Here is a 144,179-nt window from a genome sequence, read left to right as displayed (position 1 = left end):
CTTACAGAATATCAGTATCCTGAATTATCCTCTTTTTTACACGAAATAACGTAAAGAAATTAAAGATAACGTAAAAATGAAAGGTAAAACTCGTGGACGTCACAAAAAGTGGAATAAGTCCAGTTTTGACGTAAACTTATTCTGAAGATTTGTTGTGACAAACTATGCCATGAACACTTGAGAATGATAAGTCGAGCACTTACCTGTAGAAAAGGCTGAAACAACGAGTAAGCTAGTACCGATGTCTTCGTGTATCTGACGCCACTAACACTGAGACAGTAAAGTGGTTTTGAGGAGTTGTAAACAATTGAAGTGAGATTTTCTTGAGAAGAGGTGATTGAATTCCCAAGATTGTGCAAGGTTATCCAAAGTATGGATTGCAAGCTCTATAGTTTCCGTGGTAAGATCCTTCAGAAAACTTGTTTCTAAAATCTCTATGAACCTTGAGAGATCTTGATTGAAAATAAAGTTACAGCAAAATTCCAGGGTTTTTTCTTAATAATCACTGCTCCCTCCATAGCGTTGTATGCAGGTATTTATAGGAGATGAGTACTCAAAACAGAGGGCTAGGATTCTAGCAGAAGGAGACGAAAGGCCTAGATTCAAAAGGACATAATTTGACATTCTGGAATTAAAGAAAATAAAAATTGAGGGTTGGGATTCTGTTCAGAATTTCTGTCCTTTCTCCCTTTAATCACAGGGTCAAAGGTCTTACCTTACAAAATGGATCCAAGGGCTGGGAACAAAAAACGCCGAATTTGTCATTTATTTTTGATCCGAAAGCTTTAAATCCATCCTTACAATTATAATCAACGGTGTGAATCAAGATATACTGGGCTGCTTGAACCGTTTGGAATCCGACAGCTAGGAGTGCATCCTTATAAATGAGATGTGTGGTGAAGATTAGATCATGCCTGTAATGCTTTAATTGACTCTAATCTATGGTGGAGGGAGCTAGTTTTTATGAATTAAAGGTTATGATTAGAAGCTGTTCAACTCCCTGAGTTCTCCGATCTCTATAGGTCGTCCTTCCCTTTTTCGATCTTCTCATTGTGACTGACCAATCTTACTATTATTATTCCGATCTTTATTTTCTTTTGCATCTGGTCCTTTCTACTTTCCCGATCTCTTTCTGTTCTCCGACCTCCTTCTCATCCCTTCTCTATGTCGGTCAAAGTAATGAATTTTTTGATTGTTGATGAGCCGCTTCGAGTTCTGCATGCAATAAATGCCAAGGCCCTATATATATGCTGACGAATTTTGTCCTTCGCATACTCACCACTTTCCTTCTCTGGTGAATCTTCAATGTTTTATTTTCCCGTCCTTGGCTTTTCCGGCAAGAATTCTTCTCATGACATCCACTTTAATCTTTTTTCAAATGTTTTCTTTGTTCATCTGCTGAAAATGAGCAATTCTAGTGATTAGAAGTTTATGAGGGCATTGTCTGATGACAGTGAGGGAATTGTACTAATTGACCGATCAAGGTTGAAACTGACTACCGCGCCGATCTCGGATTGGCTCATCGGTATGGCTTGCAGATCGATCTCTGACAAGAGGACCACTAATTTTAATCTTAATATTGGTAACCGCTTCTTGAAGTTTATTTGGCTCCTCACCATCTCGAGGGTCCCGATCGCAGCTCAGTTCTTGTGATGACATCGACAATGACACTGCTCAATATCATGAGAGTCATAGTCACCCCATCTGAGCTGTACACCTGTCCAGTATTTATTGCTTACTTTCTGATCAAACACATCTTTTGATTCAGCCATAAGACTAGGCTTTGACACAGGCCTATTGTGCGACACTTAGGGTTCATAAGTAGTCCAAGTTAGGTAGAATGTGGTGTAAGGACATTTATAATTGTTGATCTTGAGAGATCGCCCAAATGATGTAATCTGACCTTTTGAAAATGAAATGAAATCTATTATTGAAATTTGGATCTGCTTATTCTGTTTTTATTATTGCATTGGTTATTATTCTAATCTCTGATAAATGTGCTCGATCTGATCCCTAGACGAATCACCATTCTGCAGATCTATTGGTTCGGAACCTTGTTCTATCTGATGATCTTCGTTAACTAATCTTATTTGTCCGACCTTTTACTATGTTTCTAGAATCTTCTCTTGATGTGTCATTGAAATGGCCCGGTCCTGCTAACCGATGTGTCCCTTGGGGCTTCGTGAGCATTTAATGCTCAGGCGGATATAAATAAGGAGGGTGTTAGCCATTTGCTCCCTTAGGTCATTTTCAGACTTTCTACTTCGACACTCTCCCTTGTTTCCTAGAGTTTTCTGGCGCTGATTTATACTCCAGTAAGAGCTTTAATCTTTTTATGATCAATTTCATTTTTATTCTCTGAAAATCAGTGGTACCGACTGTTAGAGAGCTGCCAGTCCTCCTTCTGTTCACATCTCGTGGACATCAGACAAAGGTGAAGTGACCAGACCGAGTGAGCGATCGAACCTTCTACAGCCACTGTCCCAGCCCATGGTCGATCGACCAAGTCAAAACAAGCAACGTCTTCAAGGAAAGAGAACTTACCCGTGGACGAGTTGCCATCGGTTCTCAAGGAGATTGATCTCTAGTCTATTAGCCAAGAGTACAACCTTCCGACTAACTCCTTCGAACTTATCATATGTCATGGCGACCTCCGAGTCGATCATTTCTTTGAAGAAACTGACCTGATCATAGTATATGAGGAACAATTGAAAGCTGAGCTTTGGTTTCCCTTGAACGAATTCTATAGAGCCGTTCTGAAGTTCCATCATGTCTGTGTAGCCCAGGTGCATCCGAACTCCTGGCAGACTCTGGTGGCTTTCAGAGGTTTATACCGAGCTAAAAAGCTCAAGCCTACGGTGAAGGTTTTTACTGAGTTGCATAGGCTCACTGGGCGGAAGGATTATGAATATTGGTTTTTCCAAGCCAAGCCAAACTGCGGGCTCTTAACCGATCTCCCTTCTTCGTTGAAGAACTGAAAAGATTGGTTTTGCATATTGAGGAGCAAGGACCCTAATGGCTTTGAGGGCATCCTGCATAGTTGGCAATATTTGGTTCATTCAGTTCTAAAGAAGATCGCCTTAAATAAAGATGAGGATGCCATGGTGAAGGAGTTGAAGGATCAGGCGTCACTCACAAGTACTCATGTCTGGACACGATTATGGTCGAACTGAAATGGTGGTTGATGCAAGTCATCGCGCATGAGGACTATGAGCTGCAACTCTCTGACCTTGGCCTCGGGATCGGTATAATCTAAATCTTCAGTCTCCTAACTTTGGTGATCTCACTAACTTATTCTCTGTGCAGGTATGGCAGGAGGCAAGAGTGCAAAGGAGAGCTATAAACGAAAGAGGGAGCTCGCCCAAAAAGTGCGGGAAATTAAGGTTGTTGCTGCTGCTGCCGCTCAGACACTAAGGCGAGACCCGATAGAAGTACCGAGCTCTCCGTTTTGACCTCTAGAGCAACCAGTCTCAAAGGTAGAGGTGGTTCTTTCTCCACCTCAACAGGCTGAACCTCCACCTCTGCCGATCTCTTCAAGTGCATAAGGGGGGCCTTCTCGACCGACAGTAAGGACTCTTTCTCGAGGTGCTCATGTCCTTATCCATTCTCTGGAAAGGAATCATTCAGTTTGGGGTAATCCTGACCTAGCCAAGGTCCTGGGCGCCACCATCTGTTTTTAAGAAGATCGGAATAGATTGGCCTAGGATAGCATCGATAAACTCCTGGCTTAGACGATGAGTCTAGGTTTGAAGGCTATTTTGAACCAACATTTGATTAGAGAAAAGGCTCATCTCTTGAGACAGGAGATTCTGGAGGCGATCCAGGATGCATCTTCTGCCTAGGCCCAACTCTCCACTGCCCAAGACTACATCGCCGAGATAGAAGGTCAGGAGAAATCTTATGAGGAAAGGATAGCTGAACTGGAGTGGGAACTTGAAGATGCTTGGCCTGTCGATCTGTCGATGTTGCTTGACTTACCGAAGAGATCAAGGCAAAAGAAGAAGAGGCTCTGGCAAGAGAGGCTGGTGCTTATGTGAATGCACATGGCGATCTTTTGGCCGAGCTCACGAAATGCCATCCTGAGGAATACTTTTCCTGGATGGTGGATCTCGTCCCAAGAGCTAAATAAGACAGCGAGGAGGAGCTTGAGAGAGAAAGAGAAAGAATGACGGAACTAAAAATGTACCTGGAAAGCAGGTTAGGGGAGACCCTCTTGCCGAATGACTTGTATATTTTTTATATTTTGAAATAAATCTAAGTCTTTTTCATGCTCAATTTTCTTGATAAGATCGGAAAACATCCAAACCAAATTGCCTGAGTACTTAATCAATTGAATACAGTTGAACATTAAACTTGAGATCGGTTATTAATCATAAAACGTTAAGCCACTTCAAGAGATCGAAAAACCATTACACATAAACATGAGATCAGACGGTGTTGTGACCAAATATTGACTGAAACCTTGAAACATTTGAAGAGTGATTTGGTAGAATTGTAAACATTTGAAAATGACTTGAGCTTATTAGGGTGGGAATCATTATTTAGAGATCGGATAAAACCTTAGCTTTGTTTGAGGAATGTTTGAACAATTCGAGCGAGATGCCTGATCACAACACTATATGCAGATTTGGAATTTTGAGGTATTTGAACATAGAGAGATCAGAAAATAATAGCATGTAAGATTGAATGGTCTGGTGATCCAATATTGATCCAAACACATCGGATATAGGCAAAGAGATCGAAAAGTAATCTAACTTGAATGTGAGATCGAGTTATTCCGAAGACAAGCCATTGCTGATTTCGAAAAAGTGACCTGTGATCAGGTCATCAGTTGAGAACGGATAACATTATGAAATTTCAATTTTAAAAGAACATTGCATTTGAGGATCAATCAAAATATGGTGTGTACAGCTGCCCCTCTTTACATAATTTCTATTAAAGAGAATGAAATTCTCTTGTATAGGAATCATGTAAAGATTTAGAACCATATTTTGGCAAATGAAATTTTGAAATAAAATACTGCGAATTATAGTGTTGGGAATTCAAATCAATTTGAGTCTTGGATTCTGAGGTTGATAACAGAGAAATACGAGAAATTAAAAACAACTTGGATCTTGAATCCAGAGATTGAAGACAAGAATCGAAGTACTAAAAATTAAAATCAACTTGGATCTTGAACCCAGAGGTTGATAACAGGAAATTGAAGTGCTGAAAATCAAAATCAACTTGGATCTTGGACCCAGAGGTTGATAATAGGAAATTAAAATGCTAAAAATTAAAATCAATTTGGATCTTAAATCCAGAGGTCAATAACAGGAAATTAAAATCAACTTGGATCTTGAACCCAGAGGTTGACAACAGGAAATTAAATGCTGAAAATTAAAATCAACTTGGATCTTGAACCCAGAGATTGATAACAAGAAATTAAAGTACTGAAAATTAAAGTCAACTTGGATATTGAATCCAGAGGTTGATAACAGAAAATTAAAATCAACTTGGATCTTGAATTCAGAGGTTGATAACAGAGAATTAAAATCAACCTGGATCTTGAATCTAGAGGTTGAAAATAGAAAATTAAATGTTGAAAATTAAAATCAACTTAGATCTTGAACCCAGAAGTTGATAACAAGAAATTAAAGTGCTGAAAATTAAAATCAACTTGGATCTTGGACCCAAAGTTGAAGACAAGAATCAAAGTACTAAAAATTAAAATCAACTTGGATCTTAAACCCAGAGGTTGATAACATGAAATTAAAATCAATTTGGATCTTGAACCCAGAGGTTGACAACAGGAAATTAATCTTGAAAATTAAAATCAAATTGGATCTTAAAACCAGAGGTTGATAACAAGAAATTAAAGCACTGAGAATTAAAGTCAACTTAGATCTTGAATCCAAAGGTTGATAATAGGGAATTAAAGTGCTAAAAATTAAAATCAACTTGGATCTTGAATCCAGAGGTTGATAACATGAAATTAAAATCAACTTGGATCTGACTTAGCTAAATATCATAGATAAGTTTTGTGTATATACCTCAAATGCTCACAAAGCAAATCTGATGCAGGGTGTTATTCCAAACGAAGTTTACTTAACAAGATTCTGAAGATAAACGATTGATGAAAAAAGCTAGAACGAGTTTTGAGGCTTGGCCCATTATTTTCTTTAGCACCCTTTTGGCTCTTTTCTCACTTTTTACCATTTCTTACTAGAAATGCCCTTTTAGGTTTTCACTCCTAGTTTTTTTTTCTTTTTTTTACTCTCTTTTCTGAGGCATCCTTTCAGATTTTCACCCTCTGCTCATTTTGTAGAAAGCGTCATTTCGGGTTTTCACCTTCTTTCCCTCATTTTGATAGGAGCGCCCTTTCGGGTTTTCATTCCTACTCTTTTTTTTTTTTTAACTCTCTGCTGGCTTTGCAGGAAGCGCTCTTGCAAGTTTTTGCCTCTTAGATGCACCAGTTGCCTGATGATTCTTTGCCCTCCTATAAATCTCAAAGTAAATTATATGAATTTACCTGTGTTTAGATTCTCATCTTATAAGAAAGCTTTCAACAAATTAATAGCACATAAACCAAAGTAGACGAGATATGCACAAATTTATTCATGGTGTAAGAAGATAATCATTAAAAGAATAAAGGTACAATTTTGTAGCTAAGAGTACAGAAATAAATCTCATAAATGTCCTCAGTTAATTTTAAAGTCCCTCAATTGCCATCGTTTTGAGTGACCTTCTGAAAAGCGTGCTGTGTATTTTACTGTCCCTTGATATTGGAATCCTCGATCTTGGAATCCTCCTTGTTTCTTCGTTGTCTTCAACTAGAAGCGCCCTTTCGGGTTTTCACTCCCAGTTTTTTTTTTTTTTTAAACTCTCTTTTCCGGGGCGTCCTTTCAGATTTTCACCCTCTGCTCATTTTGCAGAAAGCGCCCTTTCAAGTTTTCACCTTCTTTCCCTCATTTTGCTAGGAGTGCCCTTTTGGGTTTTCACCCCTACTCTTTTTTTTTATGCATAATATCTTTTTACAGCATCTGCATTCACCGGTCTCGGCAATTCTTCCCCATCCATTTGAGTTAAGATGAGTGCACTACCAGAAAATGCTTTTTTAACCACATAAGGCCCTTCATAAGTTGGTGACCACTTGCCCCGGGAATTAATTTGATTTGGGAGGATCTTCTTTAGAACTAGATCTCCTGATTGAAATTCGCATGGGCATACGTTCTTATCAAATGCTCTGGCCATCCTTCTTTGGTATAACTGACTGTGGTATACTGCCGTTCGTCTTTTCTCATCTATCAAATTCTGCTGATCTAACCTTGATTGAACCCATTCAGTCTCATCTAGTTCTGCCTCTTTTAGAATCCTTAAAGAAGGAATTTCTACCTCAATTGGCAGAATAGCTTCCATCTCATAGATTAGCGAATATGGAGTTGCCTCGGTTGACGTTCGTTCTATAGTTCTATAGGCATGAAGCGCAAAGGGAAGCATATCATGCTAATCTTTATAAGTGACTGTCTTTTTTCCAATTATCCGCTTGAGATTTTTATTGGCAGCTTCTACAGCTTCATTCATCTGGGGCCGATATGGTGATGAATTGAGACGCCGAATCTTATATTGGTCACACAACTTCTGAATCTTTGGACCATTCAGATTTTTGGCATTATCAGTGACAAACTCCCCAGGAAGACCATACCGACAAATAATATTATTCTTGAAGAATTTCAGAAAGGTGTTCTGAGTAATGTGAGCATATGAAGTTGCTTTAACCCATTTAGTGAAGTAGTTGATGGCTACTAAAATTAATCTATGCCCATTGGATGCTTTTGGGTTAATCGGATCAATTACATTGATACCCCACATTGCAAAAGGCCATGGTGAGACGAGATTATAGAGCTGATGAGGCAGGACATTTATTTGATTAGCATAAATTTGGCAATTGTGACACCTTCGGAAGTACTCAATGCAATCCTTTTCTAAAGTGGTCCAGAAGTAACCCCGCCTTAAGATCTGCTTTGCCATCATATACCCATTGCTATAAGTAGTGCAGTTCCCCTCATGGGTTTCAAATAGAATTCTTCTTGCTTCTTTTATACAAGATTTCTCCACTAGGGAAGTATCCCTTTGCTAATCTTCTGATCATTTTTCTTTTGTTTCTGCTTGCCCTAGGAGGATATTCCCTATTTTTAGTGTAAACCTAGACATCATGATACCAAGGTTTGCCATCTGTTTCTTCTTCGATCATAAAGTAGTATGTCGGCTCACTTCTTGCTTTAATTTGCAATAACTGCATTATTTGCCCTTCCTCCATCTGAGTCATCACCGCCAGAGTAGCTAAAGCGTCAGCAAATTGGTTCTTGTCCCGGCTCAGGTGAGTGAAATAAATCTATTCAAATTTCTTGATTAGTTCAAGGAGATATTTTTGAAACGGGATCAGTTTCGAGTCTTTAGTTTGCCATTCCCCTTTTGACTTGGTAAATGATCAAAGTTGAATCCCTCTACACCTCTAATTTCTTTATCTTCATTTTAATGGCCGCTTGTACGCCACTCACGCAGGCTTCATACTCTGCTACATTGTTTGTGCAGCTGAACCTCAGCTTAACAGCTATTGGGAAATGTCTCCCATCTGGGGCAATAAGCACTGCTCCAATCCCATTACTGGCTAAATTGACTGCTCCATCAAAATACATTTCCCATACATCATTTGGACCCTCAGCATCTTTGCTCACTGCGTTAATATATTCATTTAGGAATTCAAAATCCAGGGCTTCATAATCATTGATTGGGTTCTCAGCCAGGAGGTCAGCTATCACACTCCCTTTTACTGTTTTTCTTGTCATATAGATTATGTCATACTGAGAAAGTATGACCTGCCATTTTGCTAATCTCCTCGGTATGAAAGGGCTTTCAAACACATACTTGATTGGATCCATCCTGGAGATGAGCCATGTTTTATGATTTAACATGTAATGTTTGAATCGATTCGCTGTCCAAGCCAAAGCATAACAGGTTTTTTCCAAGAAAGAGTATCTTGACTTGCAATCATTGAATTTCTTGCTCAAATAGTAAATAGCCCTTTCTTTCCTCCCAGTGTCATCATGCTGTCTCAGAACGCAACCCATCAAGCTCTGCTGAACTGCCATATATAGAATTAATGGCCTACCCATCACCGGAGGAACCAATACTGGCAGATTTGACAAGTACTGCTTAATCCTTTCGAAAGCCTCTTGACAAGCTTGATCCCACTTGGCGGTATTATTCTTCTTAAGTAGCTTGAAAATGGGTTCAGCCTTGATGGTGAGATTAGAGATGAATCTTGAAATATACTTCAATTTTCCCAAGAAACTATACACATCCCTTTCCGTTTTTAGGGAAGGCATCTCTTGGATGGCTCGAATTTTGTCTGAATCCACCTCTATTCCCTTCTTACTTACTATAAATCCCAACAGCTTTCCTAATCTTACCCTAAACACACATTTAGCCGGGTTCAACTTCAGCTGATACTTTCTGAGCCTTTCGAACACTTTTCTTAATACTTGTACATGGCTTTTAGTCCCCCTGGATTTTATGATCATTTCATCCACATAAACTTATACTTCTTTATGCATCATGTAATGAAATAATATAACCATGGCACGTTGGTACGTAGCCCCCTGCATTCCTTAGCCCAAAGGGCATCACCCGGTAGTAAAAGACTCCCCACTGGGTGATAAAGGCAGTCTTTTCTTTATCGTCATTGTCCATCAAAATCTGGTTATATCCTGGGGCTCCATCAATGCATGAGCATCTCCCCAATCCTGCAGCATTATCTACCAGTACATCTATATACGGAAGAGGGAATTCATCTTTCAGACTTGCCTTATTGAGATCCCTTTAGTCAACGCATACCCTCACTCTGCCATCTTTCTTCATTACGGGGACAACGTTAGCTACCCATTCTGGGTACTTTACCACTTCTAGGAATCCAACGTCATATTGCTTTTTAACTTCATCCCTGACCTTGAGCAGTGTGTCAGGGTTCATCCTCCTCAGTTTTTATTTAACTAGGACTGTTCCAGGGATCAAAGGAATCTTATGCATAACTATTTGAGGATCCAGTCCCGGTATGTCATCATAGCCCCAAGCGAATACATCGATGAATTTCTTTAGCAATTGGATCATATCTTCTAATTCTTCATTATTCACGATTCTGAGTTCTCTTTTATTTCCCTCTGTCCCCAAATTCAAGGTACTCATTTCATCTCCACAGGGTACTAGAGTGAGTTCATCTGCTTCTCCCGACTCTTTCAAAGGCTCTTCTACAGAATCACTTGTATCGATGGCAATTATGGGACTCTTAAAGTTAACATAAGGGATTTCAGAGTTGATTGGATTATTATGGCTGGGTTGGTCAATGGTCCTGAGGAAGTGAAAATGGATTGTATTAAAGATTGGATTTTTACAATGAACTTTTAAAAGAAAATATTGATAGAGAGTGTGGAAAAGTACGCTATTAATTTGTTAATTACTTAATCATAAAAAGAGGTCCATTTACAGAATTACACTTGACACCATGGACAAAGTAGTCAAGTGCTGGTAACAAAAAATACTTTACTCGAAATAAAGCATAGGGATATCCTCGGCTTCCCAATTGTCAAGCTCTTGTTCCTTAGTGGTTGGTGAGATCAGTATTCCAGATATGGAATCCAGGTGCAGGACATTGATAGATGACTCTGAGGGAGATTCTCCATCCTCTTCTTCTAAGTTCTCAATGATTGGTCTGGTAAAAACGTCTGAGATTTTCACGAAGCTTTTCTTCATTTCGAGAGGTCTATCGAATCTCTGATCCCTGAGTAGGTTTCTCATCCGGAATCTTCTATCAGTCAAAGCATCTTCATCATATCCCAACCCTGAGTGACCATTTCTTTGAGCGGCTGACACGGGTTCAATAATTCCTTGCAGGGTGGCACCTAGTCCCTTGCCCTTTTCATAACCATTTTTCAGCATTACTTTTGCAACCATGGCTGTAACTCCCCCATCTCCCAGAGCAGTTCCTTGCAACTCTAAGGCTTGAAATGAGCTTTCTAGGGATCGTTCAGGTGTTTCCACATTAGGGACTAACTGTGGCTTAGTAACTAGCATAGCTTCTTCTCCTCTCACTGTGATGATTTTGCCATTCATGACATATTTGATCCTCTGGTGCAAAGTTGAAGGCACAACATTTGCTAAATGAATCCAGGGCCTTCCCAATAGCATAGTGTATGCTAATTCAATATCCATTACCTGGAATGTTACATTGAAAGTAAATGCCCCAATTTGGAGTGGCAAGTCAATGTCTCCTAACGCATCTCTCTTCGTGCCATGAAATGCCCTCACAATCATGGAACTTTGGCGTACGCCAGATGGGTCTACCGGGAGCCTTGCCAGGGTTGCATTGGGCAAGACATTAAGTGCTGAGCCATTGTCAATTAGAACTTTAGCAACCAAATATCCTTTACACTTAACTGTCACATGCAGAGCCTTGGTGTGCTTCAAGTCAGCCGGGTCTATTTCTTCTTTTGAGAAAGTGACGAAATTGGATGCCTGAATTTGTCCAACTATCTTTTTAAATTGCCTAGGTGTGATGTCGGGGGTTACAAAGGCTTAGTCCAGAACCCTCTGTAAGGCTTGGCGATGCACTTCTAAGCTCAGTATTAATGACAGCAAGGAGATTCAAGCAGGTTTCTTCATTAATTGTTCAATCACATTGTACTCACTCTTCATGATTTGCAACAACAGTTCATCTTCTTCCTTCCTTTCACTGGATTCTCCCCGCTCTACTACCTTTCCTGCCTTCTCCTCAGTCTCAGGTGACTCTCCTGCTTCTGCTTTCCCTTTACTTTTCTTTTCCTTAGTGCCGTAACATCTCCCACTTCTAGTAATAAATTCTACTTCTGGATTTGGAGAGTTATTTGTTAGGTCAGGGTTTGATGTGAATTGGGGAGCAGAGTCATTGGAGAGGCTTGTATAGGTCATTTTGAAGTGAGCATGAGGGGTGAAACATGGTTTAGGGGTGGTAATGGGTTGAGTGTAGGTATGGTTGAGGGTAGGGATGGAAGTGCTGCTGGATGCACTCTATGTATAAACTTAGAAATTATAATTCCAAGGCACAATATGGGTATTGGTAACTAGCAGCTGTAGTGGGGTACATATGATTGTCAGAGGTGGTGCTGGAGGTGTTGATGTGGTGGGAACAGAAAAAACCATTTTTGGAGCAGATCTTGAGATATCTTTGCCATAAATGGCGGTGTTCACTTCCTTTTCTTCTTTTGACTTTAATTGACACCTCAAGATTTTCAATGATATCATTCTTCGGATTTCCTCCTTGAATTTATCACAATTCTGCAAGTCGTGATTGGTTGCTCCATGATAAGGGCATCCTGAGCCCGATAGATAATTTCTAGAGTTAAGCCCATATGGATGTATATACCCTTCCAGTATCGCCATTGCGAGAATCTCATTGAAGAACAGGGTTAACTGATCCACTTTTGTAATCAAGTTTTCATCCAGGGACTCTATCACACTCACACAATTCCCTTTTCTGGTATCGTGATGGGGTAATGGGTTTGAAGTGACATTAGGAGTGGGGCTATTCCCTTCAATCTTCAACCACCCATTCCTAATCAGGAATTGTACCCTTCCTTGAAGGGCTCCATAGTTATCCGTTGAATGTCCTATAGCCTTGCCATGATATTCACATCTAGCGCTAGGATCATACCACCTGGGATATGGTGGCTGGACGGGATCTAGTGGGATGGGCACTATCTGATTGATACCCAACAGATAATGGTAAATTTCACTGAGTGGGAATGGAAATGACGGATCAGAATTCCTTGATGGTCTTGGACCAGGTTGAGGAGCAGGTGGTCTGAAAGGAGTATTTTGGTCAGATGGTCTGGGATTGTAGGTAGCTTGGGGAGGATGTTGTGAGCGAGGATAGTTCAGGAATGGAGGAAAAATATTTGTTACCATTGGGTTTTGGGCTGGAGGGTATGGACTTTGGGCTGGTTTGTATGGGCGAAAATTATTTTGTAACGATAAGTGAGTTTGTTTTGAAATGGAGTGTACATCCCCTTCCTTTTTTTTCCCAAAATTGATAGGCTTTTTCATAGAACTCTCCTCTACTACTTCTTGTAATCTCCCCAATCGGAGATTTGCTTCAACCCTTTCCCTCGTCTGAATGATATCCGAAAAACTATTGGAAGTATTCCTAATCATTAAATTGAAATTTGGGGCCTTCAGAGTCTCAATGAATAGGGAGCAGAGTTCACTGTCTGTCACCGGAGGATAAACTTTAGCTGCCTTTTCTCTCCATCTCTGGGCATATTCCTTAAAGCTCTCCCTTTCCTTCTGCACCAAGTTTTGGAGGTCTCTCCGTGTGGGGGCAACATCACAATTGAACTTATACTGTTTGAGGAAAGCGTCTGCCAAATCCTTCCAGGAGCATAATCTACTCCAATCCAATTGTATGCACCAACGTAGGGCTGCCCCTGTGAGGCTTTCATGGAATAAGTGTATCAAGAGTCTATCACCTTTTATAAGAGCGGACATCTTAGCTATGTAAGTGGCCAAATGGATGCGCGGATCAGAGCTTCCGCTGCATTTATCAAATTCTAGAACTTTAAATTTTGGCGGTACTACTACATCTAGCACTAATCTCAGCGAAGACACATCGACTGAGCCATACATATTTAACCCTTCAATAGCTCTTAGTCTTTCCTCCAGAGCAGATAACTTCTCATTTTCTTTCTCTCTACTTTCTCCTCCTATTGCATGAGCTATTCCCCAGTTGGAAAATTGATTGTAGGGTAAACTGAAGGGATTGATGCTGAAGGATGAAATTCTGCATTCGAGACAGTCTGGTGACAAGAGACAGGAAATTCACTACTTAGGAATGTTGGATTGAAGGTAATTGTTGGGTCAGGAATGGGAGTCTGGAAGGTGAAAGAAGTTGAGGCTTGATCATGAAGCTTTTGGGGATGAGCATCAACTGTTGTTGTAAGTGGGGGAATTACTGTTAAATTTGGTTCCGGTGCTGGCCAGGTGGTTTCTTTGCTTTGGGACATTTCTTTCATCATCTTCATTAACTCTGAGATCTGTTCCCTTAATTTTGAAACTTGCCCCTGTGGGTTCTGCACTTGTTCTTGCTCTTCCATTATCTTCTTCATTTGGGATCTTGTTAAGTAAACTTTTCTTGATACAATTGGTTGCTGGATCGGATTTGCTTTGGGAGCAATATTGGTTTCCTGTAGAGATAAGTGCGTTATCAGTTTTATTTCTACAAATAAACTTACTATGGCTAAAGTTTTGGCTAGTCAAAGGATACTGTGGCAAACAATTACCGAAAATGGTGTCTGCTGAGGGTAGATTACATTATTTTTACAATGGCATCATTTGATAGTCCAACCGTGAATGACAGGGCGTATGCGTGGTTATGATACATATTCATATGACGCATATATCTTTTCACATAACTCTAACGAGGATAAATCCCACGGGAGTTACACTATTCATTCATAAGTTTCAAGGTCCCAGAACATAGTTTTATTATTTATGAAGCATATATAGTATTGTAATATTACCTAGGCTCAGGAAGGCTCCTTAAAATACAATGACATCTTTTGAGATACTCATACAATCTCGCTTCTTGTCTCGTAAGATTGAATGTCTTCAAAGCATATTCGGATTCAGGCAGTAGTTCTTGTTTCCCTTGCGGTATCATCTTTTCTAATCGATCGACATTCTCTCGCAATTCTTGGTAAAGGGTGGCTTGTCTATCCTTTTCTTTTCTTTCTTTGGCACACTCTTTCAAGGTATCATTGATTAATTGTGCCTGATCTTTAAGTTCATGCTTCCTCCTTTTATTTTCTTGCTTGTATTCTTCCACCAATATCTCATGATATTCCAATCTTTCTCGTAATTTAACATTTTGTATCTCTTTGTCCTTTACTGTGCTTCAGAGTGAAGTTTTCTCTTTCTCCCATTGGGCTTTTCGCTTCCCATATTCCGCTTCTCCTGTCGTCACCTCCTCTCTAAGTCTCTTTACTTCCTTTTCCAACATCTGCTCTTAATCTTCTAACCTTTTTATGTGCTCTTTCAGTTGCTGGTTCTCAGTAGTCAAATCTTGAGGAGGACTACTCGATCCGGTATCAACTCCTTCCAAACAGACTTCTTGCTGAGATATACTTTCCTCGAACCCTGTTAGTTTGGAGATTCGATACTTCTTGTCTCTCCTGTTTCTCCATAGGGAATATTTCTCTGTCGTGGTTGGCCCTTTAGGTGACCGTTCCATCAAGATCACCTTTTCCCAAGATTTGCGCAAAGCTTTAGTTCATCTTCTCTATCGGGTTCATGATAAAAATGAATTTGATGGAATCCTTAAATATTGGGAATGAATTGAGTCGAGCCGAATTGCCTCATTATCATAACTAGGATATAACTTGTGCATCTGGTTAACCCTACCAATGGTACAAAATGATGACCTCCTGTACTGATTAAGATGGGTTGGCCCGTAGTTCACAACTTCCTCCAACAGTAATTTTGACTACTAAAATTCAGAATCTGCTCTTGTCATTGTCGTTCATCCCTTTGACTTATTACTAGCTTCACCATCTTTTCAATAATGGGTTAATCAGAATACCAGGTCAAAACCTTAGTTTTTAGTAGACAGATATAACTGAGGATCTAAAGATACAGTAGCTGGATGCAACACTTAATGGTTCCCTTACCCTGTTGCCTGCAATATGTCAAGGTCAAGAAGGTCTCAGCGAGAGTAGCAAGTATTGGATTGACATTCTATTTTTCCACTACCCAAAGTAATTCTGTGACATTATTGGTTACAATTCCCAGAGGTCCGGGGAATAAGACCAATCCATAAATCCCCAGAGCTAGAACTGACAAAGCCTTATCCCATCTCTCACCCTTAATATACTGGTCCAAATGCTTCTTAATGTAAATCCAAGGCCATCCATGGGAGTTTCCCTTAACGGTTTCTTTTACTTTAGCTTCTTTTGCTGGGACTACTATTATGTGAGAGAACCATTTCCATGTCTGTTTGTGATCAAGGTGGAGAAAAATACGATTCTGGGCTACATAAGGGATCTCCAGGAGCGTCTGATATTCCTCTACCGTAGGTGTCGTGTCGATATCATTGAAAGAAAATACCCTATAATTGGGATTCCAAGTAGATAACATGGCCTTTAGTGCCGGAGCTTATGCTTTGACCCGTATCAAAGAGGCAATCTTCTCATATTTTTCCTCGAACTATGTCTAGGCATGATTGGGTAATAATTTCCAACTATTTAATAAGTCATCGAAACTAGCTATTCTGATCTCAATTTTACTAGGATCTAATAGAGGCAACGGATGAGCTTCTGCTTCTATCTCATCAGTTTGTAAGGATTTCGAGTCATGGATTGATTTGAATCTTTGTTGAGCATCTTGTTGCTGTTTTGAAACCTTTTCGGCTGACTGACTCGAAGATGCCATTTTAAATTTCCCTACCCTTAGCAGACATCAATTTATAATACCTGTAGAGGAAATAAGTTAGCAAAATAAATTTAGGTAATTTTGAATTATACTACTTGCATGATAATATCTATACACCTATCAAAGTAGGAAGGTGTTTAGATCATCCTGGCAGTATGATTCAAAATTAGCCTCATGTTATTTAAGAAAAGTTTAAAAATATAAATAGAGTAAGGTGAAAGCAAGTATGTCCCTTTTGTCCTAAAATAGGATAATCGTGACATCGGGTAGGTACTATCTAATTGGATGGTACTACCTTCAAGGATGGCTTATCATAGGCTCTGATTAATGTGACGGTTTAGCTCAAGGTCTAATTTTCTAAAGCCATAAGTCCCCAAATCGTCCCTACTGTAAACAGTAGAGCCTCATTTCACCATTATGATAATGACGGGAAAAATCCATGGTTATCACAATAAGTGAAACAAGTTCCAATCTGAGTAGAAGTCTTTGCGGATACTAACGGGGTAAAAAGCCATAAGTACCGCTACATGACCCCCTCCTACTTCCTACAGGGTAAGAGAGCCCAAGTATAGGGCTAAAGTGTGTGGGGACATTGTATAGGTGATCAGCGTGTGAATGGACATATTTACCTCTTTTTTATTCAAGGGAATTTAGGCGAAGATTACTGCAATAAATGAAACAATCAAAACAAACAAAACAGTTAGAGAGAACAATAATAATTAAAATATTATAACTTCTAATTCTATGAGTCAACCCCCATAATTATCGACAAGAGCATAGGATTAAATTTGCTTTTTGGACTTCTAAACTAGGGTTATTTTAGTTTTCGTCTCCAGTGGAGTTGCTAAGCTGTCGCAAGGACTTTATGGTAGCCGGACGATTCTCACCGAAGTGAAAAAAGTGAGGAGTCGCCACTTTAATTTTAAGGGAAATTAAAGGAAACCATTACTGAAAAAAAACAAAAACCACTTCCAAAACAGAGATTCTAGGTTCGGAGTTCTTTCACGAGTGGGAAAGGTGTTAGGCACCCCACCTCATCTCTTAGTAAGGGTCAGCAAATTTAATGATGTGCTCTTAATTACTTACGATTAATAATTTGGGGGTTTTGGAGTCATGATGTTGGTCCCTTTATTGACAGAAGGAGCGTTCAGTATCTCACGATTTTGGGTTTCCCAAGAACACAGGTACATGGGATGTCCCCACAGTGAATTGGTGTTTTGTTTATTTAATTTGTTACATATCTTATCTAATTTTTCAGCTTTGAATTTGGGATTCTAATTTTAAAGAGATGTTATTTGAGTCCCTAAAGATCCGCAATAAATGAGAAAGATTCTCGGCTCACATATCTCGGTATTTAAATATTAGAATTTTGATTGAAAAGATTTCGGGAAAGGACTCTCTCCCGATCTCTTAAAATATGTATATTAGAATTTTGTTAAGAGGACTCGGGTAAGGACTCTCTCCTGATCTCTTAAAATGTATATATTAGAATCTTGTTAAGAGGATTCGGGTAAGGACTCTCTCTCGATCTCTTAAAATGTAGATATTAGAATTTTTGTTAAGAGGACTCGGGAAAGAACTCTCTCCTGATCTCCTAAAATGTGTATATTAGAATTTTTGTTAAGAGGACTCGGGTAAGGACCTTCTCCCGATCTCTTCAAATTTGTCAAAAATGAATTTTAAAAGGTCATAGTCATGAGACTGAACTCATTTGACCCTATTAAATATGAGAACGTTGCTCATATCACCTCCCGCTTTTCATATTATTCGAGACTTTTATTTCCGATCTCATGATTTATTTACCAAACTTTCCTTAACTTATTACGACTTCTCATTTTGAATCTTCTAGACATCTCATTTCGGAAGTTCCCCGTTCAAACTTGATCCGAAATCCTGATCTCATTTCTGTTTTTTTAGAGCTAGACTGAGTAACTAACCTCCCAATTCATCTGTACTATTCCTAATCATTTTTACCCTGATCGGGAATCTCCACATTGTTTTCTCCCATCCGTACTCCTTATGGTATTACAGAATGTCAATATCCTGAATTATCCTCTTTTTTACACGAAATAACATAAAGAAATTAAAGACAACGTAAAAATAAAAGGTAAAACTCATAGACATCACAAAAAGTAGAATAAGTCCAGTTTCGATGTAAACTTATTCTGAAGATTTGTTGTGACAAACTATGCCATGAACACTTGAGAATGATAAGTTGAGCACTTGACCAGTAGAAAAGGCTGAAACAACGAGTAAGCTGGTACCGATGTCTTCGTGTATCCGACGCCACTAACACTGAGATAGTAAGGTGGTTTTGAGGAGTTGTAAACAATTGAAGTGAGATTTTCTTAACAAGTGGTGATTGAATTCCCAAGACTGTGTAAGGTTATCCAAAGTATGGATTGCAAGCTCTATAGTTTCCATGGTAAGATCCTTCAGAAAACTTGTTTCTAAAGTCTCTAGGAATCTTGAGAGTTCTTGATTGAAAATAAAGTTACAGTTTTTTCCTTAATAATCACTGCTCCCTCCATAGCGTTTCATACAGGTATTTGTAGGAGATGAGTACTCAAAATAGAGGGCTAGGATTCCAACAGGAGTAGACGAAAGGCCTAGATTCAAAAGGATATAATCCGATGTCCTGAAATTAAAGAGAATCAAAATTGAGGGATGGGATTCCGTTTGGAATTTCTGTCCTTTCGCCCCTTAATACACAGTCAAGGGTCTTGCCTTACAAAATGGATCCAAGGGCTAGGAACAAAAAGCGCCGAATCTGTCATTTATCTTTGATCCGAAAGCCTCAAATCCATCCTTACAATTATAATCAACGATGTAAATCAAGATGTACTAGGCTGCTTTAATCATTTGGAATTTGGCGGCTAGGAGTGCATCCTTACAAATGAGATGTGTGGTGAAGATTGGATCATGCCTGCAATGCTTTAACTGACTCTGATCTACGGTGGAGGGAGCTAGTTTTTATGAATTAAAGGTCATGATTAGAAGCTGTTCAGCTCCTTGAGTTCTCCGATCTCTATAGGTTGTCCTTCCCTTTTTCGATCTTCTCATTGTAACTGACCGATCTTAGGATTATTATTCTGATCTCTAATTTTTTTTACATCTGGTCCTTTCTACTTTCCCAATCTCTTTCTGTTCTCTGACCTCCTTCTCATCCCTTTTCTGTATTGGTCAAAGCAATAAATTTTTCGATTGTCGATGAGCCGCTTTGAGTTCTGCATGCAATAAATGCCAAGGCCCTATGTATATGCCGACGAATTTTGTCCTTTGCATACTCACCACCTTCCTTCTCCGGTGAATCTTTAATGTTTTATTTTCTCGTCCTTGGCTTTTTCGGTAAGAATTCTTCTCACGACAACCACTTTAATCTTTTTCTAAATGTTTTCTTTGTTCATCACCTGAAAATGAGCAATTTCAGTGATCAAAGGTTTATGAGGGCATCGTCTGATGATAGTGAGGGAACTGGACTAATTGACCGATCAAGGTCGAAATTGACTACCGCGCTGATCTCGGATCGGCTCATCGGTAGAACTTACATACCTATCTCTGATAAGAGGACTACTAATTTCAATCTTAATATCAGTGACCGCCTCTTAAAGTTCATTTGGCTCCTCATCATCTCGGGGGTCCCGATCGCAACTCAGCTTTGGTTGATGATATCGACAATGACACTACTCAATATCATGAGAGTCATAGTCACCCCATCTGAGCTGTACATCTGTCCAGTATTTATTGCTGGCTTTCTGATCAAACACATCTTTTGATTCAGCCATAAGACTAGGCTTTGACACAGGCTTATTGTGCAACACTTAGGGTTCGGGAGTAGTCCAAGCTAGGTAGAATGTGGTGTAAGGACATTTGTAATTGCTGATCTTGAGAGATCGCCCAAATGATGTAATCTAACCTTTTGGAAATGAAATAAAATCTATTATTGAAATTTGGATCTGCTTATTCTGTTTTTATTACTGCATTGGTTATTATTTCGATCTCTGATAAATGTGCCCGATCTGATCCCTAGATGAATCACCATTCTGACGATTTGTTGGTTCGGAACCCTGTTCTATTTGATGATATTCGTTAACCGATCTTATTTGTTCGACCTTTTACTATGTTTTGGAATCTTCTCTTGATGTGTCATTGAAATGGCCCAGTCCTGCTAACCGATGCGTCCCTTGGGGCTTTGTGAGCTTTTAATGCTCAGACGGGTATAAATAGGGAGGGGGTTAGCCATTTGCTCCCTTATGTCACTTTCAGACTTTCTTTTAGTGACTTCGACACTCTCCCTTGTTTCCTAGAGTTTTTGGGCGCTGATTTATACTCCGGTAAGAGCTTTAATCTTTTTCTGATCAATTTCATTTTTATTCTCTGAAAATGAGTGGTACCGAAGGTCAGAGGCTGCCAGTCCTCCTTCTATTCACATCTCATACATCGAACGAAGATGAATTGACCAGACCGAGTGAGTGACCTGAACCTTTTACAGCCACTGTCCTAGCCCATGGTTGATCGACCAAGTCAAAACAAGCATCATCTTCAAGGAAAGAAAACTTACCCATGGACGAGTTGCCATCGGTTCTCAAGGAGACCGATCTCCAGTCTATTAGCCAAGAGTACAACCTTCCGACTGACTCCTTTAAACTTATCAGATGTCATGGCGACCTCCAAGCTGATCATTTCTTTAAAGAAACTGACCTGATAATAGTATACGAGGAACAATTGAAAGTTGGGCTTCGGTTTCCCCTGAAAAAATTCTAAAGAGCCGTTTTGAAGTTTCATCATGTCTGTGTAGCCCAGGTACATCCAAACTCCTAACGGACTCTGATGGCTTTCAGAGGTTTATGCCAAGCTAAAAAGCTTAAGCCTACGACGAAGGTTTTTGCCGAGTTGCATAGGCTCGCTCGGCAGAAGGATGATGAATATTGGTTTTTCCAAGCCAAGCCGAACTGCGGGCTCTTCACTGATCTCCCTTCTTCATTGAAGAACTGAAAAGATCTGTTTTTCATATTGAGGAGCAAGGACCTGAATGGCTTTGAGGGCATCCCGCATAGTTGGCAATATTTGGTTCCTTTAGTTCCAAAGAAGATAGCCCTAAATAAAGATGAGGACACCATGGTGAAAGAGTTGAAGGATCAGGCAACCACTCACAAGTACTCATGTTTGGACGCGGTTATGGCCGAACTGAAATGATGATTGATGCAAGTGATCGCGTATGAGGACTATGAGCTGCAACTCTCTGACCTCAGCCCGAGATCGATATAATCTAAATCTTCAGTCTCCTAACTTTGGTGATCTCACTAACTTGTTCTCTGTCCAAGTATGGCGGGAGGCAAAAGTGCAAAGGAGAGCAACAAGCGAAAGAGGAAACTCGCCCAGAAAGTGTGGGAGATGAAGGTTGTTGCTGCTATTACCGCTCAGACACCAAGGCAGGACTCGGTAGAAGTACCGAGCTCTCCGTTCTGACCTCCAGAGCAACTAGTCTCATAGGTAGAGGTGGTTCTTTCTCCACCTCAATAGGCCGAACCTCCACCTCCACCGGTCTCTTCAAGTGCAGAAGGGGGGCCTTCTCGACTGGCAGTAAGGACTCTTTCTTGAGGTGCTCAGGTCCTTATCCATTCTCTGGAAAGGAACCGTTCAGTTCGGGCTAATCCTGACCTAGCTAAGGTCCTGGGCCCCACCATCTATTTTTAAGAAGATCGAAATAGATTGGCCCAAGATAGCATCGATGAACTCCTGGCTCAGATGATGAGCCTAGGTTTGGAGGCTATTTCAAATCAACATTTAATTAGAGAAAAGGCTCATCTCTTGAGACAGGAGATTCTGAAGGTGGTTCAGGATGCATCTTCCGCCAAGGCCCAACTCTCCACAGCCTAAGACTACATCGCTGAGATAGAAGGTCAGGAGAAATCTTATGAGGAAAGGATAGCTGAATTAGAGTGGGAACTTGAAGAAGCTAGGGCCTGCTGATATGCCGATGTCGCTCGACTTACCGAAGAGATCAAGGCAAAAGAAGAAGAGGCTCTGGCGAGTGAGGTTGGTACTTATGTGAATGCACATGACGATCTTCTGACCGAGCTCGCGAAGCACCATCCTGAGGAAGACTTCTCCTGGATGGTGGATCTCGTCCCAAGAGCTGAAAAAGACAGCGAGGAGGAGCCTGAGAGAGAGAGAGAGAATGACTAAACTGAAAATGTACTTGAAGAGCAGGTTAGGGGGGACCCTCATGCCGAATGACTTATATATTTTGTATATTTTGAAATGAATCTAAATCTTTTTCATGCTCAATTTTCTTGATGAGATCAAAAAACATCCAAACCAAATTGCCTGAGTACTTAATCAATTGAATACAGTTGAACATTAAACCTGAGATCGGTTATTAATCATAAAACGTCAAGCCACTTCAAGAGATCAAAAAACTATTACACGTAAACATGTGCTGTGACCGAATATCGATTAAAACCTTGAAACATTTGAATAGTGATTTGGTAGAATTGTAAATATTTAAAAATGACTTGAGCTTATTAGGGTCGGAATCATTATTTAGAGACCGAATAAAACCTTAGCTTTGTTTGAGAATGTTTGAACAATTCGAGCGAGATGCCTGATCACAACACTATAAGCAGATTTGGAATTTTGAGGTATTTGAACATAGAGAGATCGAAAAATAATAGCATGTAAGATTGAATGGTCCGGAGATTCAATATCGATCCGAACACATCGGATAAAGGCAAAGAGATCGAAAAGCAATCTAACTTGAATGTGAGATCGAGTTATTCCGAACATAAGCCATTGTTGAGTTCGGAAAAGCAACCTGTAATCGGGTCATTGGTTGAGAATGGATAATATAATAAAATTTCAATTTTAAAAGAACATTGCATTTGAGGGTCAACCAAAATATGATGTCTCCTATATTATGTAATCCTTTGAATAATATTAAAATAAAATGATTAATATTTTATAAATACAAATTTTAAAAAAATTAAACAGTTTGATTTTATAATAAAAAATAAAAATTAAATACTTAATTTTCACAAACTAGAGATTAGATAATAATTTACTAAAAAAATTATTTTGTTAAGAAATATTTTTTAACCAAAAAAATCAGAAAATTAAGAATATGTTCGATATCATTGCAAGTTTTCTGTTTTTTATTTTTTCAGAAGGGGAAACTATTTATAATTTTTTATTTTTTGTTTTTTTAAAACTGTTTTTTAAAAATATTGTAAGTCTTTTTGTCATTATAAAATAAATAAAAATACTCACTTTATTTTTTTATATATTTAAAAAATAAATTTTACAATTAAAAATAATATTAACTATAATAATATATCAATTTATTATATTTAAAAGTATTATTAAAAATAAAGAAATGATAAAAAAATTAATCTATGAACCATATTGATGATCTTCATAAGAGAAAAATAGCAATTATTATTGAATTTGATGCACATAAATAAACCTTATTATTATAACAATTAAATGATATATATGTGTTTATAGAAATCCAATAAAAAAATTATTTAAAAAAACTGCTTAAATACTGTAGTAGCGGGCTAGTGGGCAATAGGCATTCACTGCACTTGTGGAAAAACCCAAAATAGATAACCACTTTTGCATTACTTTTTCCTTTTGTTGCAGTGCTTCAAAAACAAGTAAAAAAAAAAAAATGAAAAAACGTAAAAGAAAGTTTTAGCCGAACAAGTTTTCATTTTATTTTTATAAGAAAAAACAAAAAATTACAAACCAAAACCATTCCGAACATCTATAAGTTAGGGATACAACGAGTTAGATTTTTAAGAATATTTAATCTGAGTAAATTTTTATAAAATAAATTTAAATAATATATAATTTAATTTAAAATAAATTTAAATTTAAAATTTGATATAAATTTAAATTTAAAATTTGATACCTGTTACAGATTTAAATTGAATTTAAATTTTATATGTTTGATATTAATTATTGAATTTATTTATATAAATATTTAATTAAATATAAAATATATATTTTTTGTAATAATATTTATAAATTTTTATATATTTTATTTTATATAAAATAAAATTAAATTATTTTATAAAATTATTAAAATATAAATTATTAATAAAAATAATTTTTTATATAAATTATTAATTAAAATATATAAAATTAAATATTTTTTAAATAATAATAATAATAATTAAATTTAAGGTGAATTTAAATTTAAAAAGTATTAATTATATTTAAATTCAAATAAAGTAATTTTTGCCAACTCCTACTCGTTATCATCTCAATCCTAAGTTGTCATATACGACAAAAATTATTCGAAGAAGAGAAGCCGTCACGCTTATTAACTCCGTTACGTGTCCTTGTCAGTTGCCTCTGAATCAGTCCTAAATTGCGGGCTCCACGCGGTGAATTGTTAAACAAGCACGCGTCAAACATTGCGTGACTTAAACTTGCGCGGTGACCGGGTATGACGCGGTTATATCTAATCTATCAATAATTTATAATATATGTGTACGAGGGTGAAAATTTGTTAAGCCTTTTTAATTTTTATTAAGATTTTCTCTAGATACATATTTTTCATCTTTATTTCCACTTAAATTAAAAGTTTCACCTTAATTTATATAAAATTTGATATATGAAATTACTAATTAAATATTTAATCTAGAAGATATTACAAATTTTATAATTTTTTAATTATATATTAAAGAAATAACTTAAAGACCTACTAATGAGATTATTATATTTAATAATTATTTAATTATAGTGTAGAGTTAAAGTATAAAAGTTCATATTTAATATGAATACATTATTTATATATTTTTATTTATTGATAAAAACTAATATTTATATTTAATATATAATATATAAAAATAAATATATAACTATTTTTTATCATTTTTTCATAAGGATATATTGAATGATATAATTAAATATTGTACATTTTAAGATAAAGTTTAATAAATTGAAATATCAATATAATTATATTTTATTAAAAAAATATAATTATTTATTTATGAGTCAATATTTTGTAAATAAAAGAAAATATATTTGTTTTTGTTAAATATTTTATAAATACAAGAAAATAAAATTATTGCCCTACTGACTAAAAATTTTGACTTCATCATTGTCCATGTAATATATAAATATAGGAAAGAAGAACATTATATTACTTAAAATGCCTTTTATGATTTAAATTATTTATAATTTATAATTATATAATTTTTATTATCTAAATTATTTTTAATATTATTATAAATTTAAAATTTTTAGCTTATTTCGATTTAACTTCTACTTAAGTCAAAATAAAATTTTATAAGAAAAAGTTAATTAAAATAAAAAATCATGTTTTTTAAAAAAATTTGCATGGAAGTTTTGAAAAAAAAAATCAATTTTATGAAAAATAATTAATTAAAAAATAATAAATTTATTTTTTAAGAAAAGAAATCATAAGTTTTATGTTTTAAAAAAATATATAAATATCCCATTTGGATTGAATTGAAAGTATTGAAAAGGATGATTTTCGATTAATTATTAAAATTTATTATTGTTTTGCAATAAATGAAATATATAAATTTAAATTTTAATTCTATTAAAATTTTATTTTAAAAGGAATTTTATATAGGTAAGAAATTTTATTAGCATTGCACTTATTCAAAAGGCATAAATATAGTATATTATAATTATAATTTCTACTTAATAAAAAATAAAATTTTTATTAAAAAGTTAATTAAAATAAAATTCATGCTTTTTAAAAACACATCGTATAATTTTTTTTTTTAAACATTATCAATTTTGTGAAAAAAATTAACTAAGAAATCTTAAATTCACGTTTAAAAAAAAAATCCATAAGTGTATATATATATATATATATATATATATATATATATATATATATATATATATATATATATATATATATATATATATATATATATATATATATATATAAACAATTTGGATTGAACTGAAAGCGTATAAAGACTAATTTTTAATTATAAATTTTAATGTGTCTAGTTAAATATAATGACGTTATGGTAATATATTTATTCACATTAATATTAATTTAATGAAATTTTATGAATGTTTAATTATTTATTTATAATTATATTATTTTTATATTTAAATTAAATTTAAAAATTATACAAACTTAAATTTCTTAGTTTCATTTTATTTACCTTTCAAGGTTTTTTTTTATTGCAAATCAATATCAATTAGGATAGATACTCTAAGAGTCGTATCATAATGGGATTAAAATATTTATGATACTTTAATACTGCAGTTAAAAATAATGTAATTTGTGTTTTAGTTTTTGAAAATTCAAGTGTTGATCCTGAAAATAACAAGTGGCTTCCCACTTCCATAAAGACAACTTTCTTTCTTATGGAAACTACTTCCTTAATGACAATAAGTAATGCTACTTTTTTATGATTATGGATACTGACGATTTTCTTTAAATTATTACTCAGAGTCAATTTGCTCTTAGCAATTCACTGTGAAAAAAATATCAAAATTACTCTGTGACTCTCATTGTCGATGACTTCATGTATGATATATTTATCAATTTTTTATTTGGTGCCTTTTGTTTTATATTTGAAAGTCAAATACGTTAAGTTGATTGTGCAAATTTTAAGACAAAACGGGGTTAATTTTTGTGGTTTTTGTATATCAGGCACAAAATTCTATTCTATTAATAAATTTTGGTTGAATTGATAAATGAATTTCCTTAAAATTTAATGTTAAGGTTAAAAGCTATAAATTTAATTGTAATATAGTAATCTTATCAATTTTTTAAGTTATATAGTTATGATAAGAAATTATATTTATATAAATAAAAATGTATAATAAAATTTATTATAGATATTAATTTTTTTATTAATTACATCATTACTTTATTATTTAATTAATTTAAAAATAATTAAACTAAAATCTTAAAGTTTTTTTAATAATATTATATTTTATAATATATATATATCTATAAAAAATTAATATTATATTTTATAATATATATATATCTATAAAAAATTTTCTCTTTCATTAGTAAATTCATGTTTTTTTTTTTTCATTTCTTTGTAATTAAATCATAAATGTAATTTTTCTCTCCTTATATTTATATCTTTTAAGAATAGATTTGAGGTTCTTTTCCCAATATTGAGTTATATTCTCTTTATTATTAGGGTTTTATTTCTCTTCCTTTAGCAAGATTTTGTTTGTTTATTTATTTATTTATTTTATAATATTTGAATAGGCTATTTGACAGTTCAAAATACAACATATATAATTAATTTCTTTTGGTTGGATGTTTTGAATCTTTAGGTGTTTAATAATTTTTTATCAATGGAGACTGATAATGTAGCTTGTTCATCTGTTAACATTAATGATTTTATTATTTTATTAATTACATCATTACTTTATTATTTAATTAATTTAAAAATAATTAAACTAAAATCTTAAAATTTTTTAATAATTTTATATTTAATAATATATATATATATATATATCTTTAAATTTTTTTCTTGCATTAGTAAATTCATGTTTTTTTTTTTCATTTCTTTGTAATTAAATCATATATATAATTTTTCTCTGCGCAAATTTGTGTCTATTAAGAATAGATTTAAGGTTCTTTCCTCGATATTGAGTTCTATTCTCTCAATTATTAGGATTTTATTTCTCTTCCTTTAACGAGATTTTGTTTGTTTATTTATTTTGCAGTATTTGAATGGACTATTTGGCTGTTCGAAATATAACATTTATAATTAATTTCTTTTGGTTGGATGTTTTGAATCTTTAAGTGTGGATAATGATTTTTTATCAATAGAGTCTGATAGTATGACCCGTTCCTCTATTAACGTTTGGTGATTTAATCTTTTTTGTGGGCTTGAAAGGACACTATTGCATAAGTTTTATTTAGTCATCCAAAATGAAAAAAAAAAAAAACCAGTTACTACCTGGAAGATTATTTTGCTCTATCCATATCACATCTGAACAGAATATTTAATTGCTTATATTTTTTTTTCTCTTATAAGAAGATTATGAAGTATTGATCTTATGATTCTTATTAAATATTATCAAATTGCCAAATTAAAAAAAAAAATCAAAATTTGCTATAATTTATAAATAATTATAATTTTTTCTATATTAATAAAAAATTCATAATAAATTTAACATAAAAAATAATATATTTTAAATAATAAAAATTTTTAAAATAAAATAAAAAAAAATTTTTAAAAAAAACTCTACAATATTAGGAATTTAATAAAATTTTCTTATATTATATCATATATAAAAAAAATTTAAATCACAAATTTATATAGTGGATAAGACAACATACAACACATATAAAAAAAAATGGTATATATAAAAGTACAAATGAGAGGGTGAGTTTTTATACAAACAACAAATTCCTTAATCTTTTATAACATTTATAATATTAAAATTATAATGTTAAAATTTTAATAATTATAATTATTCAAATAAGATTTTTACTATAGTATTATGACAAGTAATCCCACATTAAATACAATTCTATTTATTATGAAAAAGGTTAATTGGATATAAAACACTGAACCTTTTTGTAAATTTGTAAATTTATCCTAATGTTTCAATTTTGATTTTTGTATCATAATATTTTATATTGGGTGCAATTGTATCCTATCTCCGAATCAATTATTGACGTTACAATTTTGTACACATGGCATCAAATGTAGCATTTCTTTATAATTTTAAATTTTTTCTTTATTTACCACATTATACCCCAACCTTAACCATGAGTTAAAATATTTTTATTTCCCTGAATCCCTCTTGCCATTGCATCTTTCTTTTTATCATTCGAAGCGAAAGAGGTCAATGCTGTTCGCTTTTTGTTCAATACTGGCTGGAATAATATCATCCCTCTCAAACCAATCTGGCAGCTCTTGTTGGATTTCTGGTCATTGAGGTTCTCCAGAATCTAGAGGCAATTTTCTCTGATTCTGTAAACTCGAAGATTCTTGAGTGATACTGTTTTAATTCTTTGAGCTACTGATGCCATGAATATCTCTAGAATCAGAGATTGTCTTTGATCCTAAATCCTTGCTATCGTGATTTGACAGCTGGAATCTAAGTGACAGGTCTTGGATTTTCTTGGAAAATTCTTCATCGAAGAGGGCATGTAAGCTTGCACTACAACTCTTTTTATAGTGTGAGCTCTTGATTCTCGATGCTTACAAGACCGTGACCTGCAGAGTTCTATTGATGAAGTGCCAAGCAAAGTGAACCTGTCAAGGCTGTGTACATATCAGCACATAAGCGCTGCAGCTCCAATTTCATCGGTACTACACCGTCTTTTTGAGGAAGGAGAAGAGATTGTAGAGGCTAGGATTTGAGAGGATGAAGAAGAATGAGGTATAATTGGCTACGACCATTAAAAATAGGTCATAGTTTCATGCCCATTTTCTCAGAAAAGACAAGGTAAAGTTGATAACTTTTGAGAGAGCTTAAAAAGCCACACAGAGTGAATAAAGAAATGAAATCTAAGTCCCTGAAAATCAACAGATCTGATAAAAAAATTTTTGACTCATGGTTAAGGTTACAGTATGATGTGGCAAATAAAAAATTACACATTGGATGCCATGTATACAAAATTATAATGTCAGCAGTTGATTTTGGAGATAGGATACAATTGCACCCAATATAAAATGTTAGGATATTAAAACTAAAATTGAAACATTAGGATAAATTTATAAATTACCAAAAAGATTTGGTGTTTTTTGTCCAATTGGCCTAAAAAAAATTATAATTTTATTCAGACAAGTAATTTTAATTACATAAAATTCTATTTATTGAAAAAAAAACAGTATTCATGGTAAACTTTACTTCTGGCATTCATGCTGTTTTGACTGGATCCACTTCTCCATCAATATTTTTTGTGCGAGGTGCAATAATCCTGCACATAAAATGGCAAAGTTTTGTCTTACTATTAATTCTCCTTTGGTTTTTTATTCTAATTATTATCTGGATTTCTTTTTTATTTTGAAAGGTTTTTTTGTTTTCAAAAAAATGTTTTTAATGATCCAATTTTTTTCTTCACTAGTATTTGATGCTGTACTTCATGATTCTTATGCTTTTGGGAACCACCTCCAATGGTCATCTAAGGTTTCAACCTATTAATATTAGAATAATGCACATATTAAGGATGCTTATTCTACTCAAACCATTATTGGAATCTTACTTTCACAATTATCAAATGCACTTTTCTTTCAAACCTGCCCTTTCTAATGGAAACTGATACTCAATTTGTTGTTGCTCGGGTCATATGTCCGAGCATCAAATCGACAGATAGCTCAGGATGCCTAGTATTCAATCTGAGCCGTTTGTTGTTCGGGTTAAGTATCTTATGACCCCTTGATTCATTGTTCACTTTGATCAATCTTTTCAACTGGTTGACTCTATGATTGAGCCCTCTGACCAAATGACTCTTTGACCACTACGCTTTTAACTGAACCTTTTGACCATTTGACTAGGTTTTGGGTAGGTTATATCATTTTTCCCCACTCGAGTTCTTCGAATCTTTATGTTCATGATGTCTGTAAGCTCTATCTCCATGTTAAGGCTTCCTTGCAACACGTGGCATGTATTATATCATTTATATGTCCACAGGGCTCAAGAAAATAGCTGTAGGACATAGTCATATTAAGGTCTCCTTGATTGGACCAAATGCAATGAATGCTGCCTTGATCGTGTTTAATTCCTTTTGGCGCTATGATTTTGGCGTCCTTATTTCAAAATTTGGGCATTTAAAGCCCGGATTTGCTTCTCTATATATATGCCATTTCATCTGCAATCCTTATTTTTGCTTCCTTCCTCTATTGCTCCTATATTTGCTTCTCCAATTAATTGTGGGTGTCTTCAATTTCCATTCTAGGTAATTTTTTACCTTTTCCATTTCTTCTCCTTTTATTCCTTTTTCTTGCATAATGAGTGAAAACAGTGAGGATAAAGGGTCTAGTGCAACTCCACAGTCATCGATGTTGGTTTATAATGGTGATACAAGTAAAAATCCTATAATTTCTATCTTCAGTGCCCATGATGGTGCTGATGAAGATTTTTTAGAAGTGGTGGGGCCCTTGAGTGTCAATGTAAGGATGGCAATGAAATTATTAGTATGGGGGATGAGGTGGTGCTGGTGGAACTCAAGGAAGTGCGTTTATTTTGGAATTTTCGACTAGTGTGACTGATATCAAATCTCATTTGCATTGCTAGGAAATTTTAAGGATAAGCAAACAATATGGCATCAATTCGAACAATTTCTAACTATTTCTTGGGGCCGAGCACGGACATGCTAATGGGACTTTTCTTTGCCCCATCCAATTTATTGTTTATGAAAAGCAGTAGAAAGCTAGGCTGAAACTACCACTTGATCCACTTGATATGGAGGTTCTATGTTATTATTAGTTTTTTAGCACATAGCTTCATCCTAATTCATGGAAGATTTTGCTTTACAAGCATTGTGCAAAAGAAGTAACTTGCTTGCCACTCCACGTATATTTGCCAACTTTTTCTAGTTGAACAGCAGGGAAACTGAGGAATACTGGCATTTTCATGCTTGGAAGCAAATGAGACCCTTTGCAAATCTACCCACATCCTTGAAGAAGCAAAAAGATAAAATTTTCCTTGTAGAAAATAAAATGGATAAACATTAGGGGGAATAAGAACACACTAGAATTGCTTTGCAGGCAAGAGGAAAGTTAGAGAGGAACTTACTTATGATGAGAAGGCTATGATAAAAGAGTTGAAAGCTGCAGCTCACCAAGGAAAAATTTCAATCGGGGAGCTAATTGAATCAGAGACGAATTAGTGGGATGCCACCCGCATGACTAGGGATCCTATAGTGGCCGAGCATTGTAACAGCACTCTGCTAGAGGGTAGGAACTTTAACTTAGTCCTAGATCCTTTTTACTTACTGAGATTTTTTTCATTTGTGTAGATATAGCAAGCCAAGCAAAAAGTATCGAAAAGTTGATTAAGCATAAGAAGAGAGCCAACTGAGCATCTAGCACTAGCGAGACTGAGATCCCTCTTCTTAAGAAAGCCAAGAGTGCAAATCCATTAACCTCACTAATTTTTAGCAAGAAACAAACAGTGACATCTCCAACTGCTTCAAAACAAAGGAAGGGAGAAAAAGACAAAGAGACAGAGACTACTCCTGCCTTTCAACCATCCACATAAACTACCAATCAACTGCTCACCACGTAGTCTATTGTGAATAATTATAAGCTCTTTGGTTGGCTTGGCAAGAAATATACTCTCCCTTTAGACTGAGTTAGACCGAAAAGTGAGCATGATAAAGACCTTGCTCTTTGAGTAATCAGCTTGTAAATGGAGCAAATAGCTTGACTGAACTATTGAGGGAAATAGGCCATATCAGTGTCCAAGCAATAGAAATTTCTCTTCTGACTAAAGCTATTTCCCAGACTGAGGTGAAAAAAAAAAAAGGACCTAGAGGGCGAGGTGCAATCTAAGAGGCAGAAGTCATTTGTTCTGGAGTCTGAGCTTGCTGCTAAGAAAGAAAATCATTTGACTGGTAAGGCCAAACTAAAGAAAAATATTAAGGAATTGGAAACTAAACTTGCTGCCTCTGACATGTATTGAGTTAGACTGGAGAGCAAGCATGATGAAGACCTTGCTCTTCGAGCAATCAACTTGTAAATGGAGTAAATTGATTCCACTTAACTTTCAAGGGAGAAAGTTAAAGCTTTAATAGGCCATAGTGAAGGCATGGAAGCATGGATTTGAGGGCATTAGAGCATTGAAATTTAAAATTGTCTCTAAGGTTACATGAAACATGCAAGTGTGTTATGGTCCTATATGACTTCTAATGCCTTATTGCATGCCAAAACACACTTTTGGCACACACTAAAAGTTCATTTGCCATTTAAGATTGTGAATTAACAAATTAATTCATTAAACCCTAATTAATGGAGAATTTAATTCAACTAACCTCCAAGGCGCTGAATCAAACTATCTTACTCCCTTTGGGTGCTCTTAAGACTCCAATTGTTGTCCCTCTAGCTTGTCCACAATAAGCTCACCAATGGTAGCCCCAAAAGTGTCTTCAAAGCCTTGCCAACCTCTTAAACTTTGGGGTTTTTACTTTAGTGAGGGTATATGGATGTATAGGAGACTAGAAATACTTTCTAGCAAATTTTAATTCAAAGAAATCAATGCTTTCCTTTTGAATCAATTGAGAAATGAAGAGAAGAGAAGCCTTGTTGCCGTCCAAATGGAAGAGGAGGAAGAAAATAGTCTTTCTCTTTCTTTCTTCATTTATATACGTGAGACAAAACTCACTTACTTACTTGCCACATGTCATGTTAGGATTGAATCTTGCTTTTAGGAAACTTAATCACATTGAGCCACTTGTCAAAGGTAGATTCAATCTTCATTTAATCATCTCTCATGATTATAAGACAATTGTCAAGCTAGTATGGTGGCATATGTCACCATTTCATGGTGCCACATGTCATCATGTGAAAAGACCAATTTGCCCTTATGTATATGCTTGAGTTTTCAACCCAAAAAAATATTATTTCTCTTCTTCAAATTAATTTATATCAAATATAAATTAATTAATTAATTAATTAATTTTCATTAATTAATCTCATAATTAAATTCATATTTAAACACTTTAAACATAAATTTAATGTATAATATACATCCAATAACCTAGATTTGGTTTCAAGTCATGTTAGAGACTTTGCAATCTTATTGCAAACCAAACCTCTTTAATTAATTAATTGAACTCTTTAATTAATTAATTAAATCATATTTTACTTGGTGATTAACTTGTGTAGGTGTGTGACATACTAGGCTTATTACTTATTGGCAATGAGAAATGATATTATCTCTTAATATATCAGAACTTTTTCTTACCGTAAATGATTTCTCTAAATCATTTTAGGCATCTCATAAATCATGGTTGACACCTAGCATAGCATGCTATGGCCACCCAATTAGTAATAAGGAATACCTTAAATGAACCTTTAATCATATGTTACCATGCACTAAAATCTCTCTGTTACAAAATTCTAATTCTAGCTGGAGTCATGGTTAATGTCAAACTCCATTTGCTATGAATGTTATGTTCTCTTTTAATTCTAATTCTTGATTAATCAGACTTTCTTGTCAGAAACTCTTTTTCGTCTAAGTCTATCTGTCCTGGCCAGGAACTTGAATCATCAAGAATAATTAAATGAACATAGGATTTTATCCCTATTTACTTAGGGTAACGAATCCCATCTTGATGAATACTTATCTCCATATATAACTAGTGGGAGCTAACACATGCTCATATACCCATACACAGTACTAGTATGAAAGCAGTATTAAACTAAAACCACCTATATATAAGATAACTGTGTTATCTCAGGTCTAAAGATTATATGCACTGATATGATATATGAAAATGCATTAACAAGAGTAAACTCCACGTGCTTGTCATAAACGTCACTGGTTTGGCCTACTTATCATATATAAGTGCCTATCATGTTTGTTATGCGGCATGAGAGTCACCACTCTAACTTATTTATATCTTATATTAATACTTTGGGAACAAACATGATTACAATCTTTCTGGATAAGTCATGTCCTTTTTGTGAAGTATCCTCGATTGTGAACCAATTTATAATACTTTGTGCTAGAAATACTGTCATTCATATTCTTAATAACTTAAGAATAGAATTTCTAACAAAATATTAATGGACCTTTTCAATTACACATAAACAGATTATGTAAATAGAAAAGTGTAATTGCCTTTTATTAATGAAACATATATAAGATACATACAAAATGATATGCTCTAGGGCATGCTACTAATACATATTAGTGTCTAAGTAATAGAGATTTCCCTTTTGACTAAAGCTATTTCTCAAACTGAGGTGAAAATAAAGGACCTAAATGGTGGGGTGCAATCTAGGAGGGATAAATCATTTGTTCTGGAGTCCAAGCTTGCTGTTAAGAAGGAAAATCACTCGACTGATAAGACCAAACTAAAGAAGAATATTAAGGAATTGGAAATCGAATTTGCTGCCTCTGACAACCAGATGGTCGACATTTATGTCAAAGCCCAAAATGACATTGTCGTTAAGCATGAAAAATGTTATCCAGGGGATGACTTCTCCTGGGTCAATAAGCTTGAGAGCAGCAAGGATGAGGGTAAGGAGGTTACGGAGAAAAATGATGATAATGTTGATGAGCAGATGGGGGGAATATGGTGATTTAAACCCCTCAGCCTAAAAACTTATGTTCTAATGGACCCATTAGCCAAGTAAAATAACCTGTAAATGGTTTTGAAAATTAAGATAGCTCAGATTGCTTGGTTGAGTAAGATAATTTATAAAAGGTTTTGATAAGTTAGATAGCTTGGACCACTTGGCCAAGTAAAATAATCCATACTGTAAGTATTTGTAAGTAGGATAGTGTGGTCAAGTATTTAAGTTTTATTGATAAAATTTACCAAGTATAATAGCACAGATTCATAATTGGGCTTTTATACCAAGTATGTAACTTAGATACTTTACAAGTATGACATCATGGATTAATTGTCCAAGCTTACATTTATCGAGTTATTGCTATAATGCCCCGACCAGGGGGTCATTACTAGCATTAGAAAATGGGTCAACTTAAAGTTACCCGAACCCATAGCAAGCCTAAAACTATAGACTTTAACCTTTTGAGGGCCCACTTTACTAATCTGGAACTTTCTTAAAATCTAACGGAGGTTTTTTCCTCCTTAAGACTCAGACTCAATAGAAAGAGCTTAAAACTTTAAGTGCATTATACTAAAATTTCTTTTTCTATTTCTGTCTTTCATTTTATTTATGTAATTTACTTCATTTGTACAAAACTAAACTCTTTCTCTATCCTTTGAGATTGCTATGAGCCACATAGTTTTTTTTTATCAGACAAAGGATTTCATAGAATTGTTTCCCTAGGAAGAGACTACTCATAGATCCTTACTTTATTAATTCCTTTATAACTGTTCAACACGTATAAAACATTAACTTTGGATTAGTTTCCTTATGGAACCTCTATTACATGATCATATCATTCTAACTTTAATTATATCCTGTTAATCACAGTCAACTTTACTTTCTTTTATCATTAAGTCTACCCTTGGTAAATAAATACCTAAGAGGGTTTTTTACTATCCCAGTAGACTTTCATTACATATATCTCATATTCAGTGTGATTAGCAGGAAACTACTTCCTCTTTCAACAGTACATCATTTATGCATCTTATTTCAATTGACTGTGGAGAAGACTTGACTAGTTGGTCTTACTTTTTTGACTTTTTCATTTTCCTAATTACATCTATTTCCTTTTATGGGACTCTACATTTCCTTCTTATTCTTATTCAATTACATCTTATGCTTTCAAAATTCATTATGCTATTTTATTTCATTCTAAGGAAACAACTTGCTAACACATGTAACTATAAAATCCTAATGGTAGGCACATTCACATTCACATTCTATCATACACCATACATACATGTTCACATTATAAACATAAAACATACATCCACTAAAACATCACATACATTAACATTACATAACACTAAGACATGATATAAAATACATACTCCTATACACTTAAGACATTTCTACATAACATGGATGAATTTATCACTATTACAAAAGTTGTTATTCTATTGTGCTAAGGCTCTCCTAGATTTTTGTACATCTGCTATCTATAAAACCTGATTTAGATTGGGGGGGGGGGGGGTGGTGAGCTGGAAGGCTGAGTAAGCATAAACTACTTAAAATAGTTACATAACTTTTTTCATTACATACACATGGTTGTAAAACACATGAATGCATCAATTCATCAAACATTCCATACATGACAGTCACATCACTAGTGACTCCTCCATAACTAATGTGCTTGGCTAATATAGAAACTCCTTGAAACTTCCTCTTACTTTAACCAATGTACCTGACTCATATAGATGCTCTTTAGGAATTCCTCTTAAAACATGATATGTTTCATATGCTAGGGGCCTCATAGGGTCCTCACCTGGCTTTTTGGTTCCAAAACCATATATAACATAATATAACATAACATAACATGATACTGTATACCATTTGGCATCCATAATCTGCCTCACATCATAAATATTTATACAGTTTCAACATAGTATAGTTCTAGTGCAGTGCACCCTAATATCAATGCATTTTATGATGCATGATTATGCTTAAAGCAGTAATTACAGTAATTAAAAAGCATTTGAAATTAAATTAAGCACTTTATACTTATCTCTTATAGAACTTATTCATTTATTCTTACCCCCTAGATCTGGCAGGTAGGCTTAACTCCTTGTGTGTTTCCTAGGATGCTCTAACATTAACCTAACTCAGGGCCCAACTACCTTAGACATTGATCTCTAACTCTCTGATCAAGTGGTGAATCAATAACACATCAATTCTATTTGAAAGACCTCTAAAAACCTTTAACTTTTAATTCTAGGTCAAAACAGGGCATAAAATAGGATTTTGGAGCCTTGCAAATAATTAAGGAAAGTTATTGGCAGAAGCAACTTTAGTTGTTGAAGTAAGGGATTTTGGCTGCCGAAGTAAGGGACTTTGGCTGCCAAAGTTGCCTCTTTGAACAGTAGCTACTTTTATGACATTCTCATTTTAGGAAGTTCGTACATTCTATTGTTTTGATAACTAACGTCTGTTTGGACAGTCAGAATATCTGGAACTATATTTAAACTAGAGTGAGGAGTCATAAATAACCTAAATAATGACAAAAAAAATAAAAAAAAAATTTAGAAAATGGAATGCAAAAGGTTAAAGGAGCAGGAGCTACAACGATGGGTAACCATAACGGGAAGTGACTGTGAAGACAATTGTCGACCCTAGACCCGTGGAAAACCCTATGAAATAATTATCTGGGACTTAAGTGAAGGTTTTATGAGGTTTAAATGATAATAAAAATGTCAAAAAAAAATCTAAGAAAATTTAGTCAATCGGTATAGACAATTAAAACTCGATTAACATAACGAAGGACATTTTGGTCATTTCACCCTCAGAGATGAATTTTGACCTAAATGTTAATTAAAATTAGAGAGATTAAAACACTAAGAATAAATTAAAAACATGAAGTGTGAAATAGAAATGGGAAAAGAAAGAAAAAAAAAGAAATAAAAGTCTAATTATGACATAAGCATGACTAAGGGGTGATATCATTAAAAATTTAATTTAATAAAATGGAGATAAATACATAAGAAGAGACAAAAATCATAAAAAGTCACAAAAACAATTATCTTCTTCTTCTTTTTCTAGAGTGGCCAATCCACCATTAACACCCACTTTCCACTATTGTCTTCTTCACAAAACTCCAATTCTATGCTATTCTTACCATAAAATCCATAGCCATCTATATAAATTCTTAATATTTCATATTGCTAAAGTGATTGATAGCAATAAGAAGAGGAAAAATTGAAGTTTTGGAAGCTTGGAATTAACTCAAGTAAGGTTAGTACTAGCTTCCCTCTTCTTTTCTTTTCTATTGTTGAAATTAAGGTTAATTATGAGTCAATTACATTGGAAAGGTTGAAATCCATGCATGAAAAGAAAGACCTAAATTTTGGCAGCAATGGGGGAAGATTAGTATTTGATAATTTGTTTGAATTAAATTGCCTAGAAGTGGTTTTTGATGAGTATATTTGAGGTAGATGATGGTTGGCATGTGTTACATGAGATTGCAAAATTAATAAATTAGGGTTTGGTATGAAAATTGGAAATTTGATGATATGTTGATACATTGATGATGTTGAGATCAATTATGGACTATTTCAAGTGTATTGAATGTGATTTGAAGTTGGTAGTAGTGTGGAATGGTGATATTGGGAGTGCTAATTTTCCATGTAGGAATTTGGACCTTGTGTCTAGTGTGATTTTTAGGCCATAAGTAGAGTTGTGTTACTCCAATTGGTGTAAGGACAATTGGAGATAAAACCTAGGATAATTTGTCACATTTTTCATGAAGACCTTGCCCAGAAAACCAACACAAAATGACCTAAAATTTACTTGAATCTGGGTAACCAAAATCTGGACATGGAAATATGACCATATGAACAGTGTTTGTTCATATAGCCATAACTTTGTGTAGAGAGGTCCAAATGACCTGATTCTTAAACCCATGGAAAGCTTAGACATAGTAGAACAACTTTCATGAAAAACAGAAACCCAAATTCTAACCATAACCTAATCAAACTACTAACCAAATTTAGCTCATTAAAACTATCAGAGCCAAAATTTGTCCAGAAATTCTGGACAATGACCAATCTAGCTAGTTATGGTAAAAATGCCATAACTTGAGTTATAAAACTCTAAATGAGTGATTCAAAAAGGGAATTAAAGTAAAGACATTAAATAACAGCTTTGATGAAGAAAGGTTAGCCAAAATCCCACTATAGAATGGTCCAATAGAACAGTAAACATAGGTGACAAAATCTGGAAATTTGAAAATAATCCTAGGGAGCCTTGAATTGTAATTGACAACTAGTGCCAACAAGTGTACAACCCAAAATGTAGTATTATTATGAAATTAGAATTTGTAATCTTATTATTTATTAAATAGTTAAATTTTATATGAATAGTAATGTGAATAGTAAATACAATGACACAAAATGCAAGAACTAAATTGCTAGAGGAAATTAAGGTATAAAATTTAGAATCCATGAAATGTTCATGGATTACTTGGAATAGGAATGGTAATTCACCTAAATGACTTAACGAACACTCAAGTTATGTGAATAGGTAGTTAGGATTTGTATTCCCATCACTAGTATACCTTATAAGACATAAATAATACAACTTGAAATATAAAATGAAATTAACCTAAATGGATTGTTAAGTATAAATGAAATGAAGTTAACATTAGGAGTTATGTTTCTATTACAAATAAGATAATAAAACCTTGTACAATAAATGGTACATGAGAGGAATTAAAGTGAATTATAAATACTTAGTAAGTAAAATACTTCTTGAATTATGAATTCATATAAATATTGTAATGAATAAATGAATCACATGAATGTGTGAATGGCACATTAGCTCTCATAATGAGAGAAAGGAAGAATGTTTTGAGTATAATGGTACGTGAAAATGATTGATGTGAATTGTGATCAATATAGATCATATAATGAATGTATAAATTACGTAGAAATGTGATTAGGAAATTATGCTTCCATCCTAACTAGAATTAAAGTGCTATAAAATATAAATAAAAAATATAATGAAATAATAAAATATATGAACATTTAATAATACTAATGTGCCCATGTATTGTTTAGACACGTGTGTTAGATTGGATAGATTGGTATGTCAATAGGGGATTATTTGATTAGTACTGCGTAAGGCTTTATGCCCATATTTATGGCTTGAATGCCTGACTATTTGTTATCATGGCTTCTTAGCCATATTAATTGCATACGTGGTTGACATTTTGTGTATTCATGTCCCATGGTATGATGACCCGAGGCATTGCGGTGCCCTGTGTCAGCTATATTGATTGCATAAGTGGTTGACATTTTGTGTCTCATAGTATGACAGCCCGAGACACCACGATGTCCAGTGCCAAGGACCCGCTTATCCAGTTTAGTCAGTCTGTCATAGGTTACTTGGGCAGTGAAATAAGTTAAGAATATTAGAAATTAATAATATTAGAAATTAAATAAATGAGTAAGAGATACTTGAAATGAACTAGATTAGCTATAAAATTTTATTTATTATGAAATGATCTAAAACATAAGAAAATGTGAAATAAAGCAATAAAAAGATTAGTAAAATAAATTTAACTTAAATGAATATTACAAATGCATCTCCTGTAATACTATGAATATAAGTTTTAATATTTTAATTAATTTTGTATAATATATATTATTACTGTGAAATTAAGAGATAAGCGCTTCCAAAGAATATCAAGAATGACAAAATATATTTAGTATTAAAATTCTATATGAAATAAAAATAATTTTTGATTATAGGAATTAGGCTTTATTTTTATCTTTATTTGTATATTATTTCTTTGTTGTACTATTGCACCATTAAGCAGCAATGCTTAGCACGATGGATTTGTTTCCTCGCGCAGGTACTGAAGATAAAGCCCAGTAGATATTAGACTAGGATTTTAGAGTCCGGATCTACAAAGTGTTAAAGGTTGTCACCTCCTCAGCAATGCATGTAAATAGAGTCCATATAGGTCATGTGAATGTATTTTGTACATTATAAATAGTTATTATGTTGTAATGTAAATTATGAAATTGCATTTAATTTGCATATGATGTAAATTATGAACTTATGTAATTAAATTGTAAATAATGTACATTAATGAAATTTGAGTATTTTTATATATGAATTGAGCATGAATGGGGATTTGTATGGAAATGAATATGGAATTGAAATACATAATGATATTTGAAATGATGAGATGGTTGTGATAGATATGGATGAGATTATTATTGGCAGTATATATTGTTGAAATTTTTGAACAAGTGAATAGTGAAACACACCAACTGGTAATAGAATAGAGGAAACTCCATTAGTTTCTCCTTTAGAAATATAATTTATTTTTGAAAATATAACGAGAAAAAAATTGTTAAAAGAATAAAGTAAGATAAGATAGAGTGCTCTAGCACTGAGTGTGACATGCCTTGCTTGACTACACTGTAGACGGATGAGAGGTGTCACAACTTTATCTACCAAAGTAGGGAACTTCAGCTATCAAAAACTTTGAGAAATAGAATCGACTTCGACTACCAAAATAATGGCTTTCGACATCCAAACCTGAGAATTTCCAAAATTCCCAATTTGAATTCTGTAGAAACCCCAAGGCCAAAACTCAATCAAATCATGATCAAAACTTCAAAAGCTTAAAATCAACAAGCATACAAGCACTCAACCCCACAACTAACTCTTTTAACCCAAAAAAACTTCACATGCATCCATAAACTCCTCCAAAAGAACAATTCCCAACCATGATCAACTTTTTAAACAAAATAAATTTTTTTTGCAAAACATCAACTATACCAAAAAGATGAAATTCAACCTAACATTACAACTAGCTTAGAGGAATTTAACACATAACATGCATTACCCAGAAACATTTACCTTTGTCATATGCAAAAACTATTTCAAAAGAAAAAAGTGAAAATATTGTAATATTTCTTAATTCAAATTTCAAAGGTCAATCTTTTACTCATAAAACTTCCTTTGGAACTAAAAATTAAGAAATCAACTATTAAAGAAAGCCTTATGCAAGGAAGAAGAACCATACCTCTTTGAAGTTTATCTTCCACACCCTAATTTTAAACCAAGAACTCCCCTTAGGACAATATGCAAACATAAATGCTCAATTAAAACTCCTATCTTCAAAACTTCAAGAAATCTAAAGGAAAAGGGAAAGAAAGCTAAGATTTGGGTGTCCGTATACCTAGTAAAGAGAGGAATTCAAGGATTTTTCCAAATCTTCATTTGCTAAGGGCTATTTATACCCATCCTGACAAAGGTACTTTTGGTTGCTGTAACTCCAGCTTTTGGCTACTAGAGTTCGTGCTGCCCAAAAGGACACCTCACTAATAAAGAGACCTTCAGCTGTCAAAAGTCTATACTGCCCAACACATATCTTTGCCTCCACTATTCGTGAAACCTTAAGTTTCATTAGAATTCCCCATCAACAATAGGTATTCCTGCATCAGAAGATGATGGATGTTACAATTGCTAGATGATTCACTTGAGTTTTCCTTCGTTGGTTAAACTAGAGGGCTATTGCCTTAGGTGGGCTCACACTTTTGTTTCTTAGCCTAGCAAGCTATTGCCTTAGATGAGCTAGGCACCTTTTATTTTTTAGCGTAGAAAGCTATCACCTTAGATGGCCTAGGCACCTTTAATTTTTTAACCTAGAAAACTATCTCCTTAGATTGGCTAGGCACCTTTAATTTTTTAGCTTGGCGAACTCTCACTCTAGATGGGCTAAGCATCTTGAATTTTTTAGAAACAAAGATGTATTGAATAATTTCTCTTCATAGATAATACTTGCAAAGGTTACACATGTTCCAAGCTCAAGGCAAAACTCTACCATTAACCTTTGTTAACTTATAAAACCCTAGGCAAATGAATTTGGAAACAACAACATGTCCCACCTAGTTACTGGCTAACTTTGCAACCTTAGCAACACCATTGATTATGCCATCTCTTTTCATGAGTAAGTCTTCGATCGTAAATGCTCTACCTTTAACTTTCTTGTTGTACTTATTGACCATCTTTTATCTGTATTAGGCCATTCAAACAAAATCTCGATCCTTCAGCTTTTTAGCTTGGTCAAGGTATGGAAGAAGTTAGCAACCCAACCCAAATGGCCAAAAGAGAGGAAACTAGGGCTATACTTAAAGACATGCTAAGACATTTGTAGATAAGGTTCAAGGGAAGGCCCATGACCTCTTTGATCCTAGCTTTTGGGATGAAGAGGACTACTTGAAGTAGAAGCCCCAAAAACTAAAAAAGAGCACAGTAAAAATTTTAAGACGATGTCTAAAAGTTTGAAAAGCTCCATGCTAGCCTGAAGAAGCAAGTTGAGCTAAGTGGAATGGGATTGTTCAACTTTGAGGATTTTGACATCTGCATAAAAGAGGGTCCACCTTAAAAGTTCAAGATGCCTGATCTACCTAAGTTTGATGGGACTAGGGATCCTAAAGCCCACTTGAGGTCCCTTTGATTGTGATGCAGACCACCAAGCTCAATAGGGATCAAATTACCTAATTTTTTACCACATCACTGGAAGATGTGGCATCCTATTAATACCATTGGTTGGAGCCTGCTATTAAGAGAGATTGGGATAAGCTAGTAAGAAAGTTTATCTAATAGTACTCCTACAACACTGCTTTGAATATAACCTTAAGGCACTTAGTAACAAATAAGCAAAAGCTAATGAAAACTTCTCTGAGTACCATCTAAATCCATAAATCTACTAGGTGGGGAGTGTAATATCCCTCACTATAGTATGTTGGAATATACTTCAGGTAAGGGAACAAAATGTTCTCTTAAGGTTAGATAACAAGGAACCTAACTAAACTAATGATAAGGAAGAGAAGTAAGCTAAACGCTAACTAAAATAGTAACTGAGTTAGGGATTTTAGAGTATTCAGTGATGAGGTAGACTTTAGAGTATTTTGTGATGAGTTACTTCCAGTTGTCAAGGAACTTAACTTCAGCTGCCAAACATGGAGAGACAAAAATATAAAAAAGGAGAGAACCTTAGATATTTCTAGAATCCATTTCCCCTACACTCCAAAACCTTTCTATTATCCCTCTCCTTCCTCTTTTTCTCTTTCTTTCACATCCCCTTCTCTTTTCCTCTCTAAACCTGATGCATGCCAGATGTACTAATTAAATTAAATACTCGACTAGTCAACTTATAGCAAAAGCAAGTAAAGGTCGATCCCACAGAAATTAAAAACCAATTATCAGTGTGAACTCAAGTACTCACACACACTAGCAATAAAGAAAACCGGGGGTTTTGCATTTTATTAATTCTAAGGAAACTAAACTAAGCAAATTAAACTAAAAGTTAAAAGTATGCAAATTGACAAGAATGCAACTAAGACAAATATCACAATATGGTAAATGGCTCAGTAGAAAAATATGTATCCACCATGAAAATTAACTATCAATTATTGACACTAATGTAATAATTCATTCACTTAAATAAATTGGCTATAGAAACCAAACTAGTGTCAATTTTCCTATTTCTCCTTACTTATTAGATTAATCAAAGCAAGCATCTAATTAACCCTTAACCAATTAAACAACCTTAGTCAAGCACAAGATTTAGCTCAATGGCAGCTTTAACATACTAGAGAAACATCATTAATTCTAGATAATAATTATACAACAAGTGGCATAATCATTTAACCTAGACTGTGAATCTATAAGCAATATGATGAATTCACACAATATCACCTTTGTTATTGATGTAAAGTTAATCAAGTAGTAGTAGGCCTCCTAAATAATTAAACATGCCATCTTTTCATGAATCACATGTGAAACATAGATATTCAAGTGAAGAAAATACTGATTTAATTGATAGCTCAAAATAGCCTCATGATAATTATTCAATGGTTTCAATAATCCTCTCCACTGAACAAGGAAACTACTCACTCATGGTAACAAAAGAAAACACAATCGAAATAACAAAAACAAAGAAGAACATGTTGCCCTTTATGAATGGAATTCAAACAACTTGAATTTGATGTTGATGATAATGACACATACTCCAAAGGGATATAAAAATGCTCCGCAAGCCAAAGAAGAAGAAGAAATCAACTAGTAACTAGATCAAGTAATTGACACCTTTGAATGTGTAAAGAGGGAATTTGGCCACAATGAGTAGAAGGGAATTTGTCAGCTCTATATCTATATTTTGGACCCTTTTTATAAAGAAAAATAGGTTAAATAAGACTCTAGATCTGATTTGGGAGTCCTAGTTGCATTCTAACTTAAGAATCCTAGTTAAAGTAGGAAAACAAGTTAAAAACAACTCTCCTTATCCAGATCTGGCACTTGCACAACCTTGGGCACCAATGCATCTCTATTCTATTTATTTTGGGCCTTAAATAAAATAATTAAACTCACCAATTAATGCCCTAACTTCTAGTCCTACATAACTCAACACAAAGAGCCCAAACACACTCAACATGTGACCCTCAATATAATCTGGCCCAATTGCACTCATTTTTCATGTAGCACCTCAAAATATGTCAATTAAGGTCCCCTAAGCACATAAGTTCAGATTCAAACTCTAAATAGTAGATCATATACAAGCTATATTAAGGCTGTCCAGATAAGCTAACCATGAGTTGATGTCTGAATCTATTCATTTTTCACCATTAGCCTTTAAATACCATGAATAAGACACCTCTAAGCCCATTTTGTCATTGGCTTAGTCCTTATCAAAATTGCACCTCTTTATGCCTTAAAATGCTTGATGTATGCTTTGTTTCTTTTTATGCTCAATTCACCTCATGCTTCATAAGCTCTTCCTTGCTTTTGTAAATACCTAATAACATAAAAACAAGCATTAACAAGCTAATTAAACTAGAAACAAACTCAAAAGACTAAGTATGTGAGGAAAAAGATATGACATTTTGAGTAACTATCAAAACTTTTGTAAAATAAGAAAAACCTAAATACATACTAGCCTTAAGAATATGAAAAGGAACCAAAAAGGAGAATTCAAAGTAAAAAAGAGAAGAAAGGATCATCAACAAGTAAGTATCTCTTATGCTCATGTTCATTTAAATTTATGAAACTAAACTAATACAACAAGTCAAATTGTAGGATTTCCTTAAAGTGATATTTGGCATTAAGGTTTAAATGAATTAATTCGATTGGAAAAGGATAAAAATGATTAAATGAATAATATAAAGGAAGAAACCTATCTAGATGAAGAAAGTGATAATGACTCTGAGAATGTGTTTCAGGATAAATGGAAGAATGGAATAAAGACACCTAAAATGGACTTTTTTTGAAATTACAGGTTCAGCAGTCGAAACATCAAGCTTCAACAGCTGAACTACGTAAATAGTAGGCAACTCATGCATGCAACTTTGAGAGTTGAAGATTCTTTCCATCTAATTCTTTACTCACTATGATTATATACTCACTCCCCTTTTTCTATCTATCACCTTTAAGGACATGAATAAGGGCAGTAGTCAGTAGATTTTGAATAATTAAGCTCTAAGATTTGATATAATCAAGTTTACGCATTTTGCATAATCTTGTGGAGCTATTTTGAGAAATATATAATTTTTGTTATTTTGGGCACTGTGCTTGCTACTATATTTTGTAATAAGATTATATTAGAGAGATTTATGATATTATGAAAAAGTATATTATTTTCAAAGTAACCAATGAAGGCATAAGAGAGTGGACATACCCATTTACATAGATCTTAGCTTTGAAAAAAAAATGTAAATCAAAGTGTCCTATGAGAGGAGCTCCATGAAATGAAAGTGGTATCTATCGGTAAATTGGGAAAATTATATTAAAATGATGTTCTATGAATAGTATGTTAATGGGTCACACCCATATATTTATAAAGATATATTATAAAAAGAGGGAAGATTAAGGTCAGGTTCGTTGCAAGTTCTGGTGGCCTTATGCCTTTCAGTGCTCTAGTGCTAGTAGCTGTCTGAATTTGGGTTGTTAACAGGGAAAGAATGACTGACCAAATAAGTAGGAAGCTAAGGAACCAATAAAGCAAGATTGTTTAATGGTAGGTGAAGCTCCCATGCCATTTGGTTCTGTAACTACCCAAATTACACCACCTGCATTGTTTGAGTCATCGAAGAAAATAAAATAGAAACCTAGAAGGCAAAGAACAAAGAGGTAGAGTCAGTTAATGAAGGAGTAAAGGCCAAATCAGAAGGGTACATGAGCACAATAACGGTACAAACCACAGGCAGCAACAATCCAAAAAGAGTCATCTTTGAGATGCCAGATGCATAATTGGCTAAACATATCAGGCCATTATACATCAAGGCTCATTTCAATGGTAGGCCTATTTCAAAAATGTTGGTAAACTATAGATGAGTAGTAAATGTCATGCCATTAACTATGCTTTGGTCACTTGGAAAGTTAAAAAAGGATTTTGGTGCACACGAAAGTTACATTATTTAAATTCATTGGAGGAATAATAGAAACAATTGGAGCCATCCCAATAAAAGTCATTGTTGGCAATAAGAGCATGTTTACCACATTCTTTAATTTGGAATCACTCTAATTTTTGCTTACCTTCATCATTGCACTAGAGGATTATGTTTAAGAATGGAGATGAGATGGAGATCATTTAGGCAGAAAATAAGCCTTTTGATGTTTTCTAGTAGCAATGTAAAGGCCAATTATTATCATGCAAAGCTTAGTCCAATTCAAATTTTAATGCACACCAAATGCAGGGAATGTCCACAGAAGGAACATATCAAAGGCCAACAAGAGTTTCTCAAAAGGAAAATAGCCAAGTTCCTAAAGATAAATGCCATCAGGCTATATTGGCTAATGACTACACCAATCATCGAGTATATTTATAAGTAAGTTGACTAAGGAGGATGAGGCAGTAGTGGCATCTGCCATGGCCAAAAATCCGCCTAGAAGCATTGGTTTGGAAGTTGGTACACTAGGATTTAACATGTGTGGATCATAACTGGTTTATGATGAGATCTATAAGGAAGAAGAATTAAATACAGAAGAAGAGCTATAGGAGAAGGATCTCAAGGAGGCACCACCTAAGCTAAATGATGGAAGGGTTAAGGTTGAGGATCCATTACAAGAGATCAATTTGGGTACTATAGAGGATCTAAAATGTACCTAATACCGATGTTCAATTGAATTATGTTTAGGGATTTGCATGTAAATATGCTGTTGTGCAAAATCCCACAAGTGCACAGATCGTTAATAAGTAATAAAATAATGAGTGAGTATAGGTCCCATGAGGATCATATTGAGTACTGAACTAAACAACAATTACTATTATCTAGATGATTGAATTGTAGAGAAGTACTAGTTAAATCTAAATTAAATGAAATAAAATCTAAAACTTGAATATCAATTAATAAAAGTATTCCAAAGCTAATGGTTCACACTTCAATCAATTATAGATTCAATCCAATTCATTAAATAAATGAGAATTTAAGTCCTCTTTCAAGGCACTCAAGTTGTATTTTAATTAACCTAAATCCTACTTTCATGGAGATTAAATCAATTAAAACCAAATTCTAGCCTATCTCTAGATCAAGAATCTTAAGTTCAAAAACCTATTATTCCAATATTAATCTTTACATTTTAGTATCTAAAATCAATACTAAGTGGAGCTCAATACAAAGCATGCATAAAGATCACAAGAGATTAAATCAAAGAATAAAATACCCAATTTATTAAATAAAATCAAATTAAATCCATAACTGAATTGAAAGTGTTACATCCCTAACCTTAGAATAAGAAAAACTACTCATACATAGTGATTTTTACAATCAAGTTCATAAAATTAAAAAAAAAAAAAAAGATATGAGAAGAAAATAGAGTGAAAGAACCCAAATAGAGAATTGCAGCCTTAAACTTTTGAAACTTGAGCTCGAATTTCCTCTGAAAATCTTGCAGATCCATTTCTCCTTTCGCCTCTCTCAAAGGTGATATGCTTTCTTGAATGTATGAAGGTTCCCCCCTCTGCTTCCCTTCCTGTGAAAAAAAATAATTGAGTTGCAACTATATGGATATTTTTTTAAAGAAACTAATAAGAATAAAAATATCCATTAAACTACTGGAGCTAGTAAAGATTTGAATATATTCTTTTAGGAAGATGTATAGAAAGTTTACTACTTACTTTTAGTAGTATAAATTACAGTTATGTTACTTAACCAAGCAAGTGGCAGAAGGGAATTTTTCTTTTTTCTTGTTCTTGAAAAAAAAAAAAATAATAATAATAAAAGAGATTCAATACAACAACTAACCTTGGAATTGATTATATAAATTAGTTTTAGGTGGAATCGATTATTTAAATTAATTTTTGCCATTTAATATAAATAATTTGATATTATTTCTTTCCTTTCCTTTCTCAATCTTTCCTTGAATTATCAAACTTTGTATTTCCTTGAATTATCAAAAGTTTTTCAATCTTTCCTTGAATTATCAAACTTCATATTAAAGTATTTGATTCTCTACGGTAAACATAATTAAATCATTTTAATCATTTTATTTTATTATTAATGTGCTACATATAATCATTTTTAATTTTTTCTGTATCATGTTCCAAAAGCTCTTATCCATATTACATTATTAAATATCTATTTTAACATTTACATTATCGTCACTCGCATTCTTACAGGCATATTGTACCTTAAATGTATAATATTCACTCTCATAAAACAGGAGCATTCACTCTCATAAAACAGAACAAGTCATATAAAATTTATCTTAACACTTATTATGAATCTCCCTATAGTCTAAAATTTTAATACCACTTCAATTGATCTAGAATTTTTAAAAATTTTATATAAATTTTAATGAAAAAAAATTTAATGAAAAAAAAAAAACTTTTTTCGAATGATTTATGAGATTACGATATTTGGGGAGACTTTAATTTCAAAAGTTCTGCACATTCCTTTCCTTCACTAAAAGGTTGCAGCCTGCACACATTAAATATATCAGACAACCTGAAAAGGAATCACAATCAGACGCCAGAAATTTGTGCAATTTATCCAAAATAATTACTCTCAGTTGCATAAGCTCAGGGGAATTCCCAGATCTCAGTGGTTTTTTATTAGATGAAAGGATCTAAACGAAAAATAGAGAGAAACATTGCCATAGACATTCAACCTAGGTGCTTGTGGAAGAAGTTCAAAGAGGACCAGGAAACGTCCCATTCTCCCTCTGTTCATTCCACCTCTCAATCTGCAACAATTAACACAAATATCACAAAATTAATTACTAAGATGGCAAAGATTCTCTTTTTTTAAATAAATAAATACATCCACACTACTAGCAGTTCATGACAGCTAATTTAAGCTACCTCATGCATAAGCACCACCAAAAAAAAAGGGGTTCGAATTAAAATCAGTCAATAACATTTCAATAATGAACACAACAACATGGCATCAAACATGGGTAGGATACAACTAAATAGAGACTCCAAACTCACTGAAAGCCCATATTATAATCCCCTTTCACCACAACTACTAAAAGCCCATCCATGATCCATCAGTATCTTAAATTCATCACATCATACTACCACAATCTGCCTGCTTCAACAGCCAATGTGAAGAATGAATTCAAAATTTTCAACTCAATGAAGAATAAATTTTGCTGCAGAACAAGGAAAATAATTGAAAAGGTCCAGCAACCATATTTTCGGAATCATAAAGTAATAATCCATCAAACAGATACTGAAAATGCATAAAAGTTACTGTGATAAATGACCAAGTCAACCTTAATACCAACGCAATTAATGCTGGTTACATTTATCATTTCCAGCATTCCACTTGATTATGGGTTATATCTTAAAAAAGGTTTAGAGCAGTGATGATGTGAAGATGGTAGTTGAATTAGAAAGATATGAGTCGGATCATTTTGAGTTTAGGTCATTTCTAACTATTTTATTTATGACTCAAACTCTACGTGGATTTGGAGAGACTTTTTTGGGTGGGAGAAATATTAGAGGTATATTTCCTATATAGAGTATAACTCCTATTTTAGTATTATTCTTAAATTGGATGAGATTCCTAATTAGATTAAGATTGGAGTGACTAACACTAAAAATAGGAGTATTGTAGAAAAATTATTTGGCTTTGCCCATGAAGAGTGGTTTTACCCATAAAGGGAGGCTCTCAGCTCATAAAGTAGTGTTGTTGCCCATTGCACTGTTATCAAAGGGCACACCAGGCACAACAGGACATTACCCGAAGGGAGGAAAGGTGCAGCACATCACCGAGGCACAGGCCAAAAAAAAATGGTAGGGTTTCTTTTAAAAGGCTGCCGCCAACAATAGGTACCAAAGAAAAAAAAAAGGAAAAAAAAAAAAAAAGAAGAAAAGGAGAGAAGAAGAGCTCAAATCTGTCATTTCTAGCAGCACCAGCCAAGTATGTTCTAATTTTGATTGTTTCTTCTTCTTCTTCTTCTTCTTCTTCTCTCTGTTTTGTCCATGGCTAGGCGTTGCACTTTTTTTTTTTTTTTTCCTACCATGCTCTCTTCCTACCCATATGCCTCTATCTGTCTCTCTCTCTGTGTTTCATCCAAGGCAAAGTCACTTTTTTTTTTCTGTCATGCTCTCTCCTTACCCATATACCATATGCTTTTTTTTTTATTATTATTGTCTAAATTTGTGATTTTGTTTATTGTGAATGTGAAAGAATGTTGAGACTTGAGATACTAATTCCATTACTCTAAATTTCTTATTAGTTATTAGCTTTTGGTTTTATGATTGAATTAAATTGGGTTTATTTTCTTATTGCTAATTATTATTAGGTCTTATTATAAATTATTAGAAATATTGTAATTGTGTTTGTGTTATCAAAATTATCAATTTCTATTATTATAATTGGATTATGGTATTATAAATTTGTTTGTATGTTACATTGTTGCTACTTGCTATTAGTAAATAGGGTTAACGTTTATGTTATTACACATTATTAATTTCCTTGTCTCTCTTTATTTTATTTTATTTTTTCTTTTGCAGGGATGGAATCTGAAGCCCCTACTGCTGCTACTAAAACTGACAACACATGTAAGTATGTCCATTTGTTGAATCCAAGTTTGTAACTTTTGTGGCAAAGTTACAAAAGAAGGGATACACCGAGCTAAGCAACATTTAGCTAGAGGATTTTGAAATGCTATAATGTATAAGAAGTGTCCAACACATGTGCGTGAAAAGCTACAGGGAAACTTAGTTAAACTGCCTGATTATGAGGATGTTGAAAGGCTTGGTAACGATGAAGATGAAGATGATGTTAGGGTAATCGTATGGAGGCTTAAAGGAAAGTAGTGAGACTCATAATATGAAAAAGAAGCCAAGGATAAAAGGTCCAATGGATTTATATTTTGCTAAAAGTGCTGAAAAGGCGGTACAAGATAGAACAAATTCAAAGATGAAGCAAACCATTAATAAGGCATGTAAAAAGGAATCACGAAAAAAAGTAAGGATATAGATAAGTGGATGTATGATGCAGCAATTCCTTTAAATTCCATCAATCATCTAAGTTTTTAAGTTATGGTGGAGTCCATTGGACAATTTGAGATTGGTATGAAAGCACTTAGTTTTCATGAGTCGCAGGTTCCCTTATTGAATGAAGAAGTTACTGAGGTGAAGAATTCATTAAAGTCATATGAAGAAGAATGGGCAAAGTTTGGTTGTTCCATAATGGCAAATGGTTGGACTGATAAGAAACAAAAGACTTTGATTAATTTCTTGGTGAATTCTCTAAAGGGAACGGTTTTCATAGAATCTGTTGATGTTTCAGAGTACTCTTAAGACCAGTGATGAAATGTATGAGCTGCTTAATAGATTCGTGGAGCGTGTTGGAGAGGCTAATGCGGCTCAAGTTATATAGATAATGCTAGCAATTGTGCTCTTGCAGGTAATTAAGAGTTTTTATTCTTATTATTATTAGATAGTTTAAATTCATTTTAAGTAAATAATGTATTTAATATTTATGCTACCATATTTGTTTTGCTTTTAGGAAAATTGTAAGAAACAAAATGCCCTCATTTGTATTGGAATCTTTGTGCTGCCCATTGCATAGATTTGATGCTACAAGATATTAAAAAAATTCCCAACATTCATAACACAATTAAAAGGGCAGTGACATTAAATAGATAAATTTACATACATTTACATTCGTCCAAATGTGGCGAACATGTTGCGGCGCTTCATTAGTGAAAGAGACCTAATTAGGCTAGCTGTCAGAAGATTTGCAACTGCTTTTCTCACTCTTCAACGCATACATACACAAGACGAATTTAAGAAAGATGTTTCCTTTAAAGGAATGGACCAAAAGTAAATAGGCAAAAGAACTGTCTGGTAAGAAAGCATGCAGTATTCTCATGATGCCTACTTTTTGGACTAATATTGTTTTTATCTTAAAGATTTTTATCCATTAGTACGTGTGCTTAGACTAGTTGATGATGAGAAAATGCCTGCAATGGGATATATCTGTGAGGCGATGGATAGAACTAAAGAAGCAATTGCAACGTCATTTGGTGACAATGAAGAAAAATACAAGGCAATCTTTGACATTATTGATAAACGATGGAAAAGCCAACTCCATCGACCTTTGCATGTAGCTGGATATTATTTGAATCCTTAATTTTTTTTTTATTCAAATGAGAATATTAATGAAAATGTTGGGGTTGTTACTGGCTAGCAAGGTTGATTCCAAGTAAAGAAGAACAAAACAAAATCATGGCACAATTACTTTTTTATCAAAAAGTTGAAGGCATATTTGGGATGGATATGGCAATTAGGAATCAAAAGAAAGTATCTCCAGGTAATATAATTTTACTCATAAGCATGTAATCTCATCTTGCAATCTTTTTTAATAATAATTAATATGCATTATTTTTTCATTAGCTATATGGTGGTTGACTTATGGAGCTGCAATTCCAAATTTGAAAAATTTTGCTGTAAAAGTGTTTGGCCTCACTTGTAATGCATCTGGTTATAAGCATAATTAGAGCATCTTTAAGCATGTAAGTGAGAAAATATCTCCTTTTAGAATTATACTTTTAATTTGTTCTTTCAAAAGCCATACTTACTAAAATTATTATATTTTGCATATTCATAGTAAAAAAAGAAATAGGCTAGCTCAACATCACTCGAATAATTTGGTATTTGTCAGGTACAATCAGTCATTAAAGTGTCAATATGATGCAAGTGACCGCATTGACCCCATCTGATTGAAAGGCATAAATGATATTAACAAATGGTTGATGGGTCAAATGGAGGAAGAGATAAAGATGAATTTATTTTTGAAGATGATGATTTGATAAGGAATGTGGTTGCTAAAACTGTTGGAGCTGAAGAGGATGGCTACAACACTAGATCAAGGAAAAAATGTTGCATCTACAAGATTTACACCACAACGAAAAAGAAAAGTATCATCCACTCGTACTTCTTCACTTCTTGAAGACAAGGAAGATGATGATGAAGAAGATGTTGATTTGAAAGATGAGTATGAGGAAAATAATGACCTTGATGAAGAAGAGGAAGAGGACTTTGATGTTTTTATTGATGTGGATTGAACATTTAGTAGTTTACTAGTTTATTAAATTTTAACTTTTAGTAGTTTATTAATGTCTAACTTATAATAATTTATTTTTACCTTTTTTGAATTGCAAAATTATTATTGTTATTATGTAGTTTTAAGTTACTTGAAGAGTGATCAAATATTTATAATTTTGCTATTTTAAATATTTTTTTTATTTTTGCACCTTGCCTCGCTCGAGCGCACCTGAGCCTTGCACCTAGGCTCCAGAACATTTTAGCGCCTTAGTGCACATTTAGCCTTTAATAACTATGCGCCATTGTAAAGAAAGGTTTTGCCAATTACTAAAGACTGGCCTTAGCCATTGATAAGGGAGGAATTAAGATAACTCAGGATTAATTTCCTTCAAAGCAACAATCTCCCAATTGTTGAACAAGTTAGTTTATGTTTGTGATTGATTGAAGTGTGAATCCCTGACTCTGAAATGCTTTTACTTAATGATATTTTTAGTTTAGTTAATTTGCTATCATTTACCTTTTAGCCATAATTAGTTTAGTTTATAATTTTCCTTCGAATTTGATAGTCTAGATAATTATAATTACTGTGTAAATTGGTACTCGAACACGATCCTCGTGGAACAATACTCTACTCACTACTCTATTATTTGTCACCATCTATGCAATTGCGAGATTTTGCACAACAGAATTCTTGCCCATTGCAGTCCAATGGAGGGAAAGAAACTTTGGCCTTGGATGGAAAATGGGCATAAAATTCAAGAGAAATGAATTCTTCTCCATTGGTTAGAGGGCTATTGTAGACACCTATTGGCCCAAAGTAATCACTTTAAATATCTCGGCTCAATCCTTCAAGTAGATGGGGGATGTGAGGAGGGTGTTAGTCATAGGATTAAAGCCGAATGGTTGAAGTGGAGACACGCCATAGGAGTTTTATGTGATTGCAAGATTCCCAATAAGTTGAAAGGAAAATTTTACCGTACCACCATACGACTGGCTATGTTATATGGTAGTGAGTATTGGGCACTGAAGGAATCGTGTGCGTCTAAGATAATAGTTGCAGAGATGAGAATGTTAAGGTGGATGAGTGGCCATATTAGACTAGATAAAGCCCGCAATGAGAATATTAGAGAAAAGGTAAAAGTGGTGCCAATTAAGGATAAGTTGAAGGAAGGGAGATTGAGGTGGTTTGGTCATGTGAAACGTAGACATACAGAGGCTCCAGTTAGACAAGTAGAGTACATTAGGTTAGAGAATAAAAAGAAAAAAAGAGGTAGACCTAAATTGACTTGGAGGAGAATAATACAACATGACCTAGAAACATTACACATTTCTAAGGATTTAACCCAAACTCGTATAGAGTAGAGAAAGCAAATCCATATAGCCGACCCCAAATTTTTGGGATAAAGGCTTAGTTGAGTTGAGTTGAGTATGTCTAGAGGAAAATGAGATAGGCTAACTAATATATTTACTATGAGTAGTTTGATACAAGGGTTATCTTGAGTGTAATTGACTTAATGGATAATATAACTTTGAACTTGTAATTGATGATTATATTTATTGATAATAGTAAAAGATAGAACTTCCATGATGTAATCCTATATGGATAGAGTGAACCACATAAATATTGATGTTTTATTTATTTATTTATTTATTTATTTACTTTTGTAATTTACACGCTTTTACGATGCACAACACTAACATTTCAAGTTCAATATGAGTTTGGTCTCTCATTGACAAAACCCTTTTTTTTTTTTTCTTTTTCGCAAGTTCTTAAAATTTGATGTGTTGAATGTTTTAAGAAAATAAGCAAATGTGAAAATAACGCACAATGCGGGGTTCTTTTGCAAATTACTATATATACTAAAACGCAATCACGGTTACTGTTCCAGTAACAGTAACATGATGCGCTTTTTTTTTTTTTTTTTACTTTTTTTGTTATGATTACTAAAAGACAAAACTATAAGCAATTGTAAGTTTCATGTCAATTTGGTATCTTTAGTCTTTAGCAAAATTTCACCTAAATTCTTTGAATTTATTATTACATTTTTCTTATTATTATTCAACTTCAATTCTTTAAATTTCTAAATATATATAAAAAAAATCAACTATTTTACTTTGTTAAATTTATTGGTCAAAACAATTTTTAACTTTAAAACATTAAACTTATCAAATCATTACAATAAAAAAAATCATAAACTTTCATTTAATAATTAATAGTATTAAAATCACCCTAAAACCCTACTTGAAAGTAGAAAGAAATATATATATATATATATATATATATATATATATATAACAATTGGCTATTATTATTATTATTATTATTATTTGAAATAAAACTTATATTAAAAACCATGAAAAACTTAGCTTAAAAGGACCAAAACTACCCCGGATTGATAGATCCACCCCGTACACCCAAACTTAGTAACAAGAAAGCTAAGTAAGAGAATTTGGAAGAAACATTAAACTTACCAAATTATTACAATAAAAAAATAAAAAAAAAATCAATTTAATAATATTAAAATATTCAAAACCCTATTGAAAGTTAAAAAAACAAATTACAAGTGGCTATTATTATTAGAATTCATTTATGTATCAAAATGTTAGAAAGAAATTCAACTATATCTTCTTTTTAGGGAGATTGAGGAGTGAAGACTCAAATCTGGCACTTGTCAGATGAGTGATGCGTCTTTACTCACTGCACTAAAACAAACTAAGCAATTCAACTATATCTAATAGGAGTGATCTTTATTATTTTAATGATTTAATTAGCTTTATATATAACTAAAACACGTTCTTTCAGTATTATTACTATTAGCTATCCACACCTTTTTTTGCTTTTTTTTTTAGTCCAATTAACTGTTAACATTTTTCTTTTATTATTAAAATATTTAATAAATAATTTTTATTAATTATCACACATATTATTAAGAAAATAAATTTTAGAAATTTACATATAATACCTTTAAAAAGAATAAAAAGTATATATGTTTATACTTCTATTATGAAAAATAATGTAATATATAGAGATATATTATAAGTAATAATTATATAATTATTATAATGAGACTTATGCAAATAAGTTTTACTGATAATTTATATGTGATTTATTAATATTAAAAAAAAAAGTAGTATATAGCTGCTGCAAAGCGCGGCCACTTTTGCTTGTTTTTAAACTAAAATTATTTTAGGCCAATCAGGATTCTCAGGCTATAAACCCACTTGACTTTAAAATTTTCAAATTATATACAGTTAGTAATTTCATATTTAGAATGGATAGGGTTGGATTTTGGCCTTATTTTTCTTGGTGGGTTTAGATTAGAATTTTGACTACTCCCACATTTCCTATGCCTATACCATAGTTTTCTTCTTCTTCAACTTTGATATACTAAACTCTATATATCTGCGTGCCTATTGGCTTACAACGGAATGTCCAAATTATCTCAATCATACCTCCCTCAACTCATATTCAAAAGAGTAGTATGTTACAGAAGGAGATTTTTCTACTTTCAAAGAGAATACACAATGTTTTTACCCTTTGTCCTGCTCGTTGAGTCAAACACCTAACAAGGTTGTTTTCCTTGTCTTCCTTGTAAAATTTCATTGTGCTTCAATTTAAAAAAAAAAAAAAAAGGAATCTCAAATACAGGATAACCAGAAAAATTGAAGTAGTATGATGATATATCATGAACAATGGAAACAAGTAAAAGTTAAGGCCATGTTCAGTTATAAAAAACAAGCTACATTTTCCAAAAGATTCATCTTAAAAACTACAAAATGGAGTTTGATGTTTAGTTTTAAAATTTTCCCAAATGGAGAAATGAAAATGAAAATTTTAAATTTTCCAAATTTATTCAACAAAAGGACATCTTTTCTAATTTTTCAATTTTCTATTTAGAAAATGAAATTTTGGAAAATTAGAAAATGGAGAAGCAAAGTAGAAAATGGAAATAGGAAATGTTTTCCACAACTAAACAAGGTCAAAATGTCTTCAAGAGATAATAAGCTACAGGCTGTAATCAAATCTCACAACTAAAAATAGACTTATCATCAGTCACTTGCAACTACACAAAAAGGCTAGGCATACTCACCCATTCACCAGGGCAAAGGGAACGGTAGTATTTGGCAAATCGCTCACATTCATTAGATTCTTCACCCTTTGCCGCCAAGCACCTGCAAAGAACAGTTCAACTTTAGATTTATATATTTATTATTTATTTTGGGGATGGGCTAGTTTGGGAGGAATGTAATAAACAGTCTTGTTGAAGCATGCAAATCTGGAAACATTAAGCACCATTACCTGTGAAACTCAATATACCGGGTAAAACAGTGCCGAGTTTGATTTGTTGTAGGAAATCGAAAATCAGCAGGGGCAGTTTTCAGCTCAATCTAACAGAGATAACAGTGAAATAATTAACATGTACAAAAATTGAGACAACAATACATATAACTTAATATAATCTAGTCATTTATTTGTTTCAAAGAAGTGTCAAGACTCTACTAGGATTTTATCCCAGAAGTTTTATCTTTGCTAACCAACATAATTTCCTCAAGCAGGTCCCTAAAGTTTGTCTCTCATAGATAAAAAAAACAGGTAAATAAAATACATTTTCCCCTATGTATATTTATATAGTCTTCACTGAGTTTGGTATTTTGGTAAATTTAGAATACATTTCATAATAACAATTCCATGGACAAAAACAGTAAAAATTATTCATGCCATATTGATCTCTAAACATTCTAAGCCGTTGCACAAACATAAATACGTGTTTTTGCAGGTTATTTTGAAACCGAAACCAGACATGCAAGCTACAGAAGAATATTATTAGTCATATCCAATTTTACAGAATTCCCTACATCACAATGCTCTCAAAAGCAAACTATGCAATTGCCAAGTCTTGGGTAAGAAAAGGTGCAACCAAAGTGCCTCACTTAGGTCCAGGCAAGGCGACTTCACCCAGGCATTTGCTTATCTATTGATTATTTCATTAATTTATTTTTTCTGAAAGTCATTAAACCAGTTCTTCAATGTAGCAAAGCTTGAGACCATAGTTATTAAAGGCTCAAGGCGCACTAAGGCGCCAAAGAGTCCTGGAGCCAAGGCGAAAGGCGCAAAGCGCAGGCAAGCGCCCGAGCGAGATGAGGTTCAAAAGTAAAATATTTAAAAAATCCATAAAAGTCAAATAAGTGTGGTGCTTTTCTTTTTTTTCTTTGGCATATATCTAGAATTTGGTTTACTGGTTTGAGTTTAAGTGGCAGTCTTTCTTGTCAATGAAGGTTCTCGCTAAAAATGGAAATAAATAAGACATGCCTTTCTAGAATCTTGTGCCTAGAACAAAGGCGCACACCTAGGTGGCGCATAAGGTTCGAACCTGGTGAGCCTTGAGCCTGAGGCGTGCCTTTAATAACTATGCTTGAGACATCAATTATAAAAAGAATATGATGATGAAAAGAGGATTGAAAAGGGTAAAAATATTAATCTTGTGGTATATTTTATTTTGATGATGATGAGAGAAAGTGCAAAGGCTTACAGAGCTATAAATGTAAAAGGGGAAGAGCCTTCAAAAGAAAATTATGGCAGTTTTGAGTGCTACAAATCTAATCACAGAAATCTAGCAGATGTGGAAGAAGAATAGAGCATCCAAGGATCTTTCATGCTAAAATTTCATTATATTCGTTACAATTTACAATTTTGTGTTTTGAGATATTTTGCTTACAATATTTGATAAAATATAATGCTCTATAGCCACTTTTGATACGTATATTAAGATAAAGAACGTATTCATTTAGTGAAAGTGTTGACTTTCGGATGATATTTAGTGATTTAAGCCTTGATACTCTTATTTTTATAATATAATTAATTAATTATATTATTGACTAAGTGTAAAAAGGAGAGAGACCAATTTGCACCTATGAAGTGATTAAGGCACCAATACAGGATTGTGAGATTCACAGTCATATCATGTGTACAGTGTAGGCATTACAGACCAACACAATCTAAATATGCTCATTATATAGCAGCTGTAACAGCTAATAAATATATGAATTCTATTATAAGATTATATGAAATATATTCTACTGAGAATTAAATTAAAATCTAAATTAACTTGTATTAACTATCCAAAACAGATTTTTCACATATAATGTCAGTAACATAGAGAAAAACAGATTAAATCATGAAATGATATTAAGCAAACCAAACATCAAATCATAAACAAAAATGATAAAAGATAAACAAAATCAAAATCGTAACTACATCAGTTTGGCTGCCGAGAAACCGCTAGAAAATTAAACAGAAAATTGGAAATCTCGCGAAATAATTGACGTTTTCTGTAAATCTATGCAGTGAGGATTCCCAAAACTCTTAATCTCAATTTCCTTGCGATTTCCGTTTCTCTCTCTACGGTTTCTCGGCAACCAAGCGATGCTTTTAGAGAGAATCAAAAGCTTACCTCGTCAGCCATGGCTTGAAGCGATCGAGTCCAACGGAGAAAGGAGAAAAGAGAAGAGAAATGGTGCGTTTGGAAAGGAGACTACACAATATAAGAGAATGTGCTGCCAACCTCTCTCCGGTACGTTCTTTTACCAATAATAACATGCCACGTCACTATACGTGACACAGCAGTTATAAGACAGACCAATATGCTATAGACAACTTGAGCGACGGAACTGTTAGGCTACTAATTCTAGACCCGGCCCTGTTCCTGGCCGATTCCGGGCCAGAACTGTGATTTTTTGGCACTTGAAGATTTTGAATCGGAAGAGGCTTGAATTTAGCCGCTTCGAACCGATTTTGATTAATCACAAAGCCAAAGCTTTAAATTTTATCATTTGTCATTTTCTTAAAATAGTTATCATCCACATCTGATAACGTATATGTCACTTATCAAAATGTCATCTATTTAAGTTAATTTTGTTTTAAAAAATAAAATATTTAAATTTTAAATAGTATAAAATATTTACTTTTTTATTTTAATTAACTTTTTATTTTTTTAATTATTAGTTTAAAAAAATATTTCAAATTTAAAAATAAAAAAATTTATTGAAAAAATATTAGATAAAATTATTAGATGGTTCATTTATCTAATTATTCAAAAACATACTTTTTTTAATTATTAGTTATAAAAAAATATTTAAATTGTGTTTAAAAAAGTGACTTACAATTTTAAGAAAATAATTTAAAATTTTATCATTTATAATTTTTTTAATACAATTGTTATTAACATCTATTAACATATATATCACTTGAAAAAATAACACTTGTTTAAGTTGATTTTATTTAAAAATATAAAATATTTAAAATTTAAATAATATAAAACATTTAAATTTTCATTCTGACTAAATTTTTATTTTTTTAATTATTAATTATAAAAAAAGAATTTAAATTTAAAAAAATAAAAAATAGTTATTAAACAAAAAATAATTTGATGATAGTTTATTTAATCATTTAAAAATAATTATTTTTTTCAATATACATTGTGCATTTTCTATACTCGTTTTATGTATCCATAATTTAATATATTTATTATAATTTTTATTAATTTGTTTATATATAATATTATTATAATATATTAATTATTATTATAATAATATTATATTTTTCATTTTTCATGACATATATGTTATATATGCACAATTTTTAAATTAAGTTAATAAAAAATATATATATCAATAAAAATAAGAAATTATAAAAGTAAAATTTACTATAAAAACTTGATTGTTATAACATAATTTTATAATCGTAAGTGTTTTATAAATATAAAAATTTAAATATCTATTATTTTGTTGGTTCATATTTTTTTTGTGTAAAATATCTTCAATAAAAAGTGCTGAATTTATCAAGATAAATTAATTTTTAGCATTCTATAATTTTTATAAAACATATATAAGTAGTATGAAAAATTTAAATTTTTTCTAATACTATTTAAGATTTTATACATATAATATTAAAATAAATTTAATTTGATATAAAGTTGATTTTTTTTATTTCTAGTTATTTTTTATTTAATTTTTATAATTTTGTTTCATAAAATTAAATATGCACCATTGTATCAATAAATATCAATATTATCAATTTTTATTTGATATATAATTTACATAATTTCATATTATCTTATGATATAGAGAAAAACTTAAAAAATAATATTGATAAATATATTAACTAATAAATTAATAACTAAAATTTTCTTTTCATATAAAACATAAAAAAACACTGCCGTTAGTATATTATTATTCTTAATTAGAATGATTATAGTAAAAGTGTATATATAAGTATTCAGTTTACGGTAAAACTCTTTATCAAACTAACATATAATGTATTTTTAAATTTTTTATAATTATTTTTCTACAAGTAAATGTTAAATATCAATGAAAGAAAGTTGTTAAATCCAAATAAATAAAAAATATATTAAATGATATAATTATTGTATTCATATAAAAATTATATTCTTTTTAAATTAAAATATCACTTTGTATTTATATTTAAATATAAATTTTTAAATTAAAATAACAATTCTATATTTAAAGTATGATTTTTAATTTTTTTTAATAGGTGTTCATTATTTGTCAAGTTGAAATAAAATTAAAAAATAAAAATTGTTTTTTTTATATGCACACATACTAATATTTTTTTAAACTTTTAGTAATTTAGCATTTTTAAATAAAAAATCAGTATTATATGTTCTAATCATTTTATTAGTTATATTAATTTTATAATTAATTTCAAGCCTACTATTAATTTTTTAAATAATATATATTTACCTATTTAAATTTTTTTCTTATATATGCTTTGTATGATAATTATATATTATTTAAAAAATTTTATATTCTTATAATTTTATTATATATTGCATACTAATTAAATGTTTTTTATCAATCAATATATATATATATATATATATATATATATATATATATATATATATATATATTAGTATTTATATAGACTTACAAATTCAAATTCAATTTTAATTAGAACTAACTTATATAATAATGCAATGACTAAAAATTATTGAAATATATATAATTAAAAAGTATATTTATTTTATGAAATTTTTTTTAATGAACTTATAAGAAATTAAATTAAAAAAAAAAGCTTTAAAAAACTTAATAAAAAAATTTATATATTTGACTGACAAAAATTAATAGCATTTCTTGTTCTTTCACTTAAATTTAAATATAATTATATTAAAATATTTTTTATATAAATAATTATAAGATAGAGATAGAAATCCATTATGATATATTAAAAAAGTAATTTATATAAATAAAATACCTTTCTATTTTTATAAATAATATAAATCATAAAGTTATTTTTATAAAATTTTATTTCAAATTATATTATATTAAAATTTTAATTAAGTAGAATTTGAAAACGACTAAAATTTTATATTTATATAAACTCTAAAATTATATAAATAATTAAATTTTAAGTTTTAAGAATTTTAAATTTATATAAACTCTAAAATTAAATTAAATAATAAAAAATATAATTATAAATATGATAAATAATGAAGGAAAATTTAAGAAAAGCCAATGTTCGCCCTTCCTCTCGTATATTTATATATTACTAATTTTTTATGGTACATGCATTGCACGTGCATCTTATCTTTTTTAATATGTTTTAAATTATAAATTTTTATTTGAAAAATTATTTTTAATTTATTTAAATTTATGATCTAATTGTAAAATTAACAAATAATAATAAAACTTAAATAATTAATTACATGCCAACTTATAATGAGAAATATTTACACCTAAAGCTATATGTTAATAAATCATATTCAATATAAAAACATATAGAGTTTATAAAAAAATAGTATAAAAATAATATGTAGTACTTTCTTTCGAAATAAATAATACATAATACTTAAAAAACTCTATTGCATTAAGAATCTCAACAAATAGAGGAAGACAAAACTTTATGCATAAATCTTATTATATAAATAGAATTATAGGGAATTTTAAAAAATATACCATAAAAAATATACCATATGATTATCGCATGATTATTTAAAAGAGAAAATTTATATTTTCATTAAATTATTATCATGTAGTTTTATGATGTCACATTATCTTTATATCGGTTAACATAATACTAACATGGTAATTTTTTTATATTCATTTAGTGTTATAGTCATGTTATTACTCACATGATATTATAAAATTTTAAGATATTAATTTGATAAATACAGATTTTGTCAATTGAGTGATAACACACTAAATCACATGATATACTTTGAAAATTATGTCTATCTAAAAATTATTATATATAAGTAAGTTAATAAAAATAGAGAAAATTATAAATTAAAGTGAATAATAGAAAAATAAAATTTATATTGAAATTTTACAATAAAAATTATACATAATAATTATTAAAAATTTATGTACAAACTTTTTTATTAATTGTTTATATATATTTATCTAATTAAAATTTTTATTTATTTATTTCTATATATATGTATTTTTATAATAATAATAATAATAATAATAATAATAACTATTTCTAACATATGTTTATTAAATCATCGAATATATTCAGTATTTTTTTATTTTGTTTAAAAATCTTAATTTAATAAGTTAACTTTAAGTTAGCTGAAATTGAACCTTATTCATATCCTCCTCTTGAAAATGGCATGGTTGTAATACCATAGTTGGCTGCATCCTGGTGGAAAACTTTCCAATGCAGGAATTAAAAATGAAGGAATTTTAGAGCTGGAGGGCTTGGAGAAGCCAGCCATGAAGATGAGATGAATTGAGTAAAGAGAAGTAAGAAGTTGGATAGAAGGTGGTCTTGTGAGGAGATATGGAACCAAGTTTTCTATGTTCAAATAGTTTATTAAGAGTGGACAGAACCAATTCTACGACTGGAATACCTATTCCAAAACTTTCAGGACAGGACAAAGCCTTGCACTACAAAAAAAATTACTATCCATCTCTATGAAATTAATAATGCATAATAATATTCATGCGGTGCTGAAATACAATAAGCCACTATGGCCAAACAAATGTCATGGCTTTGCCCTTTTGTATTATTATACAGAACTAGATTAGGAGTACCATAATAATATATCAATGAACTAGCACTTTTTGATACACAAGATCCACTAAGAGTGGCAAGTGTAGAGCATACTCACGTCTTAGTAGAGGATTATATGAATAAGATAGAATTTTTAATTTTTAGGAGAGAGAAAGAAATTTAGAAAGCCTTAAGATAAAGAAGCTGAAATATTATATCTTAGTAAGTCTTGTTACAAATGATACCAAAGCTCCCTTTATATATGAAGAGAATTGGAACTATTACAACCACTTTTCTATATAGTTACGTGTCTATCTAATAGTTAGATAAGTACATCTAACAAGATAAGAATTATTCAGGTAGGCATATGACTCATACCTAACTAAGTCATACATGAAGACAAATAACTTATCTTAATAAAATTAATTATACAGATATATATTTTTTTCTAGCTTTAGGGAGACAGTCTGCTGCCAATTTACAAGGAGTTCTAACTTAGACTTGTATTATAATTATAATAGTTCAAGTCATCAGAATCATATTTCTTATCATACAGATTTTTGTACCAGGGATATGGATTGTTTTCCTATTCAGGAACAGATGCACTCTTGATGGCTTTCTCTTTTTCTGCCTTAGTGGAGTCTTGAGAATCTTGCCAAATTGGATTAGCATAATCAGAAAGAAGATTTAGAACTTTTTCTAGTTGGGCTTTTGGACTGATTGAGGTAAAATTCACCATCAGGGCCTTAGGCTTGTAGTTGTTAATTTCACAAAGATGAGCAGTAATTTCTTTTTGTAATGGAAGGCTATGTCCTATCTTGATAGTTTTGGGATAGGTCTTCCATTCATAAAATTGGTTTTGAGTCTGTAACAGTCTCTCTGAATTTCTGAAAAAGGGCCTATGTAAAATGAACAGAGAGTAGGCTGCTTTGGCTTTTGATAGAGGCTTGAGGTGAAGATTATGGTTCTCACTAATTGTCCTTAAGTTTTTGCACCACAATGAAGCAGAGGCAAACCATTCAAGGAAGTGTCATATTAAGCTTTGTTGATTTTTTATGTCTCAAAGAAAATCATAAAACCCTAAGGTAGGAACTTCAAAGGCGATGGCGTACAGAGTAACCATGCACCATAAAAACTAAATTTTCTCATAAAACAAATCTTCTTGGAGGTCTAGACAAAAGTAAATAAAAAATAGAGCATCTTAATAGAACATTAGGTGTGCTTCTTACTTTAATCTGAGAACATTAGCAAGGTTTTGGAAATGGAAGAGATGATTCTTTACAAATTCAGTAATCTAGCTAAGTGTCATTGATGCATTGCATCATGGTGGAAAACTTTCTACTATAGAAATTGAGAATGAAGGAGTTTTAAAGTTGGAGGGCTTGAAAGAGCTGGCCATGAAAATGAGAGGAGCTGAGTGAAGAAAAGTAAGAAGTTGGATTTAAAGTGGTCTGGTAAGAAGATCAGGAATCAAGTTGAGATCTCATTTTATATGATGGACAATAAACTCATGTTTGAAAAACCAATTTTTTAATATTAAAAGATGTGATTTAGGAATACTCTTATTTTTAAAGTCTAGTTAGGAAGACTCTTATTTTTAAAGTCTAGTACCTTGCGAAAGGATGAGTTGTCCATGATGATCAAGAAGCAATGCCCAGTGAGATGAAATTCAAATTTTTTAATTCCATTTTTTATTGCCAAGATTTCTTTATAGATTGTATGGTACTATTTTTAGAGTCTTTGAACTATCTGCTTGCATGATCATAGATATGTCGTTTTTCTTCTATTTCTTTGAGAAAAATAGCCCTTTAATATTCATCACTAGCGTCAATCTGTAAGATTCTTTTTCTTGTGCTAGGAATCTTTAAGGGGGATGGATTGTATGCCATTTTCTTCAATTTTTGGACAGTTATCATTTGTGCAGTGCTCCAAGGAGGGGCTTATTTTTTCAGCATTTTTGACAGGATGGAAGTATATCTGGACATGTGGAATAAAGTCTCTTAGATAGTTGACAATTCCAAGAAACTGTTGGATTTGTTTGGTAGTCAGATCCTTATCTGGAAACTTTAATAACTCCTAAGCAATGTGGGGTCCGGAATGGTATTTTCCATTTTCAAATTACATTCCTAGAAACTCAATATTGGTCTAAGCTAAGTGACTCTTTTTTTTTATACAATATGATCCCATACTTCTGGACTAGAGCTTAGAACTGAGCTAAAAGTTTCTTATGGGCTGAGACATCTTTTGAGAATAATAGGATGTCATCAATATAGATTAAGGCACTGTGTAAAATGAGTTCAAAAATCTGAATCATAGCCTTTTGAAATATGGAAGGAGCCACCTTGAGCCCAAATGGCATAACAGTCCATTAGTATTAGGTATTTGGAATGTAAAAAGCTATTTTGTAACGATCTTCTAAGTCAATACCTAATTACCAAAATCCTACTTTAAGATCAAACTTTAAAAAGATATGAGCCTCTTGGAGATGAGTGAACAGGGAGTTGATTTTAGATAGATGAAATTTGTTATCTCTCAAAAATGATTTAAAGGCTTATAATCAATCACGAGCTTTTTCTTTTCTCTGATTTTTTTTCTAATCTTTTTTCTACATAGAAGGCTTGACATGCCAATACTGAGTTTATGGGTTCAATGAGACCTTGTTGAAGGAGCTACTGGCATTTTTATTGGGCCAAAGAGAGATCTGAAGGAGTAATTCTAAGATGGGTTGCCTTTGTGGGATTGATGTCTTCACTAAGCTTAAAAAGAAGCTTAATAAAGAACTTTTCATTTTTCCATAATAGTGTAGGATGAAAAAATCTGCATGAGAGTCTGCACAAGAAGGCATTAGAAGATTCTTATACTTTTGAAAGTCTGGAGAAGCTTCAGAGAGTGATAACATCTTCTGAATTATGGTAAAAATGTTTAAAAAACCTTTTTTTTTTTTTTTTTTATCCTAGTGGGTAGAATTTGAAGTTTTTGAGCTTGTTGATATACATCAAACCAATCAATAAGTCTTTGCCAAGGAGATCTGTGCTTATTACATTTGTTCAGATAATACAATCAGAGAAAAATTGTATCCCAATGGGTTTTTTTTTTTTTTTTTTTTTTTTTTGTAATAAGATCAGTCCTAAATACCTTTTCATCTGCTGCATGAAAATATTCAGGATGAGGAACCCAGGCTTCTTCAGGAAGAACTGTAGGGTTCATCATGCTTTTATGAGCGCCGATATCAATAAATCCAATGGCAGAAACATGTCACTCATATTTTGATAGACGAACATGAATCTGGACTAAAGGAATTAGAGTAACTGGATGAGCTGAAGAGCATAAAGAAACAACATGAATATTTAGAAATTCTATATCAAGACATCCGTATTAGTATCATCGGATGATATAGATTCTGGTTCAACAATTTCAAGAGCAAAGGTAGTCTTTTTATCGGCTTCATCTTGTTATGAGAATAGAGATTCAATGTCTGCATCTTTCAGACCAAAATGAGTGCTCTGATAGATTTATTGAATTATTTTTGCTGCTTTTTTTAGATTTTGAGGACAATTTTTTAGAGAAATAACCTTTCTTTCCACAGATAAAACATCTATTTGACTTTTTTTTGCCTCGAACGGATTTCTTCTTGAAGAACTGAAAAGATTTCTTTTTAGGGCCTTTCTTTAGCTTGTGCATATCTTCTTCTGATGAAATTTCTTCTTTTTTTTGCAGACACAAGCTTTCTCTTTGCATTTGATCTAAAGAAGGGACTTGTTGCAGGCTTTCTGCAAAGACTTGGTTTTGTTTATGACTTCTTTGAATAACTTGTTGTGCTCACATAGTTTGTTAAGAGTGGATAGGGTCATCTAGTAAATTTCTCCAATAGAGATTCGTGTTAGATCCCTGCCAGTTGCATGAATTGTTCTATACAAATCAGACTGTATCTGCTTAGGGACAGAGGCAATATATGTGCTTTTGAGATTAACTTCATCCAGTCTACCAAGCCTATAAAAGAGTTGGGACATACACTGATAGAGGAACTCAAGATCCTTTCTTATCACACCCTACCCCTCTGTAAGGCATAACATGATCCCATAGTATACCTAATGAATTACCAACTTCGTCTACTGATAACCCATTAAATACACTACAAGAGATTTTAAAACTTTTCTTACTTCTTTTTTACAGTGGTGAGCACTATTTATAGGTGTTAAAAACTTTTTTGAACTTAAGTAAAAGAGCTAACACATTTGCATTATTAGTAATTTCTATAAAAATTTTGGCGGAGTGCCCTCTGTATTTTGAATAAAATAATTCTTCAGAAAACCTGTAAAAAGCACTTCAAATATATTTCTCAATCTCAATTCCACAATAACTTTTTAATATTTCCAAAGGCTGAAATAAAAGAAATATAGTACAAATTTTACAAGTCAAAATAACTCATAATTTATTTTACAACTTCAATGTACAATTTTAATTTACAACTGCTCAAAACCAAGAACAATATATACATACAGTGAACATACATTACAGTATAAAATGCAAAATATGGTATACTCAATATACCTGATGATCTCTCAGTGTTGCCCTAGCAGCCTAGTCTGCTGCCCTGTCCGTCTGTCTACCTGCGACAGCAATGAAAAGCTATCGCTGAGACAATGTCTCAGTGGTGCACAACATTAACCAAATACAACTTCAAATCACAAATCATAAGTCATATAAATAGTGGATACTTAAACCATAGTTAAATTCAAGACAATGAATGTCATAAAGAATTTGAACTCCATTCCACAATATCACAATAAATCTCAATAGTCAAAGCATGGTTAAATTCAAAAGACAGTGAATGTCAATAAGAATTTAAACTCCATTTTACAAATTATCAAAGCTCATAATAACACAATTTAGTCAAATAATTTAAGAACACAGTGTTGCCAATTCATACACAACTTAAGCCATGACACAAATTTCCGATCAATGTCGCATTGTACACCACTACAAAGCAATCTACAACCCCACTAATCGAAATCAATGAGGGAGGTAGCTAGCTAGCTAATGAGTACTCATCCGGTCTATAACCTCAACTGGTAAACCAGAGAGGGAGGACAATAAACGATCTCAACCCCATAAATGGAGGAGGAATAATGTGATACTGTCATGCTAAGTGTGAACACAAAATCAATTCCAAACATTTTATTCCAATGATTCGTGAGAAATCCAATAGATTTCCAAAGTCATAATTTCATTCACAAGATGGCAACACAATTCATAATTAACTTCAAATTTTCATAAATCACACTAAATCAATTTTTCAATGACAAAAGGCTCAAATAAGGTTTATTGTGCACAAACCTCTGAAAATTGTCTCCTGGCCTTGACTCAATGTTTCCTTCCCTTTCCCTGAGTCTTTGCTAATTGAGAAATACAATTTAAAGTGTTTCAGTACTCATTTAAACTGTCTCTAATGATAATGCTTGATAATTAATTCACTGAATTCTATTATTTACTTAGTTAACCTAATATGTCGACCCTCGATCCATTCTAGGTAAATTAGGTTTTAATGTTACTAATATGTCACATTTGTAGCCTTTTAGGGTTGGTACATGTTACCCAATTCATTTCCATGTATATTGCGTTTTCTTGCAATTTGCTGGATTCCGGGATACTAGTTTGACCTAGCCGGATGACCTAGTTTCTTCAGTTTTCGGGTTTCGGTCAAAACTACAAACTTGTAGATCTATGTCTTATTGCACGCGGGGTAAAATTTCAGGTCATTCTGAGTTTACTAGACCAAGTTATGGTCATTTTACTATTGCTGATCAAAATGCATCAAAATTGGTCACTTTAGGTCATTTTAGGTCATTTTAGGTTCGGCTAGTTTTTGGACCCGAACTTTTGCAAGCTTTTTGACTTGCTTATGGTCATTTCTGGGTTTTTGTGTCTTCATAAGACTTGTAGATATATGTCTCAACTATTCATGGTTAAAATTTCAGGTCAATTAGACCTGTTTTGAGTGAGTTATGGCCAAAACACTAACTGCTGCCCAAATAGTTAATTTTCAGGCCTTAAATGCACTAGTCCGGATTTGGTCATTTTTCAAATTACCTTACAAGCAGAATTTTGGTAAGCTTCCTTCATGAAAGTTGGCACTTTTTGTGCCTAGTTTCACCTTCAATTGGTCTCATACTAATTAGAGTCACACACTTAAGGTTCTAAGGCAATATACACACTGCCCTGCTATTCATGGTTCATCAATCATCAAATACACATTTAACACTAATCAAGTCACTTCCTTCATGCCATTTCTGTTTTGTACCATAACATAAACACATTTCACAACACATTGTTGGTTATTTTGGCAGCTTATAATCACACTCAATATGCACCATATAGTACAAAATTTTTTAAGCTCAAATTACAATAATTCAATCACCTAACCTAGCTCATTTACATGTCCAACCTCACACCATCATACATATACACGACCTGCCATTACAAGTACCATAATTCAACATTAATATTCCATAAACTAAACATGAAATAAGATTTTTATGGTTCACCAAATCAAGCTGCCGATTCACGCACCTCTCTCCATTAATGTCCAAGCTTCCAAATTCAAGTACACATTCACATATACTAAGTATACATCACCCAAATTAATTCTTACATACATAAACACATAATCAACCCTTTAATCTACCATTTACAAGCAAGAATAAACTGCCCTTAAGGAGTTTCCATAGCTGCCAAAAGTAAACATCTCCCTTAGAACATCAAACTCCAAAATTCTTTCCACAATTCAAGTACCCATAACATCCTCACAAACTTTAATGAAGCAATAATAAAAAACACATACTTACCACTTTAGAAAATCTTCAAAACTTCACAAAAACTTGATCTTCTTGCTGCTTATCTACTACCCAAGCTATGTAGAGCAACTTTAATGAAGAACAAGTGAAGAAATTATGGCTTGGAATGGTGGATTGGAGTTCATGCATGGAGCTTGGAAGCTTTGGCCATGGAGTTCTTCTTGGGAGCAATTCAGCTGCTCTTTGGGAAGGTTGAAGAAGATGACAATCTGTCCAAAAATGAGGATGTAGTGGTCCACTTAGGTGAGTTAGTGGAGCACTATGTGTGATTAAATATTTATTTAATCTTAAATTCCCAAATTCTCACATTAAGCTCTCAATTTTTGCTATTTACATTAGGTACTACTAATTTAATTTTTCATGAAAATTTTCAAGTGTAATATTATTTGTTTTTAATGGATATTTAGGTCAAAAGACAACTCGTGGTGTCAAATGACCACAATGCCCTTGTTCGGGTTGCATTCCCGATTTTTCGATAACACCGAGTTTTATCCGTTTTTCGATTTCTCACTTTTCTTTGTACTAATTAATTAATTTTTCTTTGGTATTTCTAATGGTATTTATACTTCAATAGGTGTCTATCTAAGTCTTAAAAATATTTTCTAGGGTTCCCCGCGGTCCAAGGCTAGTCAACAGTCCACGCCGCAACTTCCCGGCGTGGTCACCCATGGCTAGGGTTCTCGGCTCATTTAACTTGGTTACATTTTATTGCTATTATTTTTCCTTTGTTTTTCTTGTATTTTCTTTTCTTGTATTTCATTATTTTATGTCTCCTCATCGATATCTAAGTGTAGTTCTAGGCATCCTAGCTGTCCGGATAACACTGGTCACCGGAACAGTAGAACGCATTACCGAACTTAGGGGTGTTACATTCCTTTTCAAGGAGCAATACTTCATTTCAAAAAGTCCTGCCTCTTTTGTTGTTCTGCCAGGTCTATATTACCAATTAACTTTGAATGGATAGTTACTAGGAAAGTTCGAGTGTCCGGCATTTGATAAAATTGAAGCTGCCTGTAATGTTCTAAGAAAGAGAACCAATCTCAAAGTGATTCAGTTATTCTAGCAAGAAATTCTTAAAGAATTATCGATAAATGGGCATCAGGCCTAGTCATCTGTAGATCAATCTAGGCTCCAAATTCAAGCATCATTTCTCTCCATTTTGATGGAGGAACATCATCAAGTTTGAAGTAGGGTCTACCAGATAGACGGGTATAAGATCCTACTTGTGAAGTTTATCCAGGATATGTTTTTTCTTCTATAGTTTCTTCAGAAATTTCATTTGCATTAGAACTAGTAGAAGTAGCCATGAGAAGATTAGTCATGTTTGTCAATTTTACTTTAGGGTTGAAATCAAAATATTCTTTCTTTGAAGATTCAAAAGATTCTTTTGTCTTAGATTGTGGTATTTGGATGGTTATCTGAGGAGGTGAGTCTTAAGGATACATAGGCTTTTTATTTTTGTGGTCTTTTGACAAAGGCTTTTCTTCCTCCTTTGATTCAGAAGAAGAAATGCTTTTTGATGGTCAGAATTGTGATTGAAAAGGATGAAGAGATGATTATTTAGGTGTGAAAGTTTCTTGGAATTGTTTAGGAGGTGTATTAAAAATAAAAGGTCCAAAGAGCATGGATGGTTTAGGCTAATAAGAAGATAGTCTATAAGATGAAAACAGATTATCAATAGGTGTATGGGTTCTATATCTGAAAGGATATACAAAGAAGAGACTCCTGGTTGGAACAAATCAACAACATGATTTTGGAGGTGATAAATGATTTAGTGGTGTAGAATGTTACCATGGAGGATACTGTTTATTCAGCTCCAACTAAACAAACTTGAACTTTTAGGGTTGTGGGAAGATTTGGATCTTGCAGAGACATGTTGTAGGTAAGTACCACACTCCTAGCATAGAGAGTGGAGATGCAAGTACCAATCATAGTGCGTTCATACTTGAGGAATCTAGTATCTAGTGAAGAGAGTCTAGCAGTAACTGGCAGTCCTCTTCGTCCATGTAAGGTAAAGACTATTCTGATCACTCCAAAGTGCAGATGAGAGTGCCCTTGTCTTTTCCACTGAGAGTTAAAAGGAGAAGGAATCTTCATATTGACATATTATTCAGCAGTAGTGGATCTAAGAGCACAATGATCAAGGCAAGAAGTCTGTACATATTCTTTGGTAACAGATCTTCTTGGAGAGATAAGAGAGAGGATATTTCTAGTAAGGGAACCAGATATTATATATATATATATATATATATATATATTATAAGGGCTTAGAAGGGGAAGAAGAGATTCTTTTACTTGAGCACCTTCAGGGATGTGAGAGATCTCAACAACATTATCTATTTTGGAGCACAAAGTTCTTCTACAAGAAGGGGATAAAGACAGCAAAGAGGTAAGATTAATTAAGCTAGCAGAAGGTGAAGGCTCAAATACTAGAGTTGAAGCTGATTGAGGTGTGGCATAAGACATAGCTCTAAGGTTCTCCTTACTCATTTCAAATTAAACCTTATTCATATGTTTCTGTTAGTTGAATTTGATTAGCCACCAAGTTAATCTTTGAATCAATTTTCTCTAGGAAATTATTTGGAGCCTTACAGACTAATTCTAGCAATGAATATTGGAGAGCTATTTTTCTCAAGGAAATAGAAGAAAAACGATATATCTATAGTCATGCAAGCAGACAATTCAAAAAATTCAATTTTTTATTTACTCCTTTTATTAATTTTAATTAATTAAATATTAAAAATGCATAAAAATCTTTAATACTCTTTATCTCTTTTTATTATTTTTATACATAATGATAAAGAATATATTTTCAAAAAATTTAAAACTAAAATAAAACAATTGAAAATTAAAAATTTCAACAGAAAATAAAATCTAGGTTAATCCACTAATGATCGTAAATGCCAAAATTCATATTAATTGAATGTTTTTATAAAATAAACATTTATATTAAATAATTTATAATTTAATCTAAATGACATTTTATTTTATATATAAAAGTTTAAATAAAATTTATTAATTTTTAATTGCTTAATTCTATATTTTTATTATGAATGTTGTATACAATGGTTGACTCACGTACCCAAACTTTTTTTTTTTAAATATTGCTTTCCCTTTTTATTTTAAAAAATAAATATTAAATATAAGGTTTAAAAATTTCGCATTCATTTAAATTATTAAAATTTTAATTTCAGTAATTAATTTTTTTAATTTGTTTCTAAAAATTTCTCTCAAAATTTAGCGATAATATTTTTATCTAATTAATATTTAAAATTAATTTATCATCAATTATGAAAATATATTAAATATTAAGAAAAAAAATCAAATTTTTATTATATAAAATTTATCATTATTTATTTTATTTCTGTAGAGTCAAATTTTTAACTACCATTTGTAATAATAATTATAAATTGTTATTTTAAAACATAAATTAATTTAAAAATATATCTGCACACACTTAAACTCTTAAATCTCAAATTTAGTTTTTCTATGGCACTTCAACTTTTTAATCCTTAAATCCTAAATCAAAATTTCTAAAAGTTAATGTCTTAATTGATTGCTAAAAAAGATTCTACAATGAATATTAATTATAATTTATGTACCTTCTTTATTAAGCTATTACTGATTATTTAAAGTTAATAAAATATATAATTTATAAAAAAATATCGTGATTATTGTTTTATAAAAGTATAATTTATAAATTTTTATTAATTATAATAATTATATGATTATTTAATTTTTTTGTGGCCCTTCATCTTTGATTTTGTGTCTGCCTCTAGTTGTATATAAAAACTTTTGTCATACTTATATAATATTTTAGTGAATATATTTATATCATTGCATGTATTGTTGGCAAAGATGTGGGAGATTTAAATTTATAGAAACGCAAAAGTTAATATAGACAATTAAAAATAATATAACTATAAATAATATGAAAATTTAAAGCTATTTTTGTCCACTTAATATTTTTCCCCCATTCATATATATATATTAATTGGTTTTTTTTATATTTTTACTTATTAAATTTTTATTTTAGCTAAAATTTTTATTTTAGCTAATTACTTTTTATAAAATTTTATATTTAATTGAAGTTAAGTATACGTAAGATTAAGAATTTTAAATTTAATATAAATTCTCAAATTAAAAATTTTAAATTTATATAAATATTAAAATTAATTTAAATAATAAAAATATAATTATAATTAATTTAAAAAATGAAAAATATTTTTGATGAAACTAATATTTTCCATTACCACATTTATATATAGTATTGATTAATATTAATATTATTATTTTAGTTTAAAATGTCATAAAAGGTTCAATTTAATTTATTTTTTTATTATATTTTATTTCTTTTAAATTTTTTATGATATTTGAGTGTAGCATTGTTGATAATATAAATTTCTTATTTAATGAATTGTAAGAGATTAATGAGTGTGTAAAATGAAATAAAACTTCTAATCATAATGCACTTATATGTCAACGTGATTTCAATACATAATTTATTGTATCAAAATAAATACACAATTTACTATATTATAAAATTTTTATTTCTAAATATATTAAAGAATGTTAAAATTTTATTAGTATTATAATAAGATTATAAAAAAATTAAATACAATATATTTTTTTTTCTTTCACGTAATGCTATTATAAATAATAGGATTTTTGTATAATTGCTAATAATAAAACATGAAAATTGTGTTAAAACTATTAAAATTCTTTACTAATTGACATTTAATAATTTATAATTATATATATTTTTGTAAATATAAATTAAAATCATGTTTTTTTTAATTACTCTGTAAGTTCACACCTTCATCTATATTTTTATATAATATATATAGAGCATAAAATTAGAGATAGGTTATAAATTGTAAATAAAAAATAAATTTTAATAATTAATTAGAAAATTTTGGGCTTAGAATAAAAAGGCCATAAAATTAAAATTAGAAACGTGAGATCATTGTGACTTTTAACTTTCAATTCAAATTGAAATTAGTTTTTATTTTGAAAACATAATTTACGATTTTTTTAGGGGAATATAAATTTATTATTTTAATTTTTTTATAAGATTTTATTTTAAAATATAATAGGAAGTACAAGTAGGATTAGAAAATTTAAATTTATTAAAATTCTAAAATTAATTTAAATTATATAAAATAATATAATTATAAATAATTTTAAAAAATAAGAATATTTTTATCCACTCAAAAGTTTACCCTTTATTCATACATTTTCATGTCTTTATTAAATAAATTAAATTAATTACAAAATTATAGATTAATAACTAATAATTATATATTATATATTATATATTACAGATAAACTTTTATATTTAAAATTTGAATTAAAATAGACAGATTTTGCAATAACTTTTCATCAAAATATTTTCATTATTTATCAACTGAAATTCTTTATCAACTATTGTAATATTAAGATTTAAAATTTAAAAATTATCCTAATTATTATTAAATGCATCAATATTAATTAAACAGGGAAAAACATTTTTTTTAACTTATATAAATATTATTAGATTTGTAAGCACTTTGATTTCATTTGATACATAGTTTCAAACTTATAAACTCAACGCTAATTTAGAAAATTGGCAATAATAGTAAGATCCTATTGATCATATTCACATGCAATTGTCTTTGTAAGAGTGATACCTATAGTTGTCTGATTGATCTGAAAAGTCTTGAAAAAAAATAAAGATAGATTATAGAAGAAATCAATTTAAATTAAAATTCTAAAGTTATTAATTAAATGAGATATATTTATTAAAAAAGAAAAAGATAAAATTAATAAAAAATATACTTATAGAATATTTATGAATTATCATACAGTTAAACCTTTATATTAAATAATTAAATATTTATTAATAAATAATATAATCATTTTTTTTATCACTTTATGTATTTTTACTCGATCTAAAATTTACTTATTATTTTTTTTGGTAGGATAAAATTTACTTATAATTTGGCTAAATGACAAAATAAAAATAGTAATTATAGATTAATTAATCTAAATTCCATCTCTTCATTAATCGAAAGTTATAGAATGTGTTTATATTTTTTGAAAAAAAATATTTATGAAAAATTAAATTTGAAAATAAAATTTACTTTTTGATACATTGAATTTTGGGTAAAATGTTATTTTGTTAAAGTTTTCACGTGATAATATATATTGTTAATTAAAAGAAAATATTATCTATTTACTTAAAACTCTTTAAAAAGACTTTATATTTCAAAAAAAAAAAATACTCTATATCTCAATTAAAATTAATGATTATTTATATTAACTATTAAATAAATAATAATTATTCAAATTAATTATTTAATAAATAAAAATATTTTAATCCACTAATAAATCTGTTCTCTTATTCATATATTTATATATGTTATGAATGTAAGTAAATTATAAAATAATTTTATTTTTTATAATAAATAGATTTATTTTATATAAAATCAAATATCCATAGGAAACACCGTTTGGTTAATTTTCTCCTCCTTCCTCTCTCTCGCTTTGGGTGGACAGGCTTGTCTAGTCTCCTGTGGGACCGCTTCGCTTTCCTTTCTCGTAACTTGCAGGCAAACTATTACTATTTTGCTTTGCTTTGCTTTGCTTGGCTTGTCTGCTGGGTTGGAAGTCGATTGCAAATCATAAGCCACCAATGCAATGAGTAGGTATATGTAAAAATCACACAATTCAGATTTAAAATATAATTAATATTTAAATTATTTAATGAGTTAAATTCGTCTTATATTTAATTATTATTATTTAAATAATATTTAAATTTATATATTTTTATTAATAATTTATATAAAAATTATTTTTATTAATAATTTATATTTTAAAAATACAATAACTATATATAATATTTAAATTCTACTTATTAAAAATATATAAATATTATTATAAAAAATATATTTTATATTTAATTAATTATTTATATAAATAAATTTAAATAATAATTATTCAATAAATAAAATCTGAATCGAAATATTATTTCTTAATTATAAATTCATTTTAAAACCCATTATATATTATATAAAACTTGAGGACTCACAATGCCTTCTCTGGTCAGTGGACATGTATGGCCACAAATTTTTTAAGAAAAATTAATTCAATGTGTTATGACTTTGACTTAAATTCTAAAATTTTTATAAATTTAAAAATATAATAATTTACCCTTATATAAATCGGACCACGCTTTCCGCAAAATACCATTCTAATCAACTTTCTTGATTTTCTTCTTATTGTCCCTTTCGCTTTCTGCGTGATTAAGCAGAAATGGCAGAAGCTGTGCTCTATAACATTGCATCGGAAATCATAAACAAGTTAGGATCTCTGGCTCTTGTTGAGACTGGGAGGTGGAGGAATCTTGAAGTTGATCTTGAAAGCCTCAAGAACGCAGTTTCTACCATCCAAGCCGTGCTTCTTGATGCAGACAGGAAGTTCTCACTGAATCAACAAGTCGAGGTTTGGCTTCGAGGATTGAAAGAAGCAATTTACGATGCAGATGACTTGTTGGATGATTTTGCCACAGATGGATTGTCGGGGCAAGCGAAGAGTGAAGATAAGAATTCTGCAAAGGAGGTATGCTTTTGCTTTCCAACTTCAAAAAAGCGGCTCTCATATGGTCTTAAAATGGCTCATAAGATTAAGAACATTAGAGAAACGCTAGAAAATATTAAAGAGGATAGGGGGTTTCACTTAGATGAATGCCCAGTGGAGAATTCTCTAATGATTTGAGAAAGGGAGCAAACTCATTCTTCGTTGCCAGAAATTGTTGTTGGTAGAGAAGATGACAAAAATGCAATTTTAGATCTTTTATTGTGCTCTAATCAGGAAGAGAATTTATCAGTAATTTCAATAGTAGGAATTGGAGGCTTAGGAAAAACCAACTAGCTCAGATTGTTTATAACGATGAAAGAGTTAAAACATGTTTTGAGTTAGAAGGATGGGTTTATGTGTCTGAAAATTTTGATGTTAAACTCATAATTGAAAAAATTTTAGGCTCTATGACTGGTGAGAGACCTGATGATCTTGGGGTGGATGCACTGAAAAACAAACTTCATGCAAAGATTAATGGTAAAAATTATGTCATTGTATTGGATGATGTGTGGAATGAGGATGCACAAAAATGGCTTAGCTTAGGGGACGTATTAGTAGGGGCAAATGACCGTACTAAGTTAACTCATAAAGGAAAAATACCAGAATGGGCTAACACCAAAAAAAATTACGAAGAGGGGGCGGGTTGCAGTGGTCACCGCGTGGGACGCTGTTCAAAATAGCGTCTGAGCAAGGGACGCTATTCATAATAGCACCCGAAGCTTGGACGCTATTTTGAATAGCGTCCGGAATGAGCACTGCAGCAATTCATGCACGCGAGAGGAATATTACGTCCCATCTGCTCCGGATGCTAATTATATTAGCGTCCCGTGATCCACCCCTCCTGCCGAGCATCCTCCCACCCAAGCCTGGCCTGGCGCAAGTCCAATCTGCAGGAATTTTCCTGCACGCGGGACGCTATTTTTATTAGCGTCCCATGTTGATGCCCCGTCAAATCTCTGGCCCGTCCAATCTCTGCAGGAATCTTCAGTGGGGGACGCTATTTTTATTAGCGTCCCGTGTTCATGCAATCACCATTTCTGCCGGCGTAGAGTCTCGGACGCTAATCATATTAGCGTTTTTCATCCTTTGGGACGCTAATCATATTAGCGGGCTTCGGGTTTCTGCCTCGGGGTGGTGCTGTCGTGGGGACGCTGTCTCGGACGCTAATCATATTAGCGTTTTTGTCTCGGACGCTAATCATATTAGCGTTTTCCATCGTTTGAGACTGGTTCGGGTGGTGCTGTCGTGGGAACGCTATTTTGAATAGCGTCCTCACGTAAAAACGCTATTTTGAATAGCGTTTTTACGTGAGGACGCTATTCAAAATAGCGTTTTTCTTAATAGCGTCTGTATGTTAGGACGCTATTTTTATCAACGTTTTTTGGCCTTCTCACACCCTTCTCGTAATTTTCCCAAATTCTACCCCGTTTCGGTATATTATTTTTTAAATCGACCCTGTACGGTCAATTGCCCTATTAGTAGCAAGTGCAAAAGAAAGTAAAATAATAATTACCACACGTTCCAAAACAGTTGCTGAAAGGACACGTTCATCTTCAATTTATGAATTGAAGGGCCTATCTCCTGCTGAGTCTTGGTCATTGTTCAAAAAAATAGCATTTGATCAAAGGCAGAAACAAGCTTGAGCCAAGAGGCACTTGGACAGGAGATTGTAGCAAAGTGTGTAAGGCTTCCTTCAGGTATAAAATCAATAAGAGCTTTGTTATATTGTAAAAATACTGAGTCGGAGTGGCAATCCTTCAAAGAATATGAACTCTCAAAAATGCAAGAAGATAATATCTTGTCAACTCTTAATTTGAGTTATGATCATCTTCCATCTCACTTGAAACATTGCTTTGCTTATTGTGCCATTTTTCCTAAAGATTGTGAAATTGATATGGGAAATTTGATATATCTTTGGATGGCACAAGGGTATCTTGATTCCTCAAATTCTAGTCAAAGTTTTGAAGAAATTGGTTTTTCATATTTTAAGAATCTTCTTTCTATGTATTTTTTCCAAGATGATGTGAGAGATAGACGGAGTAATATAGAAACCTGTAAAATGCATGATTTGATGCATGATCTAGCTATATTAGTTGCTGGAGAAGAGATAGTCACTTTATCAAAATCAAATGGATGTGTTGAGAAAACAACACGACAAATATCATTTGATATTGATTATCTTCCAAGAAACTCTTTCAATGCAAAGAAGGCGAGAACGGTCCTTTTGGATAAACGGAACAAATGCAATTGGGAAAACCAAATCTTTCCTGAATTTGAATGTTTACGAGTGGTGGATCTAGGCGATTACAGAAGGGAAGTGCCGAGTTCCATTTACAATTTGAAGCATTTGAGGTATCTTGATCTTTCCTTCGTTGGAATCATCGAGCTTCCAGATTCAATTGCCAGATTACAGAAGTTGCAAGTTCTGATTATTAGGAGTAACGATCACCTTGTAAGACTGCCAGATTCAATAGTTAGATTACAGAACCTACAAGTGCTGATATTGGACTATTGTGGTATGCTCCAAGGACTACCAAAGGACATTAAAAAGTTGGTCGATCTCAGGCATCTTAGCTTTTATCGGTGTAATTTTAGTCATATGCCAATTGGGATTGGAGAATTGACTCGCCTTGCTAATTACATGCATTTGTAGCACCCAAAAATGGTTCCTCCTCCAAGCTTTTCGCCGGACTGGATGAATTACATGAGTTAAACAAATTGAGAGGAGAGCTAATAATAAGAAATTTGAGATATGTAGTAAAAAATGGTGCATCTGAATTTCGTGCTGCCAATTTGGAAGAGAAGCAATATCTCCAGTCCTTGAGACTAGAATGGGTCATAGAGTACCAAGTGGATAGCAATGAATCGTATATTTTTGGTGTCAGTGATGATGACAACGATGATGATTATTATAAAATTGATGCGTAAGAGCTTAGAAATGAAGAAATGGCATTGGATGTGCTAAGGCCCGCCAAAATCTCCAATGCCTATTCTTGTTTGCTTATAGAGGAGTCGATTCTCCTAGATGGCTTCCTTCCCTCGTAAATTTGGTGGAGCTTGAATTATTTTCTTGCAAAAACATACAACATCTCCCCCCATTTGATCACTTTAACTCTCTTGAGATTTTGAGAATTCGAGAATTACCTAATCTAGAGTACATAGATACTGATGAAAATTATCTAATCCTTGCCTAAAGGAGCTTTATCTGTTAAAGTGCCCTAATTTTGAAGGATGGAAGAGATACAACAGGAACGATGCAACCACACGCACATCATTATCATTGTCTTCGCCATCAATAGGAAAGTTGCCCTGGTTTATTTTTCTTTCGAAGCTGTCGATCCATGATTGCCCTAACTTGACTTCGATGCCAACTTTTCCATCCCTTGAACAACTTCATCTAGAAAGAGCCAGCGTCAGGCCATTGGAGCAGACATTGAAAGTGTGGATTTCGGCATCAGAACCTACCCCTTCTTCTTCCTCTTCTTCAATTCCCACCGCTCTCTCACAATTGAAAAGGATTGAAATGCAAACTATTGTGGAACCAGAATTTATGCCAAATGAGTTGTTGAAAAGACTTACCTCTCGCCAAGATCTAAAAATTATTTATGATTGACCATGTTAAAGTATTTGCCCGTCGTTGACTTTCAAAGAGAGGGGACAAAAACACGGGAGGACTGGCCCAAAATTGCTCACATCCAAACGTTGTTGTAGGCAGGGTTTTCCCAAATTGCATCTTTAGATTAGACAAGAATCTGGTTCCAGAACCTCTTCACATCACCAAGAGAAGTCTCTCTGCATTTCCAAGGGGTACGTAGTTATCTCTTCAATCTAAATTTTTTTCTTGAGAAGCTCCTGCTGGTTCTTTTATTGAAGTGCAGTTGTTAAAATGTGCTTCTATATAGATGTTGCAGGTTATTATACAATTTGGATTTGTCTTAGCACTAATGTTAAGCCTAGGAATACTACTCTTTCTGGGCTGATAATTAAGAGAAAATGAAATGGGGGTGGAATTTTTATCAACAGGCTGGAAAAATCTTGCAAGGCTCATTTTTACGTCCCAACTGTTTTCCTTGGTGGTTGAGGGGGATGAGAATCAGTGTTATCTGTCACCATGATTAGGGGTGAACTGCCCAGTGAGTGTCATTTGCAAGAGTTACTTGTTTTCTGGCTTTTTGCTTTTTTCCTTTTATCTGTCCAGGAATTGTAAGTATTCAGGTTTCTGAATTTTTTAGATTGAGATTCATTATTTTTTGCAAGGAGCACACCCTGTGAGCACGCCATGGTCCTTTGCTTTCTTGCTAATGCATGTGTCTCTTGTCCATTGAGGGACTTCAGGTTGCTGCCACTCTGCAGCAGCTTGGGATCGTAGAATATCAGTAATGTTGGCTTTTCCAGCCTTGCCGAGTGCCGCATAACCAGCTTGTTCCGATAAATACAATGCCTTCAAATAATTGTCCTGCAATTGAAGGATGGGTGAGGTGGCAGTTGCTCCTTAGTTTGGGGTTAGCTCAGAGCTCTGCCTCTGTCCACCCTTTCTTTCTTCAAATTGTTAATAAAGCTTCATTTTGCTGCACCTTTGGGTCTCCCCTTAAGGTCTCCCCTTAATGCTTCGGTGCTTCTCCTGTTGCATTAGTTTGCGGTGATTTTATTTACATGTCCTTCACTGTTCGCGCCTGTGTTCCTGGGTCTTTTGCGTCTTTCCCAGTTCTTGAAAAATGGGGTTTGAGTTGGGTTCTTGTGTATGCTGCCTATTTTCGTTTTGGAGGTCCACGAAATAATTCATTTTTTTTTTTATTTATCATCAATGTTAACTCCTTTTAGTTTTATTATTATATACAATAATTTAACTATTTTACTAATTTTAACAAACTTCATGTTGATGAAAAATAATAAATGAATAATATATCTAACATAACATTATTATTTGAGTTTTTAATTTTTTTTTCTTTTTTTCTACTTACACTTTTAATTTACATATTTTATATTATTTTATTTCAAATTTAGAGGAAAAAAAAGAAAAATAAAAAATTTAAAAATAAAATATGAACAAATAATAAAATTAAAATAAATGGAATTATAATTTTTCAAAATGATTGATAAATTAATTAAAATAATTTTTTTTATCAATTTAAGAATAATTATTAAAATTGATATAAAAATAAAATTTAGCTAATATAAGTAATTTATGTAAATATTTAAATAATTTTTATCAATTAAGTAATTAAATTAGGCTAATTGCTAAAATTGAAACTAATGTCAAAATTTGATATTAAATTGATAATAAAAAGTTTGACTAAAATTGAAGAAATTTATAAAAGTTTTATTTTTTTAGTTATTTAATCATTATATAATAATATAAAATTTATATAAATAAATAAAAAAATTAAAATGAATAAGTATTTAAATTTGATATTATGATTTTTAATATATTTTAATACAAAATTAAAATTTATTTTTATTTTAAATAATTAATTATCCAAATAAAGTCTAAATAATTTTATGAATAGTATTTTTAAAATTTTTTTAATATATTTATAAATTATAATATTTTATTGATGTAGAGAATAAAATTAATTTGAAAATAGAACTAATTGATAAAAAAATTTTAAGCACTTTTTAATTTTATTTAAAATTTTATTTATTTTATTAAAATTATAAAATTGGTATTATTTTTATTCTGTTTACCTAAATTAGTTAAGGTTGAAATCTAATTATAATAATTTCATTAAAGTTTTTAATAAAAAATGTTATTAATTTATTATATTAGACTAATTTGAGAATATAAAATTATTTATTTTTATTCTTAATAAAAATGAAATAAATAAATTTATTTATATATAAAAATAAATTTTGAGTTTGATTAAAGTTATATTTTTATCAATACAAATAATTTAAAAAAGGGTTAAAAATTTATGATTAATAATGCAGTTTATCTGTTTGAATTTGATTAAAAATTTAAATATTAATTTTAAATAAAAATGATATTATTTTTATTCTAGTTACCTAAATTAGTTAAGGTTGAAATGTAATTATAATAATTTCATTAAAGTTTTTAATAAAAAATATTATTAATTTATTATATTAGATAATAATTTGAGAATATAAAATTATTTATTTTTATTCTTAATAAAAATGAAATAAATAAATTTATTTATATATAAAAATAAATTTTGAGTTTGATTAAAGTTATATTTTTATCAATATAAATAATTTAAAAAAGGGTTATAAATTTATGATTAATAATGCAGTTTATCTATTTGAATTTGATTAAAAATTTAAATATTAATTTTAAATAAAATTGATATTATATATAGTTAACGCTAAATTTTTATTTAATTATATATATTAATGAAATAATAATACTTATAGAATTATGATTATAGAATTATACATTAAGCATTATAATATATTTTTTAGTATAAGTAGGATTATTAATTAAATAATATTAAAATTTTAATTTATATTAATTATTATAATATTGAAAAATAAAATATTAAGTATTTAGGGATAAATATTTCGTCGTTAAAAGTTAGTGTTGACAATATAAAATATTATAGAATTAGCATTATAAAAGATTTAGCGATAAATTTTATATCGCTAAAATATTAACGACGATAATATGTGAAAGTATTAATTGCTAAAATTATTATTGATGAATAATATTGTCGCCAGATAATATTAGTGACGAATTTATATGGATTGCTATTTATTATTGTCTTTAATATGTATTATTGACGATGAATTATTTATCTGTCACTATAATTATAATTTTTTTAATATTTTTATAAATAATAGATAGATTAATAATATTTTTATTTTTTATTTATTATTTTAGTTAATTACTTCTCATAAAATTTTATATTTTATTGAAGTTAAATGAAAGTAGAATTAAGATTTTTAAATTCATATAAACTCTAAAATTAAAAATTTTAAATTCATATAAATTTTAAAATTAATTTAAATAACAAAATATAATTATAATTAATTTAAAAAATGAAGAGCAATTTAGACAAAGCTAAGTTCACCTCCGACTTTCATATATTTATATGTAACTAGTTTCTTTTAAAATGTGCATTGCATATTTTTTACACTCGTTGCATGTATTTATAATTTAATATTTTTATATAACTTTTTTTATATAATATAATATTATTATAATATATTGATTATTATTATTATGATAATATAATAAAATTTCTTTTTTATGACATGTATATTGTATGTGTGTTTATAATTTTTATATTAATTTAATTAAAATAAAAGTGTATCAATGAAAATTAAAAAATTATAGAAGTGAAATTCATTATAAAAATTTTATTATTATAATATTATTTTATAATTAGTGTTTTATAAATATATAAATTTAATCATTTGTTATTTTATTAGTTTATATATTTTCATTTTAAAATTCTTCAATAATGAAATTTTTAGTTTATTAAAATTAATTAGTTTTTAACATTTTATAATTTTTATAAAATATATATAATTAGTATATAAAATCAAAACTTATATATATATATATATATATATATATATATATATATAATAGTAAAATAAATTCAATTTAGTAAAATTTCTTACAATGCTAATTTTTTTTTATTTCTATTTATTTTTAATTTGATTTGCTGAAATTAATTATGAACACTCATATCAATAAGTACCAATGTTATTAATTTCTATTTCATATATAATATTTTGTATAATTTTATATTTCTTATAATATAGAGAAAAACTTTAAAATAAGATTGACAAATATATTAATATTAATAAATAATTTATAAATAATAAATTAATAACTAAAATTTTCTTTTTATATAAAAAATAAAAAACGATGCTGATAGAATAAAAAATACTGATATTAATATATTATTATTTTTAATTAAAATAATTATAGTAAAAAAAGTAGAAACAATTATTTGGTTTATAGTAAAATAATTTATCAAACTACTTAAAATGAATTTTTAAATTAAATTTTTTATAATTATTTTTTTAAAAGTAAACGTCAAATTTTAATAAATGAAATTATTAAATCTAAATAAATAAAATTTTATTAAATGGTGTAATGCTTGTGTTCATATAAAAATTAGACTCCTTTTATATTAACTATCAATTTATATTTATATTTAAATATAAATTTGTTAAATTAAATTAATAATTTTATATTTCTAATTCATTTTATACGATACTTACTATTTCCCAAGTTAGCATAAGATTATAGTATTAAAAAATTAAAAATTAATTTATATTTTTTTATATGTATGCACATTAGTATTAAATTATTAATGATATTTTTTTTAAAATAAAATATAGAATTATAAATTTCAATCATCCTATAACATATTAAGTTAATTATTAATTTTTTTAAATAATATATGTTTATCTATTTAAATATTTTTCTCAAATATATAATTTATTTTACATACATAATTATATATTATTGAAAAATTTTAAAATCATATAATTTTATTATATATTACATATTATAATTAAATATTTTTTTAATAAACTTATGAGAAATTAAATTAAAACAAAACATTAAAAATTAATAAAAGAGTTCATATATTTTACTGATAAAAATTATTATTTTTTTATTTTTTATGTAACTTTAAAATATTATTGCATTAAAATATTTTTATATAAATAATTATAATTAAGATAAAAATAAAAATTTATTAGAATTCATTAAAAATGGTATTCATATAAACAAAAGACTTTCTATTTTTTTGTAAATAATATAAATTATGAAGGTAGTTTTATAAAATTTTATTTTAAATTATATTATAATAAAAATTTAATTAAGTAATATTTAAATACAAATAGGACTGAGAATTTTAGATTTATATAAACTTTAAAATTATAAAAATAATTAAATTTTAAATCAAAAGAATTTTAAATTTTTGGAAATTCTAAAATTAAATTAAATAATAAAAAATATAATTGTAAATATTATAAGCAATGGAGGGTAATTTAGGAAAAACTAATGTTTTCCCCTCTCTTCACAAATATGTGTGTGTGAAAAGAAGATAAACAGCTAATCATTTTTTTTCAACAAATTTTTTATTTTATACTATTTAAATTCTAAATATTTTATATTTTAAAATTCTTATACACTAATAAAAAAATAAATGAAAGTAAAATCCTAAATATTTTAAATTTTGTTAATTCTATACATTAATAAAATAAATAAGATAAACTAAAATAAAATTTTAAATATTTTAAAATTTGTATTTTTAAATTTTTAAATATTTTATATTTTTAAATAAAATTATTATTTTTTAATTATGCCAAGTGTTAATGTGACGCTACTTACCCGTCTACAGTGTAGCCAAGTAAAGTGTGCCACATTTGGTGTCGGAATACCTTATCTTATTTTGTTCTGTCCATTGTTAATTTTAAACTTTATAAAAAACATGTGGTAAAATTTTTTTTATCATAATTTATTTCTGTGGAGACTTGGGCAGAGTCTCCTCTGTTTTATTAGCATCTGGCGGGTTCCACTGTTCACCTGTTCAAATTAATTTAGATCCATTCATCTTGTCATGTATCACATTATCCGTAGTTGATCCTGTAAATTTCAAGAATATAATATAACTCATTCATATGGAAATTTATATACAAAATTTTACAAGCTTTATTTAAAATCTCGAAAAATATAATTACAATTTATTTATAACACAAAATATGATCACATAATACTTATGTACAATAAACCAAAATACTAAGTCTAATACATGGGCCCTACCAACAAAATACAAAATGCTGAGGTGACTTTGGACTGTGGTAGATCTTGTCAAAACTCTATCAGAACACTACTGCTACTGCTGTTGCTGTGGCTGTGTCTGGTCTCCAGTACCTATGCGATAGAAAGCCAACGCGCTAAGTGAATTGCTTAGTGGTGCATAATTTTAAAGAAAAGTAACTAAATAATTAAAAATAATAATTCTAGGCAAATTTTATAAATTCTAAATCTTTACAGATTTATTAAACTTTGTGATCAATTTATTTATTAGGATCTTATCTGTGTATTTATTTTATTTTCAGTCTTTTTAAAATCATATTAGTGCCCAAGTAACCTATAACAGACTATAAGGCTGGATACACAGGAGTATGCTGGTTAGACATCCATATGTCTACCCTGTATACAACTGTCATGTCAGGTACAAGGCTAGCAGACAGGCTTTTAAAGCAAAAAATGAAATTAGGCACAATGGCCAACGAGCAGGCATATAGCCTGCAGAACAATCATATCAGACATATTTTATCGATCAATGATTATTCATGTAGGCAGTACTGCTATCTGTAGTTCCTAATTGGTATACCAATCGATCCAAACTATATACATAAGCCTAGGTTTACTTTGGACAATTAAGCATTATTAATTTCTTATTAGAAATTTTAAGTTAATTTATAGTGCAAAAGTGGGTCTCACATACTTATTTCATGTAATTTAGTGTTTAGCAACATATTAGAGTTAAAACCCGACCATAAAATAAATTGTCTCATGAACTTTTCTTTAGGTTCAGTTTTAATGTCTTAATTTTACCTATCAATTTAATAAATTTGTGGCCACTGTTTGGCCATACTTCCTTCATGGAAGTTATTTCTTTATGTCTTTTTTTGTTTTCCCTTTTTGAATCATGTCATTTAGATTTCTACAACTCAAGTTATGGTCAGATAACTATAACTGGTTCATTTCCTAATTCTGGATCCTTAGCTAAGCAGATTTTGGAGTTACACTTTACCAATTTAATTGAATATGTTGCAGCCACTTATAGGCTTAGTGTTCTTCATAGAATTTGTTGTCCTATGTCTTATGGTCATTCAGAATTTTGAATTGCAATTTTTCAGGTTTTGTAGAATTAATTATAGCTAAATTATTGGCCTGGACTCATGTACCCTATGCCAACAGGATTCTAGTTCAGGTTAGTGGTTTTGACTCAAATTTTAGGATTTTTACATTCATAATTTGAGGAAAGTGTCTAAATAAAGTTGGATCCCTATTTCTTAGGTTTCCAGAACAGTATGACTCATCCCATTTGGAGTTTAGTAGTGGGAGATATGACTAAAAGACTGTTCTGGGGTCAAGTGGTCACTTAGGCAATTTCTAGAATTTGCATACTAACTTGACCTAGCCAATTGACCTAGTTTCCTTGATTTCTGGGTTTTGGTCAAAATACCAATATTGTAGATTGATGTCTTGTGAAAATTTTACCACTGATTTCATTGCATTTGGATTTTTGTAGACCAAGTTGTGGCCTTTTTTCTAAAACTAGTCGGGTAAGCCTATGTCCAGCAATTTCTGGGCAATATAGTTCTGGACAGTTTTGTGGCTTAACTTGGGCTGGCAATTTGGTTTGCTTAGAGGCATTTATGGGTTCTGTGTCCTTCATGAAAGTTGTAGTCCTATGTCTAAGCTTTCTAATGGTATGAAATTCAGGTCATTTGGATCTGCCTAGTGGGAGTTATGACCAAATGAATGTGTACTGTTCATTTGGTAATTTTTCGGAATTCATTGTATGGTTAGCCGGATTGGAATAGTAAATTGGTCAAGTTATGGATAAAATTTGGGCATGGTTTCTTCATGAAAAATGAAGTATTTTGGGTCTAGTTTCACCTCCAATTGGCCTCATACCAATTGGAGCAACAAAAATTCAGTTATGGCTCAAAACACATACTGGATTTATAAAGTCCCAAACCTGCAAAGAAATGTACACTTCTAAATTTCATTTCCTCCAACTCCCAAACTACAAATTGGCATTCACGGCACTTCTAAACATCATCAACTCATCTCAACGAAGTCAAATTCCAGCAATTACACAAAGTCTCCAATAGTTAAGTTAAAACCCTAACTCAAATTGTCAAAGTCAAGCATACACATGCAATCCAATTTCTAATATATGTAACTTCACCACTCAACATCATTAATCATCATTATAGTCAAGAATTCATCAACACTACTAATCACCATTTACATGCATGAATTTATCAAACCCTCATATTTTCTAAGGTTACCGAAATTAGTAACCTCACAAACCCATTATTTTCTTAGTTTTTCATGCAATATTAACTCATCTCAACCTCAATTCAAGGTTTAATGAAGAAAGGAAGAGAAATTATTCACTAACCTTGAATGGACAATTCTTCAACTTGTGAAAACTCTAAAATTTCTACTCTTTGTGGCTGCTTAGAGCTTCCTTATGGTGTGGAGATCATTTTTATTGAAGGGATTTATGGAAAATATGGTGAGACAGGGAGGAAATCAAGCTCAAAAGCTTGAAAATGGGGAAGTTAGTGAGAGAAAGGTTCAACCATGGGAGAGCAAGAGGAAGAAGATGACTTGAGTGGTTTAATTTTTAATTCCTTTAAGTGTCTTCTTATCCCCTTTTATAGTGGTTAATTTACCATTGGTTGAATAATTTAAATGATGTCATTATATAACATACTTAATAATAACTCATATAATAACTTATATATTTATATTTGATTTTCTTTCTTTTCTTTTCCCATTTCAATTGCATTTTTCATGATTTTAATTTATTCTATGTGTTTTAATCTCTTTTATTTTAATTGACATTTAGGTCAAAATTCAACTCTGAGGTTGAAATGACCAAAATGCTCTTCATTATGCTTATCGGGTTATTTTTGATTGGTACCGATTAATAAAATTTTTGTGACTTTTTTAATATCATTTATACCTTAGCAAACCTTCAATTAAGTCCTAAAAATTATTTTCTAGGGTTTCTCGAGAGTCTGGGGTCGGCAACTGACTTCGCAGTTATTTTTCAGTACGGTCACCCATCGTCGGAACCTCGGCTCATTTAACCTAGTTGCATTTCATTTCTTTTATTTTCTCTTAATTTTTCTTATATTTTCTTATCATTTATTCTATCAATTTATGCTTCCTCACTCTAGTTTAAGTGTAGTTTCAAATATTCTGGCTGTCCGAACAGATGTTAGTCGTCGGAACAGTAGAATGTACGGACTACCTACAGTGAGGGCGTTATAATTCTTCCCCTCTAATTAAAAATTTCGTCCTTAAAATTTACCTGATGTGAAGAGCTGAGGGAACTGCTGTCTCATCGTCTCCTCGCTCTCCCATGTCGCCTCTTCTGTGTTGTGGTGTCTCCATAGGACTTTCACCAGAGGAATTCTCTTATTTCTGAGCTCTTTTACTTCTCATGCCAAGATTTTGATTGGTTCTTTTGCATATGTCAAATCAGGTTGTATAATTATCTCTTCTGCTAAGATAACATGTGAAAGATCTGATATGTATCTCCTGAGCATCGACACATGGAATACGTTGTGAATCTTATCCAACTCAGGTGGTAAAGCTAGCCTGTAGGCTACTGGACCCACATATTCAATGACATCATATGGACTAATAAACCTAGGGCTTAACTTACCCTTTTTGCCAAATCTTAGCACTTTCTTCTAAGGTGATACCTTGAGAAACATCTTATCACCAACCTCATATTCTATGTCTCTTCTCTTGAGGTCAGCATATGACTTCTGTCTATCTGAGGTGACTTTCAAGTTATCTTTGATTGGTTTCATTTTTTTCCTTTATCTGTCTTATCGGGTCTGGGCCTGCTACTTTCTCTTCACCCATCTCTGTCTAACATAAAAGAGTCCTGCATCTCCTCCCATACAATACTTCATATGGAGCCATTTTTATGTTGGCTTGGTAGCTGTTATAATAAGCAAACTCTACCAAAGAAAGGTACTTCTCCCAACTTCCTTCAAAGTCAATAATGCAGCTCCGAAGCATATCTTCCAGCACCTATCATGTCATTCATGTCATGTCATTATTATTATCATTTTTTTAACCTTTATAACAATTTACTAAGTTCTAAGGGTTACTTGAATCACCCTTTCAGACTATCCATTCGTCTGAGGATGAAAAGCATACTGAAGTGGAGTTGAGTGCCTAACGACTCCTATAGCTTCTTCCAAAACCTCGAAGTGAACCTCAGGTCTCGATCAGATATGATTGATGTTAGCACTCCTTGTAACCGTACTATCTCAGCATCTCTCTAGTGAGTAGTTGGTTCTGATAGGTAGGAAGTGTGCTGACTTTGTTAATCTGTCCATAATCACCCAGATGGTATCATGCTTCTTCTGTGTCAATGGCAACCCAGTGACAAAATCCATGGTGATGCGGTTCCATTTCCACTCTGATATAGATATGGGTTGCAACAACCCTGATGGAACCTGATGCTCAGCCTTAACTTGATGGCATGTCAAACATTTGGTCACAAAATCACCAATCTCTTTCTTCATCCCAAGCCACCAATAATGTGCCTTCAGATCATGATACATCTTGGTACTTTCTGGGTGCATATCATGGAAGCTATTGTGTGCCTCTTTTAGGATATTCTTCTTTAGTTCCTCATCTCCTGGTACACAGATTCTGTCTTTACAATACAGGCACCCATCTTTTTTCAGCTCATAATCAGTCTTTTTCCCCTCTTTAACTTTACCTATAATTGTCATCAGCTTTTCATCCTTTATCTGTGCTTCCTCTATTTGCTGTAGCAAGCTTGGCTTTACACACAACTTAGCCAAAATAGTCCCATCTGGAACTAAGGACAAGTGAACATTCAGTGCTTTCAAAGCCATTATGGACTTCCTGCTCAGTGCATCGGCCATTGCATTTGCCTTTTCAGGGTGATAGTTGATCACACAGTCATAATACTTTTCTAGGAATTCAATCCATCTCCTCTGTCTCAGATTAAGTTTCTTCTGGGTTGGTAAGTACTTCAGACTCTTGTGATCCGTGTAGATATAGCACTTCTCACCATATAGATAATGCCTCCATATCTTCAATGCAAATACCATTGCTGCCATTTCTAAATCATATGTTTGGTAGTTCTTTTCATGTAGCCTTAGCTGTCTGGAAGCATAGGCAACTACTTTCCCTTCTTGCATTAGAACACACCGAAGTCCATTGTGAGAGGCATCATTGTAGATCACATAATCTTTCCTTGACTCTGGCTGTGTCAACACTGGGGCCTCTGTGAGCATAGTCTTCAGTTTCTCAAAACTGATTTGACACTTGTCATTCCAGTCAAACTTGACATTCTTATGTAGCAACTTAGTGAGTGGGGCTGCTATAACGGAGAATCCCTTCACAAATCTCCTGTAGTATCCAGCTAACCCCAAGAAGCTTCTGACCTCTATTACATTTCTGGGAGGCTTCCATTCAACTACTGCTTCAATCTTCTTTGGATCTGCCCTGATCCTATCTGCTAATGTTAGTAATATGCCCTAGAGCATATCATTTAGTATGTATCTTGTATATATTTTATTAATAAAAGGCATTTTCACTTTTCCGTTTATGTAACACCTCAAAGTTCGGTAGTGCGTTCTGCTGCTCCGGTGACTAGTGTTGTCCGGACAGCTAGGATGCCTAGAACCGTACTTCGATATGAGTGAGGAGACATAAAATAATGAAATACAAGAAAAAAAAGTACAAGAAAAACAAAGGAAAAATGATAGCAAAGAAATGTGACCAAGTTAAACGAGCCGGGAAACCTAACGATGGGTGATCCAGGAAGTCACGGCGTGGACCGTTGACTAGCCTGCGATCATGGAACCACGGAAAATATTTTTAGGACTTAAATAGACCCTTGTTGAAGAATAAATATCATTAGAAAGATCAAAGAAAAATTAAATAATTAGTACAAAGAAAAGTGAGAAATCGAAAAACAGACAAAACCCGTGTCTAGAAAAATCGGGAACGTAATCGAGCAGGGTATTATGGTCATTAGACATCCCGAAGTGTCTTTTGACCTAAATGTCCATTAAAAATAAATAGTATTACACTTAGAAAATAAAAGGAAAAATTAATTTAGTGGTACCTAAAGTAAATAGCTAAAATCAAGGTTAAATGTGGGATTAAGTGAAAGTTAGCTTAAAATATGATTTAAATTTAGTTAGTGGACCACTAGGGATTTAATTAAACATAAATATGGCTGAAGTAAGTCCACTAACCAGCTGAAATCTCATCTTCCTCATGTCCTCTCAATATTGCCGAATTGAAGAACACAAAAACCTCCATGGCCGTTCTGGGTAAAGCTTGATCCATCCCCTCATTTCAACCCCAAATCACCTAGGGTTCTTCATTAAACTTTGTCTACACATCACAAGGAAGATATTGATACCAAATTTGAGAAGTTTGGTGAAGGTTTAGAAAGTTACAATCAAAGGTAAGTTTACACTTTTGAGAATTCCTTTGTTAAACTTTATGTTCATGTTATGGGTGTTAATTTTGTGAAGGAAATTTTAAAGTTTAAGTAGTTATTGAGATAGCCATTTTTGGACAGCCATGGGGTCACGCATTTAGTGATTTATTATGGATATAATTGATGAGAAATAATGTTGATCATGGTGAGTTAGTAACCTAGTGAATTACTTCATGTTTATATGGTGATTTATGCACTTGGATGGGAATTGGTAAGTTGGACGGCACTTTGATGTTGAAGAAGGTTTGCGGCAGCTTGGGAACACTTGAGTAAATGTATATATTGAAGGAAGTGTAGGCAGAATATTGACCTAGAAGGATTGATGATATGTATGTAGATTGATATTGTAAAGTGTATGTAAAATTTGTAATGGTTAGGTGTGTATGTAATGGTACTTAGAAATTTTAAATGTGAATTATAATTGGTGTGTTGAGGGTAATGGTAATCTGCCCAAAGTAATGTTGATGTAATGTAGAAAATGCTTTTGGTAATGTACCAAAACAGATTGGTAGGTAAGTAAACAAATTGCAAAGGTAAATGTGTGTTTGAAGTGGGGTGTGAAAGGCATATTGAGGGTAGTGTACATTTTAGCCTATAACCTTAAATGTGTAACCTCAATTGGTATGAGACCAATTTGAGGTGAAACTAGGCACAAAATGTGCCAACTTTCATTGAGAAACCATACCAAAATTCTGCTTGCAAGGTGACCTAAGAAAATGACCAATTCGGATTAGGTGCAATTAGGACCTGAAAAATGACCAATTGGGCAGCAGTGAGTGTTTAGGCCATAACTCACTCAAAACAGGTCCAATTGACCTGAAATTTTAACCATGAATAGTTAAGACCCATACCTACAAGTCTTATGAAGACACCAAAGCCCAGAAATGACCATAAGCAAGTTAAAAAGCTTGCACAAGTTCGGGTCCAAAAACTGGCAGAACCAAAGTTGACCAAATTGACCAAAAAAATGACCTAATTGATGCCATTTGACCAGCAATAGTGTAATGACCATAACTTGGTCTACTTAACTCGGATTGACATAAAATTTTGCACCGCGGTCCGTAAGACATAGATCTACAAGTTTGTAGTTTCGACCGAGACCCGAAAACCGAGGGAACTAGACCGTCCGGCTAGGTCAAACCAGTGTCCCGGAATCCAGCAATTTGCATTAAAATGCACTAAGCAAGGAAATGACTTTGGTAAAACATACCAAACCTAAAACCCTATCAAATGTGACATATTAACGACACTAAAACCTAATTTACCTAAAACGCAACGAGGGTCGATATATTAGGTGACTTAGCAAATAAAGGTATTCAGTGAATTATTTATCGAACATTATCGTTAGAGGCAAATTAATTTAGCACTGAAACACTTCAAATTGTGTTTCTCAGTTAACAAGGACTCAGCAAAAGGGAAAGAAATACTGAGTCAGGACCAGGAGACAAATATCAGAGGTTTGTGCACAACAACTATTTCTTTTGAATTATTTTCAATTGAAATAAATATTGACTATTTGTATATTATTGTTTTAAATTGTGGAAATGAGTTTGATGGACACTTATTGATTGAAAAATATTGTGAATGGTTTGAAACTGTGAAAAATTGTTTGAATGACATTTATGGATACTTATTGATTTAAAAGCATTGGAAATGGTTTGAAACCACAGCTATCATGTATATTGATTGTATTCCTCATTAGCTTGTCTAGTGGGACGAATTGAATTCCCTCTCTGGCTGAAGTGTTGAGGTGTGTGCCTGTTGAGGACGAATTGGATGAGTACTCATATTTTTGCTAGCTAGCCATGTTATTCCTCATTAGTCATTGACTTTTGGGACGAATTGAATACCTCATTAGCCATCGGCTTTTGGGACGAATTGAACTATGGATCATGATTAAGCTGTGTGTGATTTATTGATATGTATTGTGAGATTGTGAAATGGATTTAAACTCTCATTGACATATACTATCTTTTGAATTCAAACCTGATCTGACTTATGGAAAATTATTATGATATTGAGAAATGGAATTTAAATTCTTGTTGACAATTATTGTCTTGAATTTAACTATGATTTTAAGTATCCACTATTTACATGACTTATGAATTGTGATTTAAATTGTATCTGGTTAATGTTGTGCACCACTGAGACATTGTCTCAGCGATAGCTTTTATTCTTTATCGCGGTAGAGAGACAGACAGGGCAGCAGACTAGGCTGCATATACATCCAGCGAGGGATTACTTGGTATAATGAGTATACCAGTATTTTGCATTTCGTACTGTAATGTATGACACTGTATGTAAATTTTGTTTTTAGTTTTGAGCAGTTGTAAATTCAAATTGTACCTTGAAGTTGTAAATTAATTATGAGTTATTTGACTTGTAAAAATTGTATTATATTTCCTTATCTCAGACTTTGAAAAATTTCTATGGAATTGAGTTGATAAATTGTTGTGTTGAGAAATGTATTGAAGTTGAGATTTGGAAATTTATTGAAGTGCTTTTACTGATTTTCAAGAACTGTTTCATCCAAAATACGATGGCACTCTGCCAAAATTTTCTGTAAATCCCAAATAAATCAAATGAGTTAATTGTTTCACTTGATTCACCAAAGTTTTTAATACTGTAAATAGTGCTCACCATCGTAAAATAAGTAAGAAAAGTTTTAAAATCCCTTGTAGTGTATTTAATGGGTTATCGATGAAGCGGAGTTGGTAATTCATTAGGTATACTACGGGATCATGTTATGCCTTACAGAGGGGTAGGGTGTGACATGTTTTGGTGGTATCAGAGCAAAGTTTTTAAATTCCGTTTTCACCTGTTATTTGAATATTCTTTCTTCATAGTACAACTGCTCAATATCATTGTTTGATACATACAGTACATTACATTATAAATATGCACTAACAGGAGGAAATCTCCTTGTGTTATTTGTTCAAGAGATCTAAAATCCTCGCATTGAATATGGAAGAGGTGATCGTTGATCGATCAATCTATTGAGGCCGAGGTGCAAGGGATGCCTCGTGCCTACATAATGTTAGTGGTTCACCAGCACCCTGCAGATCTGCTGATTTCTGCTCGATTCGCTCGTGAGATGGTGCAATGTTCTAACAAATGGTGGTAATGTGCCTACTCAAGTCCCAATACAGACACGATGGTACAACCACGATCTCCTACAAGGCAATATGACAAATTAATGAAATATGGGGCTCTGAGTTTAAGGGGACAAAGATCCTCTAGAAGTGAACAATGGTTAGAGAGGATGGATAGGGTGTTCAAGAAGCTACATTGTCTGTAAGAGCTTAGATTTGAATACTCGGTGTCCTTACTCTGAGGATGCTTATGACTGGTGGAAAACCATTCCCCTGATGCAGTAGAGCTGCGGTGCTAACATGGAATGACTTCCTCGGGAATTCAGTGAAATATGTCCCGATGCCTATGTAGACGTGAAGCTACAAGAATTCTTAAGTCTCAAACAGGGAATGATCGGTGGTGAGTATGAAAGAGAATTCTCCCGCCTTAGCCACTATGCAAGAAGTTTGCTTGCTACCCAGGAGAGATGCAAGAGGTTTGAAGCGGCTTGAAGCCCAGATCGAGTACAAGTGCTCGGCTTCAAACACACTAACTTCTCTCGAACTTGTTTCTCAAGCCCTAGAGTTGGAAAGAGTTGAGTTTGAGACCGCTCCAGAGAAAAGAGATCGAGAAGACAGAGAAAGAGGGAAAATCAGAGAATGAGTTCCAGTGGTCATCTTGGAAAAAGGAAGAACTATGGGGACATGGCAGAGGTGGCAAGAAATCGTAGGGGAAGACATTCGTGACAGAGACCTCCCTATCCGTCGTCAGAGTACCAGAGGTTCCTATCCTCCCCGCCAGTGTGGAACTTGTGGAAGATATCATGGTGGGATATGCTACAAGGCTATTGGAGCCTGTTATAACTGTGGAGGCACTGGACACTTCGCCAAGGACTGCACCAGTAGTCGCAGAGTTGGACCACCTCCTACTACTGCAGAAGGTCGATGCAGCCCCTGTCACCGTAAGCTCACAACCACCTAGCAGAGGTAGAGGCAGGGGTAGAGGTAACCCAAAGAAACCAAGGCACAAGAAACAATCAGAGCAAGATAGTACTCCAGTCAGAGTCTATGCCATGAGACAGAGGGAAGAGGCAGAGACATCGGATGTTGTGGCTGGTACCTTCTCAACTTTTAACCAGAATGTGTTTGTGTTATTTGATCCGGGTTCTACCCATTCTTATGTGAGTGCTAGCACCATTGATTGCATTCTTTGTTCCATGTACAAAAATGGACTTTGAGGTGCTAGTAACAAGTCCGTTAGGACAGAGGTCGAGGTTAATAGAATGTATAGAGATTGTCCTTTGGTGATCTAAGGACACACTTTCTGTCGATTTCATTGAAATGCCCTTCAGAGATTATGATATCATCTTGGGCATGGATTGGTTAGCTAGGCATCATGCCATGATTGATCAGAGGTTGAAGATACCACTTTTGGTCTCCCCAGTTGATGTGGTAATACAAGGAGAGGCAACTATTGCCATCAAACATCATTTCGCCGCACTAGCCGTAAAAATGATCGTAAAGGGGTGTGAAGCATACTTGGCACATGTAGTAGACACCCAAGTGGGGAGTCCAAAGATTGAAAGACATCCCTACAAGACATGACTTTCGGATGTGTTTCTGATGAATTGCCAGGATTACCTCCGGAAAGAGAAGTGCAGTTTGAAATTAATGTTCTGCCTGGTGTGGATCCAATCTCCATAACGCCATACAGAATGGCACCAGCGGAGTTGAAGGAGTTAAAGATACAGTTGCAAGAACTACTTGAAAAGGGCTTCATCCGCCCTAGTGTGTCACCTTGGGGAGCACCAGTGTTGTTTGTTAAGAAGAAGGATGGTACTCTCCGCTTATGCATTGACTACCGGCAGTTGAATAAGGTGACAATAAAGAACAGATATCCATTGCCTCGCATTGCAGCTATATTCTCCAAAATTGATTTGCGATCTGGTTATTATCAGTTGAAGGTGCAAGAGCAAAGTATTCCAAAAACTGCTTTCAGAACTCGGTATGGCCACTATGAGTTTCTAGTAATGCCATTCGGGTTGACAAATGCTCCAGCTGCTTTTATGGATCTGATGAACACTATCTTCAGACCATATCTTGATCAATTTGTGGTGGTGTTTATTGATGACATTTTGATATACTCGAGGAATGCAGAGGAGCATGACAGGCATCTGCGGATTGTACTGCAGACCTTAAGGGAGAAACAACTGTACGCCAAATTGTCGAAATGTGAATTTTGGCTGAAGGAAATCTCCTTTTTGGGACATGTTGTGTCACCAAGGGATCAAGGTAGATTCCAAAGATAGAAGCTATCCTTAATTGGAAGCCGCCAGAACATCACGTAAATTCGCATTTTAGGTTTAGCTGGATATTACCGTCGGTTTGTAAAAGGGTTTTCTATGTTATCTTCTCCACTGACTAAGCTGCTTCGAAAAGATGTGAAATTTCAGTGGACTGATAAATGTCAGCAGAGTTTTGATGAGTTGAAGAGGTGTTTAGCTGAAGCTCCAGTCCTCACTTTACCTACTTCGGGTAAAGAATACACAGTTTATAGTGATGCTTCTCACAATGGGTTAGGCTGTGTACTGATGCAAGATTGGAATGTCATTGCTTATGCATCACGCCAGCTAAAACCGCATGAGAGGAACTACCCAACACATGACCTGGAGTTAGCAGCTATTGTTTTTGCTCTGAAGATCTGGAGACACTATTTGTATGGGGAGAAATGCTACATTTTCACAGATCACAAGAGCTTGAAGTACTTAGGCACCCAGAAGGAATTGAATTTGAGGCAGAGGAGATGGTTGGAACTCATTAAAGACTATGATTGCTTAATAGACTATCAGCCGGGGAAAGCAAATGTGGTGGCTGACGCCTTGAGTCGCAAGACTATGGCAAGTCTCAGAGTTTCTCCTTTGTCCATGGTATATGAGTTGAAAGCACAAAGATGCCGGTTTAGAGATTGATGATGAGGGACAGACGGAGTTGCATGGCATGTACGGCCGGTGTTGATTGATCGATCGAATGGTCGCTCAGAGTGATGAAAAATATCGGTTACCGAAAGAAGTCCAAAGAGGCAAGAAACCGAATTTTCTGGAAAGATGATGGTTTATTGCTACATCGAAGCGAGTGTGCGTTCCTAGTGATGTGGAATTGAGACAGATCATTATGAAGGAAGCACATGAGTCTCCATTTGCTATGCACCACGGTGGAACTAAAATGTATAGAGGGTTTGAAAGAGCATTCTTGGTGGATGGGCATGTAAAGAGATATAGTGAATTTGTTTCCAAATGCCTAACTTGTCAAGTAAAGGCGTAACATCAAGTTCTAGCCGGTTTGTTACATCCTTTGTCGATGCAGTGGAAATGGGAGCGGATAACTATGGATTTTGTTACAGGACTTCCAAGGACACAGAGTAGTCATGATGCGGTATGGGTTATAGTTGATGATTGACCAAGTCCGCTCACTTTTTGCGATTCGGATGGACTATAGCACGGAAAGATTGGCGGATTGTACATATATGAGATTGTAAAATTGCATGGAGTGCGATTATCAATTGTGTCCGACAGAGATCCTAGGTTCACTTCTAGATTCGGGGTAGTCTTGAGAGCCCTAGGAACTAGATTGAACTTCAAAGACAAAGATTCCACCCACGCAGATGGCCACCGAGAGGGTTATTCAGATATTGGAGGATATGCTACGGGCTTGTGTGATTGAATTTGAAGGTAGTTGGGATACACACTTGCCTTTGATTGAGTTTGCTTATAACAACAGCTACCAATCAAGCATAGGGATGCCTCCATATGAAGCTTTGTATGGCAGGAAGTGCAGAACTCCTTTATGTTGGGATGAAGTAGGTGAAAGGAAGATGATTGGGCCAGAAATTGTCCAGCAGACAGAGGAAAAGATCAGATTGATCAGAGATAGACTCAAGGCTGCATCAGACCGTCAGAAGTCCTATGTTGATCTGAAGAGAAGAGATATTGAGTATGCAGTGGGTGATAAAGTATTCCTCAAAGTTTCTCCTTGGAAGAGGATTATGAGATTTGGCAGAAAGGGGAAACTGAGTCCTCGTTTCATCGGACCATATGAAGTTCTGGAAAGAGTGGGTCCTCTGGCATATCGGTTGGCATTACCTCCAGAGCTAGCAAGGATACACAGTGTCTTCCATGTGTCCATGTTAAGGAGGTACAGATCAGACCCATCTCATGTACTATCAGTTGAAGAGATTGAAGTAAATCCAGACCTCTCATATGAGGAAGAACCCATAAAAATTCTGGCTTATGAGGTGAAACAGCTGAGGAACAAAAAGATACACCTGGTTAAAGTGCTGTGGAACCATCATTCAGGCCAGGAAGCTACTTGGGAACGTGAAGAGGATATGAGGAGACAGCACCCACAAATTGTTCGAGACTAATGCTGTAAAATTTCGAGACGTATTTTATTTTAAGTGGGAGAGAATTGTAACACCCCAAAGTTCGGTAGTGCGTTACTTTGCTCCGGTGACTAGTGTTGTCCTGACGGCTAGGATGCCTAGAACTGCATGCCGATATGAGTGAGAAGACATAAAATAAAGAAATACAAGAAAAGAAAGTACAAGAAAAACAAAGGAAAAATGATAGCAAATAAATGTGACCAAGTTAAGCGAAATGAAACCTAACGATGGGTGACTTGACAGGAAGTCACGGCGTGGACCGTTGACTAGCCTCGGATCATGGAAACCACGGAAAATATTTTAGGACTTAAATAGACCCTTGTTGAAGAATAAATATCATTAAAAGATCAAAGAAAAATTAAATAATTAGTACAAAGAAAAGTGAGAAATCGAAAAGCAGACAAAACCCAGAATATCTGAAAAATCAGAACGTAACGAGCAGGGCATTATGGTCATTTGACATCCCGAAGTGTCTTTTGACCTAAATGTCCATTAAAAATAAATAGTATTACACTTAGAAAATAAAAGGAAAAATTAATTTAGTGGTACCTAAAGTAAATAGCTAAAATCAAGGTTAAATGTGGGATTAAGTGAAAGTTAGCTTAAAATATGATTTAAATTTAGTTAGTGGACCACTAGGGATTTAATTAAACATAAATATGGCTGAAGTAAGTCCACTAACCAGCTGAAATCTCATCTTCCTCATGTCCTCTCAATATTGCCGAATTGAAGAACATAAAAACCTCCATGGCCGTTTTGGGTAAAGCTTGATCCATCCCCTCATTTCAACCCCAAATCACCTAGGGTTCTTCATTAAACTTTGTCTACACATCACAAGGAAGATATTGATACCAAATTTGAGAAGTTTGGTGAAGGTTTAGAAAGTTACAATCAAAGGTAAGTTTACACTTTTGAGAATTCCTTTGTTAAACTTTATGTTCATGTTATGGGTGTTAATTTTGTGAAGGAAATTTTAAAGTTTAAGTAGTTATTGAGATAGCCATTTTTGGACAGCCATGGGGTCACGCATTTAGTGATTTATTATGGATATAATTGATGAGAAATAATGTTGATCATGGTGAGTTAGTAACCTAGTGAATTACTTCATGTTTATATGGTGATTTATGCACTTGGATGGGAATTGGTAAGTTGGACGGCACTTTGATGTTGAAGAAGGTTTGCGGCAGCTTGGGAACACTTGAGTAAATGTATATATTGAAGGAAGTGTAGGCAGAATATTGACCTAGAAGGATTGATGATATGTATGTAGATTGATATTGTAAAGTGTATGTAAAATTTGTAATGGTTAGGTGTGTATGTAATGGTACTTAGAAATTGTAAATGTGAATTATAATTGGTGTGTTGAGGGTAATGGTAATCTGCCCAAAGTAATGTTGATGTAATGTAGAAAATGCTTTTGGTAATGTACCAAAACAGATTGGTAGGTAAGTAAACAAATTGCAAAGGTAAATGTGTGTTTGAAGTGGGGTGTGAAAGGCATATTGAGGGCAGTGTACATTTTAGCCTATAACTTTAAATGTGTAACCTCAATTGGTATGAGACCAATTTGAGGTGAAACTAGGCACAAAATGTGCCAACTTTCATTGAGAAACCATACCAAAATTCTGCTTGCAAGGTGACCTAAGAAAATGACCAATTCGGATTAGGTGCAATTAGGACCTGAAAAATGACCAATTGGGCAGCAGTGAGTGTTTAGGCCATAACTCACTCAAAACAGGTCCAATTGACCTGAAATTTTAACCATGAATAGTTAAGACCCATACCTACAAGTCTTATGAAGACACCAAAGCTCAGAAATGACCATAAGCAAGTCAAAAAGCTTGCACAAGTTCGGGTCCAAAAACTGGCAGAACTAAAGTTGACCAAATTGATCAAAAAAATGACCTAATTGATGCCATTTGACCAGCAATAGTGTAATGACCATAACTTGGTCTACTTAACTCGGATTGACCTAAAATTTTGCACCGCGGTCCGTAAGACATAGATCTACAAGTTTGTAGTTTCGACCGAGACCCGAAAACCGAGGGAACTAGACCGTCCGGCTAGGTCAAACCAGTGTCCCGGAATCCAGCAATTTGCATTAAAATGCACTAAGCAAGGAAATGACTTTGGTAAAACATACCAAACCTAAAACCCTATCAAATGTGACATATTAACGACACTAAAACCTAATTTACCTAAAACGCAACGAGGGTCGGTATATTAGGTGACTTAGCAAATAAAGGTATTCAGTGAATTGTTTATCGAACATTATTGTTAGAGGCAAATTAATTTAGCACTGAAACACTTCAAATTGTGTTTCTCAGTTAACAAGGACCCAGCAAAAGGGAAAGAAATACTGAGTCAGGACCAGGAGACAAATATCAGAGGTTTGTGCACAACAACTGTTTCTTTTGAATTATTTTCAATTGAAATAAATAGACTATTTGTATATTATTGTTTTAAATTGTGGAAATGAGTTTGATGGACACTTATTGATTGAAAAATATTGTGAATGGTTTGAAACTGTGAAAAATTGTTTGAATGACATTTATGGATACTTATTGATTTAAAAGCATTGGAAATGGTTTGAAACCACAGCTATCATGTATATTGATTGTATTCCTCATTAGCTTGTCTAGTGGGACGAATTGAATTCCCTCTCTGGCTGAAGTATTGAGGTGTGTGCCTGTTGAGGACGAATTGGATGAGTACTCATATTTTTGCTAGCTAGCCATGTTATTCCTCATTAGTCATTGACTTTTGGGACGAATTGAATACCTCATTAGCCATCGGCTTTTGGGACGAATTGAACTATGGATCATGATTAAGCTGTGTGTGATTTATTGATATGTATTGTGAGATTGTGAAATGGATTTAAACTCTCATTGACATATACTATCTTTTGAATTCAAACCTGATCTGACTTATGGAAAATTATTATGATATTGAGAAATGGAATTTAAATTCTTGTTGACAATTATTGTCTTGAATTTAACTATGATTTTAAGTATCCACTATTTACATGACTTATGAATTGTGATTTAAATTATATTTGGTTAATGTTGTGCACCACTGAGACATTGTCTCAGCGATAGCTTTTTATTGCTGTCGCAGGTAGAGAGACAGACAGGGCAGCAGACTAGGCTGCATATACATCCAGCGAGGGATTACTTGGTATAATGAGTATACCAGTATTTTGCATTTAAGATCAGAATGTATGACACTGTATGTACATTTTATTTTTAGTTTTGAGCAGTTGTAAATTCAAATTGTACCTTGAAGTTGTAAATTAATTATGAGTTATTTGACTTGTAAAAATTGTATTATATTTCCTTATCTCAGACTTTGAAAAATTTCTATGGAATTGAGTTGATAAATTATTGTGTTGAGAAATGTATTGAAGTTGAGATTTGGAAATTTATTGAAGTGCTTTTTACAGATTTTCTGAAGAACTGTTTTATCCTAAATACATATGGCACTCTGCCAAAATTTTTACAGAAATCCCAAATAAATCAAATGAGTTAATTGTTTCACTTCAGTTCACCAAAGTTTTTAATACCTGTAAATAGTGCTCACCACTGTAAAATAAGTAAGAAAAGTTTTTAAAATCCCTTGTAGTGTATTTAATGGGTTATCAGTAGACGGAGTTGGTAATTCATTAGGTATACTACGGGATCATGTTATGCCTTACAGAGGGGTAGGGTGTGACAGTTTACATAAGATATTTATATGTAATAGAAAAGGTCCATTGATATTTTGTTAGAAATTTTATTCTTAAGTTGTTAAGAATATGAGTGACAGTATTTCTAATACAAAGTATCATAAATAGGTTCACAATCGAGGATACTTCATAATAAGGACATGACTTATCCAGAAAGATTGTATTCATGTTTGTTCCCAAGTTATTTAAATGAGATATAAATAAGATGGAATGGTGAGTCTCATGCCATATAACAAACATGATAGGCACTTATACATGATAAGTAGGCCGAACCAGTGACACTTATGACAAGCACATGGAGTTTACTCTTGTCAATGTTTTGTCATAAATCATATCAGTTTATATAATCTTTAGACCTGAGATAGCACAGTTATCTTGTATATAGGTAGTTTGAGTTTGATACTACTTTCATACTTGTACTATGTATGGGTATATGGGCATGTGTTGGCTCCTACTAGTTTTATATGGAGGTAGGTGTTAATTAAGATGAAATCTGTTCCTCTAAGTAAATAAATATAAAATCCTATATTCATTTAATTGTTCTTGATGTTTCAAGTTCCTGGCTAGGACAGATAGATTTAATCAGAAAAGAGTTTCTGATGAGAAAAATCTTTTTAATCAAGAACTGGAATTAAAAGAGAACATAATATTCATAGCAAATGGAGTTTGACATAAACTATGATTCTAGCTTGAGTTGGGATTTTATAACAAAGAGATTCTAGTGCATGATAACATATGATTATAGGTTTATTTAAGGTAAACTTTATTACTAATTGGATGGCCATGGCATGCTATGCTAGGTGTTAACCATAGTCTATGAGGTGCATAAAATGATTTAGAGAAATCATTTATGGTAAGAAAGAGTTCTGATGATATTAAGAGTTGATATCATATCTCATTGCCAATTAGTGATGAGCCTAGTAAGTCAGACACATACACAAGTTATCACCTAATTAAATATGATTTAATTAATTAATTAAAGAGTTTAATTGATTAATTAAATAGGTTTGGTTTACAATTAGATTGCAAAGTCCCTATCATGACTTGAAACCAAATCTAGATTATTGGATGTATAGTATAAGTTAAATTTATGTTTAAAGTGTTTAAATATGAATTTAATTAATAGAGATTAATTAATTAATTTATATTTGATATAAATTAACTAGAAAAAGAGAAATAATTATTTTGGATTGAGAACTCAAAATTAAAACATAGAGGCATTTTGGTCATTTCACAGTGTGACACGTGGCACCATGAGATGGTGACACATGGCATTACACATAAGCTTGCCAAATGTCTTTTAATCATGTAAGATGATTAAAATCAAGATTAAATATAGGTTTGACACTTGGCACAATGTGATTGGGTCTCTTAAACCTAGGGCTAATCAAAGAGTGATATGTGGGAAGGGTTTAATGTGTTAACCTAGCTATATAAGTGTTGTTATGAGAAAAAATAAAACAAAAGCAGCAGCCACTCCTTTGTGCTGCCACCTTAGAGTGCAATTCTCTCCTCTTCTCTTCTTCTCTCATCAATCCAAGAGATTAGAAAAACAATCTCTTGAATTAAGAACACCAGAAATTGTTTCTAGTGTTCTGTTTATGTCTCTAATATTTTAAGGTAGAACTTGATTTTCTAATTAATAAAAAAAGCTTTAGAAGCTGTTTAAGAGCTGCCATAGGTATTCTTGGTGTGGACAAACTAGAGGGACAACATTTGATATCCTGAAGATGAATCTCAAAGGCGCAAATACACTGCAGTTGTAACACCCCTATGTTCGGTAGTGCGTTCTACTGTTCCGGTGACCAGTGTTATCCGGACAGCTAGGATGCCTAGAACTACACTTCGTTATGAGTGAGGAGACATAAAATAATGAAATACAAGAAAAGAAAATACAAGAAAAATAAAGGAAAAATAATAGCAAAGAAATGTAACCAAGTTAAACGAGCCGAGAACCCTAGCGATGGGTGACCGCACCGGGAAGTCACGGCGTGGACCGTTGACTAGCTCGGATCATGGGAACCCCGAAAATATTTATAGGACTTAAAGAGACATCAATTGAAGTATAAATATCATTAGAAATATTAAATAAAAATTAAATAATTAGTACAAAGAAAAGTGAGAAATCAAAAAACAGACAAAACTCGGTGTTACTGAAAAATCGGGAATGCAACCCGAACAGGGGCATCATGGTCATTTGACATTCCGAATTGTCTTTTGACCTAAATGTCCATTAAAAATAAATAATATTACACTTAGAAAATATAATGAAAAATTAATTTGGTAGTACCTAAAGTAAATAGCAAAAATTATGGGTTTAATGTGGAATAAAGGAAAATTTAACATATAAAATGAATTACTTTGTGAAAGTGGACCACTATAGAATAAATTAAACATTAAATGGCAGGTGTAAGTCCATTATACAATCTGAAATCTTCATCTTCTCCATTTCCCTCAACCATGCCGAAATGAAGAAACTGAGAACCTCCATTGTCGTTTTGCTTAAACCTTCATTCACTCCTTCATTTCACCTCTAAACACCTAGGTTTCTTTATTAAAGATTATCTCCACATCATAAGGAAGAGTTTGATAGCAAAATCAAGAAGTTTAGTGAAGGTTTAACAAGTCCTAATAATAGGTAAGTTTGTATTTTTGAATATTGCTTTGTTAAACTTTGTATACATGTTATGGGTGTGTGCTTTGTGAAGGAATTTTTAAGTTTTGAGGAGTTCTTGATATATCCAGTTTGGACAGCCATGGAGTTGTATATTTGATGATTTATTCTTACATTTATTTAATGGGAAATTATGTTGAGTAGGGTGATTTAATGTCCTAGTAAGTTAATTCCACATGTATATGGTGATTGTGCACTTGAAATGGAAGTTGACGAATTGTGGGAAACTTTAGCATTGTGAAGCTTTCGGCAGCCTTGGGACTCCTTAATGAATGTTTGAATTCATGAAGATGTTGGATGAATTGTGATATTGAGGGTTGATGAACATGTATGTAAATTGGTTGTGGAAATTGTATGTAATAATTAGGAGTTTTATGTGTATCTATTGTGGTATTTGGACTTTGTGAGTTAGTACTTCATTTGGTGTATTAAGGATGTTGTATTCTGCCCAAAGTAACTTAAAGGTGAAGTAGTAAATGGTTTTGGTAATGTACCAAATCAGAATTGGTAAGGGAAGTGGACTTAGAGTAAGGTAAATGTGTAATTGATACATGTATAAGCAATGTAATTAAGGACAGCATGCATTTTAGCTATAACTTTAAATGTGTAACTCCAATTGGTATGAGACCAATTGGAGGTGAAACTAGGCACAAAATGTGCCAACTTTCATGAAGGAAACATACCAAAATTCTGCCTGCAAGGTAGCTTGAAAAATGACCAAATTCGGATTAAGTACAATTGAGACATGAAAATTGACCAATTGGGCAGCAGTTAGTGTTTAGGCCATAACTCACTCAAAACAAGTCCAATTGACCTGAAATTTTAACCATGAATAGTTAAGATCCATATCTACAAGTCTTATGAAGACACCAAAGCCCAGAAATGACCATAAGCAAGTCAAACAGCTTGCACAAGTTTGGGTCCAAAAACTGGCCGAACCAAAGTTGACCAAAATTGACCTAAAATGACCAAATTTGATGCTATTTGACCAGCAACAGTAAAATGACCATAACTTGGTCTACATAACTCAGAATGACCTAAAATTTTGCCCCGCGTTCCGTAAGACATAGATCTACAAGTTTGTAGTTTTGACCGAAACCCGAAAACTGAGGGAACTAGGTCGTCCGGCTAGGTCAAACTAGTATCTCGGAATCCAGCAAGTTGCAATAAAATGCACTAAACAAGGAAATGAAATTGGTAATATGTACCAACCCTAAAAGACTATCGAATGTGACATATTAGTGACACTAAAACCTAATTTACCTAGAACGCATCGAGGGTCGATATATTAGGTGATTAAGCAAATAATAGCTTTCAGTGAATTACTTATCAAGCATTATCGATAGAGACAGTTTAATTTAGTACTGAAACACTTCAAATTGTGTTTCTCAGTTAGTAAAGACTCAGGGAAAAGGAAGGAAACACTGAGTCCAGACCAGGAGACAGTTATCAGAGGTTTGTGCACAACAACTATTTCTTTTGAATTTTCAATTGAAATGAATTATGACTATTTGTACATTATTGTTTTAAATTGTGGAAATGTGTTTGAATGGATATTTATTGCTTAAAAAGCATTGTAAATGATTTGAAACTGTGAGAAATTATTTGAATGATATTGATGGATACTTATTGATTGAAAAATATTGGAAATGGTTTGAAACCACAGCTATCATGTATATTGATTGTATTCCTCGCTAGCTTGTCTAGTGGGACGAATTGAATTCTCTCTCTGGCTGAAGTGTTGAGGTGTGTGCCTGTTGAGGATGAATTGGATGAGTACTCATATTTTTGCTAGCTGGCTATGTTATTCCTCATTAGTCATTGACTTTTGGGACGAATTGAATACCTCATTAGCCATCGGCTTTTGGGACGAATTGAACTTTGGACCATGATTAAGCTGTGTGTGATTTTTTGATACGTATTATGAGATTGTGAAATGGAATTAAATTCTTATTGACATTCACTGTCTTTTGAATTTAATCATGATTTGATTTATTGAAATTATTGTGATATTGAGAAATGGAGTTTAAATTCTTGTTGACAATTACTGTCTTGAATTTAACTATGGTTTTAAGTATCCACTATTTATATAACTTGTGAATTGTGATTTAAAGTTGTATTTGGTTAATGTTGTGCACCACTGAGACATTGTCTCAGCGATAGCTTTTTATTGCTGTCGCTGGTAGACAGACAGACAGGGCAGCAGACTAGGCTGCTAGTACACCCAGCGAGAGATTTTTCGGGTATAACGAGTATACCATATTTTGAATTTTGTACTATAATGTATGACCACTGTATGTATATATTGTTTTTGATTTTGAACAGTTGTAAATTCAAATTGTACCTTGAAGTTGTAAAATAATTATGAGTTATTTTGGCTTGTAAAAATTGTATTATATTTCTTGTATCTCAGACTTTGAAAAATCACTATGGATTCGAGTTGAGAAATATGTTGTGTTGAGAAATATGTTGGAGTTGAGATTTGGAAAAATATTGAAGTGCTTTTTACAGGTTTTTTGAAGAACTGTTTTATCCAAAATACAGATGGCACTCTGCCAAAATTTTTACAGAAATTCCAAATAAGTCAGATGTGTTAGTTCTATCACTTCAGTTTAAAAAGGTTTTTAACACCTGTAAATAGTGCTCACCACTGTAAAAGAAGTAAGAAAAGTTTTTAAAATCCCTTGTAGTGTATTTAATGGGTTATCGATGAAGCGAAGTTGGTAATTCATTAGATATACTACGGGATCATGTTATGCCTTACAGAGGGGTAGGGTGTGACATGTTTTAGTGGTATCAGAGCAAAGTTTTTAAATTCTATTTTCACATGTTATTTGAATATTCTTTCTTCATAGTACAACTGCTCAACATCATTATTTGATACATACAGTACATTACACTATAAATATGCACTAACGGGAGGAAATCTCTTTGTGTTATTTGTTCAGGAGATCTAAAATCCTCGCATTGACTATGGAAGAGGGTGATCGTTCAGTCGATCAATCTATTGAGGCTAAGGTGCAAGGGGATGCCCCAGGCCTACATAATGTCAGTGGTTCAGCAACACCACCGCAGCATCGCAGCTTCTGCTCAGTTCGCTCAGCAGATGGCTACAATGTTCCAACAAATGGCTGGTAATATGCCTACTCAAGTCCCAATACAAACACCAGTGGTACAACCAAAATCTCCTACTAGGCAGTATGACAAATTGATGAAGTATGGGGCTACAGAGTTCAAGGGGACAGTAGATCCTCTAGAGGCTGAACAGTGGTTAGAAAGGATGGATAGGGTATTCAAGAAACTGCATTGCATTGCAGGAGCTCAGATTCGAATACTCAGTATCTTTGCTCTGGGGATGCTTATGATGGTGGAAAACCATTCCCACAGTCTAGTTGAACTGCAGTGCTAACATGGAATGACTTTCAGGAATTCTGCATGAAATATGTCCCTGATGCTTATGTAGACCAGAAGCTACAAGAATTCCTAAGTCTGAAACAGGGGGGCAGATCAGTGGCTGAGCATGAAAGAGAATTTTCCCGCCTGAGCCATTATGCAGTGAGTTTACTTTCTACCAGTAGGGAGAGATGCAAGAGGTTTGAAACTGGCTTGAAGCCCAGTATCAGATTACAAGTAGTCGGCTTCAAACACACTAACTTTTCAAAACTTATTTCTCAAGCTCTAGAGTTAGAAAGAATTGAGTCTGAAGTTGCTCCTGAGAAAAAGAAATCAGAGAAGACAGAGAAAGATGGAAAATCAGAGAATGAGTTCCAGTGGTCCCACTGGAAAGAGGAAGAACTATGGGGACATGGCGGAGGTGGCAAGAAATGGGTAGGGGAAAATATTCACATGTAAGCCTCCCTATCCTGGTCACAGAGTACCACAGGTTCCTACCCTCCCCGCCAATGTGAGACATGTGGAAGAAATCATGGTGGAATCTGCTACAAGGCTATTGAAGCCTGTTATAACTGTGGAGGCACAGACACTTTGCTAAGGATCGCACAAAGAGTCGCAGAGTTGGACCACCTCCTACTACCGCAGAAGGGTCGCCTGAGCCCTGTCACCGTAAGTTCACAACCACCCACAGAGGTAGAGGCAGGGGTAGCCCAAGAGTAGCCAAGGCACAGTTGACAATCGAGCAAGACAAAGGCTCCAAATGTAATGTATGCAATAAGACAGAGGGAAGAGGCCGAGACATCTGACGTTGTAGCTAGTACCTTCTCAACTTTTAACCAAAATGTGTTTGTGTTATTTGATCTGGGTTCTACCCATTCTTATGTGAGTGCTAGCATCATTGATTGCATTGCTGTTCCATGTACAAAAATGGACTTTGAGGTGCTAGTAACAAGTCCGTTAGGACAGGAGGTCAGGGTTAATAGAATGTATAGAGATTGTCCTTTGGTTATCCAAGGACACACTTTTTTGTCTGATCTCATTGAAATGCCCTTCAGAGATTATGATATCATCTTGGGCATGGATTGGTTAGCTAGGCATCATGCCATGATTGACTGTAGAGGTCAAGATACCACTTTTGGTCTCCTCAAGATGCTGATGTGGTAATACAAGGGGAGAGGCAGTTATTGCCATCAAACATCATTTCGGCTGCACTAGCCAGAAAAATGATCAGAAAGGGGTGTGAAGCCTACTTGGCACATGTGGTAGACACCCAAGTGGGGAGTCCAGCATTGAAGGACATCCCTACAGTATATGACTTTCGGATGTGTTTCTGATGAATTGCCGTGATTACCTCGAAAGAGAAGTGCGCTTTGAAATTAATGTTATGCCTGGTGTGGATCCAATCTCCATAACGCCATACAGAATGGCACCAGCAGAGTTGAAGGAGTTGAAGATACAATTGCAAGAACTACTTGAAAAGGGCTTCATCCGCCCTAGTGTGTCACCTTGGGGAGCACTAGTGTTGTTTGTTAAGAAGAAGGATGGTACTCTCCGCTTATGCATTGACTACCGACAGTTGAATAAGGTGACAATAAAGAACAGATATCCATTGCCTCGCATTGATGATCTGTCTGATCAGTTGAAGGGTGCAGCTGTATTCTCCAAAATTGATCTGCGATCTGGTTATTATTAGTTGAAGGTGCAAGAGCAAAGTATTCCAAAAACTGCTTTCAGAACTCGGTATGGCCACTATGAGTTGCTAGTAATGCCATTCGGGTTAACAAATGCTCCAGCTGCTTTTATGGATCTGATGAACACTATCTTCAGACCATATCTTGATCAATTTGTGGTGGTGTTTATTGATGACATTTTGATATATTCAAAGAATGCAGAGGAGCATGACAGACATCTGCGGATTGTACTGCAGACTTTAAAGGAGAAATAACTATACGCCAAATTGTCGAAATGTGAATTTTGGCTGAAAGAAATCTCCTTTTTGGGACATGTTGTGTCAGCTGAAGGGATCAAGGTAGACTCCAGCAAGGTAGAAGCTATCCTTAATTGGAAGCCACCCAGGAATATCACAGAAATTCGCAGTTTTTTGGGTTTAGCTGGATATTACCGCCGGTTTGTGAAGGGGTTTTCTATGTTATCTTCTCCACTGACCAAACTGCTTCGGAAAGATGTAAAATTTCAGTGGACTGATAAATGCCAGCAAAGTTTTGATGAGTTGAAGAGGTGTTTGACTGAAGCTCCAGTTCTCATTTTACCTACTCCAGGTAAAGAATACACAGTTTATAGTGATGCTTCTCACAATGGGTTAGGTTGTGTACTGATGCAAGATCGGAATGTCATTGCTTATGCATCACGCCAAATTGAAACCGCATGAGAGGAACTACCCAACACATGATCCGAGCTAGCCTATTGTTTTTGCTCAAGATCCGAGACACTATTTGTATGGGGAGAAATGCTACATTTACACAGATCACAAGAGCTTGAAGTACTTAGGCACCCAGAAGGAATTGAATTTGAGGTAGAGGAGATGGTTAGAACTCATTAAAGACTATGATTGCTTAATAGACTATCAGCCAGGGAAAGCAAATGTGGTGGCTGACGCCTTAAGTCGCAAGACTATGGCAAGTCTCAGAGTTTCTCCTTTGTCCATGGTATGTGAATTGAAAGCACAAAGATGCTAGTTTAGAGATTGATGATGAGGGATGACAAGAGTTACATGGCATGTACAGCCGGTGTTGATTGATCGATCGTAATGGTCGCCAGAGTGATGAAAATATCGAAGTTACCTTGAAAGAAGTTCAAAGAGGCAAGAAACCCAATTCTCTGTAAGAAATGATGGTTTATTGCTACATCGAAGCGTAATGTGCGTTCCTAGTGATGTGGAATTGAGACAAATCATTATGAAGGAAGCACATGAGTCTCCATTTGCTATGCACCCTGGTGGAACTAAAATGTACAGAGGGCTGAAAGAGCATTACTGGTGGATGGGTATGAAGAGAGATATAGCTGAATTTGTTTCCAAATGCCTAACTTGTCAGCAAGTAAAGGCAAAACATCAAGTTCCAATGATTTGTTACATCCTTTGTCGATGCAGTGGAAATGGGAACGGATAACTATGGATTTTGTTACAGGACTTCCAAGGACACAGAGTAGTCATGATGCAGTATGGGTTATAGTTGACAGATTGACCAAGTCTGCTCACTTTTTGCCAGTTCGGATGGACTATAGCCTGGAAAGATTGGCCAGATTGTACATATATGAGATTGTAAAATTGCATGGAGTGCCAGTATCAATTGTATCTGACAGAGATCCTAGGTTCACTTCTAGATTCTGGGGTAGTCTTCAGAGAGCCCTAAGAACTAGATTGAACTTCAAAGACAAAGATTCCACCCATGCATGCATGATGGCCACCCGAGAGGGTTATTCAGATATTGGAGGATATGCTACGGGCTTGTGTGATTGAGTTTGAAGGTAATTGGGATACACACTTGCCTTTGATTTAGTTTGCTTATAACAACAGCTACCAATCAAGCATTGGGATGCCTCTATATGAAGCACTGTATGGCAGGAAGTGCAGAACTCCCTTATGTTGGGATGAAGTAGGTGAAAGGAAGATGATTGGGCCAGAAATTGTTCAGCAGACAGAGGAAAAGATCAGATTGATTAGAGATAGACTCAAGGCTGCATCAGACCATCAGAAGTCCTATGTTGATTTGAAAAGAAGAGATATTGAATATGCAGTGGGTGATAAGGTATTCCTCAAAGTTTTTCCTTGGAAGAGGATTATGAGATTTGGCAGAAAGGGGAAACTGAGTCCTCGTTTCATCGGACCATATGAAGTTCTGGAAAGAGTGGGTCCTTTGGCATATCGGTTGGCATTACCTCCAGAGCTAGCAAGGATACATAGTGTCTTCCATGTGTCCATGTTAAGGAGGTACAGATCTGACCCATCTCATGTACTATCAGTTGAAGAGATTGAGGTAAATCCAGACCTCTCATATGAGGAAGAACCCATAAAAATTATGGCTTATGAGGTGAAGCAGCTGAGGAACAAACAGATACACCTGGTTAAAGTGCTGTGGAACCATCATTCAGGCTAGGAAGCTACTTGGAAACGTGAAGAGGATATGAGGAGACAGCACCCACAGCTGTTCAGAGACTAATACCAGGTAAAATTTCGAGATGAAATTTATTTAAGGGGGGGAGAATTGTAACACCCCTATGTTCGGTAGTGCGTTCTACTGTTCCGGTGATCAGTGTTATCCGGACAGCTAGGATGCCTAGAACTACACTTCATTATGAGTGAGGAGACATAAAATAATAAAATACAAGAAAAGAAAATACAAGAAAAACAAAGGAAAAATAATAGCAAAGAAATTTAACCAAGTTAAGCGAGCCGAGAACCTTAGCGATGGGTTACCGCACCGGGAAGTCACGGCGTGGACCGTTGACTAGCCCTGGACTGCGAGGAACCTTGAAAAATATTTATAGGACTTAAAGAGACATCAATTGAAGTATAAATATCATTAAAAATATTAAATAAAAATTAAATAATTAGTACAAAGAAAAGTGAGAAATCGAAAAACAGACAAAACCCTGTGTTACCAAAAAATCGGGAATGCAACCCGAACAGAGGCATTATGGTCATTTGACATCCCGAATTGTCTGTTGACCTAAATGTCCATTAAAAATAAATAATATTACACTTAGAAAATATAATAAAAAATTAATTTGGTGGTACCTAAAGTAAATAGCAAAAATTATGGGTTTAATGTGGAATAAAGGAAAATTTAACATATAAAATGAATTACTTTGTGAAAGTGGACCACTATAGAATAAATTAAACATTAAATGGCCGGTGTAAGTCCATTATACAATCTGAAATCTTCATCTTCTCCATTTCCCTCAACCATGCCGAAATGAAGAAAGTGAGAACCTCCATTGCCGTTTTGCTTAAACCTTCATTCACTCCTTCATTTCACCTCTAAACACCTAGGTTTCTTCATTAATGATTATCTCCACATCATAAGGAAGAGTTTGATAGCAAAATCAAGAAGTTTAGTGAAGGTTTAACAAGTCCTAACAATAGGTAAGTTTGTATTTTTGAATATTGCTTTGTTAAACTTTGTATACATGTTATGGGTGTGTGCTTTGTGAAGGAATTTTTAAGTTTTGAGGAGTTCTTGATATATCCAGTTTGGATAGCCATGGAGTTGTATATTTGATGATTTATTCTTACGTTTATTTAATGGAAAATTATGTTGAGTAGAGTGATTTAATGTCCTAGTAAGTTAATTCCACATGTATATAGTGATTGTGCACTTGAAATGGAATTTGACGAATTGTGGGAAACTTTGGCATTGTGAAGCTTTCGGTAGCCTTGGGACTCCTTAATGAATGTTTGAATTCATGAAGATGTTGGATGAATTGTGATATTGAGGGTTGATGAACATGTATGTAAATTGGTTGTGGAAATTGTATGTAATAATTAGGAGTTTTATGTGTATCTATTGTGGTATTTGGACTTTGTGAGTTAGGACTTCATTTGGTGTATTAAGGAGTTGTATTCTGCCCAAAGTAACTTTAAGGTGAAGTAGTAAATGGTTTTGGTAATGTACCAAATCAGAATTGGTAAGGGAAGTGGACTTAGAGTAAGGTAAATGTGTAATTGATACATGTATAAGCAATGTAATTAAGGATAACATGCATTTTAGCTATAACTTTAAATGTGTAACTCCAATTGGTATGAGACCAATTAGAGGTGAAACTAGGCACAAAATGTGCCAACTTTCATGAAGGAAACACACCAAAATTCTGCTTGCAAGGTAGCTTGAAAAATGACCAAATTCGGATTAAGTACAATTGAGACCTGAAAATTGACCAATTGGGCAGCAGTTAGTGTTTAGGCCATAACTCACTCAAAACAAGTCCATTTGACCTGAAATTTTAACCATAAATAGTTAAGATCCATATCTACAAGTCTTATGAAGACACTAAAGCCCAGAAATGACCATAAGCAAGTCAAACATCTTGCACAAGTTCGGGTCCAAAAACTGGCCGAACCAAAGTTGACCAAAATTGACCTAAAATGACCAAATTTGATGCTATTTGACCAGCAACAGTAAAATGACCATAACTTGGTCTACATAACTCAGAATGACCTAAAATTTTGCCCCGCGTTCCGTAAGACATAGATCTACAAGTTTGTAGTTTTGACCGAAACTCGAAAATCGAGGGAACTAGGTCGTCCAGCTAGGTCAAACTAGTATCCCGGAATCCAGCAAGTTGCAATAAAATGCACTAAACAAGGAAATGAAATTGGTAATATGTACCAACCCTAAAAGACTATCGAATGTGACATATTAGTGACACTAAAACCTAATTTACCTAGAACGCATCGAGGGTCGATATATTAGGTGATTAAGCAAATAATAGCTTTTAGAGAATTACTTATCAAGCATTATCGATAGAGACAGTTTAATTTAGTACTAAAACACTTCAAATTGTGTTTCTCAGTTAGTAAAGACTCAGGGAAAGGGAAGGAAACACTGAGTCCAGACCAGGAGACAGTTATCAGAGGTTTGTGCACAACAACTATTTCTTTTGAATTTTTCAATTGAAATGAATTATGACTATTTGTACATTATTGTTTTAAATTGTGGAAATGTGTTTGAATGGATATTTATTGCTTGAAAAGCTTTGTAAATGATTTGAAACTGTGAGAAATTATTTGAATGATATTGATGGATACTTATTGATTGAAAAGTATTGGAAATGGTTTGAAACCACAGCTATCATGTATATTGATTGTATTCCTCGCTAGCTTGTCTAGTGAGACGCATTGAATTCCCTCTCTGGCTGAAGTGTTGAGGTGTGTGCCTGTTGAGGACGAATTGGATGAGTACTCATATTTTTGCTAGCTAGCTATGTTATTCCTCATTAGTCATTGACTTTTGGGATGAATTGAATACCTCATTAGCCATCGGCTTTTGGGACGAATTGAACTTTGGAACATGATTAAGCTGTGTGTGATTAATTGATACGTATTATGAGATTGTGAAATGGAATTAAATTCTTATTGACATTCACTGTCTTTTGAATTTAATCATGATTTGATTTATTGAAATTATTGTGATATTGAGAAATGGAGTTTAAATTCTTGTTGACAATTACTGTCTTGAATTTAACTATGGTTTTAAGTATCCACTATTTATATAACTTGTGAATTGTGATTTAAAGTTGTATTTGGATAATGTTGTGTACCACTGAGACATTGTCTCAGCGATAGCTTTTTATTGTTGTCGCAGGTAGACAGACAGACAGGGCAGCAGACTAGGCTGCTAGTACACCCAGCAAGAGATTTTTCGGGTATAACGAGTATACCATATTTTGCATTTTATACTATAATGTATGACCACTGTATGTATATATTATTTTTGGTTTTGAGCAGTTGTAAATTCAAATTGTACCTTGAAGTTGTAAAATAATTATGAGTTATTTTGGCTTGTAAAAATTGTATTATATTTCTTGTATCTCAGACTTTGAAAAATCACTATGGATTCGAGTTGAGAAATATGTTGTGTTGAGAAATATGTTGGAGTTGAGATTTGGAAAAATATTGAAGTGCTTTTTACAGGTTTTCTGAAGAACTGTTTTATCCAAAATACAGATGGCACTCTGCCAAAATTTTTACAAAAATTCCAAATAAGTCAGATGTGTTAGTTCTATCACTTCAGTTTAAAAAGGTTTTTAACACCTGTAAATAGTGCTCACCACTGTAAAAGAAGTAAGAAAAGTTTTTAAAATCCCTTGTAGTGTATTTAATGGGTTATCAGTAGATGGAGTTGGTAATTCATTAGATATACTACGGGATCATGTTATGCCTTACAGAGGGGTAGGGTGTGACAGCAGTGCATCAAGAGGTTAGTGTGTTTGTTCTTGATTTTATCTAGGGTTCTAAAATTAATCTGATTAATTTTAAAATCTTAAATGGCAAATACAGATCCAAAAACATATTAAAAGAGTTTTAATATGTTGTTTATCATTGAAATCAAATAGATAAAAATAAATTTTGCATGATTCATGTGACCCTAGGTTAAAATTTTTGAATTCAATGGCATAAACTTGTATTTTTCACACTTCCGTTCCTTCAATTGGTATCAGAGCCACTATATTTGCCATTTAGATTGTTGATTATATGATTTAATTATGTGTTTTGATCATGAGATGATTTATCCATTGTTTGTTGCAATGGAGGTGTGGCAGTATACTTGAAAAGCACCATCAATGGTGCACATGGTTTGGCTTCCATGGGTGGTTCAAGGTTTGACTTTTAATTCTGCAATTGTTGTATGATTTAAGGCCTATTCTTTGACTAATTAAAGTGTTTAATTAGTAGTTTTAATCATACAATTAAATTATGATTCAAATCAGAATTTTAAAAATTATTTGAATGTGATTCAAATCTGAATTTTAAAAGTTGTTTGAATGTGATTCAAATCTGAATTTTTAAAGTTGTTTGAATCATATTCAAATCTGAATTTTTAAAGTTGATTGAATAATATTCAAATATGATTTTTTAAAAAATGTTTGAATGTGATTCAAATCTAATTTTTTAAGAAATGTTTGAATATGATTTAAATCTGAATTTTTAAGGTTGTTTGAATGTGATTCAAATCTGAATTTTTAAATTTGTTTGAATGAGATTCAAATATGAATTTTTAAATTTATTTGAATCATATTCAAATCTGGATATGAGATATTCAATTTAATTTAAGTATGTATGTTTTATTTAATTGTTAAATAGTGATATGCATAATGGATGATCATGGACTATAAAAGAACAATGTGATTGGATTTATTTCTTTTATGTTTCTTTGGGATTGTAAATTAATTAATTTATTTTAATTTATTTTGGGCATGGATTATTAAGTTTGTAATAATTTTTGGGTTGTAATTTCATTTATTTAAGTTCTTGTAAATTTGCCTTGGTATGCCAAGGATTACTATGTAATATTGGATTGCAAGAAGTTCAAGGAGGTCAACAGCATTGGTGGGACCAGTGGGAGGAATTCAAGATCAAGTGTTGATTATGCACTCCTTCAGCAACTCTTGTAAAATGAATGAATGAAATGCACCTAGGAATGCCCTGATTCAATTCTTGGTGGCTCAGAATTGAATCCTTTAGAAAGTCCATGATCATACCATATTTACTGCTTATCCATGATTGTATGAGATGTATGGGAATATATGCAATTACATGATATATGCATGCTAAATGGTTAATGTGCAAAGTGAGACCTAAATAATAATTAGGATGACCATAAAATCTTCCAAACAAGTGCTTAAGTTGGAAATGCTATAATTAAAATAATTATAACATAGGCCCTCAATTGGGGTAATTATTTTAAGAAATTTTAAATAGTTGCATAAGATGCAATTAATTTAAGAGATTTTCTTAAGAATAATTATTAAGCATGAGATATTGTAAATATGTAAATGGTTTGGTGCCCAATATTGGATGTACCTGAGGATATTAAAATTATTTGCATAATTATTGGCTTAATGGGATCAACTTAACTAATACAAGATAAGTCAATAATGGATGTACCTGAGATTTTGTGCATTAGGGGCTAGGTAAAGGATTGAACCTCACATGAGATGTGATGGGCAAGGAGTTGCTCACTTATAGTTTATTGTAAGTCCAATAACGGATGTACCTGAGGATGATCAATAGAATTATAAGAATTCAATCACCCACTAGAAATCCATCCAACTAGGATTTCCGTTTTCTACTTTGGAAGTGTAGGATTCGCTAAGTTAGTGGGAGGACCAATTTGATTAAAAGACCATAATCATTTTGGTTAATTACATGATGCATTTACTAATTAATCTAGTTATTTTCTGCAGTTAATTTTCTGATAATAATGAGCACAGAACAACCACCACCATCCAATATCCTTGCAAGTGTACTTGATCGCAATAGGTTGATAGGACCTAATCTTTCTGATTGGCTAAGAAATTTGAAACTTGTCCTGAACCTTGAACATATAGGATATGTTCTAGATTCAAATGTTCCTGGTCCCTTACCTCCAGAGGCCACACAAGAGGAACATGAAACTTTGGATAAGTGGAAGAAGCATGATATGAGAGCTAAGTGTTACATGCTTGCTTCCATGAGTAATGAGTTACAGAAGTAGCATGAGAACATGCAGAGTGCGAGTGAGATCCTCCTTCACCTACAAGAGTTGTATGGTGAGCACAGCAGGAACGCGAGGTATGAGATATCTAGGCAGCTGTTCCGCATGAGGATGTCTGAGGGATAGATTGTTGGGGATCATATCTATAAGATGATTCGGCTGATTGAGCAGTTGGAACATCTTGACTTCAACATGGATTTCCAACTACAGATGGATTTGATTCTTCATTCCCTTCCTGAGTCTTTTGGGAATTTTGTGACAAATTTCCATACGATTAAACAGGAATGCACCTTAGCTGGTTTACTCAACATGCTGGTTATTGCCCAAAAGAATATGCCGGGCAATAAAGGAAAAGAGGTAGCTTTGATTGCATTTTCTTCTACTAGAAAGTCCAACAAGAAAAAGGGTAATAAGAAAAAGAAACTGGAAAAGGAACTGCTCAGAGTATCTTGCTTCTCTGAAGGACAAGAAGGATACACCTTTGGAAGGTATGTCCATATCTTGTTATTTAGATTCTGATGATACTCATAGTTCTTTTATAGCTTGGGTTTTAGATACTGGTGCCAGTTCTCACATTTCTAATGATATGCAGGAACTAGCAAATAGTAGCATCTTGCGTTCTCAAGATGTTAGAGTCCGGATTGGCAATGGCTCAACTGTTGAAGCTTTAGCCATATGATCTAAATCTTTTTACATGTTTGGACATGTTTTTTGTTTAGATAATATTTTATATGTACCTGATGCTTTTAAGAATATCATTTCTATATCTAGTTTGACTAGAAATGGCTATGAATTTAAGTTCACAGATGATGTTTGCAATATTTATTTTGGAAATAAATATATTGGTTCAGGTTATATGAATGATGGTCTTTATTATTTAGATAATAATGATAAACACAAAATGAATGCAAGTGATCTAAATGAATGCAATGCCTTGGTGAAAATCAACTCAAATTCAAAATATATTTGGCACTTAAGGTTATGTCATGTTGCAGAAGATAAGATTACAAAACTGGAGAAAATGGGGATTCTATCCTCATTGGGCTCTGAGCCCACTCCAACTTGTGAATCATGCTTTCAGGGCAAAATGACTAGATCACCCTTTGTTGGACAAGGGCTAAGAGCTGAAAATATTTTGGAATTAATACATAATGATGTATGTGGTCCATTTAAAGAAATGGCTAGAGGGGGCTTTCATTATTTTATTACCTTTACTGATGATAAATCAAGGTTTGGGTATTTGTATTTGATGAAATATAAACATGAATCCTTTGAAAAGTTCAAAGAATTTAAATTAAAGCTCTTCGATCAGATCGTGGAGGTGAATATTTGAGTACTGAATTTGATGAATACTTGAGAGAGCACGGCATTATTTCCCAGCTGACTCCTCTAGGAACACCACAGCTGAATGGTGTATCTGAAAAGAGAAATCGTACCCTATTGGATATGGTACGTAGTATGATGAGCTATACTGATATGCCAATCTCCTTTTGGGGATTTGCATTAGAATCAGCTTTGTATATTCTGAATAGGATTCCATCAAAATCAGTTTCTTCCACACCTTATGAGATATGTCATGGAAGAAAACCAAGTCTTAAGCATGTTAAGATTTGGGGTTGTCCATCTTATATCAAAAAGCTGAACACTGATAAATTGGAGACCAAATCAGAAAAGGGTCGATTTGTTAGATATCCAAAAGATAGTTTTGGATATTATTTTTATTTGCCTACTTCACAAAAGGTTGTGATAAGTAGAGATGCCACATTTTTTGAACAACAGTTTATTCAAGAAGGAGGCAAAGGAAGGCAGATAGAGTTGGAATTGGAGAATTCTGATCAACCAATAGATCAGATGGATATAGATCTATCTAGTCAACCTACAACCGTTAATAAAACATCTACAGCTATTCCTTGTAGAACAACCAGGGTATCTCACCCACCAGTGAGATATGGTTTCCTTCATGGAGAAGAACAAGAGTTGTCTACTCATGAAGAATTAGATCATGGAGATGATCCACTTACCTATGAAGAAGCTATATCAGATATAGACTCTTTAAAATGGATTGATGCTATGAAATCTGAAATTGATTTCATATATAAGAATCAAGTTTGGGATCTTGTTGACCCACCTGAAGGTATTGTACCTATAGGGAACAAATGGGTTTTCAAGAAGAAAATTGGTTTTGATGGAAAGGTAGAGACCTACAAGGCAAGGCTAGTAGCGAAAGGGTTTCACCAAAGGCAAGGAATCGACTATGAGGAGATTTTCTCGCCTGTTGCCATGCTTAAATCAATTAGAATTCTATTAGCAATAGCTGCATACTATGATTATGAGATTTGACAAATGGATGTCAAAATAGCTTTTCTCAATGGATACATTGAAGAAAACATTTTCATGGAACAACCTAGGGGTTTTGAATCCCAAGATGGTTCCAAGGTATGCAAGCTAAAGCGATCCATTTATGTATTGAAACAAGCTTCGAAGAGTTGGAACATCCGTTTTGATGAAGCCATTAAATCCTTTGGTTTTATAAAAAATGAGGATGAGCCATGTGTATATAAGAAGGCTAGTGACAGTGCTATCACTTTCCTTGTCTTATATGTGGATGACATACTGTTGATGGGTAATGACACAGGTATGTTGACAACTGTAAAGGTATGGTTGTCAAATACATTCTCCATGAAAGACTTAGGGGAGGTAACCTATATTCTTGGGATTCGCATCTACAGAGATAGAACGAAAAGAATAATTGGTTTATCCTAAAGTCTATACTTGGAAAAGGTGTTAAAGGGGTTTAACATGCTTGATTCCAAGATAGGATTGTTACCAGTGAGACATGGTATGCATCTTTCTAAAGAGATGTCTCCAAAGACACCTGAAGAAAGAGATAAAATGGCCATATTCCATCTGCTTCGGCTATTGGAAGTTTAATGTATGCAATGTTGTGTACTAGGCCGGATATCACATATGCTGTTAGTTTGACTAGCAGGTATCAATCCAATCCAGGTTTGGAACACTAGATAGCTGTTAAGAATATCCTTAAGTACTTGAGAAGAACTAAGGATTTATTCTTGATCTATGGAGGTGAAGACTTGCAATTGGATGGTTATACTGATTCTGATTTCCAATCAGATATCGATGATAGAAAGTCTACCTCTGAATATGTGTTCATTTGTAATGGAGGTGCAGTCAATTGGAAGAGTTCCAAGCGAGCACATCGCAGATTCTACTACAGAGGCCGAGTATATTCTTTGTATCGAATCTCGCAAAGGAAGCTATTTGGACAAAGAAGTTCGTGACAGAACTTGCAGTAGTTCCTTCCATTGAGTCAGCAGTTCCACTACACTGTGACAATAATGGAGCAGTCATACAGGCTAAGGAACCAAGGTCTCACCAAAAATCCAAACACATAGAAAGGCGCTGCCACATTATCATAGAAATAGTTGGGCAAGGCGATGTAGCTATGCAGAAAATAGCATCAGCTGAAAATCTAGCTGATCCATTCATTAAGCCTATGTCACAGACTCAGCTAGACCGACATCTTGAGAAGATGGGTCTAAGATATTGTAATGAATGGCTCTAGTGCTAGTGGGAGATTGTTAGTAATATGCCCTAGAGCATATCATTTAGTATGTATCTTGTACATGTTTTATTAATAAAAGGCATTTCCACTTTTCCGTTTAAATAAGATATTTATGTGTAATAGAAAAGGTCCATTGATATTTTGTTAGAAATTTTATTCTTAAGTTGTTAAGAATATGAGTGACAGTATTTCTAGTACAAAGTATCATAAATAGGTTCACAATCGAGGATACTTCATAATAAGGACATGACTTATCCAGAAAGATTGTATTCATGTTTGTTCCCAAGTTATTTATATGAGATATAAATAAGATGGAATGGTGAGTCTCATGCCATATGACAAACATGATAGGCACTTATACATGATAAGTAGGCCGAACCAGTGACACTTATGACAAGCACATAGAGTTTACTCTTATCAATGTTTTGTCATAAATCATATCAGTGCATATAATTTTTAGACCTGAGATAGCACAGTTATCTTGTATATAGGTAGTTTGAGTTTGATACTTTCATACTTGTACTGTGTATGGGTATATGGGCATGTGTTGGCTCCTACTAGTTATATGTGGAGGTAGGTGTTAATCAAGATGGAATCTGTTCCTCTAAATAAATAGAGATAAAATCCTATGTTCATTTAATTGTTCTTGATGTTTCAAGTTCTTGGCCAGGACAGATAGATTTAATCAGAAAAGAGTTTCTAATGAGAAAAATCTTTTTAATCAAGAACTGGAATTAAAAGAGAACATAATATTCATAGCAAATGGAGTTTGACATAAAGCATGACTCCAGCTTGAGTTGAGATTTTATAACAGAGAGATTCTAGTGCATGGTAACATATGATTATAGGTTTATTTAAGGTAAACCTTATTACTAATTGGGTGGCCATGGCATGCTATGCTAGGTGTTAACCATAGTCTATGAGGTGCATAAAATGATTTAGAGAAATCATTTATGGTAAGAAAGAGTTCTGATGATATTAAGAGTTGATATCATATTTCATTGCCAATTAGTGATGAGCCTAGTAAGTCAGACACATACACAAGTTATCACCTAATTAAGTATGATTTAATTAATTAATTAAAGAGTTTAATTGATTAATTAAATGGGTTTGGTTTGCAATTAGATTGCAAAGTCCCTAGCATGACTTGAAACCAAATCTAGATTATTGGATATATAGTATAAGTTAAATTTATATTTAAAGTGTTTAAATATGAATTTAATTAATGAGAAATTAATTAATAGAGATTAATTAATTAATTTATATTTGATATAAATTAATTAGAAGAAGAGAAATAATTATTTTGGGTTGAGAACTCAAAATTAAGACACAGGGGCATTTTGGTCATTTCACAGTGTGACATGTGGCACCATGAGATGGTGACACATGGCATTACACATAAGCTTGCCAAATGTCTTTTAATCATGTAAGATGATTAAAATCAAGTTTAAATATAGGTTTGACACTTGGCACAATTTGATTGGGTCACTTAAACCTAGAGCTAATCAAAGGGTGACATGTGGCAAGGTAATGTGTTAACCTAGCTATATAAGTGTTGTTATGAGAAAAAATAAAACACAAGCAGCAGCCACTCCTTTGTGCCGCCACCTTGGAGTGCAATTCTCTCCTCTTCTCTTCTTCTCTCATCAATCCAAGAGATTAGAAAAACAATCTCTTGAATTAAGAACACCAGAAATTGTTTCTAGTGTCCTGTTTACATCTCTAATATTTTAAAAGGTGGAACTTGATTTTCTAATTAATAGAAAAAGCTTTAGAAGCTGTTCAAGGGCTGCCATAGGTGTTCTTGGTGTGGACAAATTAGAGGGATAACATTTGGTGTCCTGAAGACGAATCTCAAAGGCGCAAATACACTGCAGTGCATCAAGAGGTTAGTGTGTTTATTCTTGATTTTATCTAGGGTTCTAAAATTAATCTGATTAATTTTAAAATCTTAAATGGCAAATATAGATCCAAAAACATATTAAAAGAGTTTTAATATGTTGTTTATTATTGAAATCAAATAGATAAAAATAAATCTTGCATGATGCATGTGACCCTAGGTTAAAATTTTTGAATTCAATGGTATAAACTTGTGTTTTTCATGCTTCCGTTCCTTCAGCTAATACAATGTGCCCAAGGAAAGATATCTCATCTAACCAAAAGTCACACTTAGACAACTTGGCATACAACTGCTTTTCTCGCAGTGTCTGTAGTACTACTCTCAGGTGTTCATCATGCTCCTCCCGGTTCTTAGAATACACCAGAATATCATCTATAAAGACTACAATCAGCTGATCCAAGTAGGAATGAAAGATATGGTTCATGAGGTCCAGGAAAACTGCTAGTGCATTCGTCTACCCAAATGGCATCACTAGGAACTCATAGTGTTCATACCGGGTCCTGAAAGCAGTTTTTGGCACATCTGTCTCCTTTACCCTTAACTAATAGTAGCCTGATCTGAGATCTATTTTGGAGAATATACCGGCTCCCTTCAGTTGATCAAACAGGTCATCTATCCGTGGTAAAGGATATTTATTTTTCACAGTCACTTTATTCAGTTGCCGGTAATCTATATAAAGCCATAATGTACCATCCTTCTTCTTCACAAATAGCACCGATGCTCCCCATGGTGACACACGTGGGTGTATGAAGCCCTTATCCAGTAGCTCTTATAAATGAACTTTTAACTCTCTCAGTTCAGTAGGTGCCATCCTATATGGAGCAATTGAAATTAGTGCAGTACTCGACATAACCTCCATAGAAAACTCCACCTCTCTATCAAGTGGTAAACCCAGTAACTCTTCCGAAAATATATCCAAAAAATCACATATAGTGGGGATGTCTGGTAAGCTCAGGCTACTCCTCCTAGTGTCAACCACATGTGCTAAAAAAGCCTCACAACCTTTCCTTATCAATCTCCTGGCTGCTATGGCTGATATAATGGTAGAAATACAACCCATTCCTTCACCTACAACTGTAATCTCATTCTCATCTGCTATCTATAATGAAATCCTTTTCAACCAATAATCTACCATCATCTGATGATATGATAACCAATCCATTCTCAGTATCACATTAAACTCATGAAATGGTAGTTCAATCAAGTCAGCTGGAAACTCATAACCCTGTATCCTCAGAGGATAACCCTTATAGACCTTCTTCAGCATGACACTATGGCCTAAAGGGTTAGTAACTTATAAGCCCTCCTCTACCTCCTCTATCTGTACCCCTTTATCAACTGGCAGTGTAATACACACGTATGAATGTGTGGAGCCGGGATCAATCAGTGCACATACTAACATGTCATAAAGAGAAAATGTACCTCTAATGATATCTGCTGAATCTGGCTCCTCTCGAGCCCTCATAGCATAAGCATAAGGTGCTACCCTGATCTCCTGCCTCTAGACTATCTCTGCAGTAGGCCTCTGTGATGTACCAGCTGTATTAGGCCTCGCAGGTCTTTTAACCCTCTGTGCTGCTGGGGTATACTTCTCTGTTTGGGGTGGAGTAGTGGGAGCACTAACACTCCTCTATGGACAATCCTTCAAGAAGTGATTCGTAGACTCACATCTGAAGCATCCCCCAGTCAATAGTCTACACTCTCCTCGGTGGCTCCTTCCGTAATGTGTACAAGCTAGTATTGGGGTTGGTCCCTGTGTAGCTACACCTGGAGAACTACCCACTGACGCACCTGACTATCCTCCTCTCCTTGGAGTAAACTGGGATCTCTGCCTCTTACCTTGACCCTGAGTCTGACCCTGAGACTCCTTGGGCTTCTTACTACTAATGGCTGCTGAACCAGACTGACCAAATTCAGAACCCTTTTTACACTTCCTGTCCCTCCTGGACTGCTCCTCATCTCTGACTCTCTCTACATTCAGAGCTGATGCTACTAACAAAGAGAAGTCGGTGAAGTGGTGAGATGTAACTGTTAGTGTAATGCTGTAATTCAGTCTGTCCTCAAACCTCTTGCATTTATCAACCTCTGTGGGCATTATCTCCAATGCATATCCACTAAGTCTCACAAATTCCTGCTCATATTCAGAGACTATAAGCTGCCTCTATCTCAGTGCTAGGAATTCTCTTCTTCTAGCCTCTAAGAATACATGGCTAATATATTTCTACCTGAATTTAGAAAGAAAAAAATCCCAGGTGATTTGTGTCGACTGTACCATTTTCGATACTGTCACCCACCACCGATATGCATCCTTATGAAGTAGTGACAAAGCACACTCCAACTACTGCTTAGGGATGCAGTGTAGATGCTACAATACCCTCTCTGTCCTCTCTAGCCAATACTCTGCGGCAGCTGGATCATCCTCCTACTTACCCTTGAAATCAACTCCCATATTTTCGTAGTCTCTCTAATGGGGACCTCTACACAGGTTGTAGTTGCAGGGGTGATGGTGGCTGTACAAGCAGTGGTGGCTGTGGCTGAGGCTGAGGAGGTGGAGGTGGCTGTGACTGAGGTATGGCTCCAGTGACATGATGGAGCAGCTATGTCATTTGTTCTAAAAGGCCTGCTGTGCTCTACCTGCAGCACCCAAAGATGACTCGACTCTGCTGCTTCGCTCCCTACTAGGAATAGGTGCAGATGCGTGACTCTCTATCTCCTCCTCAATCGGTCTAAGAGACTCATGCTCTGAAGGATCAAATGCCATTGAACCTATAAAAAAGAAAAAGAAAAGATCTGTATTAGTGCCATATTGACTCTAATTAAAGGCCCATACATGTTATGCACACTATCTATCTAGGTCTAAGACTGCCTAAACCATTGCTCTGATAGCACTAAATGTGAAGCCCCTTACTCGTCTACAGTGTAGCCGAATAAAGCGTGCCACATTCAGTGCCGGAGCACCCTATCTTATCTTGTCTTGTCCTTTGTTAATTTTAAACTTTATAGAAAATATATGGTAAATTTTTTTTATCACAATTTATTTCTATGGAGACCCGGGCAGAGTCTCCTTTATTTTATTAGCATCTGGCGGATTTTACTATTTGCCTTCACAAATTAATTTAGATCCATTCATCTTGTCATGTATCACGTTATTCATAGTTGATCATGTAAATTTCAAGAATATAATATAACTCATTCATGTGGAAATTTATATACAAAAATTCACAAGCTTTATTTATAATCTCAAAAAATATAATTACAATTCATTTACAACACAAAATATGATCACATAATACTTATGTACAATAAACCAAAATATTAAGTCTAATACATGGGCCCTACTAATAAAATACAAAATACTGAGGTGACTCTGGACTGTGGCAGATCTGGTCAAAGCTTTATTAGAACACTATTGCTACTGCTGCTACTGTGGCCGTGTTTGGTCTCCAATACCTACACGATGGAAAATCAACGCGCTAAGGGAATTGCTTGGTGGTGCATAATTTTAAAGAAAAGTAGCTAAATAATTAAAAATAATAATTCTAGGCAAATTTCATAAATTCTAAATCTTTACAGATTTATTTAACTTTGGGATCAATTTATTTTTCAGGATCTTATCTGTGTATTTATTTCATTTTTAGTCTTTTAAAATCATATCAGTGCCCAAGTAACCTATAACAGACTATAAAAGCTGGATATACGGGAGTATACTGGTTAGACATCCATATTTCTACCCTGTATACAACTGTCATGTCAGGTACAAGGCCAGTGGGCAGGCTTTTAAAGCCAAAAATGAAATTAGGCACAATGGCCAACGGGCAGGCATATAGCCTGTAAAACAATCATATTAGACATATTTTGTCGATAAATGATTATTCATGTAGGCAGTACTGCTATCTGTAGTATCTAATTGGTATACCAATCGATCCAAACAATATACATAAGCCTAGGTTTACTTTGGGCAATTAAGCATTTTAATTTCTTATTAGAAATTTTATGTCAATTTGTAGTAGAAAGGTGGGTCCCACATACCTATTTCATGTAATTTAGTGTTTAGCAATATATTAGAGTTAAAACTCCACCATAAAATAATTTGTCTCATGAACCTTTCTTTAGGTTCAATTTTAATGTCTTAATTTTACCTATCAATTTGATAAATTTGTGGCCACTGTTTGGCCATACTTCCTTCATGAAAGTTATTCCTCTATTTCCTGTCTTTGTTTTTCCATTCTGAATCATGTCATTTGGATTTCTAGAACTCAACTTATGGTCAAATAACCATAACTGGTTCATTTCCTAATTCTGGATCCTTAGCTAGGCAGATTTTGGAGTTACAATTTACCAATTTAATTGAACATGTTACAGCCACTTACAGGCTTAGTGTTCTTCAAAGAATTTATTGCCCTATGTCTTATGGTCACTCAAAATTTTGAATTGCAATTTTTCCAGATTTTTTAGCATTAATTATAGCTAAATTACCAGCCTGGACTCATGTACCTTGTGCCAACAGGATTCCAATTCAGGTCAGTGGATTTGACTGAACTTTTAGGATTCTTACATTCATGATTTGAGAAAAGTGTCTAAAACAAAGTTGGAGCCCTATTTCTTAGGTTTCCATAACAGTATGGCTCATCCCATTTGGAGTTTACTAGTGGGAGATATGACCAAAAGACTGTTATGGGGTCAAGTGGTCACTTAGGCAATTTCTAGAATTTACATACTAAATTGACCTAGCCAATTGACCTAGTTCCCTTGATTTCTGGATTTTGGTCAAAATACCAATATTGTAGATTGATGTCTTGTGAAAAATTTTCCACTGAGTTCATTGCATTTGGATTTTTGTAGACCAAGTTATGGCCTTCTTTCCAAAACTAGTCGGGTAAGCCTATGTCCAACAATTTTTGGGTAATAAGGTTCTGGACAGTTTTGTGACTTAATTTGGGCAGGCAATGTGGTTTGGTTAGAGTCATTTCTAGGTTCTGTGTCCCTCATGAAAGTTGTAATCCTATATCTAAGCTTTCCAATGGTATAAAATTTAGGTCATTTGGATCTGTCTAGAGGGAGTTATGACCAAATTAATGTGTACTGTTTATCTAGTCATTTTTCTGGATTTATTGTATGGTCAGCCAGATTAGAACAGTAAATTGATCAAGTTATGGATAGAATTTGGGCATAATTTCTTCATGAAAAATGAAGCATTTTGGGTCTAGGTTCACCTTCAATTGGTCTCATACCAATTGGAGCAAGAAAAATTCAGTTATGGCTCAAAACACATACTGGATTTATAAAGTCCTAAACCTACAAAGAAATATACACTTCCAAATTTTATTTCCTCTAACTCCCAAACTATAAATTGGCATTCATGGCACTTCTAAACATCATCAACTCATCTCAACAAAGTCAAATTCCAGCAATTACACAAAATATCCAATAGTTGGATTAAAACCCTAATTCAAATTGTCGAAGTTAAGCACACACATGCAATCCAATTTTTAATATATGTAACTTCATCACTCAACATCATTAATCACTATTATAGTCAAGAATTCATCAACACTACTAATCATCATTTACATGCAAGAATTTATCAAACCCTCATATTTCCCAAGGCTGCCGAAATTAGTGACCTCACAAACCTATTGTTTTCTTAGTTTTTCATGTAATATTAACTCATCTCAATCTCAATTCAAGGTTTAATGAAGAAAGGAAGAGAAATTATGCACTAACCTTGAATGGACAATTCTTCAACTTATGAAAACTCTAAAATTTCAACTCTTTGTGGCTGCCTAGAGCTTCCTTATGGTGTGGAGATAATTTTTATTGAAGGGATTTATGGAAAATATGGTGATAAAGGGGAGGAAATTAAGCTCAAAAGCTTGAAAATGGGGGAGTTAGTGAGAGAAAGGTTTGGCCATGCGAGAGCAAGAGGAAGAAGATGACTTGAGTGGTTTAATTTTAAATTACTTTAAGTGTCTTCTTATCCCCTTTTATAGTGGTTAATTTACCATTGGTTGAATAATTTAAATGATGTCATTATACAACATACTTAATAATAACTCATATAATAACTTATATATTTATATTTGATTTTCTTTTCCCATTCCAATTGCATTTTTCATGATTTTAATTTATTTTATGTGTTTTTGTCACACCTTACCCCTCAGTAAGGCAAAACATGATCCCATAGACTACCTAATGAACTACCGAACTTCACCTACTGATAACTCATTAATTACCCTACAAGGGATTTTAAAACAATTTTCTTACATTTTGAAAGTGGTTAGCATTTTGGTAAGAATTAAAATTTTTTTATTCAAAGGTTAAATACTAGTAAAATTTTTTTTGTCCATTTTAATTTTTGCCGAAAATTTTATAAAAATTTTGATAGAATTTCGTCTGTATTTTGAGAAAACAGTTTTTCAAATACCTGAGAAAAACACTTCCAATAAATTTTCTCAACTCCTAACCTTCAAATAATTTCAAGTCTACTCAATTCAATCCACTTCAAAATAATTCCACAATTGAATCAAAGTTTATCATCTCAAAATATTTCATAACTTCATTCACAGTGCATAAAGTATGAAATTCACAAATATAAATCTTAATTTACAAAAAGAAAATCCAAAAATAATATTATTACAATTTATTATACAACTGCTCAACTTTACATTGATACATAAAACGTTAAAATATTTACATCAAAATTAACTACAAGGGTATAAAACAATACCCGTACAAAATATCAGTGTAGTCCTCAATATCAGTAGCAGCTCACTCTGCTGATTTCTCCTTACTCTTATCTGCGACAGTAAAATAAGCTATCGCTGAGTATAAAAATACTCAGTGGTGCACAACAAAAATTTAAAATACAATAAATAAACCATTCATTGACGAAACACAATTTAAATATTTCTCAATCACATTTCACAAATTATGAAAACTCATAATAACACGATTTGATCAAATAATTTAATAAACATAGTGTTGCCAAATCATACACAACTTAAACAATGACACAAAATTTCCGATCAACGTCGTTTGTACACCACGACAAAGCAATCTACAACCCCACTAATCGAAATCAATGAGGGAGGTGGCTAGCTAGCTAATGAGTACTCATCCGATCTACAACCTCAACTGGTAAATCAAAGAGGGAGGAAAATAATCGATCTCACCCCATAAATGGAGGAAGAGTAATGTGATACTGTCATGCTAAGTGTGAATACAAAATCAATTCAAAACAATTTATTCAAATAATTCATGAGAAATCCAATAAATATCCAAAGTCATAGTTTCATTCACAAGGTGGCAACACAATTTATGATTAACATCAAATTTTCATAAATTATACTAAATCAATTTTTCAATGACAAAATGCTCGATTAAGGTTTACTGTGCACAAACCTGACGTGAGTTGCCTCTAGGCCTTGACTCAGTCTCTCAGACCTTCCAAGTCTTTTTCAGCTGAAACACACAATTTCACAGTGTTTCAGAACCATAGCTTAGCATAAATCCAAAAATAAATTCAAATTCACTTTTATATAGCTTATATCTGCTAAACTTGACGTTCTTAAAAATTTGTGTTTCGGGATTACTATTCACTACACTATTCAAGTCAATTTGTTGACTTTCTAAGGCTTAATAGGTATGGGAATTCCAACTTCACCCACATACCACATTTTGGTCACTAAATTTGTTGGTTTTGGTCATTTTCTCAAAACTTAAGTCTCTTAGGCAAAATTGCCAAATTTTCAGTTTTGGTGCCTTAGGTTGCACTGTTCCATTGGTCATTTTACTGTTAGAATTTGGCAAAACTTTCTTCATAGAAAATGTTCCCTAATGTCTTAAGTTTATTCTCCTTTTTGAATCACTCCAATTGGAGTTTTGTAGCTCAAGTTATAGCCATTTGAACCATGGCTGCCGGATTGGATTCAACCTAGAATTCTGAGCAATTTTTGGTGTTGGCAGTTTTGGGTCACCAACTTGGGGTGGCCAAATGATTTGGTTAATAGCATAATTTGGATTTATGTTTTAGGCATATATCTCACCTAACCACTGGTATAATTTCAGGTCATTTAGACCTTCCTAGCTCAAGTTATGACCAAATGAACAAACACTGTTCATTTGGTCAGTTTGTATAGGACAGACTGCAATTTTTCAACTTTGGTCAATTTGTTCACTAGGTTTGGTCACTTTTTGGGCATGCTTCCTAGATGAAAATAATGTCATTTACTGTCTGTTTTCATTCCCAATTGGTCTCATACCAATTGGACTTGTAAAATTTCATTTTTGGTCCTTCAAAGATAACCTGGTCATGCTGCTAGCAGCATGACCACACTCAATCCGAATTTGGCTTTGATTCAAACACTTCTAACACACTTAATTAGGTCACAAATGACCATTTCTCACTTCACATTAGGTCAAAGACACCATTTACAAGTTTCTCACATTTTTGTCTCTAACCCTAAGTGTCCCAAAACCCTAACTTACTAACTTATTGCATTTAACCACATTTAAGCATACCAATCTCATTAGCACATCCATACAAGCTTGCCTACCATTTAATTTCAATCAAAACTCAAACATATACATAGTAACCCTAGCTGGCCAAAATTTAGTTTAGTCCCTCAACAAAATTTTCTTTTCATTTTAAGTTTATTTACAAGTTAACCAAGCTAAAAACACAACAAATAAACTAATTTTACAACTTAAATCACTAACCTTGCTTGGAGGGTTTTTAGGCTTTCCTTTCTTCAAGTCTTTCTTCTTCTTTTTTACTCTCTAATGCTTCCTCAACATGTAAAGAGAATTTTTAATGTTGAGACTTTGTGAATTTATGGAAGAGAGTAGGGAAATCCAAGCTTTTTTTCTCTTAACAATGGTGGAACAAGGTGAAGGAATGGAGAGAGAGATGGGGCGGCAAGTGAGATGAGGAAGATGACTTTTACTTTTTTTTTCTTTTTATTTCTTTTATCTTTTTATGTCTTAAGAAGACCCAAAAATCTATTTAATCAAATTATTAATTATGGGATTTATGGCATCATGCATGATGTCATGCATGATGTCATCTTCCTACACCTTTTTCATTTTCTTTCTTTTTTTTTATTTTTCTATTAATTCTTTAATTTAATTCTCGATTCTGAAATTTTCTTTTCTCCGATTTTATTTGACAGTTAGGTCAGGAGTCAGCTCTCGAGGTCAATTGACCAAATTGCCCCTCGCCGGTTCAACCCGGTTTACAAATAATTTAATATTTCCTCTGGCTCCCTGACCTAATTATTTGACTGAATTAACAATTCTTTTTCACGATTTTTTCTTTTCCACTGTGTTCGTAATGTCCTAAGGACCGCGGTGTCATATTTTACGGTTCGAAGTTTGAGTTTAAATCGACTTCGCAGTCGTTCCCGAGAAGGTCACCCATCGCTGTGACTCTTGGCTCGTTTAACTTATTATGTTCCATTTTTTTTATTTATACCTAACTAATTGGCAATTACTAATTATTTGTGTTTATAGCTTATCTAGCTGTCTTAAGTGTGGTTCTAATCCCCTTAATTGTCTGGTCCGACTCCGGTCACCGGAATAGTGAAATATACCAGGCTATATAAATGGGGGTGTTATAATTCTCCTCCCCTTAAAATAAATTTCGTCTCAAAATTTTACCTGGTATCAATCTCTGAACAGTTGTGGGTGTTGTCTCCTCATGTCCTCCTCTGGTTTCCAAGTAGCCTCCTGGCCCGAATGATGGTTCCACAGTGCTTTTACCAACGGTATCTATTTGTTCCGTAGCTGCTTCTGAAGGAACGGAAGCGTGAAAAACACAAGATTATACCATTGAATTCAAAAATTTTCACCTAGGGTCACAAGCACCATGCAAGATTTATTTTTATCTATTTGATTTCAATGATAAACAACATATTAAAACTCTTTTAATATGTTTTTGGATCTGTATTTGCCATTTAAGATTTTAAAATTAATCAGATTAATTTTAGAACCCTAGATTAAATCAAGAACGATTACACTAACCTCTTGATGTGCCGCATATGTCTCGCGCTTTGAGATTCGTCTTCAGGACACCAGATGTTGTCCCTCTAGCTTGTCCACACCAAGAACACCTATGGCAGCCCTTGAACAGCTTCTAAAGCCTTTTCTATTAATTAGAAAATCAAGTTCTGCCTTTTAAGAGATTAAAGATGTAAACAGGACACTAGAAACAATTTCTAGTGTTCTTAATTCAAGAGATTGATGGCTAATCTCTTTGAATTGATGAGAGATGAAGAAGAATGGCTGGAGAGGCTCAAAGTGGCGTGACATATGAGAGGAGAGGCTGCTGGTTGTGTTTTCTTTCATAACCCCACTTAAATAGCTAGGTTAACACATTAAACCCTAGCCACATGTCACCTTTTGATTAGCTCTAGGTTTAAGTGACCCAATCACATTGTGCCAAGTGTCAAACCTATATTTAATCTTGATTTTAATCATCTTACATGATTAAAAACATTTGGCAAGCTTATGTGTTATGCCATGTGTCACCATCTCATGGTGCCACGTGTCACAATCGTGAAATGACCAAAATGCCCTCGTGTCTTAATTTTGAGTTCTTAACCCAAAATAATTATTTTCTTCTTCTAATTAATTTATATCAAATATAAATTAATTAATTAATCTCTATTAATTAATTTCTCATTAATTAAATTCATATTTAAACACTTTAAATATAAATTTAACTTATATTATACATCCAATAATCTAGATTTGGTTTCAAGTCATGCTAGGACTTTGCAATTTTATTGCAAACCAAATCTATTTAATTAATCAATTAAACTCTTTAATTAATTAATTAAATCATATTTAAATAGGTGATAACTTGTGTATGTGTGTGACTTACTAGGCTCATCACTAATTGGCAATGAGACATGATATCAACTCTTAATATCATCGAACTCTTTCTTACCATAAATGATTTCTCTAAATCATTTTATGAACCTCATAGACCATGGTTAACACCTAGCATAGCATGCCATGGCCACCCAATTAGTAATAAGATTTACCTTAAATGAACCTATAATCATATGTTACCATGCACTAGAATCTCTCTGTTACAAAATCCCAACTCAAGCCGAGTCATGGTTTATGTCAAACTCCATTTGCTATGAATATTATGTTCTTTTAATTCCAGCTTGATTAAAAGATTTTTCTCATCGTAAACTCTTTTCTCAATAAATCTATCTGTCTGCCAGAACTTGAAACATCAAGAACAATTAAATGAACATAGGATTTTATCTCTATTTACTTAGAGGAACAGATTCCATCTTGATCAACACCTACCTCCATATATAACTAGTAGGAGCCAACAGATGCCCATATACCCATACACAGACAAGTATGAAAGCAGATCAAACTCAAACTACCTATATACAAGATAACTGTATATCTCAGGTCTAAAGATTATATGCATCGATATGATTTATGACAAAACATTGACAAGAGTAAACTCCATGTGCTTGTCATAAGTGTCACCGGTTCGCCTACTTATCATTTATAAGTGCCTATCATATTTGTTATATGGCATGAGACTCACCATTCCATCTTATTTATATCTCATATAAATAACTTGGGAACAAACATGAATACAATCTTTCCGATAAGTCATGTCCTTATTATGAAGTATCCTCGATTGTGAACCTATTTATGATACTTTGTGCTAGAAATATTGTCACTCATATTCTTAACAACTTAAGAATAATATTTCTAACAAAATATCAATGGACCTTTTCTATTACACATAAATATATTATGTAAACTAAAAGTGGAAATGCCTTTTATTATTAAAATATGTACAAGATACATACTAAATGATATGCTCTAGGCATACTACTAACAATCTCCCACTAGCACTAGAGCCATTCATTACAATACCTTAGACCTATCTTCTCAAGATGTCGGTCTAATGAACTTGTGACAAAAGCTTAGTGAATGGATCACTGAATTTTTTAGTCGATGTTATTTTTCTGCATGGCTATATCGCCTTGCCCAACTATATCTCCGATAATGTGGTAGTGCCTTTCTATGTGTTTGGATTTTGGGTGAGACCTTAGTTCCTTAGCTCAGATGATCGCTCCATTGTTGTCACAGTGTAGTGGAACCGCCGACTCAATGGAAGGAACTACTGTAAGTTCTCACACGGTTCTTTATCCAAACGACTTCCTTTGCAAAGATTCGATGCAAAGAATATACTCACCTCGATGAGTGGAATGCAAATGTGCTCGCTTGGAACTCTTCCAACCGATCGCACCTCCATTACAAATGAACACATATCCAGAGGTAGACTTTCTATCATCGATATCCGATTGGAAATCGTAATCAGATAACCATCCAATTGCAAGTCTCCACCTCCATAAATCAAGAATAAATCCTTAGTTCTTCTTAAGTACTTAAGAATATTCTTGACACTATCCAGTTGTTCCAAACTCGATTGGATTGATACCGCTAGTCAAACTAATAAAGATATGCGATATCCGGCCTAGTACACAACATTGCATATATTAAACTTCCAATAGCCGAAGCATATGGAATCCTGGCCATCTTATCTCTTTCTTCGGGTGTCTTTGGAGACATCTCTTTAAAAAGATGAATACCATGTCTCACTGGTAACAATCCTCTCTTGGAATCAAGCATGTTAAACCTCTTTAACACCTTTTCCAAGTATAGACTTTGGGATAAACCAATTATTCTTTTCGCTCTATCTCTATAGATGCGAATCCCAAGAATATAGGTTGCCTCCCCTAAGTCTTTCATGGAGAATGTATTTGACAACCATACCTTTATAGTCGTCAACATACCAGATCATTACCCATCAACAAAATGTCATCAACATATAAGATAAGGAAAGTGACAGCACTATCACTAACCTTCTTATAAACACATGGTTCATCCTCATTTTTAATAAAACCAAATGACTTAATGGCTTCATCAAAACGAATGTTCCAACTCCTCAAAGCTTATTTCAACCCATAAATGGATCACTTTAGCTTGCATACCTTGGAACCATCTTGGGATTCAAATCCCTTAGGTTGTTCCATGAAAATGTTTTCTTCAATGTATCCATTGAGAAAAGCTGTTTTGACATCCATTTGCCAAATCTCATAATCATAGTATGCAGCTATTGCTAATAAAATCCTAATTGATTTAAGCATGGCAACAAAGTAGAAAGTCTCCTCATAGTCTATTCCTTGCCTTTGGCGAAACCCTTTCGCTACTAGCCTTGCCTTATAGGTCTCTACCTTTCCATCGTAACCAATTTTCTTCTTGAAAACCCATTTGTTCCCTATAGGTACAATACCTTCGTGTGGGTCAACAAGATCCCAAACTTGATTCTTATACATGGAATCAATCTCGGATTTCATAGCATCAATCCATTTTGAAGAGTCTATATCTGATATAGCTTCTTCATAGGTAAGTGGATCATCTCCATGATCTACTTCTTCATGAGTAGACAACTCTTGTTCTTTTCATGAAGAAAACCATATCTCACCGTGGGTGAGATACCCGTTGTTCTACGAGGAACAAATTGTAGATGTTTCATCAATGGGTATAGGTTGACTAGATGGATCTATATCCATCCGATGCTGGTTGGTCGAATTCTCCAATTCTAACTCTATTTGCCTTCCTTTGCCTCCTTCTTGAACAAACCGTTGTTCAAGAAATGTGGCATCTCTACTTATCACAACCTTTGTGAAGTAGGCAAATAAAAATAATATCCAAAACTATCTTTTGGATATCCAACAAATCGACCTTTTCTCGATCCGTCTCCAATTTATCGTTGTTCACTTTTTGATATAAGTCGACAACCCCAAATCTTAACATGCTTAAGACTTGGTTTTCTTCCATGCCATATCTCATAAGGTGTGGAAGAAACTGATTTTGATGGAATCCTATTCGTAATATATAAAGTCGATTCTAATGCAAATCCCCAAAAGGAGCTTGGCATATCAGTATAGCTCATCATACTAGGTACCATATCCAATAGGGTACGTTTTCTCCTTTCAGATACACCATTTAGCCGTATGCTCTGGAGGAGTCACCGAGAAACAATGCCATGCTCTCTCAAGTATTCATCAAATTCAAGACTCAAATATTCACCTCCACGATCCGATCAAGAGCTTTAATACT

At 33.2% G+C, this 144,179-nt stretch overlaps 2 protein-coding genes and 1 long non-coding RNA gene across 9 annotated transcripts; 2 read left to right on the top strand and 1 right to left on the bottom strand.

Annotated features, from left to right (window-relative positions):
• Window positions 1–50,552: 50,552 nt before the first annotated feature.
• Window positions 50,553–50,908, top strand: LOC131175393 (uncharacterized). The gene is made up of 2 exons (XR_009145565.1): window positions 50,553–50,690; window positions 50,734–50,908. It is a non-coding gene; the product is annotated as an uncharacterized LOC131175393 (long non-coding RNA).
• Window positions 50,746–61,892, bottom strand: LOC110632650 (cytochrome c oxidase subunit 6b-2). 2 transcript variants are annotated; one of them, XM_021780949.2, is made up of 5 exons: window positions 61,737–61,892; window positions 59,585–59,673; window positions 59,376–59,457; window positions 58,820–58,892; window positions 50,746–50,963 (listed from the first exon to the last, which is right to left on the bottom strand). In XM_021780949.2, the coding sequence occupies exons 1-4, from the start codon at window positions 61,746–61,748 to the stop codon at window positions 58,848–58,850; spliced, it is 228 nt and encodes a 75-aa protein (XP_021636641.1). In that variant the 5' UTR covers window positions 61,749–61,892; the 3' UTR covers window positions 50,746–50,963; window positions 58,820–58,847. The 2 variants fall into 2 exon arrangements, with proteins under 2 accessions (XP_021636641.1, XP_021636640.1); XM_021780948.2 differs by lacking the exon at window positions 58,820–58,892 and having other exon boundaries at window positions 61,737–61,891.
• An 18,459-nt stretch (window positions 61,893–80,351) lies between these two features.
• Window positions 80,352–107,732, top strand: LOC110652849 (putative disease resistance protein RGA3). Of its 6 annotated transcripts, XM_058139522.1 has the most exons (3): window positions 80,365–80,754; window positions 98,411–98,475; window positions 99,204–99,464. In XM_058139522.1, exons 1-2 carry the CDS (start codon window positions 80,449–80,451, stop codon window positions 98,444–98,446), a joined length of 342 nt encoding a protein of 113 aa, XP_057995505.1. In that variant the 5' UTR covers window positions 80,365–80,448; the 3' UTR covers window positions 98,447–98,475; window positions 99,204–99,464. The 6 variants fall into 6 exon arrangements, with proteins under 6 accessions (XP_057995502.1, XP_057995503.1, XP_057995505.1 ...); XM_058139519.1 differs by lacking the exons at window positions 98,411–98,475; window positions 99,204–99,464 and adding an exon at window positions 82,303–84,427 and having other exon boundaries at window positions 80,352–80,754; XM_058139520.1 differs by lacking the exons at window positions 98,411–98,475; window positions 99,204–99,464 and adding an exon at window positions 107,643–107,732 and having other exon boundaries at window positions 80,364–80,754.
• The last annotated feature ends 36,447 nt before the right edge of the window (window positions 107,733–144,179 follow it).

This window comes from Hevea brasiliensis, chromosome 17 (assembly GCF_030052815.1).
Source record: "Hevea brasiliensis isolate MT/VB/25A 57/8 chromosome 17, ASM3005281v1, whole genome shotgun sequence".
Classification (NCBI taxonomy): Eukaryota; Viridiplantae; Streptophyta; class Magnoliopsida; order Malpighiales; family Euphorbiaceae; genus Hevea; species Hevea brasiliensis.
Note: the sequence above shows the minus strand (reverse complement) of the source record. Positions and strands in the feature narration are given on the sequence as shown.

Excerpts from the sequence above, each read along its gene's own strand:
- LOC110632650 (XM_021780948.2), bottom strand. Across the intron at positions 59,458-59,584 it reads CGGTATATTGAGTTTCACAG|GTGCTTGGCGGCAAAGGGTG; the intron begins GTAATGGTGCTT and ends TGTTCTTTGCAG. Across the intron at positions 50,964-59,375 it reads CCCTTTGCCCTGGTGAATGG|ATTGAGAGGTGGAATGAACA; the intron begins GTGAGTATGCCT and ends TAATTGTTGCAG.
- LOC110652849 (XM_058139519.1), top strand. The coding sequence starts at position 82,553 with ATGCAAGAAGATAATATCTTGTCAACTCTTAATTTGAGTTATGATCAT.